Source organism: Cyprinodon tularosa, unplaced genomic scaffold (genome assembly GCF_016077235.1).
Source record: "Cyprinodon tularosa strain WSP-4 unplaced genomic scaffold, ASM1607723v1 ctg410, whole genome shotgun sequence".
In the NCBI taxonomy this organism is placed as follows: domain Eukaryota; kingdom Metazoa; phylum Chordata; class Actinopteri; order Cyprinodontiformes; family Cyprinodontidae; genus Cyprinodon; species Cyprinodon tularosa.
This window is the reverse complement of record NW_024039131.1, coordinates 565,140-686,908: the sequence shown is the minus strand read 5'-3', so window position 1 is coordinate 686,908 and position 121,769 is coordinate 565,140. Positions and strand designations below refer to the sequence as shown.

General features: G+C 44.0%; 2 protein-coding genes across 3 annotated transcripts; one reads left to right on the top strand and one right to left on the bottom strand.

Annotated features, from left to right (window-relative positions):
- Positions 1-48,976: 48,976 nt before the first annotated feature.
- On the bottom strand, positions 48,977-121,538 carry LOC119792148 (protein jagged-2-like). 2 transcript variants are annotated; one of them, XM_038298640.1, is made up of 25 exons: positions 121,330-121,538; positions 119,248-119,559; positions 92,582-92,639; positions 85,716-85,970; positions 83,583-83,643; positions 73,299-73,429; positions 73,063-73,182; positions 72,858-72,971; positions 72,503-72,616; positions 70,207-70,253; positions 65,345-65,518; positions 62,453-62,597; positions 62,210-62,374; positions 61,749-61,862; positions 61,140-61,253; positions 60,862-60,975; positions 60,672-60,785; positions 59,707-59,734; positions 59,315-59,400; positions 56,109-56,222; positions 55,158-55,273; positions 54,798-55,058; positions 53,891-54,022; positions 51,287-51,446; positions 48,977-49,658 (listed from the first exon to the last, which is right to left on the bottom strand). In XM_038298640.1, the coding sequence occupies exons 1-25, from the start codon at positions 121,396-121,398 to the stop codon at positions 49,192-49,194; spliced, it is 3,585 nt and encodes a 1,194-aa protein (XP_038154568.1). In that variant the 5' UTR covers positions 121,399-121,538; the 3' UTR covers positions 48,977-49,191. The 2 variants fall into 2 exon arrangements, with proteins under 2 accessions (XP_038154568.1, XP_038154566.1); XM_038298638.1 differs by having other exon boundaries at positions 62,453-62,603; positions 121,330-121,537.
- Positions 98,734-114,743, top strand: LOC119792152 (golgin subfamily A member 6-like protein 22). Its single transcript, XM_038298646.1, is given in 5 exon segments — positions 98,734-98,823; positions 102,023-103,473; positions 104,786-104,798; positions 105,970-106,255; positions 114,670-114,743. Coding segments are annotated over 5 exon segments (1,914 nt in total).
- Positions 121,539-121,769: the final 231 nt, after the last annotated feature.

Here is a 121,769-nt window from a genome sequence, read left to right as displayed (position 1 = left end):
GGGAATACCTCCTTAAATAACCTGGTGGGAACTGGATCTAACATCCAAGTTGAAGGCTTAGATGAAGACAATAGTGCTGCTAACTCTGAAAGTTCAACTGGATCAGTGCAGTCTAAACCCGGTTCAGATTCTATTGCTACCTCAGATGCTGCCCCACCCTCCAGACATTTATTGAAGCCTTTCTCTATGAAGCATTTTACAATAGATAGACCTGCAGACTTAATAGCTTTAAAGTTGCAATAAACAGATATAATGGCACCCTGCTTTAGATTATCTCTGTATCAAGCAAACAACCAAAACCCAGAGGCAGATCCCGGTGTTATTCATTAGACAATCATTCAGCTCCAGACACGCGCCAACACCCTCTCACAGCTCCACCCACCCTCACCCATGCATAAGATAAAGCTTTCAGCAGAGATTCCTACTTGAATAAATGGATCAAATGAGCTGCTCTGCAAGATCAATGAGGTTTATTGATCATTTTGATATCTTCTTGGAAAACAGACACTTCTTTCTGAATAGATCACCTGCAAAACTTCCGACTTCAAACATTTTTTACTGCCTGAACAAAGTCTGTGATGTGAATGTGAACCAGATAAAGAGTCACCCTGATCATAAATGTCACGCTGCTGAGGACATTGAGTACTTGGAATGAACAAATAATAAAGACAGCTGAAAAAGCGAATGAGGTGAAGGGTAATATAGGTCACGACCAACCCTCAGACCCAACAAAGCAGCCAGTGGGTTATTGACCCCAACAAGCCCTCCACAGCACCATCTCCTGTCTCCACCCCAACACTACAGCTGAATCCGTCCCCTCTACATGAAAACTCAAAAACTCACCCCACTCCCACCCAAACTTCCTCCTCACCTCCTCTTCTCAGCCAAACACTACCTGAAAACCATCAATCTTCTCTCTCATCGTCAGCTCTGGCTCCTCCACATGCAAAGCACATGTTGGCAATCAGGACCTCCAAATGCCTTGATTGGGATATACTTTGGGTTGCCATGGTAACTTTATCATACCTGATTCGCCTCACGAAGAACTGGGGCCTCAAAAGGATGATGGATGTAAAGTCTCAGTTTTAAGTGTCAGAAGCAACAGACCTAAAACAATGTTTTAACAGAGCTAAAACTATGCAAGTGGATCTCAATCAGCTACAAAGATAAATATTATAAACCAACCTTACTTTAACTAATATAAGATCTCTGTCTTTATGGTTCTTAAAGAGACATGGCTTGATAAAAATAATGGGATTTAATTATAGACCACTCCTCCAAATTATAATTTTCTCCATCAGAACAGACTGTTTAAAAAGTGGGAGGACTCATTACTCTGATTAATGATTCACTAAAGTGTAGAAAAGTGATTCTGATTGACTTTTAAACTTTGGAATATCTGGCTATCCAAGAACAAAGCCATGTGGAGCCATGGCTATTAACGTTTACAGGCCTCTAAAGTCCAAAACAAACTTCTTTAATGATTCCAATGAACGTTTATCTATGATATGTATTGAAACGGAATAATTAATCATTGTGGGGACTTTAATGTAGAAGCCGACAACCCTGAAGCCAAGGAGTCTATGTGAAAAAGCCGACACACCATGGAGGACATATTCTGGATCTGCTCATCAGCAAAGGTCTAAGTATTTCTGTTTCCTTTGAAACCATTTTTCCAACTGATCTAATTGCCAAAAGAAATGTTATAAACAAGCGTGTTATCATGGACAGTATAATGAATAACTTTCCCCAGGCTTGTCCTTCGGTTTCCACTTTCCCCCGTAGCTCAGTAGATGAACAGGCTGATAGTTTCCATTCTAAGGCTGCAGAAATCATTGATTCCATAGATCCATTAAATGATCCAGCAGTGAGAAATGAGAAAAGAGGGAGTGAAGGAAAGCTGAAGGAAGGTGGTGAAAGAAAGGCCTTCCGGTTCAGTATTAAATCTATAAAGAGAAACTTCACACATCGTCAGGGTTTGGTAGAGGTTTTGGACCCAAATGCAGCGGCTGAGAGGCAGGGGTGAGTTCTTGCAGTTTCTTTAATTAACACAGGTAACAGAGGCAGGAATCCAAAAAACCGAACTTAAAAATGTTAAACAAACCAGAACCACGGAGACATCAGGGGAAACCAATCATGAGGAGCCAGGGTATGACCAGGAAAGACGAAGTAATACGGAGAAACCAGCACTGAGGAACTGCACAAGGAGAGTATTTATGGTAGATTGAACAAAGAGAGGACTAACGAGCGGATTGGGAGCAGGTGTGAAGAAAGCAGTAAAGGAAGGAGCTAGGGAAAAGGAGACCAACACAAGAGGGCAACAGAGGGAAACCAATAAAAACCTTAGAACTGAAATACAACCAGAGAGCACAACAAAATAGGAATTAAAACAATCAAAGTAGAAAACATGGAGCAAAGTAAAAAACAACAGAAAGACAGTGACACACATATAATTTATGACTAAAAGAAGCAAGAGAATATTTCTTCTCTGAGATTATCAACAGAAACATCAACAATGCTGGTGCCTTATTAGTCGCAGTCAACAGGTTAACAAACCCTCCTATCACTGATAGGAGCCAATGAACTCCATACTAAAAAGGCCTGCAATGACTTTGGAAAGAAGATAAAGGATATTAGAAAAGCAGTCTGCATATCAACACCAACTCCAGTACCAATGCTGTCGCTAGTTAGAATAAACTCTTTTAAGATGTCCCAATTCTGCACATTACACTGCAAAACTTAATTGGACTCTGTTCGGCAGCTCAGTGCCTCTTCCTGCAGTCTGGATGTTTTACTCTCAGGTTTTACTAAAAAGGTTTTACCTGTTTAACAGTCTGATTTGACTAAAATCATAAACTTGTCCCTCATGTCGGATGTTTTCTCTCGCGCCTTATAAACCCTACTTATCAAACTATTGTTGATCAAGCATGCTTGTAGCGACTGTGGAGAGGAAAAACTCCCTTTGAACAGGAAGGAACCTCCAGTAGACAGGATGTCTGCCTCACGGACTAAAACTGGTAGTTGGTTCCACAGGAGAGGAGCCTGATAACTAAAAGATCTGCCTCCCATTCTACTTTTAGAAATTCTAGGAACCTCTAGTAAACCTGCAGATTTAGAGCGAAGTGCTCTGTTAGGAACATAAGGAACAATCAGATCTCTGATATCAGATGGAGCTTGGCCATTTAAGGCTTTATATGTGAGAAGGATTTTCAATTCTATTCTGGATTTAACATGAAGCAAATGAAGAGAAGCCAGGATAGGAGAGAAGTGATGTCTCTTTTTCATTTTCATCAGAACTCTGGCTGCAGCATTTTGGATCAGCTGAAGGCTTTTAACTACAGTTTTTGGACTTCCTGATAGTAAAGAATTACAATAGTCCAGCCTTGAAGTAAAAAATACATGGACTAGTGCTTTTACCTCTCTTCTATTATATATTAATTTATCCTATTTACTCACTATAAAAGTTTTCACTCAGTCTGTTTCTCTCTCAAGGCCACACCATTCTCTGCAGGATGGTGTTTGTAGACCAGACATAGCTTCTTCCCATAACAAATCAGGTTCTTTCTCAAGGTTTATTCATAACATGTTACTGTTAACCAAAGTGTGTGTAATTTGTTATGACTCTGACTGCTTTCCATTGTTGTAAGTAGGGGGGGATGAACGCTTTCCAGATTAGAACAGAGCAGAATGCTGTGCCATAAAGGCTTCATGATGAACTGTTCTCTCTTTGCAAAGACATTAATAAATGTGCCGACTGAGTGAAATCCATCGATCTCCGTTTATTTAACTAGGATGAATAGTTGATATTTTTTTCCCACGATAACTAGTTTCTCAGCATCACCCCTGGACAGGAGATTTCTGATTTTTGCAATATTCTGCAGATGAAAGAAGGAAATTTTAGAAACGTTTTTGATATGGGATTTAAATGTGAGGTCCCAATCAAAAACAACACCAAGACCTTTATTATCTGAGATCAGTTTAATCCCATCCAAATGAATCAGCTTCTTTCATGGTTGAATCTATTATTCTGGTGTTGCAGCATTGGGTCTCAGTCCACATCAAACATTTTTCAACATGATATCATTTGATTTTGAAAGACTCCATGTTTGAGCAAGAATCCCAGTTAATAGGGTCAGAAATTTACCAATTCATACAGATCTCAGAATCATGTTGTAGTTCAGCTATTTAAACTAGTTTAAGTCTAATATAGACAATGTCAGATATTTTCAGCCTGCATTGGGGAAGTCCATTGTGTTGTTAAAGTAGAGCAGCGCTACAAACTTTTTGCATTTAATTACACTGTCTGCGGTTGCCTACAGAGCAGCAGCTTGGTTAGCCTCAGATGTTTAAACCTCCCCTTACTAATACATGTGTCCCCTCTTTCATAACTCAAACAGCCTCACAGAGCCCAGCGTGCAGAGGCAGCTTGTAATGATGCTGCACAATTAGAGGGCTCAGCATCATCAAAGGGAGGAAACGGATGCTGGGATATGGGGGGGGAGGGGCCAGATCAGCACAACCAGGAAGTCCTGACAGGCGTGAGAATGGGTCTCAGAAAGGCTGGGTGGGGTTTGGAGGATGACACACACATGCTGTGTCAAACTATCCTTGTGGGGACTTTCCATTAACTTACATTTATTTCCCACTCATTTGTATGGCCTAACCATTACCAACAAATGACGAACCCTAAGCCTAACCTAAGTCCAATTAACACCTTCGTCTTAAAGCTAACACCCACCACAAGACAATAACTTTTCCTCAAGGGGACGAGTCATTGGTCTCTACAAGCACCTATATGGCCCCAAACGATCAGCACCTCAATACATAACAGATTTGTTATCAGTGTATCAACCTCCAAGACCGCTCTGGTCTTCCAGTTCCCCTTCACAGGATTTTTTTAAACATTTCTTTATTATGTTTTTCAACTTATACAGGCAACAAACACCCCACACAGTGGAGGACAGGAAAAAATAAATAAATAAAAATAAGTAAGTCAATAAATAAAACTAAATCAGGAAAACCTGTAACAATATGTTCAAAAAAGAATAATATAGAGTACAGATGGTACAGAAGGAAAAAAAAGAAAACATGTAACAACATTAAAGCTGAGATTAAAAGGATACATAAGCAGATATCCAGGCATTACAGTGTCATTATAATAATAAGTTGAACACACACTCAACTATGGTTCAACGAATCTTAGACCAGATAAGTCCATAGAGTCCCTTCTGTATAGTCTGTGCACGCTCTATGCCAATGTAAAACAGAGGTTTGTCCTCAAGCCAGTGAGCCATTTTCTCCAAGGGAATTAGTTCCTTCACACTCTGCAACCACTGTGAAAGCGTAGGAGGTTTAGCAGAGATCCATTGAAGAAGAACACACCGCCTGGCACCAAATTGAAGATCTAGCAGTCTCCGCATACAAGAATTTAAGTTCAGTGCAGGATTTAAGCCAAGGATACAGGTCGGTGGGGTTAGGTCCAGATTCTTACCAAATATGATAGATATTTCTTTACAGACCTTTATCCAGAAATTTTTAATGAGGGGCAGTCAAAGATGCAATGTCAGTATGTTCCCTCAGAGATCTTGCATTCTGTCAGGTCTAAGCACCTAAAACATCATACATACATACAGGGAAAGAAAGAAGGCACAGAGACAATTAATTTAGTTTTACTCGCGAGGAGAGTAGGAAGAGACTGCAGAGTTTACAAATCTCCAAGCCACTCTGCCGGTCTTCAACTTTCTCCTCGTTATTTATTGAAGTCAGGGGAGGTCCCTAATTACACAAGCTGAGGTTTAACTAAGGGAAAGGGAAACAAAATTATATTACTTTAAACCTCAGCACATATGTTAAAACAAAGCATGTGGTTGTCTTACAGTTGAATTGTTCCAAGAACACATGTTTAGAAGAAACATGTGATAGAGGATGTTCAGGCATCTTTCACAACCCGTCCGTTGCATGACCTTTATCTGGAACGATCTTTAGCAAGAGTTAATAAACGATGAATACCATATAATTATAAATCCCACCCCACCGGTTGCTCAGAGACCCACAGTGGCAGTCTGTGTGATTGGGGCTTGAACTCAGAACCTCAGGATTCGAAGCTCTGTACCCTAACTACTAGGCCACCACTGCCCTCTAGTCTGGAAAAATAGTTTACTGCTGTATAAGAGGACCCTTTGTAAAGCAAGAGCAGCATATTTCTCCTCATTAATAGAGGAGAATAAGAATAATCCTAGATATCTTTTTAATCATGTTGCCAAACTCACCCTGAGCCATAGCTCTGTTGAACCGTATATCCCACCTACTCTTAGCAAGAATGATTTTATGGGATTCTTTATAAATAAGATTGATTTGATTAAAAATAAGATCATTAGCACTCCTCTATCCGTGATTGGTTTGTCTCTGGAGGGTGGGGCAGCATCTAAGGTAGCAATAGAATCTAAACCAGGTTTAGACTGCTTTGGTCAAGTTGAACTTTCAGAGTTAGCAAAACTATTGTCTTCATCTAAGCCTTCTACTTGGATGTTAGATCCAGTTCAAACCTGGTGTTTTGATCTCCTCCTCCATTTTAGATGTGATTAATCTATCTTTGTTACAGGGATATGCACCAAAGGCTTTTAAGGTTGCTGGAATTAAACCTTTACTTAAGAAACTGTCTCTTGATCCAGATGACTTAGTCAATTATAGACCTATATCCAATCTTCCTTTTTTATCTGAAATTCTTGAGAAAGTAGTTGCCAAACAAGTGTGCGATCACTTACACAACATTAACTTTTTGAAGAGTTTCAGTCTGGCTCTAGAGCTAATCATAGCACTGAAACAGCTCTGGTGAAAGTCACTAATGATATTCTCATGGCCTCAGATAATGGACTTGTTTCTGTACTTGTCCTGTTTGATCTCAGTGCTGCATTTGATACAGTTGACCATAATATTCTTTTAGAAAGACTTGAATTTTTTGTTGGAATTAAAGGTACAGCACTAGACTGGTTTAAATCTTATCTCTCTGATTGATTTCAGTTTGCTCACATTAATGATACATCTTCCTCATGTTCAAAGGTTACCTGTGGAGTACCACAGGGATCAGTGCTAGGACCAATTCTCTTTACTATATATATGCTTCCAATCGTTAGAATTATTAGACAGCATGGGATTAATTTCCACTGTTATGCTGATGATACCCAGCTATATCTGTCTATAAATCCAGATGAAGCTAACCCATTACATAGATTGCAGGCATGTCTTGAAGACATAAAAACCTGGATGACTCTTAACTTTCTGCTTCTGAATGAAGACAAAACAGAAGTTATAGTCTTTTGACCAGAGTCTTTGAAAAATAAGCTTATTAGTCAGTCACTTCATTTGAATGGGATTAGCCTCCTACCATCCACGTAATTTTGGGAAAGTTTCACCTATTTTGCATACCCTGATGGGAAAACAAATAACTTAGGAACGGTAAGCCCAAATTACATATATGATACATTATTTGAAAGCTAACGACTTCTAGTTTCTAAATGTATACATGAAAACAAAACACCCAGGCTGCATCAGTTCCAATTGCAATATTGCAAAACTGAGAAAAATCCTGTCCAGGGGTGATGCTGAGAAATTAGTCCATGCATTTACTAGTCTCTTTCTATTTTTAAGGCTAGAGGTATAACTTTCCTTTTTGATGAAGCTTATAGTTAGAGTGGCTCAGGTGATCCTGAGCTATCTCTATAGTTATGCTGCTATTAGACTGCTGGAGGACATAGGGACCCCTTTTTCATCATTCTGCTTCATTCTATCTCTGTTCTCCCACTTTGCAGAACCTGGTAGTTCAACCTCTCTTCTTTTTCTCATAGTAGCTTCATCTGGTCTGTTCCTGTTTGGCTGTGACTCCATCCTGGAGAGAAATATCAGCTGTGCTGCTGCCCTCAAGACCTTTGTTTCTAGATGTTGGAGCTAGGCCTGTTTTTCAGTGTAGTCCTATTTCTCTGACTGTGACTAACTGGATGTGCTCTCTTCATCCTCTGACATGGGAGCTGGCTCGGAGCTCGTCTGCCTGGCTGTGCGTTTCCTGGATTGGGCCGCCTGTGGAGCTGGTTAAAAGTTGCCTTTTGTATCTATGCTTCTTTATCTATGTCTGCTTCTGTCTCCTTGAACCCCAGTCCGCCTCAGCAGATGGCCGCCCACGCTGAGCCTGGTTCTGATTCTGCTAGAAGCTTCTTGCTGCTCAAAGGGAGTTTTTCCTCTCCACTGTCGCTACTAGCATGCTTATTGTGAGGGATTGCTTAAGAGTCAATTAGTCGATGGAATCAGCTGGTTTTCCTTAGGTAGAAACTTTGAATCAATCAGACTGGATGATCTGGTGAACTGTAAAATGCTTTGAGATGACATGTGTCGTGAATTGGAGGTATAGAAATAAACTGAATTAAACAAATTGAAGTTACTGGTTCCTGATTAAGCAAATAATTTTACAAAACATTATTTGGCCAAATAATGTTTTATTCACTTCATGGATTTGCATTGTGAATTGGTCTGAAAACATTCAAATTTCTCTAAATTAGTGCAAAGCTAATTTGATCATATCCCAAATTCTTCCAAATAAACTTTGGTTTTCAAACACAGAATCCATCTTAAACTGTAATATGTTTTTCAACCATGTTCCCCTTCCTCTTTGTACAGAGTAGTTTAGTTCAGTTGAATTGCGCTAGTTTTAGTTGAGAGTTTTAAACTGAAATATGTTATCTAGAAGCTGAATGATTTTTGTTAATAAACTCTTAAATTTTGAACAGAAGATGTGGTGAATTTACTCCATGTATGTGCAGAATTAATCGTTTGACCATGATTAGTGCTCAAATCACTCTTTCATTTATTGTTCTAACATACAGCTAGTAAGGTGTGTGTTCATAAACAATAACTGCCGAACTAATGTCTGATTAAATAAGATATTTGCTATTTGAATAAACATCTTAAAGTATCCCAACATAATAATATACCCCATTTACACAACCCTTGAAAAACCGCTCCATGCCGTGACAGGTACAAGCTCGGATCAGTTAACCAGGCCGAGCTTTGTTCTGACGACCGTTTACACACCACGCTATCTCGGTTCCTCGACTCATCGCCTCCTAGTGGCGATCTGCGGTATTACTGCCAGTATTGAATGAGGAAATTAAGCAGTTGGTGGTGGTAATGCACCAAAAGTTGTTTGCCAACCACCATAAAACACAAGAAGAAGACGACGAAGAATGATGGAATAAAGCAAATCAAAATGGCGGCGCCCGTCACATTCAGAAAGTTATGCTGGATTATTATTGCTGTACTTCGGTGTTATTTAAAATTATTTATTATTTAAAATGTTGCGTGGAGAAGATTTTGTTTGGTATTTATAGTTGTTCTTCTTCTTCTTCTGTTTTGTGTTGGTTGGCAAGCAACTTCCGGAGGGGCATTACCGCCAACTACTGGAATGGAGTGTGAATCGGGATGTGCAGCCAGACGGAGATGACGCGTTCTGCTCATGCGCTCTTGATATCAGAGAACCAAGCGGTTCGGTTGTGTCTAGCTCGCTTCAGTTCAGTTTGTTTTCCATTTACACACGATAAGTTGTCTCAGTTACTGAGCTCGGACCGGTCTCGGCACGGTTTTTCAAGGGTAGTGTAAATGGGGTAAATAATAGTGTCCCAGCTGGCTGGGCATTAAATATAACAGTTATTCACAACACAGAGCATTGACTTAGGGAAAGAGTTCACAGCAGAATGAATCCAGGAAGTAAAGCTCTCCCTAGTTTTCCTTCTTCCTGATCTTTTATCTGTTGTAGATCTGGAAATGCATGGTGTTTGGAAGTTCATGCTGCAGGATAAACTTAAAGCTCTCTGTCAACACTCACCCTAACGCCTAACCATTACCATATGACACCATTACCCTAAACCTAACCTTTAGCACAGTAGCTTGTGAGAACCAGCAAAATGTCCTTACTTTACAACAACTGCTCCTTAATCTGATGGTGAAATTGAAAAAATGGTCCTCACTCTGAGGGCTAGTCAGGTACACACACAGACGCTGACACTGAGTCCGGCTGGTGAGATCTGATGTGTGGAGTTTTACTAAGGGGTTTGAGAGGTTTCCACCCACGGGGGCGCTGTGGTAATGTCACATAGACTCACTTCTTCTCTGTTGGCCTTAGTCAACATTCATACCAGATCTCATTCAACATGGCTTTATTTTTCAGCTGCCGTCAGATCTGAGCTGCAGTGACAGTGCATGATGTAGGTGTTTGTGTTACGTTGTGAGGCCGATTTCTCCTACATATACAAAGTTGTGAGGACTAACTGTTCCTTATTGGCAACAAAACCTAGCCCAGCAAGAGTATTGTGTTGGTTTATGTTCAGGCAGTAGAAATTAATGCAGGTAAATACAAAGTCTCTTTAATTCTAGAAGACCCTACCGTTGGAGTGGATATTTGCCTTATGTCAGCCTTTGTGTTGCATTGCTGACATTTTGTGTGTTTTTACATTCAACCACATGACACCTCAAATCTGACAATAACTGGAAGTTTTTGTTGTAATGTTACCAAATGGGAGACAGTCAGAGGGATGAAATAAGACCCAGAGTAATCAGCAGTCAGCCCATTTTAAGGAAAGCTTCTGTTGTTTGCAGTCAGGATGACGTCAGATCAGCAGGTCCTGACAAGCTGACTGTAGCACCTCAGAAGCACAATAGAGAAAGTCCACCCATCCGACTGCAGTGCTCCACAGCAATGCCTGGCTTCCTGACAACCAGCAGAAAGACAAGAGCAGCACCAACAACAAAGGTTTCTGTTGGAGATCAACTCATTTAACTGCTATTGAACAAAATGTAGCACTTCTCAAGAGTTTAACAAATCTAGCATTAGAAATTGAAATAACAGATTCTGTAGAGTGGGAGAATAGAGATAGAATGAAGCAGAATGATGAAAAAGGGGTCTCTATGTCCTCCAGCAGTCTAAGCCTATAGCAGCATAACTATAGAGATAGCTCAGGATAACCTGAGCCATTCTAACTATAAGCTTTATCAAAAAGGAAAGTTTTAAGCCTAGCATTAAAAGTAGACAGGGTGTCTGCCTCATGGACTGAAACTGGTAGTTGGTTCCACAGGAGAGGAGCCTGATAACTAAAAGATCTGCCTCCCATTCTACTTTTAGAAATTCTAGGAACCACTAGTAAACCTGCAGATTGAGAACGAAGTGCTCTGTTAGGAACATAAGGAACAATCAGATCTCTGATATCAGATGGAGCTTGGCCATTTAAGGCTTTATATGTGAAAAGGAGGATTTTAAATTCCATTCTGGATTTAACAGGAAGCCAATGAAGAGAAGCCAGGATAGGAGAGATATGATCTCTCTTTTTAATTTTCATCAGAACTCTGGCTGCAGCATTTTGGATCAGCCTTGAAACTGTCATGGTTCTCCCCTTTTAGGACTCTGAGTTTTCAGTTCAGTTATTCTCTGTTTTGTTGTGCTTTGGTTTATTTTCCATTTCATTCCAGCAGTCTTTAGTTATTCTCTGCTGCCCCCTTTTGCTTGTTTCCTTTCCCCTTTTCTTTCTTCTAGTTAGTTTCAGTCACACCTTCTCCATATTCAGCTCATTAGCACTTCCTTTGTCCTGTTCCCCCTATATAGTCCACCTCTGCAGCTCTGGATTGCTCACCCGCCTGTCTCCGTGCTATGAAGACTGGTCTCTGAATCGCTGCTGCTCGGATTCTGCTCTGGCGTTCCCCTCAAGCCCCCTCGGTACTACCGGGTTGGACAAGAGACCCCTTTCCTGGATTCACACTGGTTCCTTAAGCTGCTCCTTGAACCTGCCTCTGCTGCTGTGCTGCTCCGGCCCCTGCCTAGATCCCACCGGTCGCTCCTTCCATGCTGTGAATGCTGTGAGTTACAGAACCCTTTCCTCCACTCACCCTCCCCGGACAGGTTATCCGTACCTGGCGGTAAGCAGAGTAGCGACAGCACAGGTTTCTTTAGCTTTTTCTACTTTTAATCAGCTTTCTCTTTCCTCTTGCAGAACCCTGAACACTGACGTTCCAAACCTCTCCTGTGGCTCCTGTTCTGAACCTCTTATTGTGTGTAGTCTCATAAACATCTTAAACTGCTCCTTGTTTCCCCTTCTGTGTCTGCATGTGGGCCAAACACCTTAAAACCATGACAGGGATGCATGAGGTCCTTGACATAAATAAAAATAATTTATCTTTAATTTAAATATATTGATTTGCTTTTGGTTTGACTTGGTGTAGTTTTCAGACCATCAAACAAATGTTGGGCAAAAAGTACAATGAGGAACGGGAAGGAGTGAAAATGGAAATACTGCAAGCTGTGGCAGTGAGTAAAACGGCTGACATGTGGACATCTGTGGACATGGAGGCTAACTTAGCTCTAACCTGTCACTACATTATAGAAAATTTGCAGCTGTGAATGTTTGTGCTGGGTGTGTAATACTTTCCACAAAGTCACACTGATAAGGAAAAAGCGCCATGATGGCGGACTGGGCACCAAACATGATTCCATGCGCTAGACAGCTCCAAATTCAGCACTCAGTTTGCAAGTCACGTGATCACATCCCCACTCTTACATCCATCAGATACAAAGCCAGGCACATTGTCACATACTTCAGATCAACCACTACAGCCAAGGAGAAGCTTGCAGCAACAGGAAAAACCAACCCTGAAACTTATCAATGAGATGCCAACACTCTGGAACAGCACATATAAAATGCTAGGAAGGCTACATGATAAAAATGAAGCAGTCTGGGTATCTCTGGCCTTTAAAAACTGATTTTACTCCACTTACAGCTGATGAGCTTACCACCATAGCAGAAACACTTCTTGTGCTTCTCCTTTCCATCAACAGTGGAGTTGTCTGCAGAGAGGTGAGTGTTAGGGTCAAAGGTCATCCCAATGATGAAAATGGCACTAGAGGGTAATGCTTCAAACTTGCACACTGAGGCAGTAAGACACCTACATGAACACCTGAAGCGTCGAGTCACAGACACTACCTCCAACCTGGAGTCGTTAAGCGCGTTTACCCTGGTGACACTTTTAGACCCCAGACTTAAATCACTGGGGTTCCACAGGTCCTTAAAGTGCAATGAGGACATCAGCAGACTGCGCTCAGAATGTCCAACGGGAGGCACAAATGAGCTCCATTTTGTTGTTTGTAAGTCATGTAATAAAATACCATTTTTTTTAGATAACCTTTGGAAACATCTTGACATTGAAGTAGGGAGGCAGACCAAATGTGCCACAGCTGATGCCATCCAGGAGGTGCATAGATTCTTGGCACACAGGCGTAACTTTCTTAAGGACTGGTGTGGACATGTCCCCACCAATAATTTCCGCTTTTGAGTAAGTAACAGAGGTTGGGTGCAGCTATCTGTGTACAGAGAGTTTTGAGTCCGTGTTTTTTTTTTTTCTCGCGCACGCTGCTCCCGTGTCCCGCCTCTCGGTGTGACATCATCGAATCCGTCACTTTGAGACATCTAATTTGCGGTCGCATTTCAAGTGAAAGTTAGGACATTTTTTTTTTTTTTTATTTAGAGATTCCACTGAAAAACCTGTTTGTTACACATACAGAGCTTTTTCAACTAAAAATGGCAACAGATTGTTGTAAGTTTATACAAGTTAGTACTATAATGCAAGAAGCTTTAGAAAACATTGGTTTGTTCTTTTTTACTAGTTAAAAAAGTTTGGCTTCTCAGAGGACCATGACTCCTAGTTACAGGTTAAAATTATCATGTTTTCTTATTGAACAGACAGAGCTTCTACATATCTTGAAATTTTGTTTCTGGCATAATGTTATTAGTGAAGAGGTTCATATATCTTTTTAAACAGAGCCCAGAGAGAAGTAGGGAGAGCTGAGATATGTAATATGCAATAAAATATATCTCCAAGTTTACCAGAAAGTTTACAAGAAAAAAATTTGCTATGCTATAATTAAAATGCAGCATATTTCTGGATGGATGGATGGAATTGAAATTGTACTTCTAGGGATGCATGATTGAGCGACTTTGGCAGCAGAATTGTCTGTTATTCATTATTTGTTTTATACATTAATGTTTTTGGGCTCTCTATATATAATGCACTAAAAGGCATCTTTCTATCGACCCATAAATATTAATATCAGTGTATTGTGGTCCTCTTGTGTTCTCAACAATAGGATAGTATTCAGTAAATATATGTTTGAGCTCTTTTTTGTAAAATACAAAGACCTAATGAAAGTTTTCAGGTCGAGTAACTGTCGGTCCATCAGCCCCCACCCTTAGAGCCCCCCCACCAACTTATATTACAAAGCCACACCCTTGACTTGGCATTATATGCTGGGAAAACCAAAAGACAGTATTAACACAGTTTGTCTAAATGCTTCGTGACACCCCATCAACCCATCATAAGCCATGTTTCTGGCTGGATCCTACTGTCAAGGCAAGGCAAGGCAAATTTATTAATGTAAAGTGCTTTACATGATTAAAATATAGGAAAATAAAACAGAATCAAAGCAAGTAGTAAAAATAAAATAAAATGTCAAGGTTGGCGGATGTTGTTGTGGCCGCGAATGCAGAGAAGAAGAGGCAGGAGGAAATCTTGCAAAATTTAAGAAGAAGTAAAACTACAGAATCAATAGTCCAGAACAGATCCTCTGGAAACAAAAAACTAGGAGACGCTATGAAGGAATGATCCAGAGGAACTGAACAGGAGATCTATGGCTCTGTTCGAAAACCTGGGCTGCATCCTCCAAGGACGCAGTCTACCTAGACTGGATCCTTCGAAGTCCTTGCTTAGCAACCGTGAAACTTGACACACAAAGCAGGAAAAGAATGAAAACCGAAGTTTTCAAAACTGTTTATTTATTTCTTTTTTATTGTAAAGTGAAAAAAGAGTGGAATAAAGGTTCCAACCACCGGGAGCAGGAACAAATAAAATCAAATGTAATGATAGAAACTTTAGTCAGTTAAATAAACTGCTGCTGTCATTCTGCACATCACTGATATTGCTGCTATTTTCAAATATCCATTACTGTAAAAATGTCCATAGCTGCATATTGGTTATTTATTCTCCAGTTTTATATTGTTAAAACACTTTACAGTATTGTATTGTTTATATTTTAACTCTTCCCTATTAGGTTATTCTCATACATTTTTCTAAGGTCCACATTTGTGTGACCATTTTCAATAATCTTTCTGCTGCTGTAAATTTGCCCATCGTGGGACAATAAAGGGATTTTCTATTCTATTCTATAAAAGGGGTAGAAATATATAAGTAAATCTAAAAAATATGTATAAAAGAAATATCTGCAAAATCTCTAATATTCAACAACAAAAAAATCTTAGTTAAGCATATTGTGCGAAACAGCAATAAAAAGATAAAAATCCTATCAGATTTATAGTCCCCACACTGCAGATATATTAGAATCTGTCCTTAAATTACAGCCAAATCCATTTACACAGTAACAGATTAAAACCTTTAGATAAATCAAACATTACCGCCACATATCTGACTGTATAACCATTAAAACAAATATTTCCATTAATTTCAGACCGAACTATTAACTGACTTGTATTATATTAAACTGAACTTCCAATTTTCACCACTGTTCGGCGCCAAGTAACATTTCATCTGATCATGGCTTGGTTGGACTCGACCAGACCTCGGCGCCGCGCTATGACGTAATTGTACTTCGAATCTGGCCTTCTAAGGCCTAGGTTTTCGAACAGAGCATATATGTGGGAGACAGAACAATGGGAGGACTGATTAGTTGATAGGGAGCAGGTGGAAACAGAAATAACTAGAAGGAGTTAAAGGGAAAGAAAATGACACTAGGGGGCAGCAGAACTTACAAACAAAAAATCTAGAGATGTAAATCTAGAGAACAACACTGAACAAAAACCCTGACACGGACTTAAGAACCCAAAAAAGTAAAACCTTAATGGAAACTTATTGCACCTAAGATGATGCCTTGCAATTTTAAACGCAGCTCGTTTTCTATGTTTTTTTCTCGCTTTCATGCCTATTGATTTTCTACCAAGTTAAGACTTTGAAATTAAGACCAACATGTGCAGCAGGCCAAAATACAGCTGAAAACAATAAAGCTATCAAACAACTTCATGTTTGCCGTTCTTTTGCAGTCGGTCAGGCTTAAGATGTTTATCTGATGCTGTTGGATCAGATGCTGTTGGTTTTTGTTGTTTCTCCCCTTGTCTCTATTCTAGTCATTTTCAGTCATATAGTAAACATGATTTTTGGTTATCTGTGTGTAAAAACATTTTATTTATACCAAGAGGGAAGGAACTTGAATATCTTGTGGAGTCCTTGAAGCCAAGTTAAATCTGTAATATGTTCTCTACCCTTCCATCTCTTTGTTAGCGGCCCATGGCGTAGCCTTCCATTCATCAACTTATCCTTACTGAGTTATGGTGGGAACCAGTAACATTTCCTCCCTCATGTAGACCCAGTTCCTGCTGATAACAAACAGCTTTCGTATGTTGAGGCGCTGCTCAGGCTGCCCTGTGCTGCAGGCAGGGAAAATGGTGCATTTGAAGGCCTCATTGCATTCATTTTGCTGAGGATGTATTAATAGATTAATGAGACATGGAGGAGCCTTTATATAAAACAGGATTTCCACATCAGATGGAGTTTCCTCCCAATGCCACTTATTCTATTTTCTATCCAATCACAGTTTCATCTCACAGCCCAGCCCCTTTTTTGGACTCCAGCTCTGGGTTTCAGTGTTTGTTTGTCTGAAGAATGATTTGTGTTTCTCATTGTTTGCTGGTATTTTAAGAGCCGATCCAGTAACAAATAACCCATGAAATGTCTGGGAAAATTACACATAAGAATTAAATAAACTATCTCTTCTGTTTGGCTGGATAGTAAAATGCTTTGGGATTAATGAAATAAATATCATCAGTATCCGTTGTAAACAAAATGAACATTGTTAAATCGTTAAGAACAGCTCACTAGACAATTTAATTTTTTTTTTAAGTGCAGCCTTGAAAACAGTAAAAAATATATAAAAACAGTAATATAAACATGAATGTATATTAATAGTTCTAACTTTTCAGTTTTTTTAATAATAAAATATAATAATAAAATACAATAGAAAAAAAACATTTTATACAACTGTTGCAGAACCTGCTGGACCTGCATTGAATGCTGTGAAGCCTCTTCCCAGAAGGCAGCAGGAGGTCCAAGCGCTTCTGTGTCCTTTTGACCAGTGAGGTGGTGTTTCCAGTCCAGGTGAGGGTGTCTCTGATGTTCACCCCCAGGAATTTGGTGCTGTTGATCACCTCTACAGCTGAGCTGTTGATAAGCAGTGGAGCGTGGTTAGGACGGTTCTTCCTGAATTCCACAATGAGCTCCTCCACCTCCTCTCTGTAGTCCAGGTCGTTGTCGTCTCTGATGAGGCCCACCACCGTGGTGTCGTCTGCAAACTTCACCATGCGATTGGTGGTGAACCTGGGGACGCAGTCGTGTGTCATCAGGGTGAACAGCAGGGGGCTCAGGACGCAGCCCTGAGGGGAGCCTGAGGGGAGCCCAGCTGTTCCCATCTGGAACAGCTGGGCTGCCTATCAGATGCTGTGGGATGATTGTGTTGAAAGCTGAACTGAAGTCCAAGAACAGCATCTATACCTGGGTGTCCTTCTCCTCGAGGTGTGCCAGGCGTATGCCATACCACATCCTCCTGGTGTTGCTGGCATCATGGAAGAGACACTGGATCTTCTGGCTGTGGTTCTGCTTCACTGATCTGATGGCACAGTTTAAGCTGGCACACGTTGTTCTCAGTGCCTCTTTATCACCAGACTTGAAAGCTAAGTTCCGTGCTTTTAATGATTTCTGAATCTCTCCATTTAACCAGGGTCGTTGTTTGTGTTGGGAGCTGGAGAAATTCCACCTTTCTCCAGCAGAGTCCGCCGTGGATCCTCTGAGGGAGCCTCCTGCACAGCTGCAGCTCGTCAAGATCATCAGAGGATCCACTACTTAAGCTGTCTTCAGACCTTGCCTCAACGCCGCAGTGTTGTTCCAGTTGGTCAGCGCTTAAGGCTAGATCCTCAGAGTAATCCGATGACTTTTGAATCCAGCTTGGATTCTAACTCTTGTTTCTGTTTTCCAGGAAACCTGTGCCTCCTCTGTGAAAGCTCAGGAAGAGCTAACCTGCCGAGCCGATCCTCAGAGCCAAACCTGAAGATTCACAGAGAACCTCCAAGCAGCTCTGGACTAGAGCTGGGAAACCCAAAGCCAAGGTCTGTTCACATAAGACGTGAGACGCTGAAGCAGCAAACGGACTCTGCTGATGAACTCTTCTCCAGAACCAACAGAGACTCTCCCAAAGCTAACCTCAAGAACCCTCAAGGTACAATCAGTAAACTTCAGGAAATCAAACCCCTGTTGGCAACGCTAACTGAACTGTCTCTCACGCAGACTCCGGTGAACCAGAATCCAGGCCCCGAACCTGAACCAGTATATTCTGTGTGCTTGTGCATAAATAAACTGTTAAACTTTCATCCTTGTGTCCGTCAGTGGTGTTCTGCATTCTTGGGTCGCTTTCAGTGAACCCATCTTGACAGAACTCTGCGGCCAAACTCAAGGCCCAGCAGATCACCTCACCCGTCGACTGGAGGAGCAGGATGCCCAAATTCAGGGACAAACCCAAACGCTCCGTGAGTTATACCGTCTAGTTGACACTCATAACCACATGCTACAGAGCTGTGCTAATTATCTGAACGGCGCTAATCCTGCACCACAACCATTTCCGGGTCCAGTTCCACCTCCGAGGTCGCCTGCAGTGACGTCATCAGAGTTCCGTCCTAGTCTCCCAGAAAGATTTTCTGGTAACATGAAAGATTGCAAAGGATTTTTATTTCAATGTCGGTTGATTTTTCAGAACTCCCCTGGCTGTTTTTCCACGGACCACAAGAAGATAACTTTCATTCTCTCGCAGTTAACAGGAAGAGCCTTGGAATGGGCTCAGGCAAGATTTGCCGCTGACGATAGCTTAAACTGCTACTACTCGGACTTCATCTCTGAATTTACCCAGGTATTCAACCAAGAAACTGATCGAACTATTGATTCTAGAGCTCTTTTCAATCTAAAACAGGGAAATTCTTCGGTGGCTGAATTTTCCATTAACTTCCGGGTTAAAGCGGCAGCTTCCGGATGGAACCAAAGCACTTTAAAGGGAGCCTTTTTCATGGCATTAAATGAGCACATTAAGGATGAGCTTGCAACCCTCGACGAACCAGCTACCCTCGAAGATCTCATTCGCCTCTCCATTAGATTGGATAATAGAATTCGTGCCAGAAACAGTTCAAAGAAGCAGGGTACACTTTCTTCTGCCTCACATAACGTGACTGTTTGTTCTTCCTCTACAGAGCAGCTGCCCATTCAGAGGCCTAAGTCCCAGTCTCTACCGTTGCCTATTCAGGCCTCTCATTCGGGCGAAAGGGATGTCGAACCCATGCAGGTGGGACACACCAGGCTCACTCCAGAGGAGAGACAAAGGCGTTTTCTAAGCAAACTATGTATCTACTGTGGTGAGAGTGGACATTTCATCGCTTCTTGCCCGGCTAAATCAAAAGCCTGGGCCCGCCAGAGGATCTGAGGAGTCTGGCGGGCCAGATAAACACTAAGAAATCTCCTCGACTGTTACTTCCTGCCACGTTGTTCTGTTCTAATCAAAGCCTCTCTTTTTCTGCATTCATCGACTCAGGCTGTGAACGTAACCTAATCGATTCTAACCTCGTCCAGCAACTCCAAATTGAAACCATTCCTCTGACTCAGCCTCTCAGTGTATCCGCTATCGACGGAAAAAGACTCCATCAAGTTACACACCAAACTCAGCCCCTCGAGCTACTTCTGTCAGGTAACCACCGAGAGACCAAAACATTTTTTGTTTTTCCCTCTGCATGTTCCCCGCTGGTGCTCGGTTTCGAATGGTTGGAGAAACATAATCCTCACATTAATTGGACTGAACGTCACCTGGAATCATGGTCCATCTCATGCCATGAGACATGCCTTCGTTCTGCTGCCCCCTTGGTGGGGTCTCCTAGAGGTGGGGGGGAGATGGACTCTCCTGACCTTTCTTCAGTTCCTTCTGAGTACCATGACCTAGCCCCTGTCTTCAGTAAAGTCAGTGCGACATCCCTACCTCCACACAGACCATACGATTGCGCCATTGAACTTTTACCTGGTGCTCCTCTTCCTAGCAGCAGATTGTATAATATTTCCAAGCCCGAGAGAGAAACAATGGAAAAATACATCAACGAATCATTAGCTGCTGGAATAATTCGCCCATCATCCTCTCCATTGGGCGCCGGGTGTTTCTTCGTGGGGAAGAAGGATGGTTCCCTGAGACCTTGTATTGACTATCGAGGTTTGAACCAGATTACTATTAAAAACAAGTACCCACTGCCTCTCCTTGCCTCTGCTTTTGAACCCGTACAGGGAGCAAGTGTGTTTTCTAAACTGGATTTAAGAAACGCCTATCATCTCCTTAGGATCCGTGAAGGCGACGAATGGAAAACTGCCTTCAAGACACCCTTGGGCCAATTCGAATACCTAGTAATGCCCTTTGGTCTAACAAACGCTCCAGCCTGCTTCCAGGCCCTCGTAAATGATGTTCTAAGAGACTTTCTCAACGTATTTGTTTTCGTGTACATTGATGACATACTCATTTACTCCAAGAACCTCGATGAACACAAGAGACATGTCCGCCTTGTTTTACAGAGACTGCTGGAGAACAAGCTGTTCGTGAAAGCCGAGAAGTGCGAATTTCATCAACCTTCAGTCACCTTTTTGGGGTTTGTGCTCGAGGGCGGCCAGGTAAAACCATCTGAGGACAAGATTAAGGCAGTTTTAGACTGGCCAGTTCCTGAGAACCGAAAACAGCTACAAAGGTTTTTAGGTTTTGCTAACTTCTATCGGCGGTTTATCAGAAACTACAGCCAGACCGCCCTTCCATTAACTTCTCTGACCTCTGTCAAACGCACTTTTCAGTGGACTCCCGAGGCTCAAGCAGCGTTTGAGAAACTAAAGTCCTTGTTTTCCAGAGCACCTGTTCTTATGCAACCTGACCCAGCTAAGCAGTTTATCCTTGAGGTGGATGCTTCAGATTCCGGTGTTGGAGCAGTCCTATCCCAGAGACTCGACTCAGATCAAAAGATACACCCTTGTGCTTTTTTCTCCCGTAGACTTTCTTCTGCAGAGCAAAATTATGATGTGGGTGACCGAGAGCTTCTGGCCATTAAACTGGCGTTGGAGGAATGGAGGCATTGGCTGGAGGGAGCTGAGCACCCGGTTCTTGTATGGACAGACCACAAGAACCTGGCTTACATCCAGTCAACCAAGCAAGCGAATCCACGCCAATCCAGGTGGTCAATTTTCTTTTCCCGGTTCAATCTCATCATCTCCTACAGACCCGGATCCAAGAACGTGAAGCCCGATTCTCTCTCTCGTCTCTACTCCGTCGATCATCCCGAGACACCTGAACCTGTTCTTCCGGCTTCCTGCACAGTGGGTGTGGTCAACTGGGAAATAACTGACCTCATCAACTCAGCCCTGGCCACTGAACCCGATCCAGGTAACGGTCCCACTAACCGAACCTATGTTCCATCTTCTGTCAGGTCCCGTTTCATCCAGTGGATGCATGCCGCCAAGTTCTCTGCTCATCCAGGTGTCAGTAGAACTGTTGCTCTCATTTCAAGACGCTTCTGGTGGCCCACTCTCCACAGGGACTTTAAGGAGTATGTGTTGGCTTGCCCCACATGTGCCCGTAACAAAGCCTCACACCAACCTCCTTCTGGCCTGCTTCAACCGCTTCCTGTTCCCTCGCGTCCTTGGTCCCATATCGCCATAGGTTTCGTCACAGGTCTTCCTTTCTCTCGAGGTATGTCCACCATATTCTCCATTGTTGACCGTTTCTCGAAGTCCTGCCATCTTATTCCCCTCAGAAAACTTCCCACGGCCTTCCAGACAGCCCAGCTTCTCATCAAGCATGTTTTCCGGTTACACGGCATTCCCCAAGAGATCCTCTCGGACAGAGGTCCTCAATTCATCTCCCAGGTCTGGAAAGCTTTCTGTTCTGCTCTCGGCTGCAAACCCTCTCTCACCTCTGGTTACCACCCCCAATCGAATGGACAGACTGAGAGAATGAATCAGCAGTTGGAATCCACCCTTCGCTGCCTCACTTCTAACAACCCCGTGGACTGGACCCAATTTCTTCCGTGGATAGAATACGCACATAACTCCCTCAGATCTGCATCCACTGGACAATCCCCATTTCAGGTTAGTCTCGGCTATCAACCACCTCTTTTTCCCGCAGACGAGAGAGAGATTTCGGTGCAGTCCGTCAACCAACACATCCGCCGTTGTCAAAGGATCTGGAGGGAAACCATCGCCACCCTCAACCCGTCATCAGAGTCAATAAAACGCTTCGCCGACGCCAGGAGACGTCCCGCCCCCGAGTACACTGAAGGCCAGGAGGTATGGCTGTCCACTCGAGACATTCCCCTCAAGGGGATGTCTCGAAAACTCTCTCCTAGATTCATCGGACCTTACAAGATCACTCGAGTCATCAACCCCTCAGCCGTCCGTCTCCAATTAACTCAGTCCCTCCGAATCCACCCTACCTTCCACGTGTATTAGATCAAGCCTGTCTCCTCGAGCCCTCTGTGCCCACCGTCCGACTCCCCACCACCCGCCCTGGAGGTCGATGGTCATCCGGCTTTCACTGTCCGTCGCATTGTGGACTCCCGTCGACGAGGTCGCGGATGGCAGTACCTCGTCGACTGGGAGGGCTACGGACCGGAGGATCGCCAGTGGGTTCCAGGCTCGTACATCCTCGATCCTGCCCTTATCGAGGAGTACGAGCGTTCCTGCCCATCAACCTCTTCCGGACCGCCAAGGGGCGGTCGTTGAGGGGGGGGTACTGTTGGGAGCTGGAGAAATTCCACCTTTCTCCAGCAGAGTCCGCCGTGGATCCTCTGAGGGAGCCTCCTGCACAGCTGCAGCTCGTCAAGATCATCAGAGGATCCACTACTTAAGCTGTCTTCAGACCTTGCCTCAACGCCGCAGTGTTGTTCCAGTTGGTCAGCGCTTAAGCCTAGATCCTCAGAGTAATCCGATGACTTTTGAATCCAGCTTGGATTCTAACTCTTGTTTCTGTTTTCCAGGAAACCTGTGCCTCCTCTGTGAAAGCTCAGGAAGAGCTAACCTGCCGAGCCGATCCTCAGAGCCAAACCTGAAGATTCACAGAGAACCTCCAAGCAGCTCTGGACTAGAGCTGGGAAACCCAAAGCCAAGGTCTGTTCACATAAGACGTGAGACGCTGAAGCAGCAAACGGACTCTGCTGATGAACTCTTCTCCAGAACCAACAGAGACTCTCCCAAAGCTAACCTCAAGAACCCTCAAGGTACAATCAGTAAACTTCAGGAAATCAAACCCCTGTTGGCAACGCTAACTGAATTGTCTCTCACGCAGACTCCGGTGAACCAGAATCCAGGCCCCGAATCTGAACCAGTATATTCTGTGTGCTTGTGCATAAATAAACTGTTAAACTTTCATCCTTGTGTCCGTCAGTGGTGTTCTGCATTTTTGGGTCGCTTTCAGTGAACCCATCATGACAGTTTGCTGGAATGGTGATGTTCTTTTTGATGCTGACGTCCTCGATGCATTTGTTAATGTAGGCTGACACAGTCATGGCATACTTATCAATATTTAACAAGTTGACATATGTTGCTTTAGCCTTGAAGATGTTCCAGTCAGAGCACAGTCTTCAAGTGTCTCCATGGCCCCCTCAGACCACACTCTAACCTCTTTAACTGTCGGTTTAGCCCTGATCAGGTGGGGCTTTTATGCAGGAATTAGCATGACAGATAGGTAATCTTATAAACCGAGGTCGTAGTGGAGAATAATCCCTTTCTCAGTGAGAAGCTCAAACGATCTCTTGGGGAAAGTGGATCCAAACCTCCTGTTTGAACCCCAGCTCAGTTTAAAGCTCAGTTGATCCTTCCAGGGAGAGAAGGTTTGAGAAATCCAGTTTGCAGGATGACTTCCTGCCGAGAGGCAAAGACAAAAACAAAGTTAAACTCAAGTTGACAAAAACTCAGTTTGACTCAGCAAAACTCAGCTTGGGTAGAGTACCCAAAACTGGCAAACACTCTGGCGTCGAGGTAGTGGCAGTCAGCAGTCTAAGAGTCCTCCGTTTAACGAGGAAACCATCAGCAGGTGTGTGAGGAGATGGACCAGAACTAGGCGCCTCCTGGTGGATGAAGGGAGACAAAACACAGACACACAAACACAAAGACAGGAGTCCTGACAATCAGTAACTTTATGAGGTGCTGTAGCCATTATGGCTTAGAGAAAAATGTTCCTTTAAGGTAGTGGTCCGGGTGACATCTCAAAGCACAAATTGGTAACCAGCAGAAGGACAAAGAACCACCTGTTGATCCACCCGCTGATCCACCTGCTTAATCCTTTCATCTCTGCTTGTTTCCTGTTCCTTGCTTAGGATGTTTTAAGTTCAAACCTTTGACACGGTTCAGTCTATATTATATCCCAGCAGAACTCAGGTAAGAGAAGCACTATCTCATCTTTATACTGGAGTCAAAATAAAAAGTATTTAGTAAAAAGGCTTCCAAAGTTCTGAGTAACTGTTGGATGATTTCGTGAGATTTAATGTTTACAAGTCAGATTGAAGTCAAGTTATGGTGTTTTAAAGAGTAAAATAGATTTTAAATGAAAAATAAATAAAATCTTATTAAAAAATAAATTTACGAGGAACGCTGTTACTGTATATTGATATGTGAACAGGAGCAGAGGCCTGAAAGTTTTACTCAAATAGGAGCCACCATATATTTCACAGAAGTATAGTGAAAGTAAGAAGTACAATACAGTAAAACTACAAACTACTAAAAATAATTAACAAACACATGATATTCAGTTAAATGTAACTGGTGACTATAGCTACACTCTGCACATGGTTTGATGGGAAGGTTTATCTCCGATGGAGATGGTCTCTGTCTAACTTGTTTAAAGCTCGGACTCCAGAAAGGAGCTGCTGATGAATTTGTTTTCAACCCCTGTGCTTCTGTCCTTATAAGTAAGGTTAGAAATGACTTGGGTACCAGAGGAGATGAACTACTAAACCTGAAACATGTGAGCACTCTGACATTAATGCAGAAGAACTGACTGAAAGAAAACCGGTAGGTTTTTTAATGTTTGATGTTTTAATGTTGTAAATGTTATCACAACAGAAAACAGAAATAAAATCCTTTAGTGCTGCTCGACTGTCCCAAATCAGTTTCTATTTAATCCAAAAAGTCTAAGAATCCCATCAACTGAACTTGAAGCTGGTTAAACTGAATCAGACATGGTGTTAGTTGGTCTGGAGGTGTTCACCCTGCAGGAAGGAGGGAATCAGCCTCAGTCAGGTTTATTATGGTTTTGTTTGTAAGGTGCTGTTTGACTTAAAGCTCAAAGATGAAAATGGGGCTGATTAGATGTGAGGAAAAAGCAGGAGGCTTTTCCAGGCTGCTACAAAGTCTTAGCAAAGAGGGACCAAAGTGGCACTTAGAGCATCAGTCTTCGTAATGAAGGTACTTTGGTCTCTTCCAAATGCACTTCGGTGCCACAGTGCACTTATAATAAGAGGGTGTATGTGGACTGCGGTGTGTCCACACCTGTTAACGACTGCATGCAGGAAGCCTTCCTGTTCAGTGTAACCTGGAAGGGTTTATATTTTCACAGGGTGCATGAAGGGGCTGATTGTCTGCTGCAACAATGACCTCAGCCTACAGATGAAAGAGCAAATCTCCAGGCCGCCCTGCCCACAGACAGCCTGGTTCTTCTCCTCGCCGTTCAAATAATGCTGAATGTTTCAGCTCTCTGCTGTTCTAGAGCAGCACAGACAACCAGTAAGAGGGACGGAGGACCTCACAGGACTTGCTTCCTGTTCATGAACCAAATATCATCTATCTTCACTTTGAACCCTGTAGATTCTACATCCTCATTTCAGTGTTAATGTTCCTTCTTGATTTTCTTTGAATACCAAAATAAGAAGGTAAAAATGTATTAAGGATTCTATTATTTAGGATTCTTTTTGTTGTCCGAATCTTCTGCTGCAGCTCCAATGAACCTGCCATGCATCTTATTGAGCAGCAGCTACAGCTGTAAGTAGGGAGGTAAACTCATGAGATTGACACAAGCTAACACAAGAGATCAAACTGCTGTTTACGATATTTAAGGGAAGCTACCAGCATTAAATTCAACATATTCTCATTATCAGTTCGTATGATATGAAATCGTACGAAAAGTTATGCACAGTATTTCGTACGTTTTGGACGTTTTTCCTCGAAAAAAACATCAGTGCGCATGCGCAGCCAGACAGACGAAAAAAGCAGATCAGCGGAAGGACGTAAAACTGGGACAGACATTGCAATAATTACTTCATGATGTCTCTCACTAGGTTGCTTGCTGTTTTGTATGTTAGGGTTAGGGTGAGGGTTAGGGTTAATTGTATGTTAAATTCTATGTTATTGAATGGTGCGTAAGATGCGCATGCGCAAGGATATCTTGTCAAACGTCAAAAACGTACGAAATACTGTGCATAACTTTTCGTACGATTTCATACAAACTGATAATGAGAATTCACTGTTAAATTAGTTATATAAATTATTTGAAAGTAAGATGCTGCAACATGTGAACAGGTCACTGAATTAATAGATCTGATCCTTTCATTAAAGGTCGAGATAATTCATCAATTTTCAACACAGAAATCAATCAGTATAAAGTAATGAGATAAAATGTAAAAGTAATAGTTTTATTCTGTAGTGACTTGCCCTATATTTCCTTATTTTAGTGTTGTCAGATGTTGTGCAATTGTAGATTATGAATATAATAAATAACTTAAAGAAGTTCTACTTAGTTGAGTTAGTCATTTTTATCAAGAGTAAAACTAACTAATGTTTATTAGTTAAATGATTATAACTGTAATCTGCTTACTTGTTGGTCTTTTATATAAAGGTTGGCCACCTGGACTGGCTGTTTAAATCCAGTTGACTTCACAAATTTATTAATTTAGACTATGGCTATCAGCAGAGTTATTAATCACCAACCAAACAAATCATTCTCTGTTGATTAAGAGGAGGGCAGATCTGACCTGAGTGATAAAACGTTCACTGCATAACATAACCATAAAATACAATAGTACCTCTATTAACTAATAATCCCAGTCAGAGTGTTATTATATCTAATAACTAGGCAGATGCTAAACACTAATGAAAATAAGCACAAGTAAATTAAACCACTGTCGCTTCATGCGACAGTGGAGAGGAAAAACTCCCTGTTGGGATGAAACCTCTGGCAGAACCAAGCTCAACATGGCGGTCTTCTGCCGGATCGGTTGAAATGAGACAGAGAACGCAGTAAGAGTCCGGAAGGAATGAAACCCTAATGAATCTTTTGCTACAATGGTGAAGGAGGGGCTGGATGGGGTTGAAACGGGATCATCTGAATGACGTCACACAGCGCACTAGAAGCAGCCGAGTTACAGATCAGAGGCCCTTTAAGATGAACTTTGGATGCTGACTGGCTTTTGTGGAGGTGTAGTTTAAAGCTGATTGGCTGTGTCACAGGTAGATGTAGGAGAGCAATGAGTTTCTTCTGTTGAACTCCCGCGTAGCTCCATTTGAATCAGAAAGCTTCTTTTAGCTGAAACACAAGCAAACCATGTAAGAATATCTATACTACCTATTTCTTGCTCAGCAGATAGCTTTGTAGCAGCAGCTCAGACCATTTCACCACGCCAGGTAGCGGCAGAACCAGTGTGCCACGGGTCGGCGGCTTCTAGCGGCTTCTAGCGGCTCCTCGGCAAACAGCAACTGTTTCTCATCGGCTTCAGCAAGCGGGTTCCCAAAACACTGCATTAAATCTGGTTTGAAATGCAGGAAAAACAAGACGCAACGTTCAGCTGCTCTGAATCGTAGGCAGGGTACAGTCTGAGCCGGCCAGCAAACACGGGCTCTTCTCTGGAGGTTTTCTGGAGGTTTCCAGCTGAGGCTATGTCGTAGCCTCAGCTGGAAACCTGTGTGTCTCCCCTGTCGTGGCCTGAAAGCTGCAGGCAACAGGAAGTTGAAGTCGGCTGCTTAAGTAACCTCTGTTGCAGGGATGTCATGTCAGGGGGGAGTCGCTCCCGCTTATATCATTGACATTTGATCCTCAATGCAGTCTAAGAAACCAAAGTCAGTTAGCAGGACTGATTATGCTATAGACCCTGGCCCTTAGAACCCAGCGCACTGCATGGTTTCAGTGTTTGCCTGCTTCCGCATACTTGACCTCAATCACTGGAAAATTAACACTGATGAGTAGAGAATGCAGTCATTTGATTCTGGTGCGCAGCAGAGACACATCCAGAACCTGTGAGTTAAAGCTCCATGACTGGCATCTGGTCATCGCTCCATAAAAGAGGAGCCTGATCTGTGATGTGTCATCTATCTACTGAAGCAAAGGGAAGTATTAATGGTAACAAGCTTAGATTTGCAGAGCGAAGGGATGCCATTGATTTCTGAGCAGTGAGCAGATCGCGGAGGTAACATGAAACAGGGTTAGTAGATGCCATGACCTTTGAGATCTTCTGCTTTTGAACCACCGATCCTTGAGTTCATGGCTTTTCCCACACTCACTTCCTATGTCTCTGACCACGCTACAAACTGACAGAATAATCCTATCACAGCTTTTCAAGCTCACTATTTCATGGAAATAACCAGAAACTGAGAGGTGACAATTACCAACCACACAACCAGAAAGGAGAGACAATCTGCTCTGCATTTTTAGCTGATGGATGTTCCCATTCATTTCCTGTGGTGAGGCAAGGAAAGCCTGTAAGAACAGGCGCTAAAGAGACAATTACAGGACAGCCAAGGCAGAGTGAGGCTGGTCTGCCACCAAAACACAAAGCTGGGAACATTTTCTAACCAAAAGATGGATGGAGTTCATGCACAAAAAACTAATCCTACATCTTGAGGCATCCTGGATGACAGGGAGAGGGAAACAATAATGGTGAGAAGAATATGAGAATTAGAGGACTGGTCGGATAGGTAAGGCAATGATGTCACCAAAGGACAGAAATCTCTTCCTTCTACAACGCTCTGAGCTGGATTAGGAAAAAAACATTTTTTTATGAAAAAACTAAAATCAGGTAATACTGAATAAAATCTCTATTTTTTCTAGATGGTTTTTTATTAATGATGGCGTGCAGATCATTAAATTATCATTACATCAGAGGGAATTTCCTTCATAATAATAAAGGCTGTTACAAAATATCTGTCCCATTAATGTGAGATTTTTTTTGTCTTTTTGTACAATACTGTGTTGTTAAGGTTTGGCTGACAATTTTCTGGAAATTAAAGTGAGAAAAAACAGAGTCACTTTGAGGGAAAAACTGCCCAACACCATCCTACCCGCTCTTCTTCTCTTCCATGGAGGGTTCAATAACTAGGGGTGTAAATCAAATCCATCCTGGCAATTCGATTCGATTCAGTATCGATTTCCTGACCCAACGATTCGATTACTTTCGATACTCAAGAATAAAAGAATACAATATATATATATATTTTTTTTGTACACCTTACAGGCTAATCAAAGTTTCAAGTTTGAAATAAATCAATGAAATCTGTAATATCGTTATGCTTTTTTTTTTAAGACACAACAGCAAATAACAGAAGTAGAAAAGTTGCATCAAAAAATACTGCAAAAATACTGCACATAATCAGTGCAATGTCTGCAATGCAATACCTCGGCTCCAGTATAACCAGAAAGCGAGGTAGGAGGGCAAAATAGGTTTAGCGCCACCGCAGCACGGGGGGGGGGGAGAATTACACCTAGGAGCAAAATGGATAAAAGTAGACCAGAGGAAAAAAAAAAACATGAATCGATTCTCTTGTGGACGTGTCGATGCATCAGATCGTCGGCTGTTGGATCGATGCATCGATACAAAACGATTATTATTTACACCCCTATCAATAACCAACAAATGTTTGGTTGGTCAGCCGATCAAAGTTGATCAGGGCTAAACTGACAGTTAAAGAGGTCAGAGTGTGGTCTGGGGGGCCATGGAGACACTCCAAGACTGTTTTGAATGCTCTGACTGGAACATCTTCAAGGCTGCAGCAACATATGACAACTTATTAAATATTGATGAGTATGTCATGACTGTGTCAATCTACATCAACAAATGCATTTAGGACATTAGTATAAAAAAGAACATCACCACCCGGGCCAAGCAACCACCCTGGATAAATGGAGAGGTTCACAAATGGCTAAAAGCAACTCAGCTGTCAAGTCTGACTACAGAGAAGCTTTGAGGACAGCGAGAGCCAACTGTACTTATAAGGCATTAACTTTTATTAAACAAAGAATGGCCATCCTTAAAACAAATTACCTTTAGAAATATTTTTGAGAAAATGTGTCGATGAAAATAATAAGAGGAAGATTATAACTGATCTCTATAAACATTTACAGATATATCTATATAGATATACAGCAAAAGCGGGAACTAGAAATAAATATTGTTATTGTGGATGAGGAGTGGGAGGAGATTTCTGAAAAAGGTTTAAAGTGAGACCATGTGTTCAGTGTTACCATGGCGGCGCTCCAAGGCAGCGGCCAAGAGCAGCTACTCTTGACAAATTTCACAGAATATTTCACTTAAAACGATACAAACTAGACATCAAGCTCGCAGCTATGATCGGCAACGCCTGCTGGAGCTACGGTCACAAAATGTTTTAAATAATGACATTTTTGGCCGTTTAAAAAGCTGCGGAGTGCTACGGACGGATGTCAACAAAAGAACAGTGGAACATAACGCAGTGTTGTAGTACTTGAGATCGGTCTTGGTCTCGAGACCATTTTTTGATGGTCTCGGTCTCGTCTCGGACTTGACCGCATTTGGTCTCGGTCTTGTCTCGGTCTCGGGCGCTGAGGACTCGGCACTTTATTTCAAGACCGGTCAAGACCACAACTGTGGAAATAACACTAATCATCAGAATATTATCAGCTTCTTTAAGATCCTTCTTTTTATTGGATGCTTGGATTCAAATCCAAGAAATAACCTGTCTCATTGGTAAATGCAGTGAAGGAGATCAATCTATTTTTTCAACAAATTATCTGTCTCATAACATATTTCACAACTTGGTGACAGATATAGATTTACTTAAGAAAAGTTATATAATATAGCTTTAATCTGTATATGAGAGAGAAACAAGAGACATGATTGGCTTTTTTTTTTTCAGTTTTACACATTTTACGGAATTTTGCACATTGTTTTGAAATAGCACATTTAAAAACAACATAAATGTATGTACTGTTCATGAACGGCAGAGAAAATACAATTTTGATCGACTTTGATTAATTGCTTGAAATTCTGTGATTACTACACAGAAGTACTACATAAAGATGTTGATGTTTAGTCCAGTTCTGTGTGTTCAATATCTAGGTGTTTTTATGTGAATGTGGGTCTTTTAGATCAATTTTTGTGATTTTGATCATGTTTCATATTTTATTGTCACATACTGGCGCTGGTCTTGGTCTTGACTTGGTCTTGGTCTTGACTTGGTCTCGGACCGTAAAAGTCTTGGTCTTGTCTCGGTCTCGATAAACTCTGGTCTTGGTCTTGTCTTGGTCTCGGGTTAGGTGGTCTTGACCACAACACTGACATAACGGAAGGAGAAAGAGATGCGCGAGACTGAGAAACCGAGGCTGCAGAGGGGGGCTAACTGCGAAGCTAAAGAGAAATCCCCAGACTTCCGCTTCCATCAATCCTGCTCGCCAATGTCCGCTCGTTGTAAAAAACAAAATGGATAATCTCTGACTGGAACTCTCTTCAAAAAAGGAGATATGTAACTGCTGCGCCATCATTCTGACAGAGTCTTGGCTGCATCCAGCAATACCGTACTGTGCTGTTGGCTCAGGGGGGCTGCTGCTGTACCACGCCGACAGAGACAAAGAGCTCTGCGTGAATGGAGGTTCCTCTGAGACCCTTCCAAGGAAATCTTTGGCATCTAGAGGGGAAGCACAGCCCTCTGCAGGTGAAAATGAGGAGAGCACTCTAGATGTTTCCCTGCCAAATGCTGAAACATCCCCAGCTGGCTCCTCCCGGCCCCCTCCCGCTTCCACACCTTCTCCATCATTGTCTGTTGCTGCTAAAACTTGCCGATGGCACCACTGCTGCTTCAACCACGTCAGCCTCTTCAACCCAGGGGGCTACCACCCTCACGACATCGTCATCATCGTCCTCTTCCTCCCCTGAGCCAGGAGAAGCGAGCGCTTCAGTAGCCGGAGGCAGTAGTAGCAGCTCAACAACAACTGCTGCTTACCTTATCAAGGCTGCACTTTAAGAAATGAAATTGTCTAGAGAGTTCTAAATGAAATTTATTTTTGTTTACACTTGTGTATAAAAAAAAAGACAAAATAAATCTGTCTAAGTCTAAAGATCGCAGTCAAGGTTGAAATGAATTTGACTGGAAATTAAGAATAAGATTCTTCCAAACACCTTACAGTTTTTCAAATACGACAGAAAAGGAACGAATTAGTGCTGTAATCTGATTGGTTATCACACTGCCCAGTAATGATTCCATTCTGGCGAGGGGTTCAGACAGAAATGAAACAATATTTAAATTCATGGTACCACTGAAGTTAGTGCAGTATATCTTGGGAGAAGGGAAGCCCAGATACTACGGATTCTGCTGCTAGTAAAAAGGAAATGATAACTGGTTCAAGCCTCCCACCCTTTAACAACGGCGAGATAGATTGAAGAATGTGCATAAAATGGAAAAGATGACAGCAAAACTTCATGTAAAGATGGAAATGTTTGTGAGTGAACGGACTCCAGCTTTATATGTTCTAGTTATAAAAAGCTGAGTCAGTATTTCTCTCTCCTTTAATGGAAGACGCTGGAAATGAACGCCTCGCTAAACCTGAAAGTAAAGGTGATCTGTGCAGGAATGTGGATGCAAAAGAGCTTTGAGTGGAGATGGTTACTGGAGAGGAACATGTTTCTGCTAAACGAATAAAACATGTCAGAAGAAATAAGCAATAACACTTACGTAGGAAGTATTCAATCAGTCTAAATTAATGTCAAAGCAAATCAAACCTTTTGTTCCTCCATCCTGTTGGGGAGCTGACATAGAAACTCCAAGATTAGGGTGTGTCACCAGTAGCTCCTATCTTCCATCAAAGGGGAAATAATCCACTCATGGAGGTTCACTTGTTGAGTCACTCAAACACAGGCTGGGCCCTCAGGCTAGGTTTATACCAGCTTTAATCTCTTTCAGTCGGCACTAAAACACTTTCCTCCTGCCCGGACAAGCACTGCTAGGCCCAGCAAACTCAGCATGTTTAGGCAGCGAGGGGGTGAAGCTGCTGACGGTCATGTTCAAACCAGCAGCACCACTGTATGCATTAATCACTGCTGACTATCTGTGACACCGAGGATTAGAACAACCTCCAGATGAACAGTTAGACATGCTGCCTCCCCCGCCAGTCTTCACCTGGATCCAGACAGGAAGCGTGGTCATCTTCAGGACAGAGATGTCGTAGTCAAACAGCCAGCTGACCTTACAGTAGTGGTGCTGTGGCTGCGGCCATGTTTTTCTTACCCTGTAGGGACAGTAGGGCGACAGTGGCGTTGGATGTACGAGTTTGCCCTGAAATCAAAGGATTGGCGGTTCCAGCCCCGGCTCTGACTTTCATTGTCGTTGTGTCCTTGGGCAAGACACTTCACCTGCATTGTCTACTGATGGTGGTCAGAGGGCCCGGTGGCGCCAGTGTACGGCAACCCCGCTTCTGTCAATGAGCCCCAGGGCAGCTGTGGCTACAATGTAGCTTGCCACCATCAGTGTGTGAATGGGTGAATGAATGTAGTGTAAAGCGCTTTGGTCAAGTCTCCTGACTTGAAAAAAAGTGCTATATAAGTACATGCCATTTACCATTTACAGTTTCACAGAAATCTGCTTGTTTTTGGGGACTTATAGGTACTTGTGGAGACCAGCAGTGTCCCCATGAGGAGAGGTCCTCCTCTCTGGATGGGGGTTAGAGTTAAGAAAACAAAGGTTTGTGAGGTAATCAAATCCATTAATGCTAAGCTACAGACACAACAGCCAAATGCATTGGTGGCAATAAGTGGGGATTTTAATCACATCTCTGCTAAACAGCTACCAGGAACCCCTGCAGTTTGCTTATCGCCATGGAGCTGATGATGTCATCATCCACCTGTTTCAACAAACCCACTGTCATTTAGACAAGGCAAACAGCACTATGAGGATCATGGTCTTTGATTTCCCCACATTCAGCCTGACTGACTTCTAGCGAAACTCCAGCAGACTCAGGTGGAGGCATCATCAATCACCTGGTGTCATGAAGCAGGAAAGTAGAACCCAAGGCGAGACAGACAGTAGGATAATTCAAAGTGTTTATATAAAATTTTGATTGGGCTGTGGATCGGCTGTATCAGCAGCTAGGGTGGGGAACCATCCATCACTGGGAACTCTGGTTGGAGAAAAACACAGATTAGTGACCATGATAATCTGACTGAGGATGATTATCCATTTAAGTCTCTTACCTGCTTTAAAACTTCAGTCCATCTCCAGAAAACGAGGTAAGATCCAGCTGGTAGGCTGCTAATGAGATGTTAGAGTTAGACTCCCAGATGCTGCAGAAGGAGTCCAAACCAGGTAAGGGATCCAGAACAGAACTGGAAGGCTCAGGGTTCCAGGATTCCACAGGCAGTTCAGGCAGAGTGCTCAGATGGGAACAGGCAGGCCGAGGTTGAGAGGCAGAACAGGTCAGGATATCAGGAACACTCCGGAACCCAAAAAACTTGTTCTCTTCACTTAGCAAAGACAGGAACAGTCCACGGTAAGTGGATAGGAGGCATATCAGGAAATCAGAAACACTACAGAAAGCTAAAACCCCTCTTTCCGTTGGCCCCCGAGAACAAGCACTAGAACAAAAGCGTCAACATCAATTTTCTTGCATCGATAGCTGGGACTGAGCCGTATATAAAGAAGCAGGAGCAGGTGGATCAGATGAGTCAGAATTGGAAACCAGGCAGAGTTAGGCAGGTGAATGAAATGAGCAATTAGGCCAGCCATGAGTTCCAAGATCATGACACCTGGATCAAAGACTACCTGACAAACAGACCACAGGTTGTTAGACTGAAGGCTCAGCTGATCCAGCACCACAGGGGACGGTACTCTCTCCATTCCTTTTTCCTCTGTTCACCTCTGACTTCCAGGACCAGACAGAGTCCTGTCATCTGCAGAAATACTGGGATGAATCTGCAGTCATTGGGACATGGTGGCATGGCATAGTGTGGAAACAATCATCTGATCCTGAAGGTCTACAAAACAAGGAGATGATTGGAGATTTCAGAAGAAACAGGAACAAGTTAAATCCTGTTAACATCCTGGGAGAAGAAGTGGAGGTGGAGAAGTAGAAATCCTTTTGTGTTCACCTGGACAACAACCTGGACTGGAGACACAACTGGGAAGCCGTCTCCAAGAAGGGACAGAGCAGACTGGACTTCTAGAGGAAGCTTAGGTCCTTCAGATGCAGCAGATCTTCTATCAGTCTGCAGTGGAGTCTGATCTCTTCCTCCATCATCATCATCATCATCATCATCATCATAAGAGCTAATGACTGAACGAAGCTCAACCAGCTGATAAAGAAGATCTGCTCTGTTCTAGGATCTCCTCTAGAACCTCTGAAGATGAAGAAGATAAGATATTAAACACCAACAGAGGGTCTTCAGTCAGAAGCTTCTCCAGATCCAGTGCAGGACAGACCTCTACAGAAGATCAACACCCACAATGACTCGATGAAGAAAAGGACAAAAACTCTATGAGTTACTGCAGCATTTAATTTTCCTTTGGGATTAATAATGTATTTTTTTGTATTGAATTTGAATTAAAAATCTCCTCCTAAACATGAAGCTAACATTTCCAGAGCATATCTCAACCTAACCTGAACCTAAACTAAATTAAAAAAAAAACCTGAAATTAACTGTTTGCATTGAAGGAAGTGAGGACCAGCAAAATGTCCTCAGTTTGATGGTAACATCAGAACAAAATAGACATACACACACAGGTGGAACAGCTGTTGCAGAGCTAAAACCCGGCCAGTTTCTTCACAGCATGAATAATCAGGAATGTCTTCTGCACACAGACACACTAACGGCCTCCTCTTTGGATGTGAATGATCTTTCTGTCAGAGGAAAGATCTGAGCTTCACATGTTTTAAATTCTCGCACATTCAGATGATTGGAGAGGAACACAGAGTATTCTGCTCTCTACTCTCTCACTGTTTATTCATTTGCTTTCTTCCCCTACAACAAATTGTATATAATTATTCTTATTATTCAAGTAGTGTTCATAGAATCATAATAAGGATATATTATTGTTTTTTTTTTCAAAATAAAAGGGATTAGAGATGATTGAATTAATTTATCTTGATTAAGATCTGTTGAGGTCTCCATTATATAAGGGTGTGGGGGCGAGCTGGACACACAGAAAGTCAGGTCAAAGGTCAAAGTGGTAAAATGCCTTCCAGCACAAAGGCCAGATGACGATGCTCTGAGTTCAGCCTCTTTTTAGAATAAGAAGCGATAGTCTGATTGTTCAGGTTATAAAGTTTTCACTCCTCGCTATATGAAGCTCACAGCTACTTCCTGTTTATCATATCTTATTCTGAACTAATGACCAATTTGACATAGTCTGCATAACTGGACCCCTGACCAGATCCAAAAATGTTCAGGAAACATAAGATGTTCCCATAAGTTTTTGATCTAATAATCTGTGCTTCCATCTAATGAGTGATTAGAGCTGCATGTAAATTCAGGTGTTTCCATTACTGTGAGTATCTATTAGACTTAGACAGATTTATTTTGTCATTTTCTACACACAAGTGAAGAAAAAAACAAATTTCATTGAGTACAGCTACCTAGACTTTTTAATTTTTTAAAGTGCAGCCTTTATAAAGGTAAGCAGCAGTGATAAGGTAAACATACAACTGTATAGTTACAGTTTCAACATTCAGTTTTTTATTTTTATTTTTTTATAACCCATTTTACATAACATTCATCAGTCTAATGGCGGTGGGGAAGAAGCTGTTGCAGAACCTGCTGGACCTGCATTAGGCCCCGTCCACACGAAGCCGAACCCTGGCCTAAACGCACAAATTTTTCACCAAACCAGCCTCTCATCCATATGAAGCCGGCGTTTTGGGGGTCTGTAAACGATCTTTTTTTTATTCAGCCTTCAGAGTGGGAAGATTTTGAAACGCCGTTTTCGTGTTTCCATCTTTAAGCTCTAACCGCATTTTTTTTTTACATGCATGCGTCATAGCGTCGCTCTAAACACGCATGCCTGACACAGTATCACAACAACAATGGCGCCGTACTGTGTTGAATGGTTGCTGCTAATGCTACTCACCCTGCTGTCGGGCTTACAACAGAATCTTCTTCTTCTGGAATATCTCCAGGAAGAACAGAGCAATATAGACGACATAGTTCAGCACCTGAATTTGACTGAACCACGAAAATGGACCCGCAGGGCAACCATGTATAAATATTAGTGCGCATGCCCAACATTTCGTCGCCTATTTTTGCTTTGGCACGACAGCGCCACTTACAGGCCTCGCATACATTTTGCAGCGTTTTCTTGCAATCGTGTGGACGATCACATTTATTTTACGTCTCCGTCTTTACGGCAAACGTTCTGGAAAATATTAGCGTTTCGTGTTCGTTTTGACTTTGTGTGGACAGGGCCTTAAATGCTGTGAAGCATCTTCCCAGAGGGCTGCAGGGAGAACAGTCCATGGTGGGGGGGTGAGGGGTCATTGATGATGTAACGGGCTCGGGACACGCAGGGATGAAATGTCTTTAATGGAGGGAAGAGGAGCCCCCATGATCCTCTGCTGTTCTCAACCTTCTTCCAGTCTGAGGAGCTGCAGCCTCCACACCACACAGTGAGACAGCTGGTCAGAATGCTCTCCATGGTGCTTCTGTAGAAGGTGGGGAGGATGGGTGGGGGCAGGTGGGCTCTCTTCATCCTCCCCAGGAGGTCCAAACGCTTCTGTACCCTTTTGACCAGTGAGGTGGAGTTTCCAGTCCAGGTGAGGGTGTCTGTGATGTGCACCTCCAGGGGGGGAGACAGCATGTCTTTGAGGAGGAGACAGAGAGCCATCCTTACCAATAAGAGACAGTGCAGGTGGAGGGGCTTGCTGCCCAATGGGAGAGACTGAGCATAGCGGCTCAGAGACAGATCACGCTGTTAATTTTAATAATCCTGCTCTGTGGCCAACAACAATGACGGATTCTGATAGAGTGAGTGTTTGTAATGCTGGAAAATAATCTGGCCCTGACGACTGGTCTGAAGGCTGGTTAAATAGAGACTGAAGCAGGCGGATCAAGTGAGAAGTAAAGAGAACTGGGCGGAGCTAGGCAGGCGAAATAAACGAAAAATCAAACTAGTCATCAGCGTCAAGCTCATTACACTGACAATATGCTGCAGTTTTCTGAACATAAAGTCACTGTTAAAGAACACAGAGAGATTTGGTGGTATGAAAGTTTACTGATTTCTCCAACACAAATATATAACATTAACTTTTCATAACTGCAAAAAATATATCATCAATAAAAACCAGATTACAACATCCAGCACCAGTTAAGAACCTTTGGTGAAACTGGAAGATCCCATTTTGAAGTGGCATATTTTCTACTGGTATGTGCCAATTTCCAGATGACATATAGTATTTTTGTAAAGTTGCGTGCCAGAAAGCACGTTTGGCTCTGGCTGTCACTCAGGTCCTTGGTGGATTGCTTGATAGGATGCTTGGTGGGCTGTCATGCTTCACATTTATTCACTTTTCATTACCTTTTTGTCTCTTTTTTTTGTATTTTTGCCAAACTTTACAACATAATGATTCTTTATATTTATGAGCTGACTTTATGTGCATGTCTGAAAGTTGCCATTCAATGAGAGCCCCGCTTTTAAAAAGGTCTACAAAAATATAATTAGAGATTTAAAGTCTATTTGGGGCCCAGTCGGAACTCCATAAATCTTGCCTCATCCGTCAGCTTGGTAGGCAGATTTAGGAGCATCAACACCTCCTCCTTGTTTTGAGTTCTTCTCATTTTTCCTCTCGTCCTCCTCTGGTTCTTTAACCCTTGCATTCACCTTTCTGATCGCCTTCTTCCTGGTTAAAAAGTCCTTTTGTCACTTAGTCCTTAGCTTATTGCTACATTACTATTGCTATAATTCTTAGTTAAGGGTTTGTTGCTATCCAGCTTCCTCTAATTGCCTTTTATAATTTAATATTACTCAGCTAAATGGGAACCATTCTGTCATTTCTATGGATTATTTGGAGCTTCTTTGCCTCATTGCCTTTTCTAAAGTTTTCCAACCAGAAGTTGCCATGGCAGATTTTATGTATTCATTTTAACCCCACACCAATTAGTGCTCACTTTTTTTATTCTCCAAAGGCCTAAAGGCGACAGAATTATACATAAATCTGGAAAATTAGGTTTTATTGTTAAAAATTGTCCTGATGTGATTTTCATGAGATCAAGAACAAATTTCACTGTGCATAGTTTCATGTTTTTCATATTTATCTGGTCGGTTTAAAGCCTATGGTTAATTTATATGTGAATAAATGCAAATATTTTTATACTAATCTAAATTTAGCAGATATTTTTACTTTTTATTTGAAATCACATTTTAGAACATCCTATTTTTATAACTCTCAGATCTTAGTAACTCACCTATAAACACTACTTAGACATTGCAGATTTAAAAATAAGAGTTTTGATGATTTAGTTTGTTAACTGTGCTCATTTTCAGCAGGAACTAGTTAAAGATATTCCAATTTGATGTCCAGCAGCAGAGACCATGCACTCTGGAGCTGTCTGCTTGTTAGAAGGACGGAAGAAAAGCTGTGAGGAGAGAAATGCTAAGCATAAAAACCCCGCCTTAGCACGCCCGCTAACTGCACACCCTCTGACATGTCCAAGGTTAGGGCCAAGTCCACATGCTCAGACAGATGAAAGGCTCCTGGCAGGAGGACGTGATGCTGCCAATACCCACCATCTGCCAAGTGAGCCTTGCTGAACACATTCTTCCAGATGTTACCAATAGCGAACCCTCAGCCTCCCCTAAGACAACAGGGATACGCACTTCAAAGTGTGGAGCAGGAATGAAAACAATGAGCACTTCCAGAGGAGGCCTGTGGGGAGCTGTGTTAGCATGTCTGTAGGTGTGTGCATGGAGAATCCAGGATTTTATACTAAACAAAATTCTCCAGGCCTTGATGTTAACTTTTCCAACTCATAACTCTGGTGTTGGAGAAGCTGAAAACTTGTTTACATTAGTCTCAAATATCAATAAAACCAGGTGATTTTTATTAAAAGACAATAATGCAAACAAGAAATGATCACTGAAATAAGTATCTAAAGATAAGAATCAAGAGAAATGAGAAAAAATAGATGTATTTGCCAACCATGCCAGAGACTTGTTCATAATGCAATGCATGAATATGGTGGCAGCTGCTGCTCTCTGAACCAGGGGAGGCTCAGTGTTGTTAATAAATACAAATGTCACGTAAAAATCACATCAAACTCATCACTACAACTGGGGAATATATCTACTGCGAAATAATAACCTTTAGTAACCATGGCAACAGTTGAGCACCAGATGACTGTTCTGACTGAATGATCCCTTTTCTTTCCTGAGGAAAACCTCCTCTCTGTCTGACCGCAGTCAGAAATCCTTCAGTGTGTCGGCCAATCAGCATCCAGCAGCGAGCTTCAGGGCCCGCCCTGCTTCATAGACCCCCTAAGAGCTTTAGCCTCACAGGAAGTGATGTATTTTTACGTCTGCTCTGACCTCATCAGGGATTAATAGGCTACCAGGCGGCATCCTGCTGTTGAGCGGGGGGGGGGGGGGGGGGGAGGTGGGGGGGGGGTGGGGGGGGGGGGGTGCTGGGAGATGAGATCAGCTGCATTTTGGTGCTTATTAAATTACCTTTCATGGTAACATTTATGGAGCAAGCCAAATATATTTTAGCAATTATTTTTTCTAAATTTGCAGGGCAGGTTCAGCTTCCCTATTGTTCCATTAGAAATGACCACTTCATGAAGTAAATGACTGTATGAGGAATAGAACAGAATAGAAATGACATTTAGTGTCTATGAGTAAATGACAGACAGGTTAAAGCCCACAGAGTCACAGCAAGTGACAATGAGAGACTGCAGGAAGCTGCATATTAATTCTGATTTAAAGAAACATTGATTGGAGAAAGATCAGTTAAGGAGATGTGCAACATGCATTCATGTCAAGAATAAATTAACCCTGTAATGCCAAATGTATCGTATTTGATACATATGGTTTCTGAAATGTTTTGCGTCTGACACCTTTTGCATAATTTAATGGTAAAAACTTTGCTCAAAATCCTATTGTACACAATCAGATATACCTGATAACAGATGGCAGAAGACTACACAAAAAAAATCTTGACTTATCGCATAGTAATAAATTATTAATATAAAAAATGTATTTCTGTTTTTTCTTTTTACATATTTTGTTAAAAGGCCAAACCAAAAAAAAAGTAATTTACTCTTTTCTTTTATTCTTGGATCGGGTTTGAAAGGGTTGAGAACAGATTATTATACTATAAATCTAGGACACAATATTCTCTCCTGGAGGGGGGGGGGGGGGTCCATCTGGATTTTGTTTTCTTTCTTATCCAGCTGCTCTAACATCCCAGTGTAAAAGATGCCCACCATCAGGGTCAGAGCAGGTCACTAGAAGTTCCCCCTGCAGCCTCCTCAGAGTCTGTCATTCAGGTTAGGTCAAACACTAAGAAGAGAGACTAAGTGCATCATTTTACTTCCTGTTTTGGTTGCTGGAGAGCTAGTTACTTTAACCTACTGTACAATGAGAGCTGGAGTTACGTGACCAACAGAGCAAAAAGCAGTGATGATCTGTCTGAACGGTCAGTTAACTGAGTTCACTATATAGCCCCTGCTGTATGTGGACATAGTAAGCTTGTATGGGCTATGAGAACAGCAGCTTTTACACAGGGTGTACACAAGAAAAAATTAGCTTGTGCACGCTCTTACACATGCTTTTTTTGGTGGAGAGGGCGAGTCTTTTAAAAAATCCTTCACGATACTTTTAATGTTACCCATCCCATCCTGTGTAATTTCCCATTTTTATTATCATTATTATTATTATTTTCAATATATGCACAAGAGAAGGCACAGCATGTGTGCAGGATGATTGTGTGATGACTCAGAACAGAAGATCCAGTAATCAGGCAAGATAGACAGAGAGATAATTTAAAAAGCATTTATTTAAGCAACGGGCTGCTGATCTGCGGTAGCAGCAGCTGGGGCATCTAAGGAAGCAACCTCTAAAGGAAAGAAACACAGGTGAGACAGGATAATCCACAGCGTTAAGTCAAGAGGCATATCAGTCCACAGTAGAATCCAGCAGAAGTCTGTTGATAAAGAGGCACTGAGAACAGCGCGTGCCAACTTAAACTGTTCCATCAGATCAGCGAAGCAGAACCACAGCAAGAAAATCCAGGATCTTTTCCACGACGACAGCAACACCAGGAGGATTTTGCACGGCATTCAGAGGATCACAGGCTGCAGCTGATGCTGACTTCCTAAATGAACTGAACAACTTCTTTGGAAAGTTTGAGGCACTAAACAGCACTCCAGCAGTGAAAGCTGTTCCACACCAGGGGGAGGAGGCACTGAGGAGAGTCAACCCAAGGAAGGCCCCAGGGCCTGATAACATACCTGGGTGGGTGTTCAAGGAGTGTGCAGATCAGCTGGCTGTTGTCCTCACAGACATTTTTAACACCTGGCTTGACCGATCCATAGTGCCAGCATGCTCTAAGTCTGCCTCCATTATTCCAGTCCCAAAGAACTCTCAGGTCACCTCACTCAATGATTACCGGCCTGTCGCACTGACTCCTATCATGATGAAGTGCTTCCAAAGGCTGGTTACATCGTCTCCAGTCTGCCGCCAACATTCAACACGTTCTAGTTCTCCTACGGACGGAACCGCTCCACTGAGATCGCATCTCTGCTGCTCTCCACCTGAGCCTGGCACACCTGGAGGAGAAGAACACCCAGGTGCGGATCCTGTTCCTGGACTTCAGTTCAGCTTTCAACACCACCATCCCACAGCATCTGATGGGCAAACTGGAACAGCTGGGCTTCAATACACCCCTTTGCCATTGGCTGCTAGACTTCCTCACCAACAGACCTCAGTCAGTCCAGGTCGGACAGAACACCTCTGATGTCATCAGTCTAAGCACAGGTTCTCCTCAGGGCAGCATCCTGAGCCCCCTACTGTTCACCTTGATGACACACGACCGTGTCCCCAGGTTCACCACCAATCACATGGTGAAGTATGCAGACGACACCACTACAGAGAGGAGGTGGAGGAGCTGGTGGTGCAAAGATAACAGCCTGATCCTGAACATGGAGAAGACCAATGAGATCATGGTGGACTTCAGGAAGAACCGGCCTAACCACGCTCCACTGCTCATCAACAGCTCAGCTGTAGAGGTGGTCAGCAGCACCAAATTCATCACAGACACCCTCACCCGGAATGTAAACACCACCTCACTGATTAAAAGGGCACAGAAGCGCTTGGACTTCCTGCAGAAGATGAGGAGAGCCACCTGCCCCCACCCATCCTCACCACCTTCTCCAGAAGCACCATAGAGAGCGTTCTGACCAGCTGTCTCACTGTGTGGTGAGGCTTCAAAGCATTGGATGCAGGTCCAGCAGGTTCTTCCTCACTGCCATTAGACTGCTGAATGATTTGTAAAATGGGTTATTGTATTGTATTTTATTATATTTATTATATTTTATCATTATAAAAAAAATTATAACATGATGAAAATGTTACAACTGTAAATGTACAGTCATATGTTTGTATTACTGTTTTTATATATCTTTTTTTTTTTACTATTTTTCAAGGCTGCACTTTAAAAAGAAGATGAAATTGTCCAGAGTTTGCTGTTCCAAACAAAATGTATTTTTGTTTTACACTTGTGTAAACAAAACGACAAACAAAATCTGACTAAAGTCTCAAGAACTAGCAGCTTAAATAGTGGCAGAAGCAGGTGGATCAGATAAGCAGTAATGAGAAACCGGGCAGAGTTAGACAGGTGAATGAAATGAGCAATTAAGCTAGCCATCAGCACCACGATCTTCATGCATGCGACTCAAATCTCCATACAGGCATCTGGAAGCTGTCATTGACATCAAAGGTTTCTATTAAATACATTTCAGTGAGAGTGTAAAATACTTTTTCCCTGCACCATTTCACTTTATTACACTATATTTCTGGACATCTATGCTTTGATTTCTTTGGATGTGTGGATTGCATGGAGTGTTTTCGACATCTTGTGAAAATGTGACGTCAATGGCGCCTCTAGAAATATATTTACTGAGAAAAATGGTGTCTTGTTCATTTTACAGAGACACTGATTGCAGCAGCACAGCTGAATTTTCTGAGCAGGATGGAGTCGCAACCAAATAAGTGTTTATATTTGTTAGGTTTATTCTTTATACATCATGTGCATTGTTACTTTATTAGCCAGATTAGAGAGTAGAAGGCCTTCCTTCACATTGTGGATGTCACTGTGTGTACGGAGTACATCTAATCAGGGCAGCCCTCGTGTCTTTAAAATACACAGGATATGGGAACATCTTGGAGCCGGACTGATAGAGGAGAGCTATCTGTAATCCTTGGGCATGGATGGCGTGTCAGTTTATGATACGGACAACTAAGCATCCACCTGGTGCAACACATAGACTCATGAGCTATAAGAAGGAGAAGATGACCTTGTTCGGGGCTCAATCTTTGCCAGACACTCGCGGACGTGATTTTTGAGCTCACAGCTGTGCAAGCTCCAAGCATTTTCTCTGTCCTGTAACGACCTGATCTGGAATAAACTCTGTTGCTTTTTTACTCCTGTTTTATAGTCCTTTTTTAGTACTAAATAACTTGCTCCCAGGAAAAGAACCGTGAGGAAGCCCCCGAAGGCTCTTAGCTTAGCAAACAGGTGACCAGCCTTATTTATAAACAAATATAAACAAAAAGTAAATATGCATTTGATTACTAGTGGAGGTAATATTGCACTAAAATTAACAGATGTAAATGCATTTATTGATTTTAAGCAGTAAAATATAAAGGAGAGTCTTTGTTTGAAAATGTGTCAAAACTTAGAGGTGTGCAAACTTTTGCAGAATGCTCTAGCACCTTTTAGCCCTGTAAACATGGTTCCTCTGTTATGTAGATGATATATTGTTGACTGTAAGATTAGCTTAATCTGCTGGTTAGATTCATGTTATGTCAACAAGAAGTTTAGATGAAAAGACGGTAGCTCTTGCGGGAAATGCTAATGTTCGTCGCTGCTTCCAAAGAGGTGTATCTGCTTTGACTTCCAGGTTAGTTTTTGTATTTGGAGTTTTATTTGCAGCAGATTTAATTTGTCCGTTTAGACACGGATTCTGTGCCTGGATCCCCAGATCAGTTTACAGGCTGCATTGTGGGATGACATGTGATCTAAATACCATCGTCCTCCCTCTACACCCTGTCTTTGTTTTTCCCTCCAACTAGGTCAGTGTGAGCGGAGCAGAGTGTTTGCATGTGACCCATCCAGGATTTCTGGCGAGTTTCCCATTCCTCCTAAAACAACTGTTGGGTTAATGAACACACAGCATGGCACGACACGTCCCCATGGGCATTAAGGACATCCAGTGCAGCTGCTGGAAGCTTTGATGCGCTGCTGCCTATTGTTAATCATTTCCCACAGTGTCATTAAAAGGACAGATGTCACAAAAAGAGCTCACTTCACCGGCTGCATGAAGTATGAGATAAACCAAGCAAACAACCTGCAGGACATGATACCAAATACTGATTTTTCTAAATCAAGAAAACCCAATCCTTCTTCTCACCTTCTCAGCAAAGCAAACTTTTTCCTAATTCAACTCCCATCTTTTTAAGAAACGTGTTTCACTGTTTGTTGGACAAGTTTCTCAGGAATGATAGCAGAGACGGAAAATCACACAAGATAAGTCAAAGAGCCAATCAGGAGCAGCTGGGTGGTCTAAACTCAGAGAAGCAGACTTCAGCTTGAGTGACAGTTTTCCGCTTGGTCCTAGTGCTTGACCCGCTCCTACTGGCTAGGGTTCACCAATGTTAACCCATTGAGACATCCTGAGAAAGAGGCGTCTCTTCTGGAGATTCCCTCTGTTCCCACTCCAGGCTGATCCAACTGACAAAAGCGTTTATATGCTGAGATGTCCAACATGTCAAAGAATATCACAGTCCTCCGTTTGCAGCTGGCAGGCTGTCATTGGCCTGCACATGTGGTCTACCCCTTTTGTGGCGTTCTGATCCATGATAATACTTAAACTTTATGGATCTCATATTAGAAAAATTCACTGCTGCATTTAACCCAACCCATTCTCCAGCTCCTGAATGCAGACAAAACAGAAGTTATAGTCTTTGAAAAAGAAGCTGATTAGTCAGTCACTTCATTTGGATGGGATTAAACTGATTTCAGATAATAAAGTAAAAAATCTTGGTGTTATTTTTGATCAGGACCTGTCATTTAAATCCCATATCAAAGAGGTTTATAGAATTTCCTTCATTCATCTGAGGAACATTGCAAAAAAATACGCCCGCTTTAAATGAAGCAAAAGGGAAATTAGACCAATGACTAGAAAACAAAGAATGATCAAAGGAAAAACTAGAGGAGATAAAGTAACAAGCAGGAATAATAAAACTAAGTAATTCAAAATATGATAAAATTCTAATCAGTGAAAACAGAAAAACAAGCTGAAAAACCAAATTTAAAACTAAACAGAACCCAAAATTCCAGAACACCTTCTCTGTTAAATCATCTCCTGAGTTCCTAGAGGAGTTTTTGGAATAAGGCTAACCTAAATGAAAAACTAAACTCCTTAGAAAAAATATCAGAAGAGTGACTTCAACCTGCAGCCACCTCAAGCAGCACATCTAACCTTCATTTTCCCAGGAAGGACATCCCTGCAATAAAGAGTCAACTAAATCATTTGTGGTATAAAATACTTTAATAAATACATTTTTTTGTGATAAAATACTAAGTCAACAAGAAAACAAAGTTTTTAAAAAATATGTTTTTTACAAACTTGAAACATTTCTGAAACAAAAGCTTCTTGTCTAACATGACATTAAGTTTAAAATTAAATTTAGGTTTTCATCCGTCGTCAATATTATCAATGTTTAAAAAAAAACTTTCCAGACACAAACAGTGACATTAATGTTTGACATTTTCCTATAATTGCTAAATTAATTAAGTTGTTCCCTTCATTGAACCAAGCAGAAGACGGAGGGACTGAATAAATCTGCCATTAATAGCATGAAGCTTCTCTGAGGTGAGGATGTTGCTAAAGGGCTCCTCATCATCCTGAAGTGCTGTAGATCTGGAACAGCTAGAGGTTATAAAGCAGATGTGCTTTGATCTTTTCTAGAAACCTCTGATCCGTAAAATAGAATCAGAAATATTAACTTTATTCTGGTACAAGTAAGATGTTTTGGTGCCATAATTAGTCCAAGATAAAGCAGCATAATTAGCATTATTTGAGCTACCTGGAAATTAAATCCCCCTGAGTGAAAATCTTCATCTCGAAACATCTTCAACTAGGTAAACCCAGGTGTTCCACATCATGATGGTGCTTTCCCCGTGCTTCACTCTGGGAATTAAAGCCTATTTTCTTTTTTTTATGGCACTAGTGGCTCGTTTTTTCGACACTAGGCTGACAGGAAAGGGGGTATGAGAGACGGGGAGAGACATGCGGGAAAGGACCCGCGTCGAGGACTGAGGCCTCAGTACATGGGTCTCTAAACACTGAACCACCTGCACAACCTAACGCCTTTTTCTAACTTGCTGCCAGAGTAGCCACAACCTGCAGTGCCTTAAGAGTAATAGTCAGCTGGGGGTCTTTATGCTGCTGGTTTATTGCACTTTAAATGCTTTTTGTAACCTTTGAAAGTGTTTTAAAGTAGGGAGCATTAGATACATCAATAAATAAATAAATAAGCCTTTCAGACATTAATTCCAGTCTAACATGGATGCAGCAGAGCCTGTGATGAATGGTTGGTTGAGAGGCCAGCGTGTTTTATCCTGCTTCAAAGAGGAGGACGTAAAGAGCGTAAACATCACATTTCCTCAAAAGTGGCATAGGTCTGGTGTTTGTGTTGGAAAAAAAACAAGAATCCATTTGAATTACATTTAAAATCCCTTCAATGGTTTCAGACATAAGGTCAAAAATGTAGATTTTGGATTAAAGACTCAGGAGGGGATGAAAATCTTTGACCTTTATGTCGCGGACCAAACTCAGGTATATGAAAACTGATGAAGTAAAGATAAGATGACATAATTCAGCAAAATACTTAAATGAAACACAATCCTGTATGAATAATCCGGATTAATCTTTAAAAAAATGCTGAAAACAAGTAGAAGAAAACCTCACAATAATAGACGGAATGACAAAAACTCTAAATTAAAACCTGCTTGCTGCAAAACAGAGAATCATTTAACTTAGTTTAATCAAATATAAACACCCATTTCTGTCTTATATACATGACTTTGTACACAAAGAGGAAACAAGCCTTTGATGCAGGAAGTTTGTTCCCTTTACGTCCATTCAGAGACAAAAACACGGAAGGCACTAAAGAAAAGGGCTGAACAATAGGGGAAAAAAGTCCTATTTTGAAAGGGCAAGAACATTAAACTAGAAAATGAGCAAAAAAACTAATGTAAGAGTGTAAACAAACAGAAAGCGTACTGAGCATGTGTCAGCAGATCCTCTGCAGCCAAAACAAAGTGAAGGTTTCTGTAGGGTCAGGATTTAACCGTAAGCCATGAAACCGTCCAACTAAAGACTTTAGCTTTCCAGAAACACAGAGTATTTTTTTCATGAAACATGTTTGATGATTCACGAAAACCTCCTTGTTGGAAATAGAGAACATTAATAAGTCTTTCTACACAGGGAGAATTAAAGCTGTCATCTTTGCTTGTGTGGAGTTAGGAGGTCCCTGAAGGCCCCACGCCTCCCCGCCTTAAACATGGTGGTCCTCGCTGAGCCTGGTGGAGTTTTTACAGCGGTTGTCTTTGGGGCTGTACGCTGTCCGATGCGGCGCCTTCACTGGAATTCTGCACGTCGTCCAGATCCCCTCCCCCTTTATGTTCAAGCTCCTGTCCTGAGCCCCCACTAGGGGGCGCTTATGTGGCAGAAGCTCATCTTCCTCTGGCAACCCCTTCAGCTGCCACTCCTCTTCGTCGCCCCTCTCACGCGTCCTGCCTGATGGGCCCATTTCTTTCTTGCATTTGTACTGAACGTCTTTGTCGCGATTGTCTTTATGGGCGTGGCTCCGCAGCGGCTCCAGCTGGTTGTTAGTGGTAGCGTCTGCAGACAGTCTGGCTCTCTCTCGCCCTTTCTTTCTTTTCCGGGTCCACCAAACACAAACAACCAGGCAGAAGATCCACAGGATGCTGAAGACGACCCCCAGCGCCGGCACTAAATAACCTACAACAGAAGAAAACATAACATGTAACAACCTGATGGCCACTTTTCATTTTAGGAAGGATGTCAGTGAATAAATCAGGATTATTATGGTGGAAACTATATACAGTTTAGAAATGTTGCTTTTTGTTCAGCGTTTCTCGTCCTGCTGAATTTTGATCACAAAGTGTCCTAAAGTCTAGACTACAGAGGATCAAATACAGGCCAGAGCAGCTTCAGTGTCATTAGCAGCTAATGGTTAGCTTGGTGCAGAGGTCATTTAGGGCAGGTCCTCAGGGCTGCTATCCTGCGGACTTTAGAGGTTTTATTCTTCAACTGATTTCTGTTGATTAACAGGCTTTAGCTTAACTTCAATCAGCTGAGCTAAAGCAGCTGTAAGCCCTGCAGGCCTGAGGACCGACCCTGGACATGCCTGATGTAGGAGTCAGGTCACCGATAGAGAGGCAGTGGTACTAGTGTTTGCATTTGTGTGTTCCCATGGCCGGCTGTTCCCCATTAAGCTTTTTATTCAGCCTTTTTGATAACCTCGCCTGTTTAAGTGTGTTTTTATTTCCATTATCGACATAAATGGGCCTCACTGCTAAAGTTCTGCTCTCCCAAAAGGCAAAACCTTTTCTAAACCAGCTAAATAAACTGATGGCACAATGTGTTCACCTACCTCCATATCATTAGTTCAACTGTAACACCCAGCTGATATTTTAACTAGTTCAAAACTCCTGAACAGACATCATTGGTTGACTAACCCTTAGTAGGAACAAGTTAGGAACTACTATGATAGATCCGCCCCTTGTTAATGGGGAATACTTAAAGCAGGGTTCTTACAGCATAAGGCAAGTTAAATTCAAGACTTTTTAATGCCACTTGAAATAAAAATTTAAGACCAAATTCACAAGAAACACAACAAAAACCTGCTTGCAACAACTTTACCCAAAGGTTTATTTTAACATAAACCACTGCACTAATGTTTCAAATTTTGAAAAACTTCCCATACATGAAAAAAGCTAAAAACACACAAATGACAGATATATTTTAACAACCAATAATGGCGAGCCGTTATTTTTTTATTTTTATAAAACGATTTAAAAAATTGTAAATTTTTACATTTTATTTAGATTACAAAATAAATCGTAATAAAAATAATCCTATTTATGATGTTTTAAAAATTAAGACCAACGAAAGACTGATTTCAGACATTTTAATACCAATTAAGGCCTTAATTTTATTTTGAAGAATTCAATGCCTTTTAAGACTTTATAAGGACCCGCGGGAACCCTCTAAAAGATGGACCCGTTCCCGGTTCAATCTGCATGTTTTCTAAGCCAGTACAAGGCTTTGTTGGTCCACTATAAAGCCTGGAACTCAACATTAATTCTGACATTCATACCATTCTCTATCTAATCTACTGGAGCCGCTGGACTGATATTACTGATAAGTGAATAACAGGAAGAAATAACAGAAAAGGGGGCTGCCATGGATCACAGGGTGCCTGCAGGGTTTAACACCTGATCCAGATGTTTGGAGTTTATCATTGGAGACGAGCTGAACTGAAGCTGGGAGACATCTAAACCATCAAAGACACTGGTCCTCAAAGACTGGCTTTGGACAAGCCCTGCCATGCATGCTGGACTCACCTTGAGCAGGACATTTAACCCGCATCTCCACACTGGCTTCCACCACAGCTTGAAGGAAGGTGGTGTTGTGGTATTTTGACAGAGTGCCAGTAATGGCACTGGTAGCCCTCTGGATCTCCTCACAGTCACTGTCCTCTGATTGGCCGTCGTTTTCGAAAGACTGCAGAGAAGAAGGCAGGAAGAACCATGACGAAGAGTTCAACCCCTAACCCTTTCAACAGTGGGTCCTAAAGTTAGCTTTGCTGCGCTAACTGTCAGACTTCAACAGTTCATGGTGACTAATGGTCTGGTTGGAAATGGTAATCATCTCAAAGACAGTAAAGTCTGCTGTGCTGGTAAAAGTCTGCCAACATCTTTTTCAAACTTGATCAGATGCAACTTAGAGCTTTTCTAGTTCTCACTTCAGATGCAGGTAGAGAGGCTTCAGTTGCCTTCTGAATTTCGCCACATGTCTTTAGGCAGTGATATGTCATAACAGTGAATTAATTCACAGCCCTGTAATAGAAATGGGGCTATTTGATCTGGTCCAATCTTCTATAAAACACATTGGGATGTGCTGTGAATAACCGCTATAGAAATAAACTGAATAGATTTACAGCCATTCCTCCGGATTTAAAGCCTTCCTGATATTTTAATACAACTTTAGCTTATTAAATTCCAGGGTGAAACCTTTACTGGATAAAGGTCCTGGTCTAGTTACAGGACATTTCAGGGGAAGAGAAAGCTGTGTAACCTTCAAACTGCTCCTCTAAGATGAGTTCTGAGATGCTGGTCCAGGCTTTACACCCAGAGAAAGTACCGTATTTTCAGGACCATAAGGCGCACCGTACTAAAAGGCGCAGTCTCAGTTATGTGTGCCATTACTGTATTTAACACACACATAAGGCGCACCGGACTATAGGGCGCGGGTTTTATATACCGGTACATGTCCTCTACTACGTTTAAATACCTCTACTGCGTATTTAAAAATAGAGCGGGAGAAAAACTGAGTATGATTGTGCTTTATTCATGTATTTATTACAAAGTATTAATCAAACCCATCAAAGTCATCATCGTCTGTTTCTGAATAAAACAGCTGCGCTAAATCAGACATGCCAATTTCCCCTTCTTCGCTGTCAGTCACTTTCCGTGCCGTGCGGCTCCTCGGAAAGGATGCCGGCTTTTGCGAAAGCTTGAACAACAGTGCCAGCAGACACGTTAGCCCAAGCATCTACAATCCATCCGCAAACTGTGGAGTAACTTGCCCGGCGCTGCCTTCCACTTTTCGTGAAACTGTGGTCTCCGTCTGTCACCCATCGCTCCCACGCCGCTCGCAGCCTTACTTTGAACGGCGGGTTCACACCGATGTCGAGCGGTTGAAGTTCCTTTGTCAGACCTCCCGGAATAACAGCGAGCACAGCGTTCATTTGTTTCACCTTGTATTTCAGATCGGCTGTGAGATGGACACGCATGGAGTCACTGATTAACAGCGATGGTGATGCGTGGAAAAAAACCACCTGGTCTCAATCCAATCCCCCTTTAACGTTCTCATGGTGGTCTCAACAACGTCCGCAGTAAGAACACACATAGGGCGCACCGCACTATAGGGAAAAAAAAGACGTTTATATTCACCTTATAGTTGCGAAAATACGGTACCTGATTAGAGACACGTGTTTTTCTCTAGCTAAGCATTGAAAGGGAGAAAACAGACAGAATTTACCCAATTTAGATCTAATGGACCATGTCTGAGTTATTTTTGGGTTTTGTCATCGTACAAACGGGTAAAGCATCTTCAGTGTATAGGTCCGGGTTCACTATAGTTCATTGAACTTGAATGTCTTACTAGGTGACCAGAAGTCTCTGATGCTCGAGGACAGTCCCCCTTTTTGGACATCCTGTCCCTGAATAAATCTGTCCCTGGAAATGTCCCAGATGTTACCGCTTTATGAACGGGGGGGGGGGGGGGGGGGGGGGGGGGTTGCCTGTAGATGGTTATTATGGGAGAATGAGCTTGTTAGCAGGTTGTTCGTTGTTCTGGTAGCTGGATGCACTTCTGTTAACGTAAGGATGAGGAACAGAGCAGCTGATCCATGTTTGTTTTATTCCACGGTCACAGTACAGAGCAAAGAAATTAACTCCTGCATTTAACCCATCAGCAGTGGGCTGCCATTGTGTGGCGCCCAGGGAGCAGTGTGGGGTTAAGGGTCTTGCTCAGGGACCCAGAGTGGCAGTCTGTGGGGCTCTGAACCACTGGATTCGTAGGTCTATGCCCTGACCACCAGGCCGCCACTACTACCCCAGGTTTGATCCCAGATTTAAATAAAGGGCTTCAATGTGATTGATTGAAATAAAATGTAACTGCAGGGTTTGATCCTTTTCATCTGTCATGGATCATCCTGGGATCAGGAACGTTTGGGTCTTTTGGAGATCTAGGTCTGGTCCAAGGAAAATCCTGGAGATATGGCAGCAATGAAATCTACATAGACATAAATGAAATAGACTGATTTTCCTAGCATCTGCTACGTGCTCTTTCTATTTCTGAAGACAGCACCTTAGAAACCAGCTCCTCTCTGACACCAAGGTTATCAAAGTGTCGGTCTAAAGGTGAGTTTGTGTTGTAATCACCATGGCAACCTCCACAGCATCACTAGTGGTGTAGGACAGGTCACAGAGGATGTTCAGGGCTCGGTCCACAGCCAGCGTCTGGGTCACTGGAAGGTAGCGCAGCTCGGAGCAGATGTTCTCCACAGTGGTGCCCTGCCACACACACCCAGGCACAGTTGAAAACTATTGACACCATCACAGTCTTTGCTTTTCTGTCTCACTCAAATGTTTGAAATTATCACAAAAAAACACAATAACTAAAAAAAGATGTTATGAAGGTTTGTTTTTAAAACTTTTTTTTTTTGGAAAGCTCTCGTTCTGTGTTTGACCATTTCCTTTCCGTCTGCATGTGGTGGTAGTTCGTCCAGAGAAAGACTGTTCTGTCCTCACCTAAACATCATTTTCTGGATCTTCTCCAGACCCTCTTCCTCCATCAGTAGGGTGGTTCACCCGCTTTAATTTCCGTTGTCAGTCACATGGAATGGACTCAGAGTGAGCCTCATCCACCCTCTAGAAGTTTCTTATGGTCTAAAACCATAAGTTTGATTTACAATGTACCAACAAAGCTTTACTTTGAACGAGTTCCACAGCGACTTAATGAGGTGATTAAAAATGGCTCCACTGACTGGATATGAGACTGTTTGTTTTTGGATTGTAGAATCTCAGCTGATAAATTTTTATCTAATAGATGAAGAACTATTATAATGTTCAGATTACACATAAATAGATGAACTGAAGAAGGAATTAGCCTAGGGTTAGGATTCACTGGGAGGTAGAAAGACCCAGTCTATGGGACTGATAACGCTGGGCTGTCTCTAACTGGAGTTGGTCAGTTTATATTGGTTCAGATGTTGTTGGGTTTGATTCATATCTGGATCAGGGTTCTGGGCTGTCTCTCTGCTCCAACACCTGTAGGTCTAACCCTCACCTGGGGCACTTTGTCCTTGTCATAGATGAGCGTGATGCGAGCACAGCTGTTGTCCAAGTAGCCACTATTAGGCTCAAACTGAGTGTGCACTGGAGTGGGGGGGTCTGGTACCGAGCACACACCCCACTGGTGACATGGCGGAGAGAGGCAGGTGAGAGTGGGATGTTGGACACAGTCTAGGCCTTCAGGACAGGACTGATGGCCGACGCCTGAAGCTGGGACGGCTCTGGGCAGGATGCAGGGCCGGCGGCCACACCTCACCTGGAAGAGGATGGTCAGGCTGCTTTAGTAGATGGCACAAACATTAAAGGAAGACTAATCATGTTCTCCATCAAGTGTATTTGGGTTAGTCAGTGAGACCTTGGAGCAGAAAACATGGCCGCCGATACACTGACAGGCGTTACACTCCTCCTCCCAGCGGCTGCCATGAGGATATAGCAGGCCAGCATGGCGGCAGGACTTCCCAGAGCCGCTGGCTAAGAAGAACAAAAAGAATTAAAGGCCGGATCACATCGGTTCCAAAAACAATCAGCATTGCCACAGAATCTAAACCAGAACAGATAGAGGATTTTAATAGGCTTTTATTAGTAACATTATGGTAAATATGTTAAAAGAAAATGCAGCAATAAAGGCTGAGGGATAGTTTCTATGCCGGCTGAGGCAGAGAGGCGATTCAGAGATCTGGGCAGGATCTTCTACACAGATTGATAAGCTGATCTCTATGTCAGATTTTGTTTTGTATTTTCCTCCAAAGCGGATGTGCTTTACTTTGTAACCGTGTCTCTCTTCCTGTCAGACCAATGAAATTGCTGCCGAAACGCTGCGTCGCTCCGACTGAAATAGACCTGAGCTCTATCTGAGTTGGAGCTACGCTGCCCCCTGCAGGAAATCCTCCCCATTGACTTTCGATTAGCGCTAAACTTCGCAACCTCTGAGAGACGATTTTCTGTTAGATCGGGCTCAAAATCCGATTCTATGTTTTCTGGCCTTTAGTTGTCAACATCAGAGCCTCCTTCAACCAATCATCTGATAAAAAATTGTTTCTGCTTTAGTCACACAGGGGGATCAATGCTTCACATCAGTGGCTGATGCTATTAGAGCCTCGAGATTTTCTAGAGGGCCTACAGGGGCCGAGTTTGTGGGCCCCGAGCTGCTATGGACCTCCTTTAATGTTTAAGCCCTAACCCTCCACTCAGAGGTCACAGCAGGAATGAAGTACATGCTGAACCTCTGCGCTTTATTCATGGATGTGACCTCCCCACCACCTCCCTGCACCTCTTCTGGTCCCAGTCACCAACCATGTAGACTTACTCTGCTGACAGCGCGGTCCAGCTCGCCCAGGAGGACAGATGCAGCGGTAGGCAGCGATCTCATCGATACATGTGGAGCCTTCTGCGCACGGAGACGACTGACACTCATGTATATCTGAGGAACATTTGGAGAGAAGTAAAGAAACCACAGATTAGGACCTACAGGCTGATGAAGAGGAGACCCAGAATACTCAAAATGTGCCACATCTAGAGGGCTGGACCCTCCAATGAGTTTTCAAATGATGATTTTATTAAGAGAAGCAATCAAATGAAAGATCACCTGGTTAATGACTTTGGTCTGGTAAAACTGGCCTGATAACAACCTGACTTCAGCAATAATCTGTCAGTTATTCACAAACTCTCCAAAGACCGGAAAAATTCACCCAGAAACAAGCAACAGATTAAAAGAAAGAAAAACTGAAAAACTAATTTGCTGACATCACTAAGATAAGCTAACTTTGGGATGGTACAGAACTACAGTCAGAAAGGAAGAAACATGCAAAAGAAGCTTTCCAGGAGATGCAGAAACAACCAAGGATCTGCATCTTTGAATGATTTGAATGTCATTGCTCGGTAGAAGGTGGCTCAGGAGTGCTGCCAAGTGAACAATACGATTCTAGAATTTGCAAATGGAAAATTTTTGCCAAATATATAAAAGCCAGAGAAACACTGAACCTCTAAAGATTTTTAGATGGATTCTAAAAAAGCTGCTCTGATGTACTAGCCTCGTGAGACCATCCTAATATCGCGAACTTTCAAGATTTCACTCGCTAATCAGTCTGGAGACTCTCCGTTGAAGAAAATTTGGAGCCGTTCACCAAACGAATGTCCAATCAGCGTTGGCTTTGAGGCGTGTTGGGGTGTGATGCAACGAGAAGCGCGACAGTTCAGTCTAAAGAACATGGCGGCTTCAGCCGATGAAACTAGCGTTAGCGTGGCTATCGAGCAAGTTTTATCGGAATTACAGATTATTTCTTCACTGAAAGAAGAGCAAAACACTGCTCTGGAGGCTTTTCTCAGAGGAAAAGATGTTTTTGCTCTTCTCTCCTCTTCGTCGTCGATCTGTTACGTCATATGCTTCGTTGATCTGATTGGTTTATTTAGCCCGTCTATCACCAACATAGGCCAATCAGCTAACCAGTATTTTCGCCCCTTCCCAAAATTACTTCAATGGAAGGTTCCCAGATGGATATGCGGAGCAATTCCATCTGGCGGAGTCAGGTTACTGATGTAGCTCAGGAGGGCTGGTAATTCAGGGTTCCCAACCTTTTCCTAACCAGGTCCAACTTACTCATTCCTGGTTCCCAAACTCCAACACCATGAACAAGACAGAGGCGAAATAATGTTCACTCAGAGCACTCAACAACAATTAGTGAAGCAGGGAGCAATGCCATTAGCTGCATCCGAACCGGGCTGCAGAACTTTCAGTGATCATGTCTTTTTATTGCGCTATAGTTTATTTCTATAGCACCAATTTACAACATGTCATCTCAATGCACTTTACAGTTCACCAGATCATCCAGTCAGATTGATTCAAAGTTTTCTATCTTAGGAAAACCAGTTGATTGCATCATCTCTTTGAACAGGAAATAACCTCCAGCAGAACCAGGCTCAGTGTGAGCGGCCATCTGCTGAGGCCGACTGGGGTTCAACGAGACAGAAGCAGACATAGAAAAAGAAGCACAGATAAAAAAAAGCAACTGTCAACCAGCTCCACAGGCGGCCCCGTCCAGGAAACACACAGCCAGGCAGACGAGCTCCGAGCCAGCTCCCATGTCAGACGATGAAGAGAGCACATCCAGTTAGTCACAGTCAGAGAAACAGGACTACACTGAAAAAATAGGCCAATCTCCAACATCTATAGACAAAGGTGTTGATGGCAGACTGGCAAACTTGTTCCCTCTGCAGCACTATTCAGCGACTGTTATTTCTTCACATTTTATGCCAGGTGTCAGCACAAGATCCAAAGTATGAAGATGAGAATGACTATTCACACACACAAACATATATATATATATCAAATAACCAAATGTTAGGACACGCCCTCTCATTCAAAGAGTTTTCTTTATTTCCATGACTATGAAAATTGAAGATTCACACTGAAGGCATCAAGAATATAAATAAACACATGTGGAATTATATACTTATCAAAAACGTGTGAAACAATTGAAACAATCTAGAATATATGTCTTATATTCTAGATTATTCAAAGTAGCCACCTTTAGCTTTGATTACTGTTTCGTAAACTCTTGGCATTCTCTTGATGAGCTTCCAGAGGTCGTCACCTGAAATGGTTTTCAACCAATTCAACCAATAACAACAAAATACATGTGTGTACAGGCGGTGATCCCAGTAAAGGTCAACAGGTAACAACCTGCTATGTCCATTTTTTCTCCATTCATCTACCTAACAAGCTCTGATTACGTAACAACAGGTGGTCCAGCAGCAAAATGACTGCAGCTGGTGACATTGGAACGGATCCTACCCCTGGTATGTCTTATTGATGCAGGAGGGAAACACGCACCCACACTTAAAACATTATGTTTAACTATTTCAAATGTTTAAATTAAAGATATAATGAACTTTTTTTTTTTTTTTAATAAGTTGGAGTCTAACATTTGAGCTAATGTTCAAATCATTCCTCATTTCTCATCCTCCCTTAGCACCGGCTGCCTCTGGCGCTCTGACCTTCTGATGTAGCGCTACCATCTCCCATCTGGCCGCCTCTGCCGTTTTGTTGCTCTGTGCCAGGGCTCTTGTTCTCACTACTCCTTTCTGAGCTTCTGTCTTACTTCAGTGGAAAGCAGCTCTAATCAATCCTAGAATCCCTGAACTAGGAGCATCTCTAAACGATCTCCTGGATCCAGCGACACTGGCAGCTGTGTTCAACTTTCCAAAACAGATGAAGCACTGTGACTCACGCAGTAAAATCCAGCCCCCTCCTTCTGAGGAGAAACCAACAACGAGCAGATCCGCTGTGCTAACTCCTGCTGCTTATTAGCTAAGGAGTGGCCTAGTCAAAGCTTGGACTTTAAACCAAATCAAATATAGTAAAATAACAGACTTTTTGAACCAATATGGTTAAATTGATCTAATATCAACGTGATGAAATAAAGCGTTGATGAAGGAGAAGAAGGGCAAAAGCAGAATGAATCCGCCTCCTTCAGCTCTTCTGACCTGTCTGGAGAACATCTGAAGCCGACTTACTGGTGCGACAATCAGGTCCAGCAAATCCCGGGGCACAATTGCAGCGAAACCAGTTCACTCCGTCTACACAGGTGCCGCCGTTGTAGCTTGAAGGGAGAGAATAAAAAAAACTTGTTCAGGAACATTTTAGTCACACAGTCAAAGGTCTCTGCTAGAACAGAAATAGATTTAGCAAATACTTCAACTTTCTCTTTGAACAGGGGTTAGTTTGAAATCTACTGTTCTGGTCGCCTCTCTGAGGCTGATGACACCATCAGGAGAAGCAGCTAAAGCTGAAGAACATTCCCAATTCATACCCCCATCCCGCCAATATGACCAGTTCAATGCTGCACTGGGAACAGCAAGACTAAGAAAAGCATCAACGTGTGTAAAATGGAGCTGTTCTGCCTTACCAAGGGTGGGGGCTGCAGTCATCCATGTCTGCAAGACAGAGGATGATGATAAAAGTTAGACAGTCTTCAACTAAGCTGTGATCAGAAATAGACTCTGACTATGGAAACAAGAAGCACCAGAGTTCAGACAGAAACTCAACCTGCTCAGGAGAGGCTCTTTAAACATCTAAAAGTCGACTACTTTAACAGGGCCGTGAACGCAGCATCCAACAGAAACAGAATTTTTAGACCATCCCTGGTATTACTGTTTAATTGCAATAAAATATAGATATAGCAGCAAAGGGCAAAAGACCCAAAACTATATCAGCCAATTACTGACATATCAGACCATTAATACCATATCAGGACATTACTACCATAAATCCTACACATTATTATCACAGATTTCGTAGTAGAGTTCAGGACCAGAGGCATCTAAGGCTGTTTAATGACAGAGCTGGTGAGAAGCTCTGGTGGAAACCAGGACAGCAATTTGGGATCTGGGTGGGTGAGGTTCGGGTGAGTGGGTTCTGGGTGGTTGGGGTCTAGATGGGTGGGGTCTAGGTGGGTGGGGTCTAGGTGGGTGGGGTCTAGGTGGGTGGGGTTCGGGTGAGTGGGTTCTGGGTGGCTGGGGTCTGGGCGGGCAGGGTCTAGGTGGGTGCGTTCTGGGTGGGTGGGGTCTTGGTGGGTGGTTTCTGGGTGAGTGGGGTCTAGTTGGGTGGTTTCTGGGTGGGTGAGGTTCGGGTGAGTGGGTTCTGGGTGGATGGGGTCTAGCTGGGTGGGGTCTGGGTGGGTGGGGTCTAGGTGGGTGCGTTCTTGGTGGGTGGTTTCTGGGTGAATGGGGTCTAGTTGGGTGGGTTCTGGGTGGGTGGGGTCTTGGTGGGTGCGTTCTGGGTGGGTGGGGTCTTGGTGGGTGCGTTCTGGGTGGGTGGGTTCTTGGTGGGTGGTTTCTGGGTGAGTGTGTCTGATGGATGTCGGGGACCTACTCTGTGCACAGGTGGGCCCCTCCCAGCCATCTCTGCAGATGCAGGTGAAAGGTTCTCCTCCTACACAGGTTCCTCCGTTCTCACATGGATCCACATCACAGCTGCTGTTCAGAGCTGAAACCAAAAACCATCTCATCATCTTCTGGTCCAGGTCGGTGCGTTTAGCTAGCTGGATCAGACTGTGGCCCACCTGTGTTGCAGGTGTTTCCTGTCCACCCTGACAGGCAGCGGCACAGGAACGAGTCTCCATGATCATAACAAGTTCCTCCATTCCTGCAGGTGTTGGAGTCACACTGGCTCTCACCTGGAGGGTGGAAGGAGGACACAACCTTCTGTCGTTGCTCATAAACATCGACTTTCAGCCCAAATGAGAAGAGAAACTAAGGAAAAAGGCGTCTCAGCATCTCTGGTGGCTGACTGACTCCAACTAGGAACACCTGAAAGGCAGGAATGAGGATCTGAACTCACGTAAGTGGCAGTGTTTTCCTTTCCAGCCGTCCACACAGAGGCAGTAGAAATCATTGAGCAGATCCACACACTGGCCTCCGTTCTGACAGGGGTCACTGCTGCATTCGTTCACATCTGGAAGAGCAGAACAGAAGGTCAACATAAAACTCTCAGACTCCACCCACTGATGATCTCTTTCACTTCCTCCACACACCAACGGCTAAGCTAGCTCAGCTCTGCTAATGAGTCAGAACCAGACCAGACCGGGGTTTTGGTTCGAGCCCAAACCCCAGGGCCTCAGAGCGAAGCTACAGAAACACAGGAAACTAGTCTATAGGAAATATAGACCAGTATGAGGTCAGAGGGAGTTACTGGGTTTACTAGGTCACGGTTTTCTATTTATGAGCCTCAACTAGTTCAAATCAGGAAGAAAAAAAGAAGAAGGATTTTTTTTGTTAAAAAGGTCAAATTAAATTAACATCATTATTATTAAAACAAATGAACACCATATCTCATATTTTTATCTTCGCTTCTTTCTATAATATGGGTAAACCCTTCATAATGAGAGATAAACCGTTAAACAGTGAAAGTCGAAGCAGTGTCTGGAATCGTGCAGCCACGTCCACTCACCGCCGTCACACAGGACGCCCTCCCAGCCGCCCAGACACACACACTGGAAGGAGCCGATCCCATCGATGCACGTGCCTCCATTTTTACACGGAGACGAGGCGCAGTCATTGATGTCTGCAGAGATGGAGGAGGAAAAACATTCATCTTCTGGGTAAAACTGAACCCAACTGAAAAGATGGCGTTTCATGTTTTACCACCTAAGTTTAGCTTCGACTTAGACTCAGCTTTATTAGTCCCTGGGATTACTCCTTTAGGGATATTCTGTTTCCAGTAGCTTATATAGAGTACATAGAGTTAAAGCAAGACGCCATTAAAGAGAAAAATACAACAGACAATAGAAAAGGAGTGTTTATAGTACAAAGAAGCATAAAATAAGAAAAAAGCTGTAAAGTCCTGGAGGCTTAAGTCCCAACCAAAGGATTGGTTGGGACTTAAGCGATGGTAGATCTAGAAGGACTCACTCTGGTGGCAGTAGGTGCCAGTGAATCCTGGATCACAGGAGCAGCTGAAGTTCCCGGCAGGCAGGCTAATGCAGCGACCGTGGGGCCCACACACGTTCGATGAAATATGCCACACTTTCTGCTGAGGATCATTGGTTGCTACGGCAACGGTGCAGCTGTCAATCACTGTGGGTGCAGTCAAGAAAAAGGGTAAAATCAGCATGGCTGCTGGTATCTGCTGGTGCCTGTGGATCTGGTAGATACCTTCACACTGGTTGGTCTTGCAATGGTCCTTGAACTGAGAGCAGGTTTTACCCTCATATTCATCAGGGCAGCTGCAGTAGAAGTCACCTGCCATGCTGTGGCACCGGGCCTGGTTTTTACAGGGGTTGGGAGAACAAGGATCCCTCTGCACCTACAGAAAAACCAAACTTCTATAAGAATCAGTGGGAAACATCCAACCTGCTGATGTCCTTCAGACGGAGCTCCAGACATTAACATTCACTGTATTCTCATTATGAGTTTGTATGAAATCGTACGAAAAGTTATGCACCGTAATTTCGTACGTTTTGGACGTTTTTTTCGTCGTATGCGCATGCGCATCTTACGCACCATTTAAGAACATAGAATATAAATTAGCCCTAACCCTGACCCTAACCCTAAGATATAAAACAGCAAGCAACGTAGTTAGAGACATGAATAAGTGATTATTGCACTGTTTTTCCCAGCTTTAAGTCCGTCCGCGGATCTGCTTTTTTTTCTGTCTGCCAGCGTATGCGCACTGATCTGTTTTTTGAGGAAAAACGTCCAAAACGTACGAAATAGTGTGCATAACTTTTCGTACAATTTCATACGAACTGATAATGAGAATATGTTGTAACATTAGACGCTCCAATAACCCCAAATCATCTAGCCCCTCCCTCTCTAGTGGGTGGGGCTTAATAAGAAAGATAATAAGATAATAAGAACATGGTTTGGTGTTTTTGAGCATCTATAATATCTACATCTAGAGTCACTCCCTTAACTTTGCTCCATTCACTGAGCGACCACGGTTTTGATGAAAAGATCATCAACGTTTGGAAAAATGCACAGAGGGAAAAACAGCCTCTCCTATCCTGACTGTGACCCATAGCTCTGCACTCCTCTACCCCTCTTTATCTCTCTGATGTCACCACTGATCCTGACTCTGGAGAACTTATTGTCATATTGTCATAAGTCGCTTTGGATAAAAGTGTCTGCTAAAAGCATAAACATAAAAAACATGCTTTACTCAGAGTAAATTAATAACTCAGCTCATCTGATGAAGGTTAGGCCGTCACATGTTTGCAGATGTTAATCCTCTGTAGAGCGCTTTAACGCTTCATATCATATAATCAGTTACCTTTGTTAGAAAGTAGTAGTTTCTTTACAATATGACCACCTGTAAAAGGAGTAATTAGGTACTGATTATATTTAGTTACCAGAATAAACACTTAGGGGGCGCTCTTCAATCCCATCTACTTTATTTATGTAGCAAATTTAAACAACAAAATGTTTCCAAAGTGCTGCAAATGCAAAAAGGCAAGTATAAAACAATAAATATAAATAAAACAGAATAAAAGTGAGTCTTAAGACAACATCTAAAGCATTCCAGGGTGCGGGTCATACGTATTATCGGGGGGCGGAGCATTCCACGGCTTAGAGCCGACAACAGAGAACGCTCCCTTCCCTCTGGTTACCGATTCATCTTAGGAGTAACGAGCTAGAGCTGGCCCTCTGACCTCAAAGCGAGCAGGGGACGTTAAATCGGGACGAGGTCTGCAATGTACTAAGGTGCCAGTCCATTACAAGATTTTAAAACAAAGAACAATATTTTGAAATCAATTCTAACCCTAACAGGGAGTCGGTGCAAAGGTGCAAAGATTGGATTGATGTGTTCACCTTTTTTGTTAAAGTCGTGCAGCAGCGTTCTGGACTAACGGCAAGCGGGAAAAATATTTATGGCTTCTGCCCTAATAAGGGGCATTGCAGTAGTTCAGACGACTTAAAATAAACGCATGATCCACTTGCTCAAAAAGATAAAAACGGCTTAACTGTGACAGTCTCGGCTCTCTTACTGGTCTGATCAACCATTCATCACACCTGCTCCACTGCAATCAGCTCTTACTGGTTCCACCTGTTTTCACCTCATATAAACCCTGTGCAGATCAGCTACCAGTGCCAGATTGTCTCTAGCCACCCGCATGAGCATTCCAGCATTTCCCCTTCTGATTGCCTGTCTGTTGCCCGACCCGATTCTGTCCTTGGACCTGCCTACCAGCCTGACCTGTTGTTGCCTTCTCGTTAAACTGACCCAGCCTACTTGTGAGTATCGGTTTCCCCCTAACCCTTGTGAAATCTCTGAGCCTACCTGTTAACAGATCTGGACCGGACCTGGACCTCCTCTCTTGGATAACCCTACCTGTACAGGCGCTGGATGTCTGTCTTTATGTGTATGGACCCCGGGCCTCTCTGGATCATGCCCCCTGGATAACCCTGAATAGAGTGCATGCCTGCCTGTTGGCCGCACCAACAGTAACCCCCAAAGCCCGGACCAAGTCGGATCCCAGTACTGGACCAGCCCTCTGACATCTAGTCGGTCCCCCAGGCATTGTAGCCCCGCAATCAGGTTAGTGAAATAGCTACTCTCACTCTTACCCGTTACCATCAGCTGATCACTAACCTGTTGTCTCTGCCACAGGACGTTTCCTGCTTTGGAGCGAGCAATGCGCCCCCGAACCCCTGCTTTAGAGTTATTTTCAATAAAGCATGTTTCTAACGTCACTGACCTGTGCTGGTTGAATTCTGGGTCCAGTCCCTGCTTGTTACATTAACTTTGAATAACAGACGAAGATGATAAAAAAAAAAATCCATTGATCTGTTTATCAAATTTAAAATCGTTATCTACGATGACGCCAAGGCTGGTGACTTTGGAAGGCAAATCTACGGTGGCCCTGAAGTGCAAACTGCAACTACAAATCTAAAAGCGCAACTACATTAAGGAAATCAAAACTACATAAAGCAAAGCTTAACTACCCTGTTGCTTTGTTGTCTGAGAACAGAATGGGAAATAAACACGTTGCATTTAGAGACGTTTTTGTCTCATCATGATCGTAAAGATTTGGTCACGCTGCTCACCTCACAGGTAGTCCCGGTGAAGCCTTGTGGGCAGTCACAGACAAATCCCTCCAGGAGGGTGCGGCAGCGCCCACCGTTTCTGCACGGACTGCTGGAGCAGCCATTTTTTGGAACCTCGCAGTGCCGACCCACATAACCCGACTGGCAAACACACTGGTAGCCTCTGGCGGTGTTCTGGTGAGAGACAGAGAGTGACTATTAGAAGGTGACTAAAAAGGCCAAAAACCAAAACCATATATAACTGCTCCAAGAAACAAACTGAAATATTGAGAAACTTTTTACTAATTGGAATAAATAAAGCAAAATAATGCTACGTTCAGATGAAGCAGCAGGAGCAGCTAGTTAACATGCAAAGTCTATGGTTGACGCACATCAAGGCGCAGCAAAAGGTTCTGCAGCGTCTAGAGCAGCAGGAGCAGCGCATCATGAGCTTCTAAGCATCTGACGCGCTTCAGAAGCAGCAGCTGCTGGAATTGGAAAAATTTAACTTTAGCTGCTGGACGCGCCGCATCAACCAATCACAGAAGCTGATCTAGGAGCTGGCAGGGAGACAGACACAGCACTGCTGATGCAGAGCGCTATGATCACTCCTCTGAAACAGTTTATTAATGCCTAAATTAACTTAAAATGTAGAAACCTGCCGGCAAGACATGGACCTGGTGCCTGCAGGTTGTAGCATATAGCCTACCTGAAAAACGCTAACATCTACTTCCAGCCGCCACGAACAGTAGCAGAAAACCCCTAAGAGGCGACCGGGCCTGAGGCAGCTGCTGCTGGGGATTCCCAGTGACAGCGCACCGCCGGTATGTGGGGGACTGAGCGGCTCCCAAAGAGAAATGATAAAGGCAGGATGGTAATCTGGATGAACTGACTGCACAGACCATGTTTTCAGATGGACTTTCTCACCTCAAAATACATTCAAACTACTTTTTACCCACTGATCACAGCAAATATAGTAAAGCCGCTCTCTGGCATTGAACAGAGGAGCAGCAGAAGCATCAGACACACTTTACTGGACGGCTCACCTTAATGGATCAGAAATGAAGCAGCAGAAGCTTCCAGCACTTAGCGCTCTGAACATAGCATAATACAAACATTTATTTCTCTTTTATGAATAATTGTTGGTGAAATCTCAACTTGATCACAGCGACTAAAATAGTGTGAAATGGAGGCTTATTTTAGTTTGAGTTTCAGTTAGCTTCATTTAGATCATATCAATTCTTTTCAGTTTATTTCTATATCTCCAATTCACATCATGTCATCTCAGGTCACTTTATATAGATCATTCAGTCAGATTGATTCAAAGTTTTCTATCTAAGGAAAACTAGTTGATTGCATCGACTCCTTAGCTCTTCAGCAATCTCTCACACTAAGCATGCTTGTAGCGACAGTGGAGAGGAAAAACTCCCTTTTAACAAGAAGAAACCTCCAGGAGAATCAAGCTCAGTGTGAGCGGCCATCTGCTGAGGCCGACTGGGGTTCAAGGAGACAGAAACGGACATAGAAAAAGAAGATAGATACAAAAGGCAACTGTCAAAGACGTAATCTTTTGAAGTTTCACAAGACACGTCTGTTTCATTTCCACATATCTAAAACTCAGTCCGATCCTGATCATTTACAGTATCAGGGAGAAACACTATTGTAGTAAATCCATTAAAATCTTCCAAAACATCATTCTTACACTTTACAGTTGTTTTAATAAGATGTAACAAAAACTTCCTTATAACTATACTTCTTAAATCTCCTGTCCAGGGGTGATGCTGAGAAACTAGTCGATGCATTTGTTACTTCAAGGCTGGACTATTGTAATTCTTTACTATCAGGAAGTCCACAAACTGTAGTTAAAAGCCTTCAACTGATCCAAAATGCTGCAGCCAGAGTTCTGATGAAAATTAATCCTATCCTAGCTTCTCTTCATTGGCCTCCTCTTAAATCCAGAATAGAATTTAAAATCCTCCTTCTCACATATAAAGCCTTAAATGGCCAAGCTCCATCTGATATCAGAGATCTGATTGTTCCTCGTGTTTCTAACAGAGCACTTCGCTCTCAATCTGCAGGTTTACTAGTGGTTCCTAGAATTTCTAAAAGTAGAATGGGAGGCAGATCTTTTAGTTATCAGGCTCCTCTCCTGTGGAACCAACTACCAGTTTTAGTCCGTGAGGCAGACACCCTGTCTACTTTTAAGGCTAGGCTTAAAACTTTCCTTTTTGATAAAGCTTATAGTTAGAGTGGCTCAGGTTATCCTGAGCTATCTCTATACTTATGCTGCTATAGGCTTAGGCTGCTGGAGGACATAGGGACCCCCTTTTCATCATTCTGCTTCATTCTATCTCTATTCTCCCAATCAACTTGCTTTTTCTCCTAATAGTAGCTTAATTTAGCCTGGTTCTGTTCAGCTATGACTTTGGTCTTGAAGGAGGCATCAACTGCGATCCACCTGGTCCTGTCTCTCAGTGTTTACCTCTGTCTCTCTCTGAGACTGGCTGAGCTCTATTGAGACAAACTGGTTCTGCTGGAGGTTTCTTCCCATTTTTCCCCGAGTCTTTTTTGCCAATATTGGACTGAGAGTTGATGTCCCAGAGCTAGATAATATCCCAGCAAATACGCTTTCAAGTCTACTTATGTATAAAACTTAATTGGAAATGGTTTTAAAAATTAAATCTTATGCAACGGATATGAAAATGGAGGTAAGTAAGGGAGGAAGGATGAGAATTAAGCAGAGAGAGATGAAAGAAGGAGATGAAAAGGAGGGCAGGTGAGAAAAAGAGAGAAAGAAAAGAAAAAAACAAAGCAGACAACAGAGGAAAACCTAGAAAACAACAAACGACACTAATCACAACAACAGGAAGCATCCCATAGACACCCAGTCAATACATGTTCACAAACATCAGGAGAAAAACCTATGAAATTATTTATCAGGCCTATAAATGTTGTTATTTGCAGCAAAGTATTCAGTATAGGTGCGCATACTCCTATACTAAACCCCGGGTTGACGTCTGTGGTAAATATGCTGTGCTCTTGTGTATAAATGGTTTATATGACTTCTTCAAAAGAAGAATATGCTCAGACATCTCAGGCACCCCACACTACAGGGAAAGAGCAAGGGCACCATATGAATGGTGGTACCTTTCTGAGATGGGTTGGCTAAAGCCCCTTACCAATGAGGGGCCAGCCCTGTGTGGCTATGGTGCTGAGGTACCAAGGGACGTCAGCAGGGACCTCAGATGGACCTCCAGGGCCCAGGGACTCAGGGAACCCCTACTAAAAGGGGCCCAACGAGAGACCCCACTAGCCAAGAGAAGCAGCCACCAGGAAATAGTTTTAACCCACCAAAGTACCCAGCACCACACGTGGAGAAAAAGGTGGTAGACCAAGGTACCATTCACTGGCATAGGGAGCTTAGGATGGTTTAGTAGATGGGGTTGCCACTCTCAACTACTGGACAATCCTATTAAGTAGACAGCAGAGGTGGGGACTCGAGTTTGCGACTCATACTCAAGTTGCACTTAATTCAAAATTATAAACTTAAATCATATTTAAGGACTTCAGACTCGACGAGACTTGCAATTTCCGACTTGTGAACAATATATTTTTTTTAAGCGTTTTTTGTTTTACTAACTTGACTGATCGCCGCTCGCCTTACCCACACACAGCAGAGGTAAAAAAAACAAAAAACGCAGAGGGGCCGTCAAACAGTCATGTAGCACTGACGTCACTGACCAGTTCAAGATAATGATCATTCCATAGATATAATAGTGACCTTTAAGCTATACCGTCTCAGTGAAGGAGATGAAAACACAAGGAGAAACAAGCAAGCATGCAAATAGACTTGAGACTTGAGCTCTCAAGACATGAGACTTGACTTGGACTCGAGTTCTCAAGACTTGAGACTTGACTTGAACTTGCAAAAAATGACTTGTGAACATGTCTGGTAGACAGAGACACATTCACAGGCATCAAGTCACATATTTCCACTCAGACATACAGACAAATAGATGAAGAAGAACAGACACTGAACCCATCCTTAAACTCCTCTTACATAATCCCAAGTCGAGGTAACAGCCCCCACACCCAGGAGGAGATCTCCAGCCCTCTGGGTAAGCCAGGGACAGGCAGCTATGGCTATTAAGAAAAAAGAAATGGCTAGGATGGTGCCCCACCTGCCCCTCACCATCACTTACCCTGTCCAACCCTCATACCCCCCATAGCACTGGTCTATTGATGGTTCAGACTGAATGATCATCAATTTAATGATCAGATTGTTTAATGCAAGCTTCATTGTGTCTATGAGCAGATGTTTGTTTTCAAACCACATCAAACTGAAGATGGTGTATAAAATGTAGCTTCGATTTTGTTAAACAAGTTGGCCACACCAGCTCCTCTGTTTATCATCAACGTCACTAAATAAACACGAACACATCTTCAAAGATCCACTGCATTAAAAGCTTACATCAACACCAGTTTGGCTGTACTTCCTGTTCCTTAGGGATTGACATCCCGCCACCTAGCATAACATCCCCGTTCTGTCTCACCCACTGCTGATAATGAAGGACTCGGTTCCACAGCTGGTAGAAACAAGTGCTGGATCCTAACCAAGCAACTCTGTTCTGTGGCACAGGTACAGAACCGATACAAGAGCAAAGGTTCTGCTGGTGGACAAGAGACAGTAAAACTTCTTCCTGTTAAAAATAGGTTTATAATCTCTACCGTCGCTTTGTACAGGCTAAATATCAGGGATGGAATTAGTGTGAATGACATGATGCAAACACCTGTTCCCTATGGCTACCCGCTCATCCGGAACAAGTCACTGTTTGCCTTTAAAACTGGGATGATTAGTGAGTCATCAGATTCAGTATCCTCACCTTACAGGTTCCTCCGTTCTGACACTGTCCATGGCAGCTCCTCATATCTGTGGAAACAGAACAGTTTCAGATGAAGTTCAACAACAATGAAGACGGAAGGTCGATGATGAAACCTGCGGCGTCATGATCTTGGCACTGATGCCTGGTCTGATTACACGTTTCACACACATGCCTAGCTCCGTCCATTTCTAATTAACCACTTATGTGATCCACCTGCATTAGTCTTTATTTAAACAGCCTTCAGACCAGTCATCAGTGCAAGATTATTCGAGCCGTTAGTGAGGATTATTCTAGCATTCCTGTATTCTGATGACCTGTTCCGGACCTGTTCTGCTTCTGGCCCTCTGAGCCTGTCTGTCCCCGTTTAATCTGCTTGTCTGACCTGTCTTCTGACTCCTGTCAGATCTCTGCCTGTCTGTGTACCGAACCTGGAATTGTGACTTGCCTCCATTCTGGATTCTCCCTCGGCACCTCACCAGATCTCTGACCTCCTGGCTTTGACTAAGGAGTCAGACTAAGTCACAAACATCGGCTTTGGTTTCACCCTCTGGATCATCCTGCCTACATTCATTTGCTCGGTTCGGATCTCCTGCCTATCCTCTGACCACCATTACATTAGCGTCTCGGACTCTCTGCGCGGTGACCGCTGTGATGCTTTGGCAGCCAACCGGCTGGAACCAACCTCAGCCTCTGGGCGCGGACTGAACCATAAGACCAGAGGTCTGCCTTCGTTTTCAATAAAAATTATGAAAAATCTGAGAGGGAGTATCTCTGACCAGAAGAGAGGCAGACAAAACAGAAGGGTAATGAGGCTATAAGCAAAATGGTCCAGACTGAAGTGTTTTTAGCTCAGGATTGGTTTAGACCCTGAAGCTCAGCAGACATTAGACCAGTCAGTAGACTAAATGTCGGGAGTTTGCACCCATCAGTCAGAAAAATTCGAATCATTTATTTGAACCATTCCTTCATCTGGTGGGTTGACTTAAAGAATTGGTGGTTTTCCCTAATCCATGAGGTGAGACTTATAGATTATACATGTCTTAATAAAGTCTGTTCTGATTGATTATTTGTTTCATGCTCCTTAGCAAACCTCTGGCTGGATTAGTTCTGATCTACTGGAGATCATTCAAAGCTGGTGGTTTCCTTCTCCTTGTTTTTTGTAACGTAATAATTTAATGTAATTCTATCTGCCAAGGAACCAGTTTCACTGCAAGTTGCTGAGGGAAGTTTCTCAATGATTAAAACGAGGATAAGATGTTGGAGATAATTAATTTGTTCATAATGTGAGGGCAGGGAAACTCGACAAAGGTCAGAGAAGGTTCTGGGTCTGAGCTGGACCCATGCAGCCAGGTGGAAACAAAACTCATACTGACTGATGTGAAAGAAGTGGCCCAGCTATCCAGTAAAGTAGGTACAGCCATATTCACCAATCACATTTTTGCAAAAGTAACCACTGAGGCAAGACTTCCCTGCACTCATTAATCTCTGTAAACCAGAGACACCCCAACCCATCAGCAAGCAGCTCAGATTTACAACCTCTGCTGTTTACTCTCAGAGATGCAGAAATTTAAAGCAACGTCTCTATTCAGATTTCTTTTATTAGACCTTAAACCAGATCCGCTCCTCAGGGGTTGACCAAAGAACACCTTCCTTTAAAGAGAACCAAAGCTGCAGAACTAGCCTGATGTTGGGGGAGTTTTATTTTCTGCCTCTGCTCCATTCCCTGCAGGCAAGGCTCACTTCACGCTTTAACCATTCAAACCAACACAGAGCATGAATAGTCCTCCCAGGAGGTGAGCAGCACCTGTTGGTCTGCTGAAATCAAACACTGAACCCCCCACCCCCCCAGAGGTACCCTCTGCCCACTGGAGAAGAGCCACTGCGGTTTGTTTCGCTCTCAGTGTTTCCTGGGTGAGGCTTAATGTTGCCTCATCCTCTCTTCCTGGACGTGGACCCCCCGCAGCTGTCAGGCCGTGCTATATAAAGCATTACTGCAGTCACCTGGTTTGGGTTGCATGACACCTCTGCTGGGGACGGGCTAAGAAGCCAACCCCCTACCTTCAGACAGGTCAACCTTTGGTCTGATTAGAGCCACCAGAGTTCCACTTGACCAGAAGAGAGTAGTTTACATGCACCTCCCTTCACTCTGATCCCACTAAATGATATCCCACTAAATGATATCCACTGGAACCAGCGGACTGCTGAACAGAACCAGCCGCCGGTGTTGGTGCTGCTACCTCACCCCCACATTCCCCGGTCAGCTCTTGGACAGCAGAAATGTTGGAGGGTAACATACCAATCTGGCAGGTCTTTCCTGTCCACTGAGGGGGGCAGAGGCACTCAAAGCTGCTCTCCATGTCGATGCAGGTTCCTCCATTAGCACAGGGCGATGAGGCACATTCATCAGTGTCTGGAACAGACAGCATTCTTTTTCTGTTTCTAATTCACAATATTATTCAGGTATTACATCATCATGACACCCCTCAGTGAGGAAGGGGAAGAGTCCCAGTTAGATATTAACGGACAGGTCTGTAGACGGCCCATGGTGAGAGAGAGTAGATAGAGGAAGGCTGAGCAGAGAATTTTTCAGTGTGGAATCATCTCCTCCAGGTCTGACCTGAAAGCTACTGGCCATCTGTTCTGCTCCTCACCTTCAGCACAGGTTGGTCCCGACCAGCCCACAGGACAGTGACACTCGAACCCTGAAGGGACTTCATGACATGTCCCTCTGTTGGCACAGGGGTTGGACAAGCAGGCGTGCTCCGCTGGAGGACAGACAGAGACAGGTTTAAGTCCCAAAATCTATAGAACAACAGAACAGACTCTGTGGTGTAAAGGGTTCTAAGGCAGACTCACCAATTTGACAGTTTTTGCCAGAGTAGCCATCAAGACAAGCACAGTGGTATTCATCTGGCTCCGTGTTCATGCAGGTTCCTCCGTTCTTACAGGGCAGGTTGGTCCCGCAGTAGTTCAGATCTGCACCCAAAACAGGAAGGAAGGGATGACTCTGTAGGCCCTGAAACGTGTCAGTCCAAGGCCCAGAAGAACCGAGCCGCTTACATAGATCACAATGATAGAAAACATAGACAGACCTTTATCACATAGCAAGCCGCCCCAGTTCTTCTCACAGGTGCACTGCCAGGGCTCAGAACAGGTACCGTGGACACAGCCGGGGTAGGGCAGGCATCTGTCACACAGTGGACCGCCCCACCCGTAATTACACCTGAAAGACATCACCATCATCATCACCATTCATTCCAAGTATACCCACAGTGGAGGGTTAAAGGTCACCTCCTAATCTGAACCACTCTGTTACAAAGCAAACAGTATCCCCCTTCAGCTCATGGCTGTTAGCATTAGGCTGTGTCCTAATGTCCACCATGACCTCTGACCCCTCCATCACTATGGAAGGCAGGGTCCACCCTGACCTCTGACCCCTCCGTCACTATAGAGAGCGGGGTCCACCCTGACCTCTGACCCCTCCATCACTATCCGGGGTCCACCCTGACCTCTGACCCCTCCATCACTATAGAGAGCAGGGTCCACCTTGACCTCTGACCCCTCCATCACTATAGAAGGCGGGGTCCACCCTGACCTCTGACCCCTCCATCACTATAGAGAGCTGGGTCCACCCGAACCTCTGACCCCTCCATCACTATAGAAGGCGGGGTCCAACCTGACCTCTGACCCCTCCATCACTATAGAGAACAAGGTCAACCCTGACCTCTGACCCCTCCATCACTATAGAAGGCGGGGTCCACCCTGACCTCTGACCCTTCCATCACTATAGAGAACAAGGTCCACCATGACCTCTGACCCCTCCATCACTATAGAAGGCGGGGTCCAACCTGACCTCTGACCCCTCCATCACTATAGAGAACAAGGTCCAACCTGACCTCTGACCCCTCCATCACTATAGAGAACAAGGTCCACCCTGACCTCTGACCCCTCCATCACTATAGAGAGCAGGGTCCACCCTGACCTCTGACCCTTCCATCACTATAGAAGGCGGGGTCCAACCTGACCTCTGACCCCTCCATCACTATAGAGAGCAGGGTCCACCCTGACCTCTGACCCCTCCATCCCTATAGAGAACAAGGTCCACCCTGACCTCTGACCCCTCCATCACTATGGAGAGCGGGGTCCACCCTGACCTCTGACCCCTCCATCACTATAGAAGGCGGGGTCCAACCTGACCTCTGACCCCTCCATCACTATAGAGAGCAGGGTCCACCCTGACCTCTGACCCCTCCATCACTATAGAAGGCAGGGTCCACCCTGACCTCTGACCCCTCCATCACTATAGAAGCCAGGGTCCAACCTGACCTCTGACCCCTCCATCACTATAGAGAGCGGGGTTCACCCTGACCTCTGACCCCTCCATCACTATAGAGAACAAGGTCCACCCTGACCTCTGACCCCTCCATCACTATAGAGAGCGGGGTCCACCCTGACCTCTGACCCCTCCATCACTATATAAGGCAGGGTCAACCCTGACCTCTGACCCCTCCATCACTATAGAGAGCGGTGTCCACCCGACCCTCTGACCCCTCCATCACTATAGAGAACAAGATCCACCCGGACCTCTGACCCCTCCATCACTATAGAGAGCGGTGTCCACCCGACCCTCTGACCCCTCCATCACTATAGAGAACAAGATCCACCCTGACCTCTGACCCCTCCATCACAATAGAGAGCGGATTCCACCAAGACCTCTGACCCCTCCATCACTATAGAGAACAAGGTCCACCCTGACCTCTGACCCCTCCATCACTATAGAGAACAAGGTCCACCCTGACCTCTGACCCCTCCATCACTATAGAGAGCAGGGTCCACCCTGACCTCTGACCCCTCCATCACTATAGAGAGTGGTGTCCACCCGGACCTCTGACCCCTCCATCACTATAGAGAGCGGGATTGCACCTGACCTCTGACCCCTCCATCACTATAGAAAGCGGGGTTCAACCTGACCTCTGACCCCTCCATCATTATAGAGAGCAGGATTCAACCTGACCTCTGACCCCTCCATCACTATAGAAAGCGGGGTTTAACCTGACCTCTGACCCCTCCATCATTATAGAGAGCGGGGACTTTATAGTGAACTCAGTTAACTGACCGTTCAGACAGATGATCACTGCTTTTCGATCTCCTTTGGTCATGTTACTGCTCCTCCCTGCACGGTGCCTTCACCATCTTTGTTATTTACCATCGCTACAACAAATCCCATGATGCTTTGAAAGGAGAGCTCCCTAAAAGCATTCTGGGATATATCTGCTCGTCTAGTGACCATGGATGATCACTACTTTTCAAGGTGCACTGTGGGAAAATGACTTGCAGACACAGCAGGAGGTGAAGATCAATCACTTTAGAGCTGAGTTCCCGATAAAAAAACGAAACTGTGGGTTGGATCAACATTTGTCTTCATTAACAAAAGCTGTGGAACCAGCTTGTCCACAGACTTCTTTTCCATTTTAGGTCTATCCGAATTCCTTCCAAGGTCCTTCTGAGGTCTGTCTGTGGTCCTTCTGACATCCATCTGAGGTCCTTCTGAGGGCTGTCTGAGGTCCATCTGACGTCCATCTGAGCTCCTTCTGAGGACCTTCTGAGGCCCATTTTAGGTCCATCTGAGGTCCATCTGAGGACCTTCTGAGGTCCATCTGAGGTTCTTCAGAGGACCTTCTGAGGGGTCATCTGAGGTCCATTTTAGGTCCATCTGAGGTCCATATTAGGACCTCCTGAGGTCCTTCCGACAACCTTCTGAGGTCCATTTTAGTTCCACCTGAGGTCCTTCTGAGATCAATCTGAGGTTCTTCTGAGGTCGTTCTGAGGTCCATTTTAGGTCCATCAGAGGTCCTTTGGAGGTCCACCTGAGGTCCTTCTGAGGTTATTCTGAGGTGCATCTGAGGTCCATCTTTGTTAAAACCTTCTCAGTTTGAGTCCAGTAGATGAATAACATCTGAGAACATCAGGTCTTATAAGGGATTTTCTGTTGAGTTTAGATCTGGACCTTCTAGGCCATTCCTGCCTATCAACCAGCTCTGAATGAAACCTTTCCCTACATCTTCTTTCAGAAGATCTTCACTTTTAGTTTCATCTTCATTGTTCATGTTTAGGGTCTGATGATCTGCTGGAAAGTTCTGATCCTTCTGTCCATCAGGCAGCTTTTATGTTTCTTTGGTTCCTTCACTTTAAAAACATTTGCCGCTGTCAAAAGTTTTCACACCCTTTAGCTTCATACAGGAGCCCAAAGCTCAGCGTAACGTCAGACTAACACAGCTGTGCCTCAGGGTGAAGACAGCCTAATAAACTGGAAAAATGTGTTCAGGATTCAACCTCCTTCTCTGTCAGTCTGGGTGGCAGCAGATAGATCACCTTCTCGCATGATCAGATGATGTGTTTACTGTCATGTTTGTTCTGAAGGTTATTGTTTTATTCTAAACAGTTGCTCCAACTACCCAGTAAGACCAGCCTGGAACCAGTGTCTCCAACTGGTTCACTCCTCGTGACAAGCATCTGATGACTTTATACTGGTGTTGTGTTGCGAGCGGAGCTGGGATCCAACTGGGACAAACCAGCTGGTTTCATGGAACAACAGTCTGTCATCTTTGGGTCTATGTAGGTTCACTAATCTGTTGGTTTATTGCAGCTCTCTGTTTTTTCAAGGCCACAGGCTAAGACTGCCCCACCTGTCCTGTCATTTCTCTTCTGGGTCTATTTACGGATCCCCCACCTCCCAGACAACCCACCTCTTTACCCTGAAGCCCTTCCCCCACCGCCCCCCAGCAGCAGACTACTATAGGGACAGACGCAGCAGAAACTTGGAGACATTGCTGCCCAGTTTAACCAGTGAACTGCAGCTCAGTGGAGGAGAAAGAGGAGGTGGAAAAGACAGCCTTTATTCTCACAGTGAAACATGGCGGTGGCAGCATCATGCAGTGGGGATGTGTTTTTACAGCTGTGGTACTATAGGAAATAAGCTGCTCCATAAACATCTTTTCCCTTACTGACATCAAACGCTCATTAGGTTCAGTTTGGTTAAAAGTTTTTTATTCAGTGGCTGAAAATAGTAAAAATGAGGAGTTTGTTTTCTGTTTCCATCACATGCAGCATAAATAAAGTCTGAAACAACATAGTATACAAAGCATTCAACATTTCTTTAGTAAAAACACAGTTTTTTTCTGTTTCCACATCGTCACGTCTCTCTGTGTGCAACAGGTAAATCTACCGTTTAATTTCACGCTATATTTCTGTTTAGCTGCTGTAAAAACATTTACTATTATTTAATAATCATAATTTCTTAAATAAACAATACTGAGCTAAGCCATTTTGGAAGAGGTATTTTAACTGTTTCTTTTTTTTTTTATGCATTTCCGCTGGTTATGTTGATCACGACCCCTACTTCTATGGGCTCGCATACGGAGCACACGGTGCGCACATGCCACAGACACGAAGCACACCACAGAACAGTTGGACAATCCAACGCGCGAGTAAACCTCAGCCCTGAGCGGTAGGAGGCGGTTCAGACCTGATCTGTGGTCTCCTGTCAGCAGCAGTGGACAGGCTGCCTGGCTGGAATCACAGGTCAGGTTACAGGGAGCCACAAACCAAGGGGGGAACCGTCCGTTCAACAGAGGAGGCCCTAGGTTCCTGCCAGGGACCCCTCAGGCACATCAAAACCAGGTGAGCTGGAACAGAGCTGGAGGGGCCAGTATAAGAGACCCGGTAGCTTGGAGCCCAAACCCAGCAGAGAGACTTAAGCGCTGCACAGACTGTGGGATTTTCGGTTGTTTCTTAGACACTTTTGCAGCCATGGGACAACTTTGGGAATTCAGCTGACTCTAAGCGAACCATAGTGTGCGTCGTTCAGTACACAAGGGGGTCACTGGCGGAGACTGGTGAGGGCCAATCAAACCTGAGTGATATTTTCGTTGTGACTTGTTAGTAAATCACATGTTGAAGCTCTTTCCTCACAGATTTTCACATTCCACATGCACCAAACAATAAACCGTCTTCTTTGTTTGATAGATACCTTTATTTATTGCGTTGCATGTCGTCAAAATATGTGAACTTTTGAACTCTGCAATTGAAAATGTTGTGCCGTGTAGTCGCAGCTTTAGCCTGTTGCAGCCTAGCTACAGTTCTGGTTCTGACACACGGAGAGAGCAGGAAAGCACAAACTTCTGGTTCTGGATAACCTGACCTTCTTCCTCATGCTTCCTTCAACCGTAACATCTAAAGAACAATCCCACCACGGTTTACAAAGAATCTGGCTCAGCTCAGAACCCTTTAGAACCACGCCGCCATGTTTGGCTAAACTGAGCCTTGTAACTTCAGCTCTTCTAAAGCTAAAGTCCAATCAGCTTCTTCTCAGAGTAACGCTTCTCCAACAGCTTCACCCCCTCAGGGTGAGCTGCTGTTATGGACCCCGCCCCTGAAGGCGAGATCTTTAAAAGTTTCCTCAGTCTGTGACCTTCTGGGAGACCCTGATGTCGGCTTTGGATAGCCGAATGAAGGAAACAGAAGACCTGATATTAGAAGGATTATGATGAAAGGAAAGCAGTGATGTACTGGGACCCCTAGGCTCTATACTGGGAGCATAGGTGGATGATCCACATCCAGAAAGTAAACATTTCCCCCCCTCTGTGTTGTGGAGTTGGAAATGCAAATGTTTGGAAGTGATTCTAACTTTTTGGACCTGGATGATTGAGGCTGGAAGTAAATCGGATTTTCCTTTGAACAGCACCTGAGCCTAGAGCCTGAAAGACCAAACACAAGCCTGGATTTTTCCACAGTAGTTCGAAAAAAAAGGTTTCTCTGTGTGGTTTGATAAATTTAGACCCAGAAATCCCTGATAAAGAAGGTGTTGTCCTCACAGAAGTGGGTTTGTGTGTTTTCCTTGCAGCCATGCGGCTTCAGTCACATGTTGAGGCACATTCCAGGGTGTTCCTCTCCAACCTGCAGCTCTAAGAACCCTGTTAGTGTTATTTTCTTCTGCTTGGAGCCCACCGACTTTGCCTCGTTGAATCTGATCAGAGATGAATTACACCGCAACCTAACACAACAAACTGGAAATGTTCAAAATGAGCTTTACAGCCTGTTCTCTTGGCCTGAGAGCATGATCCGTAAACAGCATGAAAATACTGCAGCGTTCATCATCTCGCTTCAAGCCTAAAAACATAGGTGCAAACTTTCTACCGTCACAGATGATTCATGCTTCAGACTTTAAACAGAGCTGGATAGAAATGGATATTTTTGATTAGCCTGCTTCTATCAGTGATTTCAAATTCAGACCAATATAGTTTAACATATTTGGTTTTTGATCAATCGAGTAGGTTGTCCCTAATTAGACCATCTGCATTACAAAATAAAAACATAGACTGATCAGATCTTGATAATGAAATATGAAATATTCATCAAACAAAAAACTACAAGCTTACTTCTGTGCCTTCAGTTAGCATTCAGGCCATTCTTTACATTCATCATTTATGGACTATATAGCCAACTACTCACTAAATGGCACCCGATAATTCCTAAGGAGCTTTCCTGTGTTTTCCTGTCGTCTCGCTGTCAGCATGGTGGGTCTCCTCAGTCTGTGACTTGGATGTATCCTCTACCCAGCCTGGATCTGACTACCTGAGCTTTCTGATGATAATGAAGACATTACGTACATGGATCAGTGTTAACGGCATCAGTTTAGCGGGTTTTAACCATAAAAGTAATTTGGTATTTCCAGCAGTAAAACATCACATCCGGATCATAAGAAACTGTTTTTACAGCTAGTCTTTGTTGCTCTATGTTGCTAGAAAAGCCTTCTCTATATAACTGGGCCTTATTTAATTAGAATGGACAAAAAACCTGCGGAATTCCAGCCGTTTCAGGTTTGCACAAAACTACCATGTTAGAAACACCATCCTGCCACAGCAACAGCGCTACTACCACAAGCACTTCAGTTCAAACACACATTATTATCCCTAATTAAAGGGTGCACTAATGCTGAGCTGTTTTTAACCACTATTAGTCTGTCTGTCTGTCTAATAGGGGTCTGTCTGTAGTGGTCTGTCTGTCTAATAGGGGTCTGTCTGTAGTGGTCTGTCTGTCTAATAGGGGTCTGTATGTAGTGGTCTGTCTGTCTAGTGTTGTCCGTCTGTCTACCAGTTGTCTATCTGTCTAATAGGGGTCTGTCTGTAGTGGTCTGTCTGTCTAATAGGGGTCTGTATGTAGTGGTCTGTCTGTCTAGTGTTGTCCGTCTGTCTACCAGTTGTCTATCTGTCTAATAGGGGTCTGTCTGTAGTGGTCTGTCTGTCTAATAGGGGTCTGTATGTAGTGGTCTGTCTGTCTAGTGTTGTCCGTCTGTCTACCAGTGGCCTGTCTGTCTAATAGTGGTCTGTCAAATAATGGTCTGTCTGTAGTGGTCTGTCTGTCTAATAATGGTCTGTTTATAGTGGTCTGTCTATTAGTGGTCTGTTTGTAGTGGTCTGTCTTTCTAATAGTGGTCTGTCTAATAGTCTGTCTGTAGTATCTGTCTGTCTAAAAGTGGTCTGTCTATCTAATAGTGGTCTGTCTATCTAGTAGTGGTAGTCTGTCTAATAGTGGTCTGTCTGTAGTTGTCTGTCTGTCTAATAGTGGTCTGTTTATAGTGGTCTGTCTATTAGTGGTCTGTCTGTAGTGGTCTGTCTGTCTAAAAGATGTCTTTCTATCTAATAGTGGTCTGTCTGTAGTGGCCTGTCTGTGGGCTGTCTGTCTATTAGTGGTCTGTCTGTAGTGGTCTGTCTTTCTAATAGTGGTCTGTCTGTAATGGCCTTTCTGTCTATTAGTGGTGGTCTGTCTAATAGTGGTCTGTCTAAAGGTGCGTTCAGACTGAAGGCGGTGGTTTCCTCTAGCAGGTAATTCAACACTGTAAACATCCTGGACCACTTCATCAAGTAGGAGGAGCTTCAGCTGCATGAAGCTGACCCCCCACCGACGAGAAAAAAACTCTGATAGACTGAGTGGTTATTGCTTCTATAGAGCAGGTTTGTGGAGTTAAAATGTTCAATTGGAAAAATGAAGAATAAATGAATAAATAAAAAAGAAGATATGAGCTGCTGTTGTTTCAGAGATATTAAAGGTCACCCAGAGGTCAACTATCCCCCATTAAGCTTCTACTTTTTCAGAGCTGCGTCATTCCTGCAGGTAAAACTGTGGTTTGTTCTGATTTGGTTCTTCGGATACAATTATGTTTAATAACAGTTGATGAAATCACCTTCCCTGCAGACGTTAGCGCTGTGCTCATTTCCTAGTATAAAGCAGGATAGTGACTCACACATTTGTAATCATCCTCTGTCAGATAAATGTGGTCACTAACCTGTGTTTCCTTTCTGCAGAGGTTCCTGCCTTAGATATCCTAGCTGTTCACTGCAGATCTGCTGTTTTTAAATAAACATATGCATCCCTCACATTAGCATACAGGAGGTCGATTGTCCCGTTGTTTCTTGTTGGACAGTCAACAGCCTGATGGAAAACAGGCAAAGCAGGGTCCAACGCTGAATGGTTAAAGTCACCCGAAATGATTATAACTGCATTAAGGTGCTGAGTCTGCAGTCTAGCTGTGTATCTGCTTATAGAAAGAGTCTGCTCTCGGGGGAACGTAAACACAGATGGCGATCATGTAACTGAATTCCCTCGGCAGATCATATGGCTGCAAGCCAACAGCTAACAGGTTGAGGTCCCGGCAGCATAACACAGTCTTAACTGAAATATGTCCTGGGTTACACCAGCGCTGGTTCATAAAGATGATCAGGCCCCCACCTTTCCGTTTCCCACTAGCTTTGGTGTCTCTGTCAGCTCCCACCACAGTGAATCCAAGCAGGTCCACAATAGCGTCCAGCGTCCAGGTGCTTTAGCCATGTCTCCGTGACCAGAGTCTGAGTTCCATCTGTCTGATAATCCTTCTGCTTCAAGCCTGGGATCTTCTTCATCTCTGATATTCTTCTGCTGGAGCTTGTTTTCCAGCCTCTTCCTCTTTGCCTCCTTGTTTTCTCTAATCTTTAGTTGCTTTTGTATTCTCCTCATTAATCCCCCGTCTCCCTCTTTAAAGGCTTGCGTTGTTTTTATGAGCAGTTTCTTCAGATCACCTATGATCCATGGTTTAATGTTTAGGAAGAAAGTGGATGGATGGTAAAATGAAGTCCAATCTGATACTAAAACTATTCAAGATCTATACAAGAATGTAAAAATAAACCAGCAGTTTTGGTTTTATTAAGTGCAGAAAAAGAAATTGGCACCCACCAAGCCGCCAGATGTGAGTAACGTTTGTGAAACTATCAATCTGCCTGCCATGTTGGCGGGTAGCCAATAGGGACACAGCACAACACTCAGCAAGTGTTGTGTGTTGACCAATCATGCAGCCTATTGTTTCTAAATAAGCCGCTCTTTTTTAATGGATTTTTAAACAAAATGTGGAAAAAATATGGCTTGCATTAAACTCGTAAAAACTGTTAAAATCATTAATAATGTGCAGAAACATATTTTTCCAAGCTATCTTTGAACGTACCATGAGCATTCACATGCTAACCCAGGAGATGGACACAAACATGATGATATCTTTTTCTATCTCTGCTTCTGTCTCCTTGAAGCCCAGTCGGCCTCGGCAGATGGCCGCTCACACTGAGCCTGGTTCTACTGGAGGTTTCTTCCTGTTAAAAGGGAGTTTTTCCTCTCCCTTGTCGCTACAAGCATGCTTAGTGTGAGGGATTGCTGAAGAGTCAATGAGTCGATGCAATCAGCTGGTTTTCCTTAGATAGAAAACCTTGAATCAATTTCACTGGATGATCTGGTGAATTGTAAAGTGCCCTGAGATGACGTGTTGTGAATTGGCGCTATAGAAATAAACTGAATTGAATTGAGACAGCAGCTCACTGTGACCCAATAAAACTCCTTACCTGCCATTCACTTCTAGTCCTAATCGTATATGAAGGACTACAGAAAACTCAATCAATGATCAAAACAGAACTAATTATTATTGACATTTTAAATTTTGAACACACCAAATCATTAAACTTTGCCAACTGCTGTTGAAAAACCAAATGAGTTTAAACGTTGTAAAAAACGCTTGTTTCCTAGGTTCCAGACGCACAGAACTTCATGGTCATGGGTCAACTGAGCAGTTCTGTTAAGGATAGGAGGTAAAACAGGACTAAGAGGTCAAAGCTTCACATACAGACAAGAGTGACAGCAAAGAAAGATGCAAGCTAGAGAAAATGTCTTCCTGAGTGTAAATATGAACCCATCAGGCCAGCTGTGAAACAGGAAGCATAGCGACGGTGTCAGAGCAGGACTGCAGGCAGCCTGATGGCAAAGACAAGAGAAAACCCAGAGAACCTTAAAGGCTGACTTACTTGCATTCTCCTGGAACGCTGCAGGTCCCATGGAAGGGGCTGCATCCCTGTTTGCAGATGGCTTTGGAGAGAAGAGGAAGAAAGCACGTTAAGATCTGGAAACCAAACTCACTGAATACCTTTGATTATAAAACAGGACAGAGGTGGTGAAGCGGCGCCGTCCACCAGTTTCCCAGCATTCCTCTGAAGTGACTCTACATGACTTAAGGACGTCAGACCTGAGGACACGTGACCCCAGAATGAGTTTCTGACCGACTGTTCTAGTGACGACTGCTTTATTTTCATTTATTCAATGTTTAAATGTCTTTAGGAAAGAAAGCACTGAACTCTTGAACAAGGAAGGAGAGTGAAGTTTGTTTCAGGAAATGTGACAGACGAGACTCTAATGTCCAGGTTTAGTTAGGCCTCCGTGTCCTGAGTCCGTATCATCATCAGCGACCCCTAACACCCCCACCCTGATATCACTTAATGCTGCTTCCATTCCTGTTTTTTTTTTTTACTTTCTTGTTCAAAACATAATGATTGATCTGACCAGACCCAAAGTCATTGATATGTTAAATATAGCCTGTAAAGCCGGTCATACATTGTGCGATTTTTTCAATTGTTGCAGTAGCTGCACACTGTAGGTATGTGCGACCCGACGCTCTGATGCCATCTACCAGCTCAAGCTGTACATCTAAAACCCACGTGGGACTCAGCTCCGCAGTGAGATGGAGCTGCTCTGACTCGTCTATCCGGAAGCCAAACGAGTAGAAGTATGAAGCTCACTAGAATGAAACGGGCTGCCTTGATAATTTCTGCAATTTTGTGCTTAAAACACCCCTAAAAAGAAAAGCCGACGACATATTTGGACAAAGAGATGGCTGAGCACACATTGCACTCATTGCATCCCCGCCATGCTTCTGGGTTTGCCTCTGAGAGGAAGAAGAAGAATCTTTGTTTCTGAGCGATTTGCCCACGACGGTTGACTGAAAATCAAACCTGTTTGATTTTCTCCCGACCTCACGATTCCTGATGGGGAGGTGGTTGTTAGAGGCTGATCGCCCCTCGTTACCCACTGTACACTACACTGCGCACCACCAGGCTGAAAGTTAGACTGATCGGAAAATTCTTGCACGACTGGAAATTCGCCCCTTAAAGGGGGAAACTTTGTACAGTGTACAATTGTGCAGCATTCAGACCAGGCTCTGACTGGTAATCTGTGATAGTGGGCATTTGCCCAGCGGGCCCGTCTTCATTTCAGCATGCGAGGGCCAGCCCTCCTTAAATCATACCGGCTCCAACACTTACTCTCCGGGCGAAGCTCCTACCTGTGACAGTAAATAACTCAAGGAGCTCAAGAAGTAATCCCTTTTTTTACTACCTAAATGATTCATGCAGTATATATAGCCCTTCCTTGTAATGCACATCATTGTGACAGTTGATATATGGTGTAATTTTCTAGTTCTTCAACCTGTAAAATCCTTGCAACAAACTAAATTATAATAAAAATAAAATGATTTCTTTAAACGAAACTACGATGTTCCTCTTATATATGGCAAATTTATGTTTGAATATGTTGCGGTGCATGATTGGGGTTTTGCATCTAAAGGCTAACGTTTCCCATCTTACGTGCTTTGTTGCCATGTTGGGACGTTTCCTAATCTGGCAGTTTAGGATGGCCATCTATGGCTAAAAAAATGTTCTTCTTTAGATTTATGGCCTAAGAGATCGATAGACTTTGGTTAAAATTGGGTGAGATTTCGTATATCCAGGTGGTTTATGAAAAATGTTTGGCTTGGAAAACATGAGTCAGTGACATCTGGTAACCCTGCTGATGTGGTGAGTGTGGATGTTATGCAGCAGCAGTCACAGTCGCGAGTTAATAACCAAAGCCAGAAAAACTGCATTATAGAAGTCTTGGTGATGGTTGTCATGTGATGCTTGAAGATAGATCAGTTAATCCACAATGTGTATTAGTATGCACATTGTGGATGGGGAGGGGGGTCCATAACTGGGCCGGTATAGATGGAAAATGCCAGGGCCGGAATTTGCTCCCAGTCTGAGCCTGATTCAGAGGTTTCATGTTCGATCCAGAAAGTATTTCCCGTAATCTAGATGGATGAAAAGACTCTTCCTGTTTTAGTGTCTCACCTGTTTTGCAGTCCTCTCCCTTCCAGCCCTCCATGCAGTGCCTCTTCCCAGAATGGTCACACTTATAATGTCCAAAGTAGTCGTCTCGAGGGCGACACACCACGTTGCATCTGATTCCATAGTAGTGCTCATCGCAGCGAACGCGTATGGTGAAGCTAATGGTAGCCACGGCGCCTTTATGTTCCAACAGCTGCTTCTCTTCTCCAGGGTTAATCTTCCCTTTGAGGATGACGCGTTCGATCAGAAGCTCATTGTCTGCAAGCAGCAACAGAAAGTACAGAGAAATGATCCCAACATGATGAAAGAGGAGCAGGAACAGGAAGAAAGAAATCAAAAACATTCATGTGAGTCTTTGTGTCTTATTGCAGGTTTCTATCTGTCTCTGTTCAGCATCAGGATGAACGTCGGTACATGGAGCGTTACTCCCAGAGAGCCACAGCCTCAGACTGGGATTCAAAATGCAGAAGCAAAAAAACAAAACACTGTAACCCACCTGAGGGGAGGGGGGTTCATTTGCTTTATCACACCTGAAACTGAAGTGAGATAAGCTGAAACAACCCAAAGCTTTGAAGGACCGTCCAGGAACAGGTCCGACTCCATGGAGCTGCGGGAACGCCAGATGTTGGAAAGCATCAGAAAAGAGGGCGGGGTCTCCTATCAAACATCTCCAGCAGAAAGAAGTAGAGAAATGGAGGAAACGTAGCAGTGGGACCTGTGGCGGCTCGATAACCTAAAAGCTTCTTCCTGATCAGTTCCGCTCTGCCCTAACACCCTGTTTTTTCCTCTGTTTATTCAGCCCTGACTCTGTCGAAGCAAAGCAGGAAATTATAGGAGGCGAAGAACAGGCGTGGAGGAGCAACAATGGAGAGGCGAGTCTGAAGGAACCCAGCAGCTTCTGTGCCATTTCCTTGTCATTCAACCTGCTTCAGAGGAAAAACCATGAAGCGGCAAAACAGAAACGTTTCTGATGGTTCTGAAACAATCGAGGTGATGATAGAACCAGCGCACAGTTCAAACCACTGCTTCTCCCTCAAACTTTAACTTCCCTAACGCCCAGATTCCTTAACCCCGCTCCCGCCTGTCTCAGCGCACATGCAAACTGCCTCAGCCTGCCTGTCTCACGGATGTTTCCATGGTAACACCATCAAGCCCCCATCCGAGTTCTTTGAGGTCCAAATACAGCAGGAGGTGGAGCAGGGAAGTTGCTCCGTACTGATGAAGGACGGCAGGCTTTTCCATGGATGTTTGGATGATTTACAGAAAACGTTGAATCCTGATGCTGCAGGTTAGCTTAGGAGGCTGATGGGTCTGCATGGGGAAAATGGATGAAGGTAAATCAGAACCATCCTGCAGGAGACCTGAGCTGAACTCTGACCCTCGCTGTGTATTTCGTGGACGGGGTCTCCTTTGAAGCTGGTTGCCTTCTGTATCTATGCTTCTTTTTCTATGTCTGCTTCTGTCTCCTTGAACCCCAGTCGGCCTCAGCAGATGGCTGCTCACACTGAGCCTGGTTCTGCTGGAGGTTCCTCCCTGTTCAAAGGGAGTTTTTCCTCTCCACTGTTGCTACAAGCATACTTAGTGTGAGGGATTGCTTAAGACTCAATGAGTCGATGCAATCAACTGGTTTTCCTTAGATAGAAAACTTTGAACCAATCTGACTGGATGGTCTGGTTGATGTGGATCTATAAAGTGACCTGAGACGACATGATGTAAATTTGAGCTATAGAAATAAACTGAATAGAACCCTGAAGACATGCAATGGCTCAGATTACTGCAGATTCATAAGCTCAGATAGCCTAGTCAAAGTCCCGACCTGATCTAATCACACTGAGAGCTTTGTCCAGAAATGTCCCCCATAAATGTTGAAAGTAGAGCTGCAGCTATTGATTAGTTTAGTCATCCATTATTCTAATCAAATAAAAATAAATATGATTAGCAGCTAAACACTGGTAGAAACTAGCAGTTTATGGATTTCTGTGTCTCTGTTACTTCATTAATAAGTAGTTATATTTAGACAAACAAGTCTGTAAACTATCTCTGTCAAAAACCAGTTAATAATCATGTAAAACAATTTAATAGCAGATTTGTTTAATTTTCATCTTAAATGCAAAATTATTTTTGACAGCTTTGGTGAAATACCTGCTAACTTTCATTAAGAATGATAATTGAATTGGTGAATAATAATTCAATTATTTTAGTTTATGATTTTTCAGGACTGGTGACCTGTCCAGGATGGACCCCGCCATAGACAGCAGGAGGTAGGCACCAGCATCCCTCACCAGCCCAGAAGGGATTAAAGGATGATGGATGGATGATTTCAATAATCGGTTAATCGAGTAAAGTCTGACCTCTAAATGATTCTGTTATTTTTATGATCATGATGCGTTGTTCTGCTGTTTGGTTCGGCTTCATTCCAGTTGATTTACCTTGATTGCTTGCTTGCTCAGAGTAATGAAATGTGATCCGGCCCTTTAAGAAGTAATGGGATATTATTGCAGAAGTCTGCAGTTCCTACAGCTATATAACCTATGACCTACAACTAGGGGGGTAAGCAGAAAGACGCATTTAAAGGAACATGTTTCACATTTGACCCTGAGGTAACCACCGTGACTTTACTGGGGGCATTGGGCTTCCCAAGGTGAGGGAGAGGGGGTGACCTCTGACATGAAGCCCAGGCAAGATGTGTCCATCAGACACCAACTGTTATCAAAGGAACAGTTCATCTCTGCTGGATAGACAACCAAAGAGCTGAATGAATCCATGCAGCCTCCATCATAGCCTCTAAGGGCTGCGTTTTATAAATCAGTTGTGACAGTTGAAATCATTCATGGTGAACACCTGGAATGGAGAGTCTGCCAACTCATTACTCATATAGAGGTGAATCAGATAATCTCCTTCAGCTGCTTCTCTCCTGCAGCCATGTGAGAGGAACGCTGTCCTCTGGAGGCATCCTCACAAATTTCTGCAGCAATGTCTGCAGCTATATCTGCAGCAATGTCTCCAGCTATATCTGAAGCAATGTCTACAGCAATGTCTGCAGCTATATCTACAGCAATGTCTGCAGCAATGTCTGCAGCTATATCTGCAGCAATGTCTCCAGCTATATCTGAAGCAATGTCTACAGCAATGTCTGCAGCTATATCTACAGCAATGTCTGCAGCAATGTCTGCAGCTATATCTCCAGCAATGTCTGCAGCTATATGTGCAGCAATGTCTGCAGCTATATCTGCAGCAATGTCTGCAGCAATGTCTGCTGCTATAACTGAAGCAATGTCTACAGCATTATCTGAAGCAATGTCTGCAGCTATAACTGAAGCAATGTCTACAGCATTATCTGAAGCAATGTCTGCAGCTATAACTGAAGCAATGTCTACAGCATTATCTGAAGCAATGTCTGCAGCAATGTCTGCAGCTATATCTGCAGCAATGTCTGCAGCAATGTCTGCTGCTATAACTGAAGCAATGTCTACAGCATTATCTGAAGCAATGTCTGCAGCTATAACTGAAGCAATGTCTACAGCATTATCTGAAGCAATGTCTGCAGCAATGTCTGCAGCTATATCTCCAGCAATGTCTGCAGCAATGTCTACAGCATTATCTGAAGCAATGTCTGCAGCAATGTCTGCAGCTATATCTCCAGCAATGTCTGCAGCAAAGTTTGCAGCAAAGTATGCAGCAATGTCTGCAGCTAATTACTGAAGGATTTCTGCGGGCGGGGGGTTAGTGCTGGACAACCAGAGGACCTATTCTGGCATTCAGTCACATCTGAGGACGTCTGTCCAGCAGCTGATGTTCTGTCCGAACACCGTCATCAAGAAGACCATCATCCAAACGCAGCAGCTGATCTGAAACAAAATGGCTGAAAGACAGAAGCTAGCAGAGCTGTTTCTTCTAGCCATTTTGGGGAACCAGCCAATCATGACCTGGTTCCACACCATCCTAACTGACCGCTTCTGAACACCCCAGCTTGGACCGGCAGGTCTGAGGTCAACTGGACTGACTCCAGTTCAAACTGGACCGCCGCTTAATCGCTCCTTTCATCTTTCATCAGGGTCTGTTTCTTTTGGTTCATGCATTTCCCCAAATGTTTCACTGTGTCTCACTTCCTGTTCGACTGCAGACATTTCCACCAATGAGCTGCTGGTTCTATAATTCCCAGCAGATCCATACTGGGCTCCTCAGTTGCACCTGGAAAGATGGGAACTTTCTCTCTCTATAATTACAATAGCAGCTCACTAATGTCAGCTCCACCTGGTTTAATTCAGAGCTACAGGTCGCTGCCTGCTCTCTGACGTATTTCACAAACAATTCTGGAAAAAGCAGGAATTCTCAGAAAGAGGTGGAGGAAAACACTGTGGGAACCAAACTGAACAGTTACCCACATGGGGTGAAACTTCTTTACACCACATGGGGGGATATTCAGGCTTAATATATTTAATAGGTTTAATATTCAGGCTGTGATGCAACCTGCATTACACATTAATCTACGAAAGCATCTAAATGTTATTTACCTTCCAGCCTAAAGCTTCAACCTTTTGTAATTGATATTTTTGGATAGACAAAAACAATATGCAGCGTGGTTAACCTTCATTCAGACCTGCACCCTCATTTAAAGACCAAAGCAGACGTCAGTTCCATTAAATAACAAAATCCTTAAACAGGAGAGTTTGAAGGAAAACCTTAGGAATTTTACAGCAGGATCAATTCAGGGGAAACTGGAAGAAATCCACCACAGGGAGCACAGGCTGCAGCAGGTGGTGAAGGGTGACAACTTGTAATAAATGCTAGACTCCATGATAAGAAAGTGATTATTTACAGAAAAACACGGGAGAACCATGAACACTTCTAAAAGAGAAGCCCAGTTTTACACATGGGTCTTTTTCATGTGTTTGGTGTTATCCTTCCCTTTGTTTATCAGCATTAATAACAAGTAAAAGTCTAACTGGATGGAATCAGACTGCAGAGGCTGGAAGTGAAGCAACAAACCACCAATGACAGCAGATCATGGTGTCATCAGCATAGAGACGCATCCTGGCCTCAGTAAGTTTCTGAGGTAGGACCCAGAATGGAGCCTAGAGGGACACCTTCCACTGGCTTTTACACATGGTTGACATTCAGACAGACAGTTTGAAAACCACACAGAGGGTGACTAAAATGTAAAAGCACCGGCATACGAAGGTCAGAACATCAGTCTTTGGCATCCAACTTCCTTTCAGAATCAGTTGGTACCTTAGCTGTGGCTGCTAAAGTGCTAACAGCAGACAGACGGATGACTCCATAAAATAAGCCGGGCCTCGAGGTGCTCATTAATCAACCTTTCCAGGATAATAGTTACTAAGGGTAAATAACTAACCAAAGCTGTCTTCCAAACATCTGGAGTGGCATTAGTGAAATGGCAAGGTAAAAGGTTAGAGATGAGTGAGACAGTTTTCATGGTACCAGTTGCCAGGGCAACAAAGTATAAAGGTTATCCGGGTCTTTAAGATCCGGTCCCTTCAAAATCTTACAAGCTTTACGTCCGACTGGCAGGCATGTCAGCGAATGGGAAAGGCAAGCTAGGAGGCAATTAAGATCTTTCTGACAGATTCAGAGCACGTTGGAGAACCAGCAGCTTCTAAATTAGATGTTTATAAAAAGGTGGTGGAGGGAGGCTGATTAGAGGGACAATGGTTAGAGGGGCGCAGGCTGGGCTTCAGGGGCGTGGAGGCTTGGCTGCAGGGGCTTGGAGGCTGGGCTGCTGGGGTGTGCAGGTTGGGCCGCTGGGGTGTGCAGGCCGGGCTGCAGGGTGGTGCAGGCTGGGCTGTAGGGAGCTGCTGGGAGGCTAGTGGACTGCATGAAGCTGATTAAGCAGCTGATTGAGAAATCCCACAAAGGGAGAACTTTTCTGCTGCCTTTTACATGTCAGAGCTGAACCACTGAGCTCCATGTTTTGGGCAGCTGCTGGTCTTCTTTATAATATGATTGGGATGCATGTTGAGACAAATCCACTGTCTTCTGTGGTGCACCTCCCTGATCCACTTCCCTTCCATCAATTCCAGCTTTCCCCTGTTCTTCTCTAAATGTTCATAGAAGGACACCAGGAGACACATGGCACTGGGCTCATTACAGCTACGTTTGATTCCAGTTTATTGTCAAACATCCTGTTTTTCTTTGCTTTGAAGAATCTGAGATCATTGCAGAAGAATTGAGTCTCTTCATGTGTCTTTTACAAACTCATTAGATGGATGTAAGACAAGAATCTCCAGAATGTCATGTCTCGGCCCCTCCATCCAGTCTGCATGGTAGAGGGGTCCCATCTGATCTGTGGGTCCAGGAGGACAGTGAATGCAACAGGAACTGGAGCGTTTGGCCATCAGGTGGAAGAAGCAGGAAGCTTAACGCCAGCGTTCCACCTGTGAGGGCAGCATCCTCTGCAGGAGGGACCGCTGCACTGACAAGATAAATGGCGTTGACGTTTGTGATGGAAGTGGAGCTGCTGCTTCTCAGCATGAAAAGGAATCAGCCTTCTGGGGCCCCTCCCTTTGGAAAGCCCACCTAGCCCACCTAGCCCCTCCCCTCCTACTGTTCTCATCCTACTGATCACTAAAAGCTTCACTCTAGATCCACATCTAGCTGCTCACTGTCTCAGTCATCCATCCATGTAGACTGGCATGAGGCAGAGTCTCCTCCATGTTGAAATGTTGGTGTTCTGAGTGGAGGCTACGCTGTAAACCTGGACTCCTTCCCTGGAAATGGCCGTTTGCTTTGAGCAGAGGTCTGATCAGGTTCATCAGGACAGGATACAGATGTGAACTTCTTTAAACTTGTGCTGAAGTTTAAGTTTGATCCCAGCCTAAAATGTTGATGTGAGCAGAGATGAAGCTTACCGCTGCTGTGTGTGCCATTGTCCTCATCCCATGCCTCCACTATCAGACTGTAGTCTTGCTGAAAACACACACAGACAAAAGCAAAGGTTATTACAGCAAACCAATAACATTCAGGTTTCACTGTCCTTTTGGGGACTTCGCATTGACGTCTAAAGATCATTTTCAGGCTCTAGAAGCCTTTATTGTATTCCTTTTGAAATAAGACAGACAGGAAATGGGACTAGAGAGAAGACATGAGGCATAGCCTGACAGGTCGGGACCTGAACCTGTGACAGCCGCAGAAAGGACTAAATCACCCCCCGCCCCCTACCCTGTCATCTCGCGGCACCCCCAGAGCCTTATTTCTGACCCATTTCTACAGCCTAACTGTGACCCCTACCCTATGAGTACAGGTTAACCCTTACCCCACCTAAACCCAATTAACACCACAGTTCTGAACCCAGCACCCAACCCTCAAACACCATTTGTTCTCATGGAGACCAGATATACACAAAGACACACACAAGGTCCAGCTGCCACCCATCATGGTAGTATGAGAAGTTCAGCTCCTTAGAAACATCCAGAACCCTTAGAAACTCTGAGTAATGGTGGGAAAATCACAGCTACTCCCATACTGCTGTCACTCATTAGCTGCTCTAGGCTAACTAAAGAAACCTTCAGGTGGAAAACAGAAACCAACGTCAGACATCACTTTAGCTGTGATGGCTCTATCATCCAGTATTAGAGCCTTACAGGGTTGGACATGTCTAGAGTCTTTATTCAGAATGACAGAATAATTTAAATCTCACTGCTGTAGGATCACCTACAGCTACCTGAAAAGCACTGATAGCATTATTACATCACAGCTCCACAAACCTGCCGAGAGGCTGATTAGAAAGTGAGCTGAGCGTTTGGCCCCTTCATGAGGGAACATCATGGTGGATGCTGACTGACGGGCGTCGGATGGAGCTGTTCCATGTGATACCAGATCCAGGGGACAGCAGTCTCAGCAGAGACTCCCAGACTTGCCTCGACCTCCTCCTGCTCTGCTGGGGGAAGCTAGGGGTGCTCCAGGCAGCAGAGAAACATAGTCCCTCCATGGTGTCCTAGAACACTTAGAGGGAGGCTTCCAGGAGGCACCACAGACAGATGTCCACCTTAGCTGACTACTCTGGATGATGAGGAGTCAGGTGAGGACATGTTATGAAACCACACCATTCCAGATCCTGACAGAAAAAATATTTTAGTACAAAGATTGATGTCTAAAATTGTAAGGGACCAGCCGAGGACCAACTAAGGACTAGCCAAGGACCAGCCAAGGACCAACTGAGGACCAGCCGAGGACCAGCTAAGGACCAGCCACGGATAAACCAAGGACAAGACTAAAGACCAGCCAAGGACCAGCCGAGAACCAGCCGAGGACCAACTAAGGACCACCCGAGGACCAACTAAGGACCAGCCAAGGACCAGCCGAGAACCAGCCGAGGACCAACTAAGGACCACCCAAGGACCAACTAAGGACCAGCCAAGTACCACCCGAGGACCAGCCGAGGACCACCCGAGGACCAGCCGAGGACCAACTAAGGACCAGCCGAGGACCAACTAAGGAGCAGCCGAGGACCAGCCGAGGACCAAGCGAGGACCAGCCGAGGACCAACTAAGGAACAGCCGAGGTCCAGTTGAGGACCAACTTAGGACCAGCCAAGGACCAGCTGAGGACCACCCAAGGACCAACTAAGGACCACCCAAGGACCAACTAAGGACCAGCCAAGTACCATCCGAGGACCAGCCGAGGACCAACTAAGGGACCAGCCGAGGACCAACTAAGGAGCAGCCGAGGACCAGCCGAGGACCAAGCGAGGACCAGCCGAGGACCAACTAAGGAACAGCCGAGGTCCAGTTGAGGACCAACTTAGGATCAGCCAAGGACCAGCTGAGGACCACCCAAGGACCAACTAAGGACCACCCAAGGACCAACTAAGGACCAGCCAAGTACCATCCGAGGACCAGCCGAGGACCAGCCGAGGACCAACTAAGGGACCAGCCGAGGACCAACTAAGGAGCAGCCGAGGACCAGCCGAGGACCAAGCGAGGACCAGCCGAGGACCAACTAAGGAACAGCCGAGGACCAGTTGAGGACCAACTTAGGACCAGCCAAGGACCAGCTGAGGACCAGCCGAGCAACGGCCAAGGACCAGGCGAGGACCAGCCTAGCACCTACTAAGGACCAGCCGAGGACCAACTAAGGAACAGCCAAGGACCAGCCGAGGACCAACTTAGGACCAGCCAAGGACCAACTGTGGACCAGCCGAGCAACGGCCAAGGACCAGGCGAGGACCAGCCTAGCACCAACTAAGGAACAGCCGAGGACCAGCTGAGGAATAGCCAAGGACCAGCCAAGGACCAACTTAGGACTAGCCGAGGACCAGCCGAGGACCAACTTAGGACTAGCCAAGGACCAGCCGAGGACCAACTTAGGACCAGCCAAGGACCAGCCGAGGACCAGCCAAGGACCAGCCGAGGACCAACTAAGGACCAGAGTATGACCAGCCGAGGACCAGGCAAGGACATAGGGACCCCTTTTTCATCATTTTGCTTCATTCTATCTCTATTCTCCCACTCCGCTTTGCAGAATCTGTTAGTTCAATCTCTAACGTTCTGCTCTCTCTCCTTTTTCTCATAGTAGCTTCATCTAGTCTGTTCCTGTTTGGCTGTGACTCCATCTAGAGAGAAATATGAGCTGTGCTGCTGCCATCAACACCTTTGTTTCTAGATGTTGGAGCTGGGCGTGTTTTTTCAGAGTTTAGTCCTGTTTCTGTCCTATAGCTCTGGGCTCAGCTTTTCCTCGGACTAACTGGATGTTTTCTCTTTCATCCTTTTACAGAAAGCTGGCTTAGAGCTCATCTGATTAACTGTTTCTTTACCAGACGTAGCCGCCTGTGGAACTAGTTTACTGTTAGCTTTTCTATCATTTTCCCGTTTACCCTTTGTTCTTTTATTTCCTGCAGAATGTGATCAGATTTCAAACTAACAGGAGCAGCGATGGAATCATGGATTTTAATGTTTAATATTTTATATATTTCTAGAGGAGATTCACTCCACAGTCGACCAACAACAAACTCAGACTCTACGTTGATTCAGCTGCAGCAGTTTATTTCTTGTGGAAACAGTCCAGGATGGACCCCACTGTGGGCCGGCTGCAGGTGGTCACAGCAGCAGCTGTGGGTTCCCATGACCTCGGTCTGACGCACAGACTGAAGGCTGCAGGAGTTGGAGGCAGAGACCTGACAGAAGTTCAGAGGTAGGGAAAACTGAGCTTCATATCTCTTCAGGATGTGTGTTTAAAGGCAGAAACCTCCTCCCTGTGGAAGACTGGATTAGAACTACGAGGCTCTGATGTCTGACAGGTTCAATGCCTTTAAATCTGTCATAAAGATGAAAGTGTGGGACTGGGATCTGAACCATGGAGCTTTAAATGAGGCCAGAGACCAACGAGGAGCTTCAGGACCTTTCTCTGATTTAGATCTAATTAGGTCACACCTGCTCCTCATCAAGGTAACATCTATCTGTCATCTATCCTTATACTACTGGTGTCAGTTAGCAATGTCTCCTTATCTACGTAACATGGTTCTTCTTCTCCACAGTGGCTGAAAGAATTAGAGCAGATAAGAAGAAAATAATCTGGAGAGCAGATCTGGTTCAGAACCAGTCTTCAGGACATCAGGAACTTTGGAGGCTCTGGGACACCAGAGGAGAGGAGAACTCTGGTCCAATGACTTCCTGATCCAACAGCCCAATGTTCTCCTCACCTGCATGGTTTCTCCGCTCACACTCCTGTCTTCATTTACCAGCTGACCTGCAGTTCGGTCCGATTCTGAATGAGTCAAACAGTCCTACAGGTTTAGCCAGATAACTTCAGATTTAACTCGAACTTTCTGGTCCCACAAAGATGGATTAATTCTTAGAGAGCCTAGTCACCAATGTAACGTCCTCTGAAAGGCTGAATCCACCCAGCAGCCAATCAACTGTTAAGAAGCTCTGAGCTCTTTTTGCCTGAAAGAGCTAGGACTTTTAGAATACATTCCTTTAATTGCTGCTTCCTTGGTGTTAAAAAAAACACAGCTCTTCATCACAGTCAGTCACTCTGATTTTTCAAAAGTTTGTGTTTACAGGAAATTGGTGTTTTTCAAAAGGTTTTAAAACAATTCAAGCCAAAGTTATACCAGTTATTTATCATTTGATATCACTCAATACCCCCAAGTTTGGTATGAATCTGTTTATATCTGAGCATCTTATGGGGACCTCCAACTTTTTTAACTATTTAGTAAAGCATCTCAAAAAATTCTAGGATATGCAGGATGTATTCCTTGACATTTGTGATTTTTGTTTTTCTGGATTTTACTGCAAACTACATATTTTTAATGATGTTTTATAGTTTTGAGGTGGGTGTATTGGCACTTTTCACCACTAAGGCTTTTGGAGGGCGCTGTTTCTCCCTTTACGAATATATATTAAGATAATAACTTGGAAAATATCTTAATTTTCTCTTCTATTTCAAACTTTTACAAATATATTATATTTATATAATATATATATTATATTAATCTATTAGTAAATATACTTATTCAGTAGAAACCCATGTCCTGTATTTATGGAACCATTATTTATCCTGCACTTGCTGCTATTGCACTTCTGGTTAGACCTAAACTGCATTTCGTTGCCTTGTACCTGTACCTGTGTAATGACAATAAAGTTGAATCTAATCTAATCTAATATGATAATGGAAGATTAAAGACATTTGAAATCCTGGCTGTGGAGTTAATCCTGCCCCGAACAGGAGATGCATCATTTGGGTCTGCTGAGGCGGCCCCTTCAACTTGTAGCTTCTTAGATGTCATCAAGTAAGCCCTCAGGTCATGCAGTCTCCACTTTTCTAAGATGGAATCTGATTCCCCTCAAACATCCATAGGAGAAAGATTTAAGTTCAACCTTTCAGAGGCTGAATGGGAGGAGATACTTAGGAATGGCGTTTTTTTTAGGAACTAAGGATAATCATAAATGTTCGGTATGTCAGGAGGATAATAGCACATTGGTGCATCGGGAGCACCCAGAAGTTTGGGTCTTCTGGAGTTCACAGGGTAGTGGGTGAGACACCTGAAAAAGATATTCCCTCCACTAACAGACTTTACAGTCTTGGTGATCCCTGAGTGCTTTATCATTTCTGTCACACTGGGCCCAAACTGCAATTAAGGCTGGCAAGGAAAATGTAAGTGAGTATCCTTCAGCTCCATCCCTTGAGTGATAGAAATTACATTAAATATCGTGAATCTCCAGCTTAAATCAGGAGAGTTGTAACGTTGTACAGTTATAAGCGTTTCTTCAGCTCTGAGCACAGTAAGCATTTCACAGCAACTGATGCTGCTGAACGAGCTCTGAGAGACCAAGCATTGCAAACATTAACAAACTCACCTTTGCAGACGCTGCAAAGATGGACGCGCCTCACATAAAGCTGCTTTCTAATAGGTTGGATCAATCGACTTGGACTGCAAGTAAGACACCAAGTGTGGGTGTAGCACCCCCCACATTCCCCACAGGTGCACCACCCATTCAGGTCGACACCTTTACGCAATCAGGTGTGAGGCAGCAGCAGGTTCCTATTCTCAGTGTGACAGCTTTAAGGAGGACTGGGAGAGATGAGGAGGTGCTAGGAGAAACCAATTACAGCAGCCCCCCCCTACACCCCCGCACACACACACCTTCAATGAATAAATTACTGCCTCACACTTAGAACCAGCAACAGCAGAGATTATTGGTGCTTCACATGCAGGAGGTTTCATTGATCACATGATAAGAGGTCAATGTCTTCAGCTTCACCTCCTGGTGCTGCCAGTGAACCAAAGGGACCCTGGTCCAGGCCCCCCCGCCCCCCACTACCCTCACAAATAGCACAATAGCAACCAGTGGTAGATGTTCACCTGATCATGAGAAGGTAAGTAGGACATTTCATTCAAAGTGGTCCTCTGGGACTGGTTTCCCTGGAAACCCGGATCCAGTTAGCAGAATCACTCCGACGCCTCCAAAGACAGAACTATAAGAGTCACTGCAGATCCCGGGAAAGTGGTTTCACATTAAATCTTAGAGCTGTATCAGAATCACTACTGATAGTGACCAAGATGAAAAAGAGATCAGTGAAAACCAGAACCATGGTGCCAAACACTTACTGGGTCTACCACCAGTCTACCACCAGCTGGGAGGAAGGATCTGTGATGGAATTTCTGAGTGCATCTAGGAGGCACTGAAGGTCCATATCAGTCTCTGGCCGTTTCTCAATACGTGTTCTTGTGCGTTCTCGTGTCCTTGCGAAACATCATCAGCCTCAGCCCTAGTGCTGCTCTAATTCACAAGAACAGCAGACTGAGAACGGAAAAAGTCTCCGGATGTTGTTCTGGCCCCTCCCTCTTTACCCAGCATGCAGAGCAGATTTGTCTGTTCTCCAGACTGACAGCTGTCCCAGCATGCACTGCGGCAGCAGCAGCTTCCAGGTTAGCGCTCACAGAGCTCAGAGTATTAATTTAAAAGTTCTCTTTTCTGTTGCTGTTGTTCAGTAAAAGTACATTAAGCTTCACTATATGACCCATTTACTGATGTAGTGCATTATTTTAAAAAAGTTCTGATGTTGAGAGGACTGCAGCAACCAGCGGAGCTCCAAGGGTAACGTTAGCCCCGACTGCTGCAGCCATAGGTAACTGAAAAAAAAGGCAAAGCCCCAAAATCTATAAACAAAGGTGTTGTTGGCAGCAGTGCAGCTGATATTTCTCTCCAGGATGGAGTCACAGCCAAACAGGAACAGACCAGATGAAGCTTCTATGAGAAAAAGCAGAGAGGGTACTGTAAAACGTTAGAGATTGAAATAACAGATTCTGCAGAGTGGGGGAATAGAGATAGAATGAAGCAGAATGATGAAAAAGGGGTCCCTATGTCCTCCAGCAGTCTAAGCCTATAGCAGCATAACTATAGAGATAGCTCAGGATAACCTGAGCCACTCTAACTATAAGCTTTATCAAAAAGGAAAGTTTTAAGCCTAGCCTTAAAAGTAGACAGGGTGTCTGCCTCACGGACTAAAACTGGTAGTTGGTTCCACAGGAGAGGAGCCTGATAACTAAAAGATCTGCCTCCCATTCTACTTTTAGAAGTTCAAGGAACCACTAGTAAACCTGCAGATTGAGGGCGAAGAGCTCTGTCTGATATCAGATGGAGCTTGGACATTTTAAATTCTATTACTAAGGAGGTAAAATGCAGCTCCAGACTAGCTTTGAATGTGGTGATGTCATCAGTACGCTCCTGTTCCAATTGACCCAGATTTATGCTGAATGCTCCTGTTCTCCCCGAGTCTAGCCTTTCCTGGGTTCTTCTCTACGTAGAACACACTTGATGAGAACACGAGTCTGTAATCGTGTTATGGTGAACTGAAAAACAGCCAATGTGTCTCTGTCCACCTGCTCTGGGTCAAAGGTCATCCTGGGACATATATAGGCTTCATAATCAACCAATTCAACTTCCTTTGAGCTGCTGAAACCTGCCAACACACAGGATGGTGGAGGAGACAGAGACTAACCGCCCCCCACCCCAATTGACAGCTGAGCAGCAGCAGAGACATCGATGGGATTCATGAGTCTCATAGAGCTGTGGTTTCTAGAGAGGAAAGTGATAATTGGCTTGTACGTATTTATAAGGAAACATGTGAGCTCTGGGAGGCAAGAAAAAAAAGGGAAGTTTAGATGGAGGAGGGAAACTCTGCTTCCTGGAGAAAGGTTGTTAGCTTTAATCCCAAAGGAGTTACTTTCTCCTCTGACTGCAGGTGATATCAGCCTGGCAGGTTCCTGACAGAGAATCCGTGGAGGGAGCTACAGATTAGAGTGCTGGTAGGGAGGCCTTCCAACCTCTAGGACCACTCACTAAAGTCTCTAAACATCCAGATGAAACCTGCAGAAAGCTGCTGACCTGTTTAATTACCAGTTTGAAAGCTTTAACATTCATGTTGTTTTTCTTAAATCAACAGCTGGCATGTTTTAGATTTGACATGAACTGTTCCTTCAGGAGTCCTAAAACATCTGGAAGAACAGGGACGGGGTTTTACTGTGGAAACCAGGCACGGTAACCAAGGTAACTGAGTGTAAATGGTACACAGGACTGACCCGGTTCGTGCCAGACACAACCAAACCGCGCCAAAATGGTACTAGTTCATCAGCAGTGCTTGGCGGGGTTCAGTTCTGGCTCGGTTCTAAGATAACAAAGAGCGTATGAGCAGACCGCATCATCTCCTCACAGTCAGCCTCCCTAATCAGGACATTTCAGACATTAATAAAAATCCTAGATTCCCTACCGTGCCACATGATTTCCAGGGAGGATTCTGCGTAGCAGTGTGATGAACATCAACGTCTGTCAATGTTTCCTGCGTCTGGAAGCCCTGATTAGGCTATCGTTTGTCATATCCACTTCTCTAAAGCCGACTCTGTCAAGTAAATTCACCAAAGGCTGCCTTCTTCGCCTGACTCTCTGCAAACTTACTGAATGTTATGGGTGCCGCCATGTTGGTTTGCTCCTTTATCTCTAGAAAGGTTTCAGAGGGGAGTGGTTTCCTCACGTATCTCAGAACACGTTGTATCCAAGCACACTGCTGCCGGAGACCACATCCAGCCTACAGAGACATAACTATGGATCAGAGGTCAATAGAGTCACATTAGTGAACCACTGCGAGACCTTTAGGGCTGGATTAGTCTAAAGTTTCTGTGGTCCTGGCTGCTCTCCGACCATCTAACCAGGATTGAAAGGAGGAAGATGTCGGCATCCTGCAGTAGTTACCAACTGCTGGTAATATTCAAACAAAACCTTGCTTCAGAGATCCTGGTTAAGGATATGTATTTTATTTTTGGTGAAAATCTGACTCTAACAGGAGGCGCAGCATTTGGACCAGCCCCTCCCTACATGGAGGCGACTGGCCGTCTCTAAAGAGTTAAAGAACAAAGTTAACTGAGGTTGAGTTTCAAACCTTCAAGCAGCTAATTAACAGTTTTTACAGGTGGGAGAACAGCCTGTTATTCTATTAGCAGGAATAAAACATGTTGCCCCCCCGTCTGACACCTTCCTCTGCCTCAGCTAATCTAATCAGCTCCTCTGCGGCGCTGTGGGATCACGTCACCTCATTCACGTCTCTCACAGCAAAGCAGTGAGAAGATACAGGTCACAATTTGGTAACAAACAAACCGGCAGACCTTTACTGTGAGCTTAACCAGTTTATGTAAGACAACAAGAAGAACCAGGAGGAGAACATGAGGAACCAGGAGGATAACACGAAGAACCAACCAGGAGGAGAACAAGAAGAACCAGGAGGAGAGCATGAAGAACCAACCAGGAGGAGAACATGAAGAACCAACCAGGAGGAGAACATGAAGAACCAACCAGGAGGAGAACATGAAGAACCAGGAGGAGAAAATGAAGAACCAGGAGGAGAGCATGAGGAACCAGGAGGAGAACATGAGGAACCAGGAGGAGAACATGAAGAACCAGGAGGAGAAAATGAAGAACCAGGAGGAGAGCATGAGGAACCAGGAGGAGAACATGAGGAACCAGGAGGAGAACATGAAGAACCAGCAGGAGAAAATGAAGAATCAGGAGGAGAACATGAACAAGCAGGAGGAGAACCAGGAGGAGAACATGAACAAGCAGGGGGAGAAAAAGAAGAACCAGGAGGAGAACATGAAGAACCAGGAGGAGAAAATGAAGAACCAGCAGGAGAACATGAGGATCCAGGAGGAGAAAATGAAGAACCAGGAGGAGAACATGAAGAACCAGGAGGAGAACATGAGGAACCAGGAGGAGAACCAGGAGGAGAACATGAACAAGCAGGGGGAGAAAAAGAAGAACCAGGAGGAGAACATGAAGAACCAGGAGGAGAAAATGAAGAACCAAGAGGAGAACATGAGGAACCAGGAGGAGAACATGAGGAACCAGGAGGAGAACATGAAGAACCAGCAGGAGAAAATGAAGAACCAGGAGGAGAAAATGAAGAACCAGGAGGAGAACCAGGAGGAGAACATGAACAAGCAGGGGGAGAAAAAGAAGAACCAGGAGGAGAACATGAAGAACCAGGAGGAGAAAATGAAGAACCAAGAGGAGAACATGAGGAACCAGGAGGAGAACATGAAGAACCAGCAGGAGAAAATGAAGAACCAGGAGGAGAACATGAAGAACCAGGAGGAGAAAATGAAGAACCAGGAGGAGAACATGAGGAACCAGGAGGAGAACATGAAGAACCAGGAGGAGAAAATGAAGAACCAGGAGGAGAACATGAGGAACCAGGAGGAGAACATGAAGAACCAGGAGGAGAAAATGAAGAACCAGGAGGAGAACATGAGGAACCAGGAGGAGAACATGAGGAACCAGGAGGAGAACATGAAGAACCAGGAAGAGAAAATGAACAAGCAGGGGGAGAAAAAGAAGAACCAGGAGGAGAAAATGAAGAACCAGGAGGAGTAAATGAAGAACCAGGAGAAGAACATGAGGAACCAGGAGGAGAACATGAAGAACAAGCAGGAGAAAATGAAGAACCAGGAGGAGAACATGAACAAGCAGGAGGAGAACCAGGAGGAGAACATAAACAAGCAGGGGGAGAAAAAGAAGAACCAGGATGAGAACATCAAGAACCAGGAGGAGAGAATGAGAAACCAGGAGGAGAACATGAACAAGCAGGGGGAGAAAAACAAGAACCAGGATGAGAACATGAAGAACCAGGAGGAGAGAATGAGGAACCAGGAGGAGAACATGAACAAGCAGGGGGAGAAAAAGAAGAACCAGGAGAAGAACATGAAGAACCAGCAGGAGAAAATGAAGAACCAGGAGGAGAACATGAACAAGCAGGGGGAGAAAAAGAAGAACCAGGAGGAGAACATGAAGAACCAGGAGGAGAGAATGAGGAACCAGGAGGAGAAAAAGAAGAACCAGGAGAAGAACATGAAGAACCAGCAGGAGAAAATGAAGAACCAGGAGGAGAACATGAACAAGCAGGAGGAGAACCAGGAGGAGAACATAAACAAGCAGGGGGAGAAAAAGAAGAACCTGGATGAGAACACGAAGAACCAGGAGGAGAGAATGAGGAACCAGGAGGAGAACATGAACAAGCAGGGGGAGAAAAAGAAGAACCAGGATGAGAACATGAAGAACCAGGAGGAGAGAATGAGGAACCAGGAGGAGAACATAAACAAGCAGGGGGAGAAAAAGAAGAACCAGGAGAAGAACATGAAGAACCAGCAGGAGAAAATGAAGAACCAGGAGGAGAACATGAACAAGCAGGGGGAGAAAAAGAAGAACCAGGAGGAGAAAAAGAAGAACCAGGAGGAGAACATGAAGAACCAGGAGGAGAGAATGAGGAACCAGGAGCAGAACATGAACAAGCAGGGGGAAGAAAAAGAAGAAGCAGGAGGAGAACATGAAGAACAAGGCTCCATCTTAGCCTCTTTGTTCCTGACAACTCAGAGTTCCCGACTTTAGGCTAGATCAATTTAGGGTTGAGGACTTAAATCTGAGTTTGTTAAACCTGCTTCATGAAACGGACCCCAGCACAGCAATAGAGCCGAGCTCAGAGCAGAACCAGCTGAAGTTCAGATAACCAATGCAAGAGCATGAATTTAGAACAATTTCTACAAGCAAACCAAGTTATTTACTACGTAAACATTATGAAGGGTTATTTAAAGAGTTTGCTCCCAGTGATCTCTGAGAGAGAAAGATTCAAGGTGGAAACACAGCTTTCCTTAACATGGAAAACTAAATCACCATTAAAAATCCTGTGAATGAGGATAAGTTCCTAAATGGCAGAGCCGCGATTGGACCTTTGAGCTGGAACTGGATCTGGTAGCATGAGAAGAGAGACCAGAACCAGCAGAGAGATGGGCGGGGAGGTGTGGGGTTGGTGTTCAGGTTAGGAGGAGATTATGAGAAGTGGAAACTGAGACTGATAACAGGTCCAAGAGGAGATTCCTGCCTTCTAGACGGAGAACGTTTAAAGACTCTGAGAAGAATGACATCATGGCTTAAATGTTTGCATGGAGGATGAGCCTCTAGACCATAACTGCTCTGGGAGAAAGGAATAAAGCAGGCAAGCCAGTTATCCATTGGTCAGGTTATGTAAGGTTGACTCATCTTATTGATGAACTAGTCATTGTTAAGCAGGAGGGCTGTAAAGGTACGTTCCTCATCCACCAATTGATTTGTTAATTTAGCCGTTTATTATTTCCTTAAGTTTTGACCATCGGACAAAATGAAATGACGGCCCTTTGTTTCCACTTGGTGCAGCGCACTCATCATCCTGTGTTTAAAACTTGTAACAATACGTTATCATGTTGAGCTAGAGGAAGCAGAGACCTGCATGCGTCCACTTTCACAGCCGCGTGAACTTCAGGAAGACTCCTGCAGATACAATCCATTCCCTTTAATGAGTGTAGCTCAGTCTATGGATAAGAGGTGGAGCCCTCTAGTGGACGCCGACCAAACCAACCCTGAAAGAAGGTCCCTCTAAGAACGAAACAGGTCATGTTAATCTAGAAATAAATCTTAAACCAGTCATGGTGATTATTTGTTTGTATTTTTAGTTCAGCCATCTCCAAAACATCGATGTGTCACTGAAAAACAGGCTCCATCATGTATAATCTGAGGCGTTGATGGCAGCAGCAGTAGTTTTGTTTGCATAAAGATGTTTCCGTTTTTAGCTGTATTTGTCCATCACAGCCTGGATGCATGATAACACCAGCCATCTCTGGGCTCCATTCTCCTGGCTGAGAGGGGAAGATTAGAGATGTGCAACAGATCAGTGTTAGCCACAGGCCAGTGACCTCTGACCTCTGGCTGCAGCTCAGGCAGGTGGATGGAGCTGTTGTGCAGCACTGTGCTGCGTTCAAAGACACGCTTTTCTGACTGTTCTACATAAGCTGAAACTTTACTGACTGCATGGGCTGTTTTATCGGCAGCTAATAGCATCATTAGCCCCCGTCTACACCACTAATCTACTTCCTGTCCAAACTGTTTGCAAGTGTGTAAATGAGTAACCATCAACAATGAGACGATGGCTAAAATAAGGCCTGCAGTGACAAACACTAACTGGACCGCTGCCATCCAATGAAGGCAGGAGCCATTTCTGACCCAATCAATGTCTTGACAGCCCACCCACCCCTCCAGATGTATGAGGATTGCAGAAGTTTGTATGTGAGGGAAATGTTAGGCAATAGATTCTACAGCTGGAGAAGAGTGGAGAAATCCTGCTGAACCTTCACCCAGAAGATATCTGGAGCCCTGCTGACCCCTGCCTCCCTTCTCTCTACCAGTAATACCATCCTGCTGCTGCTTCTTTCCTCTCACAGCTCCGCTGGCAGCTCCGTTTGCCTGCCTACCGCCTGCAGCTCCGTCTGCCCGCCCCCCGGCTGCAGCTCCGTCTGCCCGCCCGCCGGCTGAAGCTCCGTCTGCCCGCCCGCCGGCTGCAGCTCCGTCTGCCCGCCTGTCGCTTGCAGCTCCGTCTGCCCGCCTGTCGCTTGCAGCTCCGTTTGCCTGCCTACCGCCTGCAGCTCCGTCTGCCCGCCCGCCGGCTGCAGCTCCGTCTGCCCGCCTGTCGCTTGCAGCTCCGTCTGCCCGCCCGCCGCCTGCAGCTCTGTTTGCCTGCCTGTCGGCTGCAGCTCTGTCGTCTTTACCGTCCCTCTAACCCAGCAGTCATTGTGCCGTCTGCTTCTTTAGCTCCACTCATCATGATCAGATCCAATAAAATACATCCAACACAGTTTTTACAGCAGAAGTTTGTAGAAATCACACTGTTTTTTTTAGATGTAGCTGATAATCTAAGAAACGTGTTTGAAATGTTAAGATAAATGACATGGTGTGGACTACAGGACATAGACCTGCAGCTCTGGGTGTAACGGACGTGGGACATTTCCCCCGCCCCCACGTTCCTTCTCCTTCCCCAGCACTGTTATCACCCGTTACAACAGTAAAGTATTTATTAATGTGTAGAAAGTTGTATTTCCAAGCTGTCTTTGAATGCACCATGAGACCCAGGAGATGGACACAGAAATGATGCTGTGCAGAGCTGAACGTTAGCAACATGATGTTTTTTTCCAAACAAACTGTGTAACGTTGTTTAACGTCATTTAACATTGATTTGGTCACAACAGAGAGAGGAGAGTCAGAGAAGAGATGAAAAATAAGGCATAAAAGTGACGTTAAAGTTAAATGTCACAGCTCTGTTTACTGCTTCTCTTTCTAATTCCAGCTCCAAACATTGCTTTCCAGATTTTTTATCATTTATTGTGATGATAGAGCAGAGTGTGGAAGGAGGTGGACCAGAGGCCAGCATGAGGGACAATGATGGAGGGTCTTTACAGGTAAGGAGAGATTAGAACTTCCTGACAATATCTATTCCAGGAAGAAACCAGTCAGGGATTAGGAAAAGGTTTTCACAGAGATTAAACAGGAAAGATGAAACTCAATGTGAAGTACTGATAAATCCCTCTAAATATTTGTCCTCCTCGTGTCTGAGATGATGGTTTTGTCCCTGCCTACAGCCCAGTTCATGTTAAATGTTAAAATATTAAAGTTAATATGTAGTTAAAAGCTGTCAGGTACTCTTCTAGTTCCAGTGCATATTCATTTATGTTGCTTTAATGTTTTCTTTTCCTGTTTTGTTACATAAAAAGGATGAGACCTACCTCTGTGCATTTCTATATTCTATGCTAGAAAATGAAGAATAAATACAGAGAATACATTTAAACAGGGATATGTTTTCCCTCTGTTGTTGCTTAGTTCAAATATAAACCTTTTCATGGTGGAACAAACCTTCATCTGAGCAGGTGATGCTTTGAAAATGACAAACAGCATCCAGAGCTGTGGCTACAATGCAGCTGAATGTGGTGTAAAGCCTTTTGGTCGAGTCAGGAAACTAAGTTCAGACCATTTACTGTTTTACTATTTAGGGCAAAAATGTAGCCACACGTGTCGAGCCTCAAGCATCACACGTTGGAGCATCGGTATGGCAAGCCATTTTGACATTTTTTAGCTTGACTAAAAACATTTATTATTGATATCTGAACTAAATTTCTTACAAGTCAAAATGGCCATTTCTGATACCTTGCAGGGGTTGACGTTAAGGATTTTTACCACTTGCCCTTTGGGCAAGTGACTTTCACATTTCATTTGCCCAGAAACAATTTTTACTTGCCCAGTATAATGTTTGATAAATATAGTTCCTAATATTCATTTCTGTATATATATCAATGAAACATGTTTGTTTTTTAAATGTTTTTTGTAATTCATTATTTTTTAAGTTTCCAGGTTCCTGGTGTGTATATGCATGCCTCAGATAATGAACTCAAGCCTACATTACCGTGTTAACATGCTTTTCAATCCTTCCTGCACATTCTTTTCAAACTAAACTTTGCTTTACACTGTTGTGTGCTTGGAAAAATATAAATTGTAATGTTAAAAATCTAAAAAACAAACATGACAGATTAAAAACTTACACTACTAGTACTCACCAATTTAACATGTTTAGCTCTATAACATTTAAATGCACCACTCCAATGTCCAAGAGAAAAAAAATTTAATGAACATTTTTTAACATTTTTTTTTCCTACTTGCTTTGATTCTGTTTTATCTTCCTGTATTTTAATCATGTAAAGCACTTTGCATTGTCTTTGTACTGAATTGTGCTATACAAATAAATTTTTGTCTTGCCTTGCCTTGCCTAATGTATGACCACTGTACAGAAGACTGCCATATGATAGAAATATTTACACTGTGCGCATACAATTAGTATTATCATCCGGCTGCTGCTCTACAGAATTCTCTCCCCAAGAGCTGAATCACGCCATCTAACGGAAAATCACGCTGCCTTTTTCAAATCACGCGAGAATGTGACAAAAACAAAACAACAAAGATGGCGCCGGCAATGCTTGTGGTTCGTTTTCAGCGAATGTCTGTGATTTTAAAGTAATTTTGAGTGATAAATCATTTTTTTTTGCGATCTGAAATTTGTACTCTCCCGACAATAAAAACTACTTGCCCCGGGCGATCGGGCGATGGCTAACAACGAGCCATGCCTTGAATGTAAATTTTATAGTAGAAATGACAATACGTTTCCCATTGATGTTTGTTGGCTTTCACTTCCAGATATCTAAAATAAACATCCTGGATTCTGATGAGGATAGACTCTAGTTTCAGATCTCCATTATCCAGTTAATCCCACTACATCCAGCCGTCCTCTGAGTTAGTAACTCAGTTACTGCTGAGTGAAGGTAAAGTAACTACGCAGTTACTTTTTATGTTTTAAAATGCTGAAGAGTTTGAAAAACTTTCATATTGGAATTTTAAATTCAACCTAAGGGTTAATTATGCGATATAAGGTGTTTGTTATGAATCTTCTCCAGTGGTCTATGGGCGAGAGAGGCGGGGTCAAAAGTTTATATTCCCAAACATAAAATCAAAGGAACATTCAGTCTTCAGCAGCTTTACTGCAGGAACGCTGTCAATTCAAGGCAAGCCTGCGCGTACACGGGCACGTTGCTGTTACACATGTACATTGCTGTTAGGTGCGCGTACGCGTGCACGCTGTTGCTTCTTGCACATACACGTCCATTGTTACATGCACATACATGTGCACTTTGCTGTTACGTGCGCGTATGGTGCACATTGCAGTTATGCGTGCATACATGTGCACATTGCTGTTAAGTGTCTTACACCAGGAAACTATAGTTCTTTTTTTATACATGATAAGTAAGAAATAAAATGTTAGGGACTTTTATAAAGTAATTAGTTTCAGCGTTAGTTACTGTAAAATCTTTAGGTAATCATTGTAACATATTACTGATTACGTTTCTGCCGGTAGAAATTAGCTGTGAAGGGCTGCCATAGGATGTGTATCGGTTGCATCAATTATTATCAGATCAATATTTTTAATTTGTTCTTTTTCAAACAGAGGACCAACAGTGTCCCTAAAAAAGCTGAAGTTCAACTTACTGATTCTATTACTGTTTTTTTCATAATCCATTCCACTGCATTTTGCAACATATCTATGTATTTGCACTGCTCTGAACCTTCAATATATATGCCTTTTGCTCCATGACTTTAAACTGGTTTTCCTTTTCTCCCACATCTGATCAGTGCTGCACTTTATGAAAGAAAATGTTCATTTCACTGCTAAGCTGCTGATTCACTGGAGAAAAGCTGTATGCAGGGAAATTTCCTTTTATATACACTCTGTGTACAAGATGACAATAAAGCTTGTCTAATGCTGCGTTCACACCGGACGCAGCAGGCGCAGCAGAAGCAGCGAGTTAACATGCAAAGTAGGGCTGCAACAACGAATCGATAAAATCGATAAAAATCGACTTTTAAAAGCGTTGGCAACGAATTTCATCATCGATTAGTTGTGTCGCGCGATTATTGCGTCATCTGCCGCGCCGTCATCACTGCCTCTTGACTGAAAGAGGAAGAAAAAAAAATATGGCAGAGCGAGTCAGCGCCGCAGGAGCAGTGTTGCCAACTCAGCGACTTTTCAGACCCCTCCAGCGACTATTTTTCAAAAAAGCGACTAGCGACAAATCTGGCGACTTTTTTCGGTTTCACTGGCGGCTTATGGAGACTCTTACGTGAAAGCATGTATCGTTCCTACTCTGCCGTGGGGCGCCTCCCCCCGCTCCCGCAGGAGTCCCTCTCAGCGCTGCAGTCAGAGCCTCAGCGTCCAGACTGCAAATGAAGCGCGCATGCACCGGGATTGACTGCGCAAATTGATCACAATAATTTAAATAGCCTGCGCTTTGTAAAGCGAAAAAAGTGATAACATGCAACTTTTTTCAAAAGAAATTAACATGGCACGGAACCACCATGTTTGTTTGGTTTTAAAGTGGGGAAACGTAACGTTAGTTTCTCAGGTAGCTCATCTGATGCTTTCCTTACCGTGTTAGTAGGTTACAGACAGTGATAAGGTTGGCTACTTATTTTACTTTTAATTTCATTTGAATTAGCTTAAGCAGCGTTTACATTTACTTTATAAATAAATTAACTTGCAAATTATGAGGGCAAGGCTTTTAAAGTTTAAATCTTCTGGCGAAGATAAAGTAAAGAAGATCCTGCAATTTATGGAAGTATATAATATAAGTCCTACTTATATTTTGTGGATGTACAGCTACATTTCTCATGTAAGTTTGCGTAGTTTTAACACAAACATTTATTTTTCATATTGCACCAGTACAGTTAATGAGCAACCTGTACTTGTGTGCTTGTTTGTTCTGTCTAAAATGTTTATTTTGGAATAAAGAGGTTAATATAAAAAATATTTTTTGTCCGATTCATCGATTAATCGAAAAAATAATCGTCCGATTCATCGATTTTTAAAATAATCGTTAGTTGCAGCCCTAATGCAAAGTCAATGGTTGACGCGCATCAAGACGCGTCTGAGCAGCTGAAGCAGCGCATCGGTAGCGTTTCTATGGCAAGCCAAGAAGGCCACTTTTCGCATTGAATTATCGCGTTAAGATTGAAAGTAACCCTCTAAAGACGCCAGGTTTCCCGAGATTTGGCCGCTTTTTTCGCCGTCTTTTGCGTATTTTGCGCAAGTTGTCTCGGTAAGAGCGCGCATAAAATATGCGTGTCTTGCAGTACCATCATGACGCACATAAAAGGCGGCGCTTGTTGGTAAAACACGGCGAAATCTCGGGAAAACGCGCTTTTTTAGCGGGTTACTTTCAATCTTAACGCGATTATTCAATGCGAAAAGTGGCCTTCTTGGCTTACCATACTTTCAGCATCTGACGAGCGCGACGCGCTGCAAACGTGCTGGTGCTCGAGATGGAAAAATTTAACTTTTGCTGCTCAACGTGCCACGTCAACCAATTAGAGACGCTGATCTGGGAGCTGGCCGTGAGACAGACACATCGCTGATGATACAGAGCGCTATGATCACTCCTCTGAAACAGTTTATTAATGCCTAAATTAACTTAAAATGCTGAAACCTGCCGACAGAATATGTTCGCTTTTATTATCCTGGTGCCTGCAGTTTGGATTACGTACGTGAAAATCACCTTCAAGCCGCCGGGGCAAACTGCGAGGAGGCGACCAGGCCAGAGGCTGCTGTTGAATTGGATTCCTACTGACAGCGCCGCTGGTATGTGGGGGTCTGAGCGGCTCCGACAGAAATAATATTGGAAGGCAGGATGGTAATCTGGATGAACTGACTGCAATGATTTAGTTTTCAGGTGGATTTTCTCACTTAAAAACATATTAAAACGACTTTATTTTCCACTGATCACAGCAAATACAGCTGCAAGGCAAAGAAAGGATAGAGTAGCTCTGCCCAACGCGCGTCAGACACACCTTTTTAACCGCGTCAGAACTAAACTGGTACAAGCAGCAAAAAGGAAGCAGCAGACGCGATTTTGCTGCCCCTGCTGCGTCCAGTGTGAACGCAGCATGAGTTTTATGTCCTTGGACTAGCTGATGGAAGCTCAGCCAACATATCTGGTATTTTACATTATTACAGTTTAATATTCACTGCCTTTCATTCATGCAAACACCTGAAGCTACTTTTAGAAGGACAGAAATGAGCTGCACAAATCTGCAGACCTTTACCTCTTTAGCCTCCAATCTACACAGCGCACTCCACCCCACCCCCCAACCGTACAAACTCGGGGAGCTGAGAGCATTGACTCCGCCTCCACAGGGAGGATTGGGGCGAAGCAGAGAAGCTAGAAGTTTGGATTATCAATACCTAACACACAACCAGGAGAGTTTGGTTCCTCTGATTAAGATGTCTGCTCATTAGAAACATTAAGCTGCACAGCTGTCAAGGTTTGATTTGTAGAGACGACCTCAGCCTCCAAGTCCTACTCGGCTGAACCAGTCCTATTGCTGAGAGGTTTCACTTCTTTCTACTTTGCTCTATATTTTTATTTCAGTCAGAAACCATCAGGGCAAAGTGTAAACATGTGCAGCGGTTGTTATTAAAACGACACAGAGGTTTTAGGAGTTTGTAAAAGATTCCTCAGAGTATTGGAAAAGAAGCTCCTTCTGAGAGACGTTGGGAAACAGTTGGTTTCAGGAGACGCTAGTTGGGAAAAGGTCAGGCTGATTTCAGCTCATCTGCTGAAGCTCATGTAGTGGAGAAGAACGTCTTCTGATGCGATCAGACTTAGGAAAACCAGCAGGAAGGAGATCAGTGATTGGCCAATCATTTCTTTGTGGGAAGTCTGTCCCTAAATGCACCGTGGAGCGTTATCACAGATCCTTCCTCCCAGGAGGTCTTAATATCTGCTGCTTTTTCTCTATTTATTCACTTCTATCAGTCAGTTGGTTGCTTGGATACAGAAAAATAGCTTAATTTGATTACTTGCAAAGTTTTTACATTTCTGAAATTCTGAACTGTCTTTTGTTTCACTCAGGGCCCCTGCTTTAACCTTCACTTCCACTTGTTCTCTATCAGTATTCCTTTATCCTTCTTCTCTTTAATGTCCTCCTCTTATGTTGTTTATAAAAGTGTCTGTCTGCATCTAGAGCCCAGCTCTCAATGACACGTCATCAGTTTGCTACTGGGAAACCTAAATCTCCCCACTGAGGGACAATAAGGGATATTTCTGATATTTGTTCACTTGTAATAAAATGTTTTTATGTGCTGAGAGGCAGAGCTACATCTGTAGGAACCCTGGAAGGTTGTTCTGCTGTAGGACGTCAGTGATCAATCAGCCAGCAGGCTGCTCCATCCTCCAACTCCCTCCCACACTCTGCAGGTAGAGTTTGAAGGACAGAGTTTTGTCCCTAACGGTGGACATTTGGGATGTCCTGTGGTTATACAGTATCAGCTACCTGCAGCTGTTGGGGTTCATTAGGCTTAAGAAGCTGTAGGATTACAGGATAGACGACAATCGTCCATGAGAGCAGAAGGAGACATGATGTGAAGATGGGGTGATTCCAGCTGCTTTAATGCAAAATAACAGAGACCAAGGAAATAGCCCTGAGCACCAGTCCCTGGCATTTATTTGGTCTAAGTTGACTACCTCTGATGGAACCTCCCCCCCCCCGACCCAGGCCCAAACCTCTGAGCCATGATCAGGTTCTGCAGCCATTAGGCTTCCTATAAATAACCCCTCAGATACCAGCTGAACAAACACGAGTCACATCAGACATGAATTCCTAGACATGCAGCCTCAATCTGCAGACTCAAACATCAAACCATGTTTCAGGCTCATGTTTGCGGCTATGCAGCAGCTCTGTGTCTGCAGGCAGTCCTAGAAGCTCCTGCATGTTGAAGATGATTCCAGCTTCAGTCCATCTAAACCAGAAGAACCGTCTAACCTGCAGGACCCCTGGAAGAACCCGGCCCCTCAGGCCTGACTGTGGACAGGCCTCATCTAAACCAACTTGTAATGACCAGGTCTTTGCTCTACCCACCAGGTTCCCACAGCATGATGCCACTGCTACCGTGTTCAAAGTGTATCTAACACAACAATGATCCAATACCAGACAGAGCCTGAACCTGAGAGGCTGTGAGGGACCGGGGTCCCCAGCCCACATTCACCAGGATCTTGACTTGTTTGAGTTGTTGGTGTGACTGACATCCAGCGCCTGTGTCACACAGCTCAGTGGAAACCCGATCCACCCCCAGGGCCCCAGATTACTACTCCATGGCCCACTCTGCTGACAGCTGACTGTGGGGAGTGATGGATGGAGGACCACAGCCTGTAGAAATGGACCATCATACCCCCCCACCACAACCCACAACACACATCCGCACATATAGATATTCTCATTCTGCTATATGTTGTGAGGACCATGTGCTAATCTCCAGTTATTTTCATTTTAAAACAACACAAAGTCTTGTCTGATATTTTCCAGAAAACATCCTAAAGACTTGTTGGACTTCATCTTCTAAGCAAGGTCCAGGTCCATCTGATGCAAAAATAAAAAAAGCTCCATCGGACAGTTAAACACGGTGGTGGCAGAGTGATAATGTGGGGCTGTTTTAATGCTCCAAACTTCTGGATAAGATGGTCCAACGATGGAACCATGAATTCTGCCATCTGCAGGTGAAGAGCAGGTCACAGACACGGAGATGCTCCACTCTGAAGGGCCTGAACCTGAACTCAAGGAAAAGGTCTAGTCAAAGCTTGGAACCAAAACCTCCAAGACCTGGGTTAATGGTTCAATGTTTCACTATCATTGTGTCCTTGGACAAGACACTTCACCCTTATTGCTTGCTGATGGTGGCACCAGCGTGCGGCAGCCCGGCTTCTATCAGTGAGCCCCAGGGCAGCTGTGGCTACAATGCAGCTGACCACCATCAGTGAGTGAATGAAGTGTAAAGCACTTTGGTCAGGTCTCCTGGCTTGACCAAGGTGCTATAAACTCAGGCCTTTTAAAGGAATAGTACACCCAAAACATGATTAGCCTTCATTTTCTACTCACCCCCATGCTGAACAACACTCTGGAGTACTTTTTTGATATCTCAAATCTGGAGATCTGGGAGGCTTCTTGCTGTCTGCTGACATTCAAATAATGGAGGTCTATGGTGCCCGAGGCAGAAAGGTCCATAAAAGTCCACAAAAAACGTGTCAATATTTCTCCATACTGCTCGTCCAATGTAATCCAAGTGTCCTGAGTGGGTAGCATCCAGAATTTACTCGAAACGAAGTCATTTAGAACGTTTTAGAGCCTAAACAGTAGTGTATAGGATTTCCTAATAGCGCCCCCATGCGCGCTCACGATTCTACGGAAGCCGGCAGACCAAACCAGCGCATTCAGCTCGGCAAAGAACTCATGCTCTTCCTCATCACTGAAGTCCTCAGACATTTTTCTTTCGTTGTTTCTTTCTTTGCACAGGTAAACAGCACATTTCTTCTTCTACGCTTGCATTATCGGCAGAGCAGACGCTGAATGCGCACTTTCTTCCGGTTTGGTCTGCCGGCTTCCGTAGAATCGTGAGCGCGCATGGGGGCGCTATTAGGAAATCCTATACACTACTGTTTAGAATCTAAAACGTTCTAAATGACTTCGTTTCGAGTAAATTCTGGATGCTACCCACTCAGGACACTTGGATTACATTGGACGAGCAGTATGGAGGAATATTGACACGTTTTTGTGGACTTTTATGGACCTTTCTGTCTCGGGCGCCATGGACCTCCATTATTTGAATGTCAGCAGACAGCAAGAAGCCTCCCAGATCTCCAGATGCATTTGAGATATCAAAAAAGTACTCCAGAGTGTTGTTCAGCATGGGGGTGAGTAGAAAATGAAGGCTAATCATGTTTTGGGTGTACTATTCCTTTAACTAACAGGATAGAAAAGGCTGCCTCTACACCTCAGCTGTGAGCAATAACTCCATCATCCACTGACTGGTTCCAGGTCATGATGAATAATGATCAAAGGCTTAAGATGAGGCTAAAAGCTGCTAAGCAGGAAGTCACAGAATCAGTCATTAGAGGCTTTATGTGTTTGTTTTTCTGCTGATGGCTGATTACTAGCTGAAGCCTTCAGAACATTCCCTGATTACTGGCTTTCTTCCTGTTCTGATGTCCCTCCTAACAATGAATCACAATCAACAGCTACTGTGGGAATCAAACCAATGACGCAACTCATGAAGCCTCCCTGATAAAGATCTGTTGATGTCACTGCAGCTTCAAGCAGCTCTGATCTGGTTCCCATGGAACTCCTCCACCTGAGGAGCACAGCAGGTTCTGGATGAACCTGCTGAATCAGTTCCCTGTTTCTTAATCGCCAGAAAGAATGGATGGATGGGTGCTGGATGGATTCAATTCAATTCTATTCAGTTTATTTCTATAGCTCCAATTCACAACACGTCATCTCAAGGCACTTTACAGTTCACCAGATCATCCAGTCAGATCGATTCAAAGTTTTCTATCTAAGGTAAACCAGCTAATTGCATCGACTCATTGAATCTTCAGCAATCCCTCACACTAAGCATGCTTGTAGCTACAGTGGAGAGGAAAAACTCTCTTTGAAAAAGAAGAAACCTCCACCTCCAGCAGGACCAGGCTCAGTGTAAGCGGCCATCTGCCGAGGTTGACTGGGGTTAGATGATGGATGGATGGATGGATGGATGGATGGATGGATGGATGGATGGATGGATGGATGGATGGATGGATGGATGGATGGATGGGTGGATGGATGGATGGATGGATGGCATACAACCACGACCATTTGACCTAGTTCAGACGGTTGGACCTTGAGAGACATTGGGACCTAGTTCAGACGGTGGGACCTAGTTCAGATGGTGGGACCTAGTTTAGACGATAGGACCTAGTTCAGATGGTGGGACCTAGTTCAGACGGTGGGACCTAGTTTAGACGGTGGGACCTAGTTCAGATGGTGGGACCTAGTTCAGACGGTGGGACCTAGTTTAGACGGTGGGACCTAGTTCAGATGGTGGGACCTAGTTCAGACGGTGGGACCTAGTTTAGACGGTGGGACCTAGTTCAGATGGTGGGACCTAGTTCAGACGGTGGGACCTAGTTTAGACGGTGGGACCTAGTTCAGACGGTGGGACCTAGTTTAGACGGTGGGACCTAGTTCAGACGGTGGGACCTAGTTCAGACGGTGGGACCTAGTTTAGACGGTGGGACCTAGTTCAGACGGTTGGACCTAGTTCAGCCGGTGGGACCTAGTTCAGATGGTGGGACCTAGTTCAGACGGTTGGACCTAGTTCAGACGGTGGGACCTAGTTTAGACGTTGGGACCTACAGGTGCTGGTCATAAAATTAGAATATCATGAAAAAGTAGATTGATTTCAGTAATTCCATTTAAAAAGTGAAACTTGTATATTATATTCATACATTACATACAAACTCATATATTTCAGATGTTTATTTTGTTTAATTTTGATGATTACAAATGACAACAAATGAAAATCTCAAATTCATCATATCAGAAAATTAGAATATTGTGAAAAGGTTCAAAATTGATGGCCCCTGGTGCCACACTCTAATCAGCTAATTAACTCAAACCACCTGCAAAAGCCTTTAAATGGTCTTTCAGTCTAGTTCTATAGGCTACACAATCATGGGGAAGACTGCTGACTTGACAGTTGTCCAAAAGACGACCATCGACACCTTGCACAAGGAGGGCAAGACACAAAAGGTCATCGCTAAAGAGGCTGGCTGTTCACAGAGCTCAGTGTCCAAGCACATTAATAGAGAGGCGAAGGGAAGGAAAAGATGTGGTCGAAGAAAGTGTACAAGCAAGAGAGATAACCGCACCCTGGAGAGGATTGTGAAACAAAACCCATTCAAAAATGTGGGGGAGATTCACAAAGAGTGGACTGCAGCTGGAGGGAGTGCTTCAAGAACCACCACACACAGACGTATGAAAGACATGGGTTTCTGCTGTCGCATTCCTTGTGTCAAGCCACTCTTGAACCACAGACAGCGTCAGAAGCGTCTTGCCTGGGCTTAAGAGAAACAGGACTGGACTGCTGGTGAGTGGTCCAAAGTCATGTTCTCTGATGAAAGTAAATTTTGCATTTCCTTTGGAAATCAAGGTCCCAGAGTCTGGAGGAAAAGAAGAGAGGCACTTCATCCACGTTGCTTGAAGTCCAGTGTAAAGTTTCCCTAGTCAGTGATGGTTTGGGGTGCCATGTCATCTGCTGGTGTTGGTCCATTGTGTTTTCTGAGGTCCAGGGTCAACGCAGCCACATACCAGGAAGTTTTAGAGCACTTCATGCTTCCTGCAGCTGACCAACTTTTTGGAGATGCAGATTTCATTTTCCAACAGGACTTGGCACCTGCACACAGTGCCAAAGCTACCAGTACCTGGTTGAAGGACCATGGTATCCCTGTTCTTAATTGGCCAGCAAACTCTCCTGACCTTAACCCCATAGAAAATCTATGGGGTATTGTGAAGAAGAAGATGCAATACACCAGACCCAACAATTCAGAAGAGCTAAAAGCCACTATTAGAGCAACCTGGGCTATCATAACACCTGAGCAGTGCCACAGACTGATCGACTCCATGCCACGCCGCATTGCTGCAGTGATACAGGCCAAAGGAGGCCCAACTAAATACTGAGTGCTGTACATGCTCATACTTTTCATGTTCATACTTTTCAGTTGGCCAACATTTCTATAAATCCTTTGTTTTTATTGGTCTTCAGTAATATTCTAATTTTCTGATATGATGAATTTGAGATTTTCATTTGTTGTCATTTGTAATCATCAAAATTAAACAAAATAAACATCTGAAATATATGAGTTTGTATGTAATGTATGAATATAATATACAAGTTTCACTTTTTAAATGGAATTACTGAAATCAATCTACTTTTTCATGATATTCTAATTTTATGACCAGCACCTGTAGTTCAGACGGTTGGACCTAGTTTAGACGGTGGGACCTAGTTTAGACAGTGGTAGCTATTTCAGACGGCGGGACCTGTCTAACAGCATGAACTAGGCTATGATGGGATGAAAAAAGAGCCAGAGACGTTCATAAGTCTGTTCAGACAGCAGACAGACGACGTCCGAAAGCAACCAAGGATAACCGGGATTTAGAGCCACAGTAGAAAAGAGGTGAGAGCAGTCTGATCTCTCACCATCTTCATGGAGAAAAACATTTTGCATAAGCAGCAGTTGAAGGATCAGGGCTCCACTCACCGGCCACGAGAACTGGAAGGGAATGACGATCTTTCCCGACTCATGCCCGCCCTTCTGGCTTCCCTTGAACTGGAAACTATTCCCACCAATGACCTTGGTGACCTCTGACCCATAATGGCACTGTCCGCCAGTCTTCAGATCTTGCTGGTATTCCTTTAGGCAAAATCTGAAGTAGGTGTCGCACTCATCCGGGCCACAGCTCCCCCGCACTGCGCCATCCACTGTGTCACAGCATTCACCGTTGAGGAGCTGACCTCCTCGGTTCTCCACCAAGAGGATCTGCAGCTCGAAGTAACCAGAGGAGTGACACACCTGAGAAAGACAGAGAGAGGATGAAGCTGCTGATCCAGGATTAGATCAGAGTTCAGAGACCATTAACCAGACGTCCAGTTTCTGTTATTCATTTAATGCATCAAAATTAACGACTTTCAGGCTTTAAGATTATAAAATCAGGACATGTATTAATCCCAGCGATCGGCAGCATCTGCTGGATGCTTCCCTGAATGCTTCTGAGTCTGAAAATCCTTTAGCAAAGGAAAGAAATCCAACTTATGGCCTATTAATGAATATTTGGTCATCATAATTAGGTTTAATCAAACTATTGAAGAAAAAAACAATTTCCCCATTTCCTTTAATTTCACAGCAATTAAAAACACTGTTTTCGTGAAACCTTTTAGAAATTAGATCTTTACTCATCAAACGTGAAGACAATCTCCTGTTTTAATAGCAAAGAAAATAAGGAGGATTCCTCTGACAGGACAAGGATACAGGAAGCAAAACATGGGAAATGATCAGAGATCTTTGGGTTGAAGGTTTGATTCCAGCTTAGTTCTCTGACTGAAGCAAAACAAGAAGAGTTTCATGGTCACAGATGAGGATCAGCAGATAGAATCCTAAATGTTGGAGACAGCAGACGGAGGACAGACGAACAGAGAAGAAGCAGCTTACAATCTATTGGTCTAGTTCTGCTTCAAAGGAACCCAAGCAGGGTCGGAACCCCAACTTTGAAACCAACCCAGTTTCTCTGGAACCTGTGAGGGCTTAAAGAGCAGGTCCGGGTTTATGGTCCTCCAGGATTCTGGTCCTGCAGGTCTAGGTTTCTGGTACTCCAGGTTTCTGGTCCTCCAGGTGTCTGGTCCTCCAGGTCCGGGTTTATGGTCCTCCAGGTGTCTGGTCCTCCAGGTGTCTGGTCCTCCAGGTCCAGGTTTCTGGTCCTCCAGGTCCAGGTTTCTGGTCCTGCAGGTTTGTAGTCCCCCGGGTCCAGGTTTCTGGTCCTCCAGGTCCAGGATACTAGTCCTCCAGGTCGGGGTTTCTAGTCCTCCAGGTCTGGGTTTCTAGTCCCCCGGGTCCAGGTTTCTGGTCCTCCGGGTCCAGGATACTAGTCCTCCAGGTCGGGGTTTCTAGTCCTCCAGGTCTGGGTTTCTAGTCCCCCGGATCCAGGTTTCTAGTCCTCCAGGTCTGGGTTTCCAGTCCTCCAGGTCAAGGTTTCTAGTCCTCCAGGTCCAGGTTTCTAGTCCTCCAGGTTTCTGGTCCTCCAGGTGTCTGGTCCTCCAGGTTTCTAGTCCTCCAGGTTTCTAGTCCTCCAGTTCCAGGCTTCTGGTCCCCCAGGTTTCTATTTCTCCAGGTCCAGGTTTCTAGTCCTCCAGGTCTGGTTTTCTAGTTCCCCATGTCCAGGTTTCTGGTCCTCCAAGTGTCTGGTTCTCAAGGTGTCTGGTCCCCTAGGTGTCTGGTCCTCAAGGTGTCTGGTCCTCCAGGTGTCTGGTCATTCAGATGTCTGGTCCTCCAGGTCCAGTTTAGGTCTCAGCTGCAGCTCAGGTCGCAGCAGAGAGTTTCCTCCTGAAGATTTTCTCTCCAGAAATCAACAAGATTGTGGAAGAATAACGATAAAAAGTTTTCTGATCATTTTCATGCAGCAGAGAAGAAGGACCAGCCTTAGTTTTTAGACTTTATTAGAACTTAGTTCAGCAATTAAATATAACAAACCGGTGAGAGGAAACATTTGCATTAAAGAGATTTCATGTTGGTAAAAGCACCATGAGCAGAAAGCTTAGCTCCAAGGAGCGCAGCAGATCAACTTCTCACCTCTGCGCACAGACTCAGCAGAAGCGCCAGCAGCCAGAGGCGATGCGCTCCGCCCGTGTTGGTCCTCATGTCTCTGTCCGCTCGGTCTCTGAAGACCAGCAGCTCTGCGGTCCGAACAGAACCACCACGCAGGGAAAAGCTGGAACCCGGAGGAAAAGTGCGCCGCTGCCTGATCCAGACTCAGTCCGTGACTCTGAGCTGCGGAGCTGGGAGGAGACTGGCAGCTCCACGGGCCAATCACACTGCAGCAGGGAGGAACAGCTCCAGCTGGGAGCCAATAGGAGGGAGGGAGGTCCTACAGGTAATTTACTGCCTGCTATCTTTAACTGTCTCCGTCTATCAACTTTGATCGCATCCTGTGGCTCCCAGTCTGCCATGGGCCCCCACCGGTTCCCATCAGTAGCAACATTTACTCTAAATGTGTATTCTGCTCTAATTCA

Bases quoted from the DNA above. Each gene is read 5' to 3' on its own strand.
- LOC119792148 (XM_038298638.1), bottom strand. From the start codon at position 121,398: ATGAGGACCAACACGGGCGGAGCGCATCGCCTCTGGCTGCTGGCGCTT. The intron at 85,971-92,581 runs GTAAGCTTCATC...TGCTGCTTGCAG, and splicing joins CAATGGCACACACAGCAGCG to ACAATGAGCTTCTGATCGAA. The intron at 62,604-65,344 runs GTGAGCAGCGTG...GTTTTTCTGTAG, and splicing joins TCACCGGGACTACCTGTGAG to GTGCAGAGGGATCCTTGTTC.